This window comes from Dipodomys spectabilis, unplaced genomic scaffold (assembly GCF_019054845.1).
Source record: "Dipodomys spectabilis isolate Male_0828 unplaced genomic scaffold, ASM1905484v1 ptg000026l, whole genome shotgun sequence".
In the NCBI taxonomy this organism is placed as follows: domain Eukaryota; kingdom Metazoa; phylum Chordata; class Mammalia; order Rodentia; family Heteromyidae; genus Dipodomys; species Dipodomys spectabilis.
In genome coordinates, this window is record NW_024870703.1 from 13,206,042 (window position 1) to 13,350,220 (window position 144,179).

The window sequence follows — 144,179 nt, forward strand, 5'->3', positions numbered from 1 at the left end:
TTCACCCAGAGCCCTTGCAAATATTTGTTGACAATATGCTACACGATTGGAAAAGCTTTCCTTCGTGTTCCAAATTACATGGTCAGTAGGGTATCCATATAACTAGGTCAGTTTTGTGCATGGCAGAGGACTCCGGAATACCTAAAATAGCATTATTCTTAGAAATACTTGCTTATTAGTGGCAAATCATTTTGAAGGTAAAGTATAAAAGATAAAGTATAAAATATTGTTGGCCTTTCCATAAATTCAACCAACCTCAGCTGAGAAGGCTAACTCAAAAAATGTGTCCACCCTCAAGACTTACAAGACTTTTCTTCTTTGAACACTGCAGTTAAATATCTATTTATATTACATCAGGTCTTATATTTAATCAAGAGGTAATTAAAGTATATGGGAGAATATACACAAATGTGCAAATACTAAGAGTCTTGAACATCCAAGGATTTCAGTCCCTGCAGTGGGTCTCAGAATGAGTCTCCTGGGGATACTAGGGGACAATTATACCCCAAAACTATTTTAGGAAGTAGAATTAAAAAAAAAAACCTAAAAGCCAAGCACTGGTGGCTCACACCTGTAATCCTAGCTGCTCAAGAGGCTGAGATCTGAGGATCACAGTTCAAAGCCAGTCCAGGCAGGAAAGTCTGTGAGACTCTTATCTCCAATTAGCCAACAGAAAAGTGGAAGTGGTGCTGTGGCTCAAGTGGTAGAGCGCTCACCTCGAGCTGAAGATCTGAGGGATAGTACCCAGGGCCCAGAGTTCAAGTCCCATGACCAACCAAAACCAAACCAAAACCAAAACCTAAAATACCAAGTGTACATTGCACTGATATTGAAAAAATTCATTTGTTATGTTGTCTTCCCATCCCAAAAAACACAGCCAGAATAATTGCAATAAATGCAAATAGTTTAGTTTCCTAGCTGAAGCTGTCACTAAAAGAGCCACTAGTATCTTTCTGAAGAATTTCCCCTTTTTAAGTTTCATAATTTGAAATTTTGACACAAAACTGGTGGCAATTGCCTTTAAAGTGAAAATTGAAATTGCTGACTGCTTTAACTGATCCTTTCCTATAGATGACATATTATAAATTGACAATGTATTCTCTCTCCTGGGCTCAGATCGAGTTCTATTCTATAATGACACCCTCAAAGGTATATTTAGGCAAATAATTCATCCTAGGAATTGACATGGGTTCTGTTTTCTTGCCTCTATGTACTGTTTTTCAACACACATTTTTATACGGCATAAAAAACTAAGGCATCTCTGTCTAGGGCATTCTGTTAAACATTCCCCTTTGTACAGCATTTTACACTGACGCAGATGTGTCCTTGGTAGAGGAAGTGAAGGTCAATCTCTTTCCCGCTTATTTTAATGCAAAAAGACAAAAAAAAATAAGTGGGAGAACTTACTACTGAAAAATCTAGGAGCAATGCTATAAACTAGATAGCCCAGAACAGCAGGCACAGAGACTTTCTCAGGAAACCACTGTATCACTAGCTTCTAAGTCAGAGTTGGGTGCTTCTCCTTTCTGGCAGCCTAGCATTGTCAGGGAGCTGCTGAAAACCTGCTCAGGTTCTGATCCTAGAGACTCAGATTTCACTGGGAAGAGTGAGCCTGGAAAGGGGCATTTTGTCTCCCAAATAATTGCAATGGATAGCCTAATGGACCACTTTGGCTCTGACACACTTTGTTTCATGGATTCAGGGATTCAGATAACAGTGAGGAAGAGGTGTAGCAGGAGCTGCTATGTGCCGTGTCATGTCTCTCTTTCTACTCCCTGGTGAAAGTATAGTCCCTTGGGCTGAGGAGAGCAGCAGGTATTCCCCCCACAAGCCCTGGAAACATTCTACACCACTCAATGAGAAAGGCTGCATGTAATCCTTCTACACTTTTAATGAAGCCACAACTCCTACGTTATCATGACAAAAATGAAGGTTACAGAATTTCAAGGAAAATGAAACATTTTCACCAAAGCTCCACTTTAAGTCTGTCCTAAGGCCTGCACTCTCCATCTGTGATTTGGAAACAACCATTAGAACGTAAACTCCTCTGCATCCTCAAAACGAGTTCCAGTTCACTCTACAAATGGATGTTCATCTTTCTAACTCCAAGTATGAACACCACAATGGCAAAAAGAAAAAAAAAAAGCGTAACAGCGTATTTGTTTTCTCAAGCCTTCCCCAAGTTTGGGAGAGAGGCAGATGGTCCCAGAATCAACCAGCAAGGCAGCATGTTGCCCTTGTCAGCCTGCTCTGAATTCAGTTCCGAGGCTGTGAGTTGAACTCTGTGCAAATGTTCTTGATGATCCTGGGAACTGATTGGTAGAGGTGGTCAAACTCATCCACAAAGAAGGAGTGGTCCCTGGCTGGGTGAGTGGCCATGATCTCCAGCTCTTCCTGGGCAGCCCATGCGACACCTACTGCATAGGTGATCACTCCTGTGGGGACAAAAAGCAGATGAAGCCAGTGTCCCGAAGAAAAGGTACCTTTCAGCACAACCAAATCCAAACCAGCAATGTGCCAAAGAAATCAACTCTTTGGGCCTGTCAGTTTGAGAGTTCATGCTAAATATGATCATTCACTCAATCAATCAACCACTCAACACTTTTGAACATCTACTCTCCTCCAACAATATTAAAATTATAATGGCTATCTCAGGAGTTTATAGTCACTTGAGGGGGAAAATAAACCCTAATAGACAAAATGGAGTAAATACTGTGAAGAATTGCATGTCCTGTAATTTGGGAAGAGGAAAGGAGCCAGCAGGAGGGAGGAACAGGGACAAGAAAGGACAATAGAGTGACTAAGATCAAAGCACATTATACCCAAGGATGAAAAGTCATAATGCAGCCCATTATTATGGATAACTAATAGACACTAATAACTTGTTTAAAAAAGTCGAAAATGTCCAGTAGCAACAGATGGGAAGATACTTTGGAACAAGTGAAACTTGCTGCCCTGAAGATGATGCCATATGGCATATGTCTCAAGGAGACAGGCAAACCTCAGAGTCTTAAATGCATCAAAAGTCAATTCAAGGGCTGGAAGTCTTGGTCAGTGGTAGGGTGCTTGCCTAGCACATACAGATTTTGATACTTCCAAGGACACAAGACTCCTTATATTTTCAGACAGCTTAGAGCGAGGCCCTAAGATCAGGCAGTTAGGAACTAGCCTTTATGTCTCTTGCATCTATCCGTGGCAGTTCTTTAAAGCTGCCTGGAATCTGATACCCGGTTAAGTTACCATTGGTCTCAGTCTTGTGCTCTGTGGAGCAAGGTTAAGAGGATGGCTGGGTGAGGTCCAAAGGTACACATGGGGCAGTACGTGACAATGGAGCTGACCGGGCGATGGATGGTGTTTAGCAGAGCCAGAGAGCCTGTGGCTGTGGCTGAGGCCTGTTCCTCTCACCCTTGCTCACTTCCTTTGGGACACTGAATAGCTTCTGTGTCTGGAAACCCTCACTAGACTGACAGCTAGGTGACCAGCCATCTTGCCTTTACAAGTATACCCCACAGGTCCCCACAGAGCAAGCCACTGAGAGGACTTTGCCTGGAAATGCTCTCTGGAAGCTGTGCAGTTTCCAGATTCCACACTGATCCTTCATTAAAATTTGTTTAAGGAAAGATTTAAGCTTTTGAGAATACAGAAAACACCGTGACACAAAGCAAATTAAATGCAGGCCTGGAAAAACGAAAAATAACGGTTACTCCTCAAACGCACTGAGTTCTGGTGTTCACCAGTCACACTCCATTTACTTTTTTATTTTTTAAAAAAAATCAGCTGTGGGGCTTGAACTCAGGGCCCGGGCGCTGTTCCTGGGCTTTCTTTGCTCAAGGCTAGCACTCTTATTACACGAGTCACGGCTCTACTTCTGGATCTTTTTGGTGACCTCCCTGGAGATGAGACTCTCACAGACCTGGCAGCCCGGGCTGGCTTCCAACGGCCGATCCTCAGACCTCAGCCTCCCGAGTAGCTGGGATCGCAGGCGTGAGCCACCTGCGCCCCAGCTCCAGTCACAAAGTTTAACTCAGAAGACAAAACCTCCACCCCCTCACCCCCACAGCCAGTATCTTGCTGAAAGGACCCTGAACCCCAGAGCCCAGGAAGGTTAAAAAACACTCAGCACCCCGGGCCTGCGCAGCAGCAGAATGCACTCACCGCGGTGGTGCGCCGCCATGGCTGGCACGCGCACGTCGTCGTAGGACCTGCCGTCGGTGATGAGGATCATCAGCTTCCTCTTGTTGGGCTTGGACTGCTGGAAGAGCTGCTCCAGGGCGTACTGGATGGCAGCGCCGGTGCTGGTGCCGCCGCTCCAGTACCCGACCCGCTTGATGGCGCTGAGGACGTCGGCTTTGCTGCGGTACCGGTCGAACCCGAACTCCAGCCGCTGCTCGTAGGTGTACTGCACGGCCCCGATGCGCGTGTCCGTGTCGGAGATCTCAAACTCCCTGCTGATGTTGGCCACGAACTGCAGCACGGTGCGGAAGTTGCCGGTGCCCACGCTGCTGGAGCCGTCGATGACGAAGCCGATGTCGGCCGAGTTGAAGCAGGTCTTGCTGCAGGCCAGGCGCTCCGTGTCGCACACGCGCTTCACCAGCGGCGCCGCGGTTTTGTGCAGGCCGAACCAGCTCTGCACGCTGAACGCGTAGAAGCCGTTCGTTCTGCACACGGCCTGCGGGACGGGGTGGGCGTGGGGTGGGGGCGCACCTGCGGGTCAGGGGCGAGTCCTCCCACCGTGGATCCATCTAGAGCTCACCTGGCTGGCCGCTGCGCGAAGCCGCGCGGGCACGGACCCCCGTCTCCCCCGGCTCAGCCGCCCTCTGTCCCCGTAGGAAGCGGGCTGGGAGAGGCGGAAGGCACCGGTGCCAGCCTGGCATTTATGCCTCTCAGGTGTAGAGTGGCCTTGGTGGGCACCCTTGCGTCATGGGCGAATGAGGGAAACCATGGAGCCTGTGTTTCTTTGGGTCTGGCTTACTCCACTTAATAGGATTTGTTCTAAGTCTTTCCAGTTCCTTATGAACGGGGTGGTATCCTTCTTTCTGATGGAAACATAGAATTCCATTGTGTCTCTACACCACATTTTCTTGATCCATTAGTGTATGTCTAGGCTAGTCCTCACAGAGGATCAGAATAGCTCAATAGCTATGTACTTATGACCGTATAAGATGATGCTAAGCAAAATGAGCTTCAAGATATGGAAACAAGAGGCTTTTAAAAAAAATACACTGTGTGATGTTGTTTCTTTTTCCTTTCCTTCTTTTTTCCCCCCTGTGGTTTATCCTCTGTTGTCACTGTGTTTTATTTTGGTACCCTGTGTCTTGTATATACGTTTATCTGATTTGGGGAAGGGACGGGAACAACAAAATGGTGAGACAAAGGACCAAGGGTGAACCAATGCAACAGCGATACTCACGAGACACTGTGTTGCAAATGAACTTTGCAGCTTCAGGGGTGGGACGGGGGAGGGAAAGTGGGAGAAAAACGAGGGAGGGGGTAACAATGTTCAACAAGAAATGTACCCATTACCTAACTTATGTAACGGTAACCCCTCTGTACATCACCTTTATAATAAAATTTAAAAAATTGAAAACCTTTCATTCAAAAAGGGAAAGTAGAAGGCATATGCGTGCATGAGCACAAGAAAGAACAGAAGCCATGTTTCCAGAGCAGCCTTGCGCACAGCGTCCCACTAGAAGCTCTTGGGGGAGATTTTTACATCAGATCCACCCCCCTATCCTACAGGGTGGAATGATAGCTTCCTGTCATGAGGGAACAAGCTGAAGGCTGGCTGCCAAAGGACAACCTGAACCCCCAAGACTGGAAGTCAAATCTTTTGGTCTTCCAAACCCAAGTTCTGCTCCAGACAACCTTGCCTCCAGGCAAATCAATATTGGTTTGGTTGTGCCTATGCACATTCCAGAGAAAATTTAGGGCAACTGCAAAATAAATATTAAACAAACTGGTTGGTATGCTCCTAGAAGTGACTGGACTAGTCTCCCCATCAGGGGAGTGTTTCTTTATTGTCTCTGCCTGGGGGTGGCACAGAGCGACCACGTGAACACAGATGAACATATATCACGACAAAAGTTGTAACAAGAACTAGCATGACGTTTTCTTAAGAAATATATTTTTAAATTGGATTATAAAAGGCTAAATGGCGTTCACAGAATTTTCCATGGGCTAGCTGAGCACTGAGACTGAGCCGAGTTCTGGCCAAATGGATGGAGAAGTCCATGCAAAGTCATGGCAGGAAAGAGAGGTGATGCTGGCTATGGATAGGAGACCAGTTGACCAGGGCTGGTGTGGGGATCTGAGTAGGAAAGCCAGGAAAGCCATCCCACTACAGAAGGCCTCAATAGCAATAAGGAGCAGTAGACATTTGGCACCAAGATCCCACAGGAGTGTAGGGATGGTTCATAAAACACCAAGGCCCCACAGGAGTGTAGGGATGGTTCATAAAACACCAAGACCCCACAGGAGTGTAGGGACAGTTCATAAAACACCAAGGCCCCACAGGAGTGTAGGGATGGTTCATAAAACAAGGTGGGCTTCACTGTGAAATCCACATGAACTACGCACATCCAGGAGGGAAACAGGTGAGGTGTAACTGGAGAGATGGCGCGGGGTATGGAAAGAGCAGGGAGGTGGGATAGTGAGCCCACACGGATCCAGGGGGCTGACACTGCCCTCGGGGAGGAGTGTGAAGTAGTGAAAGTGAAAGGAGGAGAAGGCAACAAAGTTGGCTTTTGCTTGTTGGATTTAAAGTTCTTACAGGACATCAAAAGGGGAGGAAGATCAGTCACCTAGGCAGGGATGTTATAGAGCTCAAGAGATGAAGGGAAAACTGGTTGTGGGCGAGACGCTGGAGGGAGAAAGCTTCCTAAGAAAAGGAGACTCAGGGTTTAGGGTACAAGACAGATAAATGAACAAAGAAAGGATTTGTAACAGCAAGAATTTCAGGGATGCAGAAGTGGTCAGCAGTTCGGTATACAGTACTCTGTTAGCTCTGAATATTAAAGTCAGAGGAGCACCAAAGACAGAGCTTCTCCAGATCTAGCTGGCTCCCTCCTTTCCTTTCTCCCTCCCACCTTCCCTCCCTCCTGTTCTCCTTCCCTTCTAGTTGTGTTTGGAGGAAGGTTTCCATGGAGTCCACTGTATGACACACCAAGGTGACTTTGGAGGAATGAGAGCAGGAAGCTGAAGTCTCCAGTCCCCACCTGCCTGTCCTGGCTCTTCTCCTACCAGGCATGTCCACCAGAACCTAAGAGTCCCACTGGTAGCAAAACTCCAGGAGCTATTAAACACTTCTCTCATGGATCAGGTGGATTCCCTTGTGGTCAGTGTTTGTGAGACAGTATACATGTGTTTGTGTAGGTGTGCACCCATGTGTGCTTATGTGGAAGCCTCCCTGGCCAGAATTCCCTGGAGCTGTAGAAAGAGAAAGGAGAGCCTCAAGCAAGACCTTGGGATCACTGCTTTTCCTCTCTGCTCCCAAGCTGCTGGCCTGTGGGTGGACCCAGGGTTTTGCTTTGAGGAAGTAATTCAAGGTTCCCTCCCATAGAGCATGAGCTTCAAAGAGCACTATAACTTTTGAGAGCCCAGGGCCCCTTAGGTTGTGTTGTGTCTCCGGCTAGTGATGATCTACCTTGTTTGCAAAGTTGGGTTCCACCATGTGTTGCTTCTCATTTTCAACAGCTCCTTCGATGGTGATGAAGAAAATGTTGATTCCTGACTCTCTGGCAAGTCTGGAGGACTCCTCCACCTTGTCTGTGGGCCAGCCGTCCACCATTGCTACCACCACGTTCGGAGCACCGCCTCTGTTTCCATTAGCATTGGAAAAGAAGTTCTTGGTCACAAAGGAGATGGCCCGACCTGGAAGGAAAAAAAAAAACAAAACAGTACACAGAATGATGGTGGCAACTATAAATATAAGAATAGATCATAGCAGCACAAAAATAACCATGCTCATTCCCCCCTGCTTTCTGTTTTTTTTTTTTTTAAATCATCATAGCTATTTTTAGGTGGATAATTCAGTGGCATTTTTAGGTGAACAATTCAATGGCATTTAGCACAGTCACAATGTGGTGCAAATAGTTTCATGCTAGACTTGTCGCTTCCAATTGTCTTTTGCTTTGAAAAAAGTTTCAGGGATCAGCAAGTAGTGGAGAAAAACGTTCACTGGAATGAAAGGGTCCTCTGGGAACCGAAGGCTGGAAGTCTGAAAGCTACATTGTCTACGTTCCCTTGCATCTAAATTCCCAGCTTTAGTTTAACTCCATGAATTTTTTTATGGGATTTAGAAGATGAAAGTGAGGCAGAGGCTCTACTTCTGTGTTTGCTATTTGGGCTGACAAGGCTTTGTAGAGTACTGGACTTCAGTTAGCACAGTTAGCAGAAGTGCTGTGTTGAGTTGCTAGTTTTGATGGTGTTGAGATGGATGGAGGTGAAGCATCCCTTTCATGGGTGTAAATGGGGTTTGGAGGGGCATAAATCTGGAGCTGAACGCTGTAGAAGCAGTTTTCTGATCATAGCGGCTTCCTGCACGTGGCAGGTTTCTGAAGAAGCTGTGGACAGTGTTCAGAAAACAGATCTTTGATCTTGAAAGAGGTTAGAGGCTGGTTCCACAATGCCCAGGGAAGTCAGCTTGGAAAGCTCAGCCTGCAGTCAGCTTCCTAAATCACTTTGTGCTCCAGACAATTAGAAGAATTGTCTCTGAACACAAACCCTGAATGAGGCAGAGTTAGAACATGTCATCAACTGGAAAAAAGGGTATGCCAATTGGTAAGACACCATTCTGCTCTTATCAGGAAAATAGGTTGTCTTTTGAAGTTTTTTTTCTCATTGGAATTTTGTTGATAGTAAGTTGAAAACAAATCAGAAATCAACTCTGTCATGTCTGTGGTGAGGGTCATATAGATTTGGGGGGATTAGCTGCTAGTGTTTACTTAGCATTGTATAAAAGTGAAAGGCTCTGTGTTTGCCAGATACTAACGTTTGAGGCGTTAGAGAGATGTTCACAAGGTTGGGGGGACTGCAAGGAGGTGGCTTTAAAGACTTCTACTCTTTCTGTATGTTCTATGTCATCACTGTGGCTCACATCTCCGTTCCTTTGGACTTTGGTAGTAGGAGCAGTTTTCATGAAAAGCAGACAAACCATCCCAAAGCCAGGCTATTTACGAATGTCCCCAAAGCCAGGCTATTTATGTTTTGTTTTTGTTTTTGTTATTTTGGGTCCAGTCGGGGGCCTGAACTCTGGGCCTGGGTGCTGTCCCTCAGCTCTTCAGCTCAAGGCTAGCACTCTACCACTTGAGCCACAGCGCCACTTCCGGCTTTTTTCTTTTTTCTTATGTGATGCTGAGGAATCGAACCCAGGGCCTCATGCATGAAAGGCAAGCGCTCTACCACTGAGCCACCTTCCCAGCCCCTAGCCAGGCTATTTATGAATGAATATAATACATTGACATGGACCCTTTCACAGTCTTGGAGTCTAGTTTGTCTGGAGCTGTTTCCTGATGTCCAGTCATCTCGGAGTGAATCTGCCGTTCTGAAGACTAGAACTTGAATTCTGATGACCCTTCACCCTACTAGTCTTGAAATGGAAGACATAATTTCCTTGGCACAGTCATTAGGATGACAATAGCAGATAGGAACAAGACCCTCAAGGAGCTCTGAGGGTCTTCTGGAATGGCATCGGTCACAGAATTTAGTGTCAAGGGATGGGTGACATCTGGCCAATCAGGAAAGAATCACAATAACAATCCTGCTTGTCTTGAGGACCGATGCACCCTGAAGAACAAAGTAGGCTAGAATTCCGCAGCAATCTATTTTGATAGTTCTTGCCTCCTGAACCCAGTAACTTTAGAAAAGTTACTGAGATTATGTAAGTCATTTCTTAATGGATTATTTTTTTCTCTTAGTTCTATATAGAATGATAGGAGACAACCAGAGAGAAAGAGAGCCATGGTAACAAGATAGAAATGATCTGAATCTGGGTCACATACCTACATTAGAGAGCCCTCCCCTCTGGGTAATTTTCTCTATAGCTGTCTTCAGATCTTGAGAATTCATGTGAGTTTTCAGGTTGAACTGGGTGGCAGGGTTGTCTCTGAAGAGTCAGAACAAGAAAGAAAAAAAATGAGTTGGAAAGTTATTCCCCTTGGGAGAAGACAGAAATCATGCTGGATCCATGGCATGGGAGCTGTATCAAAGATGTAGATTATCGCTCATCAAACTCCTCTCTGAGGCCAGGCACTGGTGGCTTACGCCTGTAATCCTAGCTACTCAGGAAGCTGAGATCTGAGGATCACAGTTCAAAGCCAGCCCAGGCAGGAAAGTCCATGAGACTCTTATCTCCAATTAACCACCTGAAAACTGGAAGTGGTACTTTCTTCCTTCCTTTCTTCCTTCCCAGGCTGATCCTAGTTATGTCCAGAAGTGTTTATGTAAACAGCAAGCAGTGGCAAACTGGGAGGGTTACATATCTTCAATCAAGTTGGGGCATTAGGACAAAAACCAGCTAGATGAAAACCAATGATTCAACAAATAAGAATGAACAAACAACAACAAGGCAATTGGCAGAATGGAGGGAAACATGGGTCTCAGAACTGAGTGTGAAAGGCACAAACTTGAGGCTGCAGTTTTAAGATCAATGATGAGGAGCCACACAGTGAGGGAGTCCTAAGCCTTCTCTAGTCATAATGTTACAGAGCAATCCAGAAACAGTTGCATTTACTCCCAGACACTGTGACTCAAACCCTGGACCTGCCAGCAGAACCCCTAGCACCGCCCCCCCCCCCCCCCCCCCCCCCGGCTCACAGTTCTATTAGATGCCTTAACTTTTATTTCTGCCTCTGTATTTCTAGGATGAACCCTTCCTCCCAAATCCAAGCCCTCTTACTTCTCACTGATTCTAGTCTCTGCAATGCTAGTGACATCATGTCTGTTCCAGGACTCTTCCTCCCGTTCTGTCTCAAGTCTGACTTCAAAATTCCTCTGTTGAAAAAATCATCGAGTTTAGGATGTACCTCCAGGTAGAGAGTCTGCTTAGCATGTGCCTTGGGTTTCATCCCTAGTAGCAGCAACAGCAGCAGCAGCACCACCACCAACAACAACAATAAGTCATTAGAATCTCCCTGATATGGTTTAGATTGTGTTCAAGTGTGTCCCTTAAGAATTCCTATGTTGGAGCTTGGTTCTTTCTGTGGCAGTGGTTAGAGATGGTGGAACATTTAAAAGGTGGAGCCTCTCCCTCCCCCCTCCCCCTCTTCCTGGCCACCATGGAGTGAGTAGGTTTTCTTTAGCACGCATTCCCTGCTGTGGTATTAGGCCTTGCCTTGCCTCTGAAGCAAGAGGGACAAGCAACTGTGGATTAAATCTTTGAAAACATTTGAGTCAAAAGAAACCCTTCATTCTTCAAGTTGTTTCTCTGTAGCATTTTGTCAGAGTCAAGTGAGACAACCCTTGAGTGGTAGTTTTACCCAATTGGCCCCAAGTGTCTGTGACTCACTAGGAAGCTCATTTTGAATGGCGTTTATATTTATCATTTTGTATTTATAATTTTGTGTCCTTTCTTTCTTTTCCTTGCTTTTTAAAAAATTGAGATGGTGGTCTTACTATGTAGCCTAGCTTGATCCTTCCAAATATCTGGCACTATAGACAGATGTCTCTGTACCTAATTCATGATTTTTATCTCAAAAAGCCACCAAACTGTACAAAGTCCTGCAGGTCTAGATCTTGCCCCTAATAACTAAGGATTATGAACTTTTATAGACTTTAAAAATGCCTATGTTCCTACAAAAATATACAAAGTCAATATTGACAATAAGAATTACGTAATTGTCTGCCACACACAACACTACACATACTAACTGTAAAAAAATAAATTAAAAAAATTTAGGGCAGGGAATGTGGCTTAGTGGTAGAGTGCTTGCCTAGCATGCATGAAGTCCTGTGTTCAATTCCTCAGTACCACATAAACAGAAAGAGCCAGAAGTGGTGCTGTGGCTCAAGTAGAAGAGTGCTAGCCTTGAGCACAGAGAGGCTCAGGGATCTAGCCCATGCTCTGAGTTCAAGCCCCAGAACCAGAAAAAACAAACCAAAATTAATTATATTTGAAAATGATTTGGGGGGTGAGTTAATCGCCATCAAGAAGCTTTCCCGAATGTGTCTGATGATTGTCATGAAGTCAGAGCATGAAAACCAGACTCTCAAGGGTTTGGGGAAAGGTGCATTTTAGGAGGCTCCTGGCCTCGTTGTTTTCATGAGGTTGTTCCCATGGATCATTCAGTGCTGACCACTTGGTAGAGTGACTGGTTTTGGGGGTCAACGCTGGGGATAGAGCGCAGGACTCTGGGGCTGGGAGGCAGGCCCCTTCCACTGAGCTCCACCCCAGCCAGTGATTACCACTCATCCACCTCTTCCCACATGCTATGTGCTTGATGGTTATGTCCTGTGATGACCACAAACACTGAATTAGGGCACAAGAAGTCACTTGTAGGAGAAACACAGGGTGTGGTTCCTTTCAGCCATTCGTTACCACAGACCAAAACATAACCTTGTTTTGTATAGGTTTATCTTTGAAGACAGTAAGGTTTATGTTTCTCATGAATAATTAATTATATCTGATGTTTTATTATAATAAAACATCAGCTGAGATAGGTTTAACATTTTCCTGATCTTGGATAATGTGGCTGTAGATTTCTTTGATGTTTAGCTTCTCTGCAAGGGTATTTATTTATGTATTAATGGTGGTGCTGGAGATTGAACCCAGAGCTTCACAAATGGTAGGCAAGTACTTTACCACTCAGCCACACTCCACCACTCAGACTACCAGAAAGGATTTCAGTGCTACATTTGCAGGACATTTGAAATAGTGAAGTCACCAGAGCAAAGCACAAAAGCATATACACACAACTAGATTAACATTTAAGTTGAATGTAAAAAGAACCTTTTGAAATGGCCAAACAAGAGAGCAGAATGTTACCTTGTCTGACCATGGCTGGAAATGGGTGCATCAGCAACTCAAAACATTGTGCCCGCCTCTGCACATGTCTAGTAATGATGGTGAAAGTGCCCCGAGTCACAAACTTGGTGTCACACATCTTTGTGTTTAGTGAGTAGGTGAACTTGTTAGTCAGGTGCTCTGTCACTTGAGCCAGACCCCCTTGCTTGGCCAATTTGAAAATGAGCAGATGCACAAAGCTTGGGGGTCAGCTGTAGCCTAGTTGAGAAGAGGTGACCTCCTGGCTTCTGATTCCTTCTGGGGAGCACACAGGAGGTAACAGGTAACCATGAATATATCACGGGAGGCAAGCAAGCTCAATGTCCTCTGTCTCATCTCCTCTCTAGTGAAGATGAGCACTGCCTCCAAGCTCCCTGCCCACCCCCCTCTGCCTCTATTACATCATGGCTCAGGGACAAACGCATCTTCACAGGCATACAGTGGAGCTATTCATACACCTAATGAAAAGGTCTTTTTCATTCCAGTTAATGTCATTTCTTTAAGCAAATATCGCCTCCTTAACTAGATTGTGCAGGCCTGAAGAACAGGACCTCTGTCACACTTCTTTATGTACTTAGTGGACTGAGAAGGACTGTTTCAGGGGATCTCTGAAATACTTCCTAATGGATAAATTGGTAATTATTATGATGATGGGCAAAGTCACGGAACTCATCCTTGATGAGGGTCTTACAGGCAAATGTAATTGAACTATGTGGATGGGTTTTTACATCAGTAGATACTACAAATGAGACAGTGCAGAATGCCTTAGAGTGTGCCAAACACTTAATAAATCTTCGTTAAATTCCATGCTAAGTTAAGTGTGGGGCTGCATAAGTAGTTAACCAGCACAGTGTGGCACTTCTTGAAAATAAGGCACAGGAGCACATGCATCCATTTGTCCCTTTTTCAGGATAAATAGGCTAGTGGCCAGACATTTGCACCTAGTTACTTTCCAGCCAACAAGACTGCAATGGTTTATATGTGGTTTATTCTCCAATAGTCCATGTAATGGAGGCTTAGTTTCCAGTGTATTGGTGTTGAGTGATGGAATCCTTAAAAGGCAGGCCTGAAGGAAAGTAATTAGGTTGTGAAGTTACCATCTTAGGAAGGGATTCATGCAGGTCTTGTAGGACTGGATTAGTTCCTTCAAGACTAGGTTGTTATAAGACTACTTGGCACCTCCCTTGAGATCTTTCTTTTTGGTTATGGGGCTTGAACTCTGGGCCTGGGTACTGTCGCTGAGCCTCTTTATACTCAAGACTAGCACTCTACAACTCGAACCAGACAGCCACTTCTGGTTTTTGAGTGGCTAATTGAAGATAAAAATCTTAAGGGAACTTTTCTTTCCAGGCTGGCTTTGAGCCACAATCCTCAGATCTTAGCCTCCTGAGAAGTTAGGAATATAGGTATGAGTCACCGGATCCGGCAAGATCTTCTTTTGGTGTATCTTGCATGCCCCTTGCTCTTGAAAGAACTTCTATCATTGTGATACCACCTGCTATGAGGTCTTCACCAGTGCTAAGCAGAAGCTTGTACCATGTGCTTGAACCTCCAGAACTGTGAGCTAAATAAACTCTCTTCTTTATGAGGTTCCCAACCTCAGGTGTTCGGTTACAGCAACACTAAACAGAATAACATGGAAATGATTTAAATGTTCAAAGAGACATGCCACTAATTTTTTCATATAAGCAATTTTTGAAAAGAAAATGCATTTCCCTTTTGGTAGTTTATCAAAGATTTCCTCTGAAAATAAGAAGAAAAAAGTCATAATTCCCATGAGAAAATATAAAATTGTTCTATGTTGGGAAGAAAGGATTCATGAAAAGAAATAACAGTGATCCAGAAGTTAGCTGTTCCTAGAAATGCGTCATACATGTAACAAGAAATGGCCACTTGGTAAGTTTTTAAAAAGCAAGGACACCTGGCAGAGATGAGGTACACATGGGGTGGGAGGCCCAGAAGTGGATGGGCAACAGTGTTTCCAGATCTCCTTGGTGGCACAACTCACCAGGGCATGGGTTAAGCTGCGTTGGCTACCAGGCTTCGATTTGAAGAAACCCAATAGGTTTCTGGGATTTTTTTCCCCAATACTCTTCATTGCTGTCTCTCAGCTTCCCCAAGCCAATCTCAACAAGCTTCACTGTTCCATTTTCACACGTGAACATGAAGTAGTAGTTCGACCATATTCACCTCCTTTACCCTCTCCCACACCTGCTTAGATTCCTGTCATTCTTTTGTTTAGTGTATGCTAATTATTCAAATGGATTCCCATATCCAGCTGCAGCATTTTAATCTGACTGACCCCTCCTGTCCTTTTCCCCATCCTCCCTTACCCTCTATTATTCAGCAGTCTTCAGCAAGTTTTCTTTTGCTACCTTCATTCACAGATGTATTTCAGGGGGCCTGGAAAATTTTGATATAAGAAATTCAGATAATTCTTATTTATTTATTTATTTTGTCAGTCCTGGGGCTTGAACGCTGGGCCTGGGCATTGTCCCTGAGCTCTTCAGCTCAAGGCCAGTTCTCTACCACTTGAGCCACAGTGTCATCTCTGGTGTTTTGGTGATTAATTGGAGATAAGAGTCTCATGAATTTTTCCTGCCTGGGCTGGCTTTGAACTGCAATCCTCAGATCTCAGCCTCCTGAGTAGCCAGGATTAAGGTGTGAGCCACCAGCACCCAGCTTAGATAATTCTTTTTTTAATTAATTAATTAATTTCATTTGTATGGTACTGAGGAATTTAACTCAGGGCCTCACCCACATTAGGTAAACACTCTATCACTAAGCCACATTCCCATCCCCAGATCAGTCTTATTTTCGGGAAGTTTGGGGAGCCCTGGATTCTAGAAGACTTCTGAAGCCCCTTGGTCCTTACAGTGCATTTCTGCTAAAGTCCCACTGTTGACTGGCTTACCAGTAACCTTTTCCCTTTGAAATGAGCCTCTCAAAAGAGTTTTTAGAGAAATAGTAACTAACCATCTCTCCGGTAAGACCTTTACTTCCAAAATGATATTACCTAAGGGTTATAATAAAATAATCTATATTTAATCAGCTAATTTTTGAGACTGGCTGAAATGTGATGATTTACAGATGAAGCATGCTAGTGACCTCAGGAATGTCCAGGAGAAGTTCCAGAGACTGCAGGGGAGTTAGTAGATTTGTTCCTTGAGAGGACATTCCCTGGCTCAGACAGAAAATGCTTCTCTCTTTCCTTCTGCTAGAGCAGCTATGACCAGTTGCTTGTCCTAGGTCCATCTGTTAGGGGACTTTGAACATCTCCTGTGAATGGACACTGGCCTTTTACACATTTCCTAGCATCAGAGAAGGAGCAAAAGGAGCTTTTAGGGGAACAATTTTGTAATTAGTAGCAATAGTTCTACCTATGCGTCAAAAAAGAGTAGAAAACAAACCCGTGTTCACCATTTCCTGCTGGAGAACATGGATGCTCATTCTGCTGATCCAAGCTCTGATTCAGAACCAAATGGTTTGCTGGCTGCTAATCCCACGCTACAGGGCTGTGATGTCTTAGCAATGGAGCTTGCCATGGAGCTAGCAATGGAGCTTGCCAAGCCTAGACGTTCATGCAATCACCTAGAGGTCTTGATAAGATGTAGATTCTGCTGCTGTAGGACCAGAATGAGGTCTGAGGCTTTATATCTCTTAACAACCTCCCAGCTGACACTGTAGATCCCACTTCTGGTAGCAATGCTTTAGTGGATGCTTTAAAAGCTAAGACGAAGCTAGAGGAATAAGAAGTCTAGAGAAGGAAGACAAAGGAAGGGGAGAGGAAAATGGAGTGACTGGAGTTTTCTGATTGGTTACTTGAATTGAGGTAGGCGGGGCCAGGAGCATGGGATTCAGTGACAGCACAGGCCTCTGGGTATCTTCATGCCTGAACTCTGTCTGCACAGTAGAATCACCTGGGGAGCTCTAAAAAATAGTATAATGGTGATGGTTGGGCTGTGCACACACAGGAATTCTGATTTCATTGATTGAAGGTTTGGTCAGGACCTTGGGATTTTTAAGAGCTCCCCGGGGACAGTTCTAATATGCACTGGGATAGCCATTGGATTAGCAATGGGGAAAATAACCCCAGGGGACCCCTGCGCAGCCCAGCAAATATGTGCTAGGAGTTCAAGAAGAATGGCTGGTTGGAGTCAAATGCAGACGCTCTGTATGTATCTCTAGAGAGATGCATGGGGTAGAAAAAGCCACAACTAGTGCGCAGGGTGTGCGTGCTGTATACAGATCACGCTGTCTTTCTCAGGAGCAAGAGTGGGATCTTTGCAAGGATCCAAACACCCAGGAGAACAAGCCCAGGCAGGCAGAGGGAGGGTGGTGAAAATCTTGTTAGTTTCTGGAAAGTCACCAACATGGAAGGGAGGAAAGAGCAGCGGTCAGAGCTGAGAGCTGGGCTCTGACAGTTGCTGTCACTCTGCACTCGGAAGCTGAGCTATGCCTTCTCTCTTTGGGGAGAAGATGATTCTCCCTCTTGCACACAGATTGGAGTAAGATATTAAGATATCTGCTAATTCTGCTTTAATAGGCCTAGGGTGTGGCCCAGGTAATAGGACTTTTTTTTTTTTTAAAGCTACTTGTATAAAGCCAATGTGAAATGAGGTCCCTGCTCAGAAGCCCCCTGGGGGTTCTGTGATTTCCCCTCTGCAGTCCTATTTGAGTTGTGTCTCACACCCTACGCTGCTTTTCCATTCCTTCCTTGCTGCAGATGCAGGAAATGCAACAAAGTGGCCCTTCTTCATTAGCTGTATTTGCGTTCTGTTGCTGCTGTAACTGATGATCATAAATGTAGCGTTAAAATAGGAAGTCTGAAGTCTGATTCAGGTCTTTATGGAATTAACCCAGAAAGACCTTTTGGCAGGGTGTGTGGCTTTCCAAAGAAACTGTTTCCTTTTTTTTTTTTTTGGCCTGTCCTGGGGCTCGAACCCAGGGCTTGGATGCTTTTTGTGCTCAAGTTATCATTCTATCATTTAAGCCACAGCTCCACTTTTAGTTTTTTTGGTAGTCTTATAAACTTTCCTACCCAGACTAGCTTTGAACTAGGATCCTCCAGAGCTCAGCCTCCTGAGTAGCTACAATTATAGGTGTGAGCCACCAGCGCCCAGTTTGAAATGGTTTCCTTTTGCTGGCTTCTTGGGATGTCTCTTCTCTCATCTCTCTGTCTAGTCGTGGGATAGTGTCTACTTTTATAGACAAGCAATTAGATGGGGACAAGCAGATAACAATCTGCCCATCTCAGGGCACTTTCTTGAATTACTTCAGCAAGTCTTCTTTCATTCACAGATCTAAGGATTTGGACATGGGCAGTTTCCTGGGTCATGATTCTGCCAGACACAAAAGATGTGATCATTTGCTCCTTCCATCCATTCTGTCCTGTGCTATGTAGCTCATCTGATCTGCAGGAACCTACTTGGCTTTCACCCTGCAATCCAGGGCCTGGGGTTGGAGTGGAGAGCTGAGAAATTAGACTGTGGAAGAGATGCATCCTATCAGAGACACACCTTACAACAGAAGACAACTGTCATAGGTTGAAGGTCAAGGAAAAGTCTATTTCATTCTTAAATGAAGAAAGTCCCACATTTTGCTTTACTCTAAAACTGTTTACTGCTTTTGATATCCTATTGTGACTGATGAGATTCAAGAGAGTGTGTTTGATCCTGTTGCATTTATATTGAAATGGGGCATAAATCCATATTACATGGAAGCCCAAGAAGGCATTTAGCACCCATGGATCTAGGCTGCATTCATTCTATTTGTTAGAGGTTGGTCACCCAACAGTGTCTAGCTCTGGCTGTTCTTTCAGTGCTGGTATTAAGTGCCCTCCCAAGCCTGTTGGTTATATAATTTTAACTTAATAGGCATGAGAAAGTAGAGGCTTGATCCTTGGCACAGTTCAACACCTTGTGTCATTCTCTGGGCTGGTGGAAACGTCAGTTATCAGCAATTTTCCTGGCAGATGAGCAACATGTTCCCTCTGAAGTCAATTTGGTTTGACATTTTAAGGATTAACCCAAGATTCACCTAGGGTTGTGCATTTTGCTGGGGTTCTTAGGAAAGTCAGCTGACATCTCTGAGTCTGTATTAAATGCTGCCTATCTTATTATAGATGTGCAGTGACTGTGGTAAGAATGCTGGTGGCTGACAGGTCCTCGTGATAGTGGGTTGAGGGCAGGAGTGTGTGAGAGGAAGCACGTGGGTTCCATGGTGTAGAGACCTTCACTGGGAACTGAACCAGAGGTGCAGGCAGAGGTACAGAAGTCAGCCAGTGAAAGATGATGCTGGAGAGGAGGTAGGCTATGAGTGATGCCTTGTCATCAGTCCTGTGCATGCTCCCCGCTCCTCCTTGTGTAGGGTGTTTTGTTTATCCTATAGCACGAGGTGGCAGAGCCAGGTGCTCTCTGAGGTCTCACGGCTCTGCAATGTCAGAATAAGACATGATGCCGAACTGGGGTTGTGGAAGAGCAGGTGTGATGGTTCATGTTTGCTGCAGACTGGAATGGGTGCCTAGAAACACAGAAGACATATTTCTGGGAGTATCTCAAGAGGAAGTTTGCAGTGAACATTGGTGTATGGATCATTGAGTTGATCGGAGAAGACTGGTCTACATTCATATAGGCCTCACCATTCAATAGACTAGAGGGTCAGATGGAATGGGGAAAAAAAGCAGAAAGAGAAGAGTGTGATCTATGCTTGACTCTTCTTGGGTAGCTGTTTCTCCTGCGCATTGGACTCCAGCTTCTTCAGCCTCTGCACAGAGAGTTGCACCCGCAGCTCTCCAGAAGCATTTAGGTCTGAAGCCTTTGACATTGGATTGTTAGGAGGCTGTTGTTAGGAGGCTGGCAGCTCGCTTCCCTGGCCTTTCAGCTCATGGTGGCCATTGTGGTCCTAGCCAGTCGCTCATTGCATCAGCCAATCCTAACCAGTCACCTCATCGTTACACTTACACTATTGGCTTGATTCCTCTGCAGATCCCTGACTAATACAGAAGATGATGGAGTCTGGCAGGAATCTAAGATACTATGAGGGGAAGGAAGTGGGAAGCAGCATCTGTTAGTCCAACGTTCACTTATTGGGAATCTTTTGATTACAGAGCCAGTCACTGTGTTATAGAATGCCAGAGCTGGCAGAGCCTTAATAAATCATTGGCTGACCTCTAGCACCTACAGGAGGCACCACTTCCATGGAGAGGTTAAGTGACTGAGGTCAGAATTCAGATGGCTCGTCAGCAGTTCATTGTGCTGGCCTCTCGTTGCGAAAGCAAAGTGAAGATGACGGATTAGGGTATGCGGGGCATAAAACAGAGGGAGATGCACATCTTCTCCTAAAAGCCTGGAAATTAATTAAGAATTCTGGCTAGACAAAAGGCAGATAACAAGAAATGTTTAGAAAGCAGATTTGGAAAGCAAGGAGGTCAACTCTTTCTTGCAAATAGCGATCCCATTAAGAAGATAGAGGATGAACTTTTGGAAGGCTATCTTAGTTCATTCTGCATTGCTCTAAAGGGATACCAGACTGGGTCATTATTGGGGGGAAATTCTTACAGTTCTGGAGGTCAGGTCTAATGGTGAGGGCTTTCCTGCTGTGTCTGTCATCATGATGAGAGGCAGTAAGGCCAGGGAACTCAGTACAAGAGCAAAAGCAAGCGGGGGGCAAAATCACTTACGTAACGAACTCATCTTCTTGGTATCCAAACCACCTCCTTGGTAAAGACATTAATTTATTCCTAAGCACCGATTCTAGGTCCTACTTCCCAACACTGTTGTATTGGGAAATAAATTTCCATCGCATGAACTGTGTGTGTGTGTGTGGTGGGACACATTGGAGCCGCAGCTGGAAGAAGGACTCTTCTATTAGTTTTCCTTTCTTGCTACATTTATTCTTCAATCCACATTCTCATCAGCGCACAATCCTATTCTTATGCCATTATTCTTTTCCCAGACATATTCATCACCTTATTTTCATATCGTCCTATAAACCCTGGTAAACACGAGCTTTTAAAGCAGCTATTTTTAATGCAAGATAATACACCAAGATTTGAATCCTCCAATAAAAATTGATTGGAAGACATCTGGCACTAAAATACTTATATTTTCTTCCTGTGGAAAGCCTGCTATCCATTTGCTATCTTAAAAAGCAACCCAGGAATGAAAATGGGTTGACATTTTCCAGACAAGAAAACAAATAACCAAAAAGACAAAGAAAACGGTGTTTTTCTTATTTTGAGTAAGAACCTTCAAGATTGATTATTTGGTTTCCAGAGATGGCATTTGTGACTTTTTAAAAAAATATAACTGACTTTGACTAATGTATGTGACAGCTAATTTACTCTTTTTTTCCTTAAAGGAATAGAAGTTAAAACTAAATATACTATTGAGATCTAAGTCTAAAAATACAAATGTGATCTGCTCTTTTGGAAACAAGACACTTTTATTTACTTCTCTTGATAACTCAAAAATGGATTTCTAGTCTTTGGTGTGACATCTTGGTTTCAATACTATTTTAAATGTTGCTATGGAAGCTGGATGCTGGTGTCTCACACCCATAATCCTAGCTATTCAAGGGGTTGAGATCTGAGGATTGATTTTCAAAGCCAGGGAGGGCAGCAAAGTCTGTGAGACTCTTATCACCAATTAACCACCAAAAAGCCAGAAGTGGTGATGTGGCTCAAGTGGTAGGGCATAAGTCTTGAGCAGAAAAGGTAAAGGATAGCTCCCAGGTTCTGAATTTAAGCCCCATACCAACACATACATACACACAGATACACAGACACGGACACAGACAGACAGACACACACACATAAATAAAAATAAATAAGTAAATAAATGCTATTCTGGGAAGCTCAGAGGTGCTGGAGTGCTGTCACGAATTGACCTCTTTATGTTTTCGGAGCGTAGTGTATGGCTCCAGCTTTGGAGCAAGAGGCACTGCGGTCTGTTGGTTGCTAATTTCAAGGGCTAATCCATAGCTTTGTGGGAGAGCAGGCTTCATCTGCTGACCAGCGCCCATCAGAAGATGATATTGTAATTCTGCTCCCCCACCAATATTTACTGATCCAAAGACCACCTATTTGATATATGAGCGTAAATACAAGACTTGTGCATGCTCTCTCTTTTGACTGTCTATTCTCTGACACCATCCACGAACTTTTTGGGGGGGGATGTATATGAGGGGATCCCATTCTTGTATCTGGAATGATTTATCTCACTACAAGGAAGAGAAAAGAAGACTTTAGTTTGGAATGTTAACTCCCATGCTAAGTAAAATAATGGAATGACAGAGCAGGGTCACTGCAGTGCTCAGCTGACTGATGGGACTATCTCTCCTATGCCTGTCTTTTCCTACTACAGGGTAAGATGTTTCTGGCACCAGTGGTATTTCGAGGAAAGAGAAAGCACCCCCTAAGGCACAGTGCTGTGCAGGCTTCTTACCTGTGAAGGTAATTTGTAGCTCAGGGTGGAGCCCTTCAAACAAGGGTGGAACAGTCAAAGTTGAAAGAGGACTTGGCCCTTGTTTTCAGATAAGAGAACTGGCAATCAGAGTGGAGAAAGCCTAGAACAAGGCCAGATTATTCGTGGCTGAGTTAAGACATGTACCCCATAGCTGTACTAATCAAGAGTGCAAATGCCATTTCCTTGCAGGTGTGTATTAACCTACCCTTCCCTTCAGGAAGGCTCGGGTTTCTTAAATGGCAGCCACCTTGCTTGCGGTTCACTTATATTTGCATGAGGGATTGCTTCAGAACATAGACGGCACTTACCCGTACTGTACAACCCCCATCAGCGGACCAGCAGGGCCGATGTCAAGAGCCTGGGCAACATCAGCCAGGAACTGCTTCTGGATTCGAAACCGACGTTTGCCAATGCTGGAACTCCCATCGATCAAGAAGGACAAATCAACTTTACAGTCTGAGGAATAGGAAAACTCTATTATTCTGGTTATCTCTGACTGTGTACTCCGGGCAGATTGTTTCTTGCCTTCTTTACCATCCCCTGCGATTCCAACGAGAAGCAAGTGTAAAACAGGAGCTGGGTATAGCTGGGTTCAACCATCTATTGATAGCGCAACAGAGTTTCCCTGAGCATCAAGGCTCTGGACACTTGGGTGCCATCTTGTTTCCATAACTTTGAGAATTCAGTAAGTCTGACCACAATGATACACTTCAGAAATCAGTAATACCCAGTCCAGCTCCAGGAGATTCTTAGAACAGATTCCCAAGCTCCGATCATGGAAGCACAGACTTCCACATGTGGAAATTCACTGAGGCTTAAGAACTTGTGGGCCCTTTGCACTCATCCTTTCTCGATATATGGAATAGGCCTTCATAAAGGTGTGAAACACTTGAAAAGCCATTCCTGAGAGCAGGGCAGGAGTGGTAGAATAAGAACTTGACACCAATCGTTTTCACTTCGCTGGGTGTGACAACCCAGTGTATCTGTATGGTATCATTGCTTCTTTGTGGCTGTGCTAGTTTGTTTCCTCCTCACCCCATGCTTTAAGTTATGAAAACACTAGGATCATTGTTCTGGTTTAGGATTTCTAAGGGAATACAGTAGCTCTCCCTTGCCCATAAGGAATGCATTCCAAGACCAAAATCCTGAAGCCCGATAAATAAAACTCAAGACCTAAAACCACAGATAAAACCAGACACTCTATGTACAGTGTATATACCCTGGATGCACATACCCACAGTAAAGTTCAGTTTACCAATTAGACACGACAAGAGATTAAACATTGTTATCAATTTGGAAATTAATAACAAAGGATATCAATTATAACATATAAGATAACAAAAGTTACTTAAAAACTCATAAACTGTTCATTTCTAGGGTTTTCCACTTAATATTTTCGGATCATGGATGATGATGGGTAACTGAAACCGTGGAAAAAGACCGTGACAGAAAAGAGGGGATTGGTGACTGTACGCGCCTTTCAACTTTCCAAGTGCGAATCGAAATCAGTGGAAAATCACTCTAGCTGACAGAACTGAATATTTTCTTTACTCTCCACACAATAGGATCATCTCAGTACAATAAAACCAATCACATGTGCCAATCACCTGTTCTTCTTGAGAGCAGTGCAAACCTTGAGATTAATAAAAAAAATTAAGAATGAATTATTAAACAGTTTGTAGTTTGGGAGAGAAGAATACTGATTTCCAAGCAGAATAAACGAGTAAGGAAAGTAAGGAACTCTGGGGCTGTCATATGCAAGAGGATACTTGGGGTTGTTGCCACCCTTGTAGGTCAGGGACTGCTACACAGACAAGCCCACATCTTCCTGAACAGTGAGGAATCTCCCATGTTCTCCATGTGGGGTTGCTTCCTGGGGGAAGAGCATAGCCTCTCCAGGAGATAGGCTCTGTAGGCCAGGAGGGTTGTTGTTGCTGCTGCTATTTTCAGTAAGAGTAATAATAGCCAGACATAGGTTGACAAAGTTGTAAACAGGAGAATTGAGGAGAGCTGCTTGCCTATGAAAAATGAAGAATTGGTAGATGAAGCAGCAGAGTTGTATCTAAGAATATGCTGTATTACCTAGTAGCCATGCATGTTGTTTGAAGTAGAGAAGATGGTTTTGAGAAGATGACGGGAGCCCCTTGGGTCTATCAGCCTCTGCTACATGTGGAATCAGGGTTCTGGATTGTGCCCTAGGTTCATCAGTGAATCTCAAAACATGCTTTTTTTTTTAACTTTTTAAAATTTATCTTTAAGTAGCTGTACAAAGGAGTTGCCATTTAACAAAGTAGTTTATGAATAATACACACACACACACACACACACACACACACACACATATATATATATATATATATATATATATATATATATATATATCTTTTTTGGTCATTCATGGGGCTTGAACTCAGGGCCTAGGCGCTGTCCCTCAGCTCTTTTGCTCAAGGCTAGCCCTCTACCACTTTAAGCCACAACACCACTTCTGGTTTTCTAGTGGTTAATTGGAGAGGAGAGTTTCACAGACTTTCCTGCCCAGGCTGGCTTAGAACTGTGATCCTCAGAGCTCAGCCTTCTGAGTAGCCAAGATTATAGGCGTGAGGCACTGGTGCCCAGCCACAATATATCTTGATCAAAGCTTTTATGTCTAGTATTTAAAAAATATTTTTTTCATTTTTGTAATTTAATTTTATTGTCAAGGTGATGTACAGAGGAGTTACAGTTACATACATAAGGGTAATGAGTACAGTTCTTTTTGAACAATTATCCCCTCCCTCATTTTCTCCCACATTCCCCCCAACACACCTCCTTTCCCCCCAAGTTGTAAGGTTCACTAGACACTATGGTTTACCCTTTGTCCCATCATTTCTGTGATTACCATTTCTTTCCCCAAATCGGATAAACATCTATACAAGACAAAGGATACAGAAATAAAAAACAGTGACAACAGGGAATAAACCAAAGGACCAAAAAGAAAGAAAGAAAGAAAAAAAAAAGACAAAGAAAAAGAAAGGAAAAGAAAGAACTGCAAAAAGTACAATTAAAAAAAGTCCTCTGGCTTCCATTTCTTGGAGTTCATTTCAATAAGCATCATTCTCTATGGTCATATGCACACAGCCATTGAGCCCTTTGTTCTCACTGTGAGATACTTAGAATACTTTTTAGTTAATCATGTCCAAGTGTAATTATTTGTCTTTTACTATCCGTTGGGTTAATGTGTAGACTTATAGACATACTCTAGTTATTGCAAATGGGGGAGACCATGCAGCCTATGTTTCTTTGGGTCTGCTTTACTTTGCTTAATTTTTTCCAAGTGTTTCCATTTCCTTATGAATGAGACCTCTAGTCTTTTTCTAGACTGGATGTTCAGTCCAATCCTTCCTATTCATCTGGTACCTTCCAAATTGCCCTTATGTAAGCATTACCCTTAGGTATAAATTGAAAGAAGAAAATGAAATCCATAGGTGGGGTGATACCATGAAAGCCTGGAATACAGCAGAAGATGGGTAGAATTGATACCTGGCTTCTCTAGTGGTTTTGTCCCCAATTAGGAACAACTCATGTTTTTCTAGGCCTGGCCTTGCAATGTGAATTGTTTCCAGCAGGTGGCAGTCACGTTCTTCACGGCTTGCCACCCACCAACGCCTACTGGTTTGCTGGAAGTATGGACAAAACCAAAAGAAAAGTGTTATGAAAGCGAGGGGCTTCTGTTTGCTTAGTTCTCTTTGCTCCACTGGTTTGTGGCTGATGTCCTTTGTCATGATGTCTTAATGACGATGGTTCCCAGCTCTTGTATTCTAGTTAAGACCCGATGACTTTTGCACAGAAAGGAAAACATGATGATCTGAAGATGGCATCAACACTTCTAAGGTAAAATCAGGCTGTGAAGTGTTCAGTGTGAGTGATACATAATGGCCACAGGATAGAGGCTGGAGGATGAGGAATTAAAGATCTGGGGCCTGTTTTCTCAATTAAGGTGGTATGGTTCCATGGAGTAAACACATGGTGGTGTCCAACACTTTGGGTTAGTGTTTCTGCTATGAGAGTTATTCACATAGTAAGGTTGCTTAAGTGGCTTCCACAAATAAAGATGCTGAGGAATCACTCTGGGTAGTGCTGCTCATGGGTTTATATACAAAGGAATCCCTTGTAGAATCAGTAGGTCTGGGGTAGATCCTCAGATGCTAGCTACCTTTTTTGCAAGTTCTCAGGGGAGGCAGATGCCTATATCCAGACCATACTGAGATTCTCAAGCCCTAGGGAGAGTTTGATACAGAAGGTGTGAGCAGGAAGTGGGTGTGGTTAATTGTAAAACTGGCTTCAGTTGATTCTCCCGGGAGAATCATTGGTAGCTGGCTGGGAGGAACTTTATCAGGGAATTGACCAGTGAATTCTTCTGTAGTTTGTAGAAGACAAAAGTGTTCTGAGTTTCTTTCCTTTTTCTGGTATTCTCTCCTTTCTGGTATTCTCAAGGTGACTTCTCCTCTACTTAGTGTGTTTCTTCATGTCTAAGTCCTTTTTTATTCTATCTTATTCGTGGCATCACATTTTTATGGTCTAGATCTTCGGCTTTCATTGTCTTTCAACTCCAATTTTATTATTTTTTTAAATTCTCTTGTGTGTTAATATCTATTTCTCTTTATTACGATTTTTTAAAAAAAATAGAGACAGGGCAGGGTATTGTGTAGCAGGCAACCTGGTTTCCTTAGCTGTTGTGGAAGCAGGTGTGTGTGTGTGTGTGTGTGTGTGGTGCGTGGTGTGTGGTGTGTCTGTAGGAAGATGACCACTAGAGGTTCTTAGCTGTCATCTTGTATATATTTCTGCCTAGGTTGTCCCATAAGAATATCAAACCTGAGTAGTCAACTCTCTATTAGACACAGTGTCTTATGGGAGATGACAGACATTTATGGTCTTTCTGCCCCCACACCTGCAGTACCACTCAGTTACTCAAACCATTTTTAATTGTTCCTCCTCTCCTTTCTCCACCCCAACTCAAAAGATTCCTCCTTCTCTAGCTACCATCACCTGGAGGGGTTCACAGACTAACCAACCTGCTTATTCCACATATCCACCCATGTCTCCCCATCTCCTTCCATTCTTCACCCTGTTGCCATAGTGATACTAAAAAAAACCCGCTGATCCTCTCCCCATCATGCACACCACTTAAATCCTTCAAAAGCTCTCCCTTCTCCTTAGAATGGAGTGACAGGAGAGAGGAGATAAATAGATCCAGGGTGGGAGACGTCATTGGGCTTGGGTGGGAGTGAGTGGGTAGGGAAGACTGAGAACAGATCTGATGTCAAAACCACCATGGGATTCTAGTTGTCAATTAACTTACTTGGATCGCCCAGGGAGACTGGCTCCAAAGACTGTGTGCTTAATTCTTCTTTTGGAACAAATCCTGGAAAGAACAGTAAAACTTTTGGTGACTTGTAAGCACAGGAAGCATCTGGCCTTTACCCCAGGGAAGAGGACAGAGAGACTCACACCCAGCTCAGGGACTTGGCTTGGAGCTAACAGTTATTATCCACACCACCCTTATCCATGGGAAAGAAACATAAGGAGAAATGAATACATATGGACAGTGTGCTAACCATAGTAACCCCGACAGGGTGTTCAGGAAGATCTGAAATCAGATTTAAGTGCTGTTTCTCATTTGAACTTATTTTAACTAAGCCTGAGTTTCCTCAACTGAAAAAATGAAGAACTTTGTCCCTCTGTTAATCTTGACATTAGGAAAGGATATCTAGTTGGCATGAGCTAACTAGAATGAGGTGAATGAGGGCATGGACTGAGAGTAAAGACACTTGGAGGACAATCTAAAGAGGGCTAGAGGTAGACCAGGAGAGAAGAGCTAAGACACAAGCGATTCAAGGCCAGGCTCTGGGTGCTTCACGCCTGTAATCCTAGCTATTTACGAGGCTGAGCTCTGAGGTTTGAGGTTGGAAGCTACTTTAGGCAGAAACATCTGTAGACTCAATATCTCCAGTTAACCAGCAAAAAGCCAGAAGTGGAGGTGTGGCTCAAGTGGTACAGTGCTAGCCTTGAATGAGAAAGAAGCCAAGCAAGAGTACCTTAGCCCTGAGTTTAAGCGCATACACAAAGATAAAATAAAAAGTAACTCAAGTAGAAGGACAGAGAGTAGTTTCTTGTAGTTTAAGATTAAAGGCAAACAATCTGAAAATGCTCATGGTTGGACAAGGGGTGTGTGAGGTGTGTTTTAGTGTGGTAGAGATGGGGGCTGTTCTGTACAACTATTTATTTATTTATTGGTCCATCGTGGGGCTTGAACTCTGGGCTTGGGTGCTGTCCCTGTGCTCTTCAGCTCAAGGAGAGTGTTCTACCACTTGACCCACAGTGCCACTTCCAGTTTTCTAGTGGTTTATTGGAGATAAGAGTCTCACGGATTTTCCTGCCTGGGCTGGCTTTGAACCATGATTTTCAGATCGCAGCCTCCTGAGTAGCTAGGATTACAGGCATGAGCCACCGGCACCCAGCTTACAACTATTTCTGAATGCAGTAAATGAGTTTTGTTTTGTTTTGTTTTGGTCAGTCATGGGGCTTGAACTCGGCCTGGGAGCTGTCCCTGTGCTCTTCAGCTCTATTAGCACATTACCACTTGATCCACAGTGCCACTCCTGGTTTTCTAGTGGTTAAGTGGAGATAAGAGTCTCATGGACTTTTCCTGCCTGGGCTGGCTTTGAACTGTGATCCTCAGATCTCAGCCTCGTGAGTAGCTAAGATTACAGGCATGAGCCACCAGCATCCATAGAGATTTTTTTTTAACGTTGTGTGTACTGATACTGGGGCTTGCACTCAGGGCCTGGAGATTGTCCCTTGACTTTTTCTCACAAGGATAGTGCTCTACCACCTGAACGACACCTCTACTTCTAGCTCTTTGGTGTCTAATTAGAGATAAGAGTCTCTAATTTTCTTTCTTGCCCATCCTGGCTTTGAACTGTGATCTTCAGATCTCAGCTACCCTGGTTTTATAGGCATGGGTCATCAGCACCTGACTAATAAATGAGAACTTTTTAAGGTGCTGGAAGACCAACCAATAGGTTTCTCAAGCAGAACCGAAGTGTAGCACAGGCCATGGGTGCTTCAGGGTGCAGGTGAGTTGCTGGACTTTCGAGTGATGGGTGGTAGAGAAAGATGCGGGCGCCTCTTCTCCTTCTTAGCTGCAGTCAGCTTTTCCCTGCTGTGTTATTTTTTCCAGTTCGCAAAGCACATGATTTCATCCTTCCACTAAAGGTCAGCTAGCTCGCCCCACTTCCTCACTTCATTTGAAAATTTTTGCTTTGGATCTCTAACAGCATTTCTCAGTCAGAAGTCTCTCAAGAAAACACCTCCAAAGCTCCGGTTGAAGGGTGGAGGGGGTGGCAACAAAGTTTAGGGGGTCATGTCCTCCTGTACTATTTGTTTTCCCCACCTGTAAAATCTTCTTGGAAGGCTTTATGGAGGGAGTTTCAAACCTTCAACATAGTAAACAGAGAACAGCAGTGGTCGGTGTAAAGAGATGCAGGAATACCATTTTTTGAAAAAGAAGGGAGGATACAAAGAGCTTGTCCAAGTGTGCCGAGACAGAGCCAGGGTCTAAACCTACGCGTAGGGTTGCGATCTAGCTTCCTTCCTGCTTGCTTCCTCCCTTTGTTAATGCGGTGTTGCCCCTAGGAAAGTTTCAAGGTGCCTTCTGCAGGATGGGACTATCTCAAGTAGGAAGCCCTTAGACAGGCTGCTTGGGTACCTACATTATTCTGACCCTCCTAATTCTGCAAGCCCCTGTGTCTTCCTGGATCACCACTGAGAAACTGGGCTGTATAGTTACCTGCGTCTAAAAGGACTGATCCAGGCTTCCACAAATCCACTTCTCCTGATTTTCAAAATTAAAAAGAAACAGACGGGTTACTTAAATGCAAGTAAGCAAAAGCTCCCAGAATTGCCTGCCAGGGTAATGTCCTGATTGTGGCAGAAAATTCAGGAAAGGAGCACGGGACTAGGATTTTGGATGAAGCAACATGTAATCGGTGCGACTTCTCATCGAAAGCGCTTTGATTCTGATGGGTAGGCATTTTTGCCTGCTTCTTTTCTTTCATAAGCAACAAGAATCATGCAATAATATATATTCTAATATTCTTTAAAAGGCTCCTATTTTTCAAAGTGCCCCAACCTTCTTCTTCAACTTCCTTGCCGAGTGAATGACTGGTTGGTGCTTCAAAAACTCCAGAGAAAGAGACTTTTTTACATATCCAGCCAGAGTAGCATGTTCTTTCTTTCTTTCTATTTTTGATGATCAAAACTGTGAGAAATTTTGTTGAGATATGAAAATTTTAGACCTAAATTTTCATCCATCCATCCATCCATCCATCCATCCATCCATCCATCCATCCGTGTCTCCACCCATCTACCCACTCATTCTTACTTATTAAAAACTCAATATGGCATAAGACCATTCTAGGTATATTTGTCCCTCCTATTTGTTTGAATAATCTTAGCTGAAACTGTTTAGAAGGGCAGATTTGTTCACGATTGTTTCCAAGGTCCTGCTTCTTATATTGAGCATTAAGTAAATAAAACAATGTAACACCTGGAGAGGACTCTGGAGAAGGGAGACACTTATCCAGTAACCCCTCATCTCTTTGGGGAATACACCATGCTGAATCGGCACTCAAAGGCAGCACAAATATGTCCGGGAGCCTCATAACTTATACACACAGAAAGATGTTTTTGTCTTTCTCTGCCTCTTTCCTTCCCTCTCAGAGACGGTTTGCTTTGTTGCTGGCTGAAGTCATTAGCACACTCCAGTGATCGGCCCCCCCCCCCCCCCCCAGTGTGATTAAGCCACTGGACACTTTGAAAAAGCAATAAAGGCTCTCCCACATTCTGGCTTGATGGTAACACTGACTTTTACTTGACTCAACCTTGAGCAAGTCATGTACCCTTAGAGGACCTTGACTTCCTAATAAATAGCAGTGGTAGATGGAGTGAGATGGGCTCCACATTCAAAATAGTTGTATTTATGAATCATTTAACATTCTACTTGTCTAGCCTTGTAACTACTGCCACCTACTGGGGAAAATAAGCACTTTGTTCTTTTCCTAGAAAAAAAAAATGATGCTATTTTCAGTGACTTATTTTAGTTCTTGCCCCCAAACCCCCTCCCTCGAATCCCCTCCCCAACAGAGGCCACCAAGTGCCCTTGACTGCCATGTAGGTCATTGTCTTACGTAAACAGTCCCCTGACATCAGAGACTTCCAAGCCTGTTTTATTAATGTCGCTTTCCTTTGGGACAAATTTGAACCAATTTATATTTATCTAAGAGCCAAGGGCTTGAAAAATGTGGACATCTAGGACTTTGTGCTTTAGTCATAATGAGGGGTAGATTTGTGAAGATGTGTTCTTGGGGCTGAGAGGAAGCTGGAGGTATGGGGGGAAAAAAGATCCATCCTAGGACCACCAAGCACAGGTGTGTGGGAGGGGCTGGGGGCTGGGGTGGGCAAGGCCAGAGAGCTCTGCTCTCCACCTTCTCCCCTGTTCCCCTGCAGTGTTCTCCTGAATAAAGTGGAGCTACGTGTGTGTATACATTTGTGGAGAAAAGCATGGCACTCTTGCAAAAGCAAGAAATGGTTTTTGTGGCATTCTTTACCTGGCTATCTCACAGATGAGTCAGTTGGACAGAAGAGAAAAAGGGCTTGGAGTAACTTCCTTGTAGAAACAATGAATAGGTGTCCAGAGTTTGCTCAGTGTCAGGTGTCAGCACTTGGAAACTTTGGGCTGCAGTAACTCAGAGTCAGGGGCAGCTATGACCTCATTTTTTAGCTAAGAGAACTGGGAATGGCAGAGCTGAGTTCTGGCCCAGCGTGGCACTCTCCAGAGCCTGCCCTTCACCACCATCTCTGGGCTTTCAGGCCACGGAAGAGCTAGGCCAGGCACAGACTTCTGTAACTCTTGCTCATGTGGCTGAGCCTTCCAAAGGGCTTGGAACCATGGCTGCCCCTGTAGAACTCAGCGACGTTCTTTCTACTGCTTCCAGATCCTTCTGCTCCCCTGCACATCTGGCAGTTAGCAGCACAAGACCCAAGCAGATGCTGCGACACGTTGACCCTTAGGGATCCTAAATGTTAGTTTTATGGGGAACAAAAGCCCAGGTAACCCTCAGTTTCCCAGGTTCCCTGGGGGAGCCGTTCTGAGGAGGAAGTGACATTCTGAAAGTGGAGCAGGCCTGGGCGCTGGGGGACACAGCCAGCCTCCCTCCCTTTCTCCTGTCCCCATGTCCCCAGGGTGGCACATTTTCCTCTAAAGAATTCCTTTTGCAGGACAGACGCGAGAAGCACTAAGAACGGAGCCCTGCGGCTGTGCCAAGCCATCGCTACCCTCGCAGCTGCTGCACATGGGCGGGGACCCAGCCACCACACGGGCAATGCATCGCCAGCCCCAGGTTTATAATCATCCTACACTGAGATGTGGAGGGTAACTCAAATATAAACCTGGGATCTGATGATAGTCTTTTCTCATGGAAACAACACTAATCCCATGCTTGAGTTTCTAGGCCTGTGAAGCTAATGTGACTCAGATACTGCTTGTGGTATTCCGGCATGGGTCCATCAACTCATACACAGAGACCGGCTTGGAGTGGCCTGCTGCCTACATAGCCCCAGTACCGGGGAGAGATCTTGGGGATGAAGAGCCAATGGTGAGATGGAGCTTTCCTCGGCTGGAGCCAGGATGTTCTTGGGGTGCTGCTCCATGAACGTGATTGGGAGCCTAGCTAGACTGTGTACTGCCAAGCCATGTAAGGGCCCGTTGGAGGGACGGGAGCAGTTCATTCTGGGAAAGAAGGCACATAAAGGCGGCACAGAGTTGCGACTCATAGACTGAAAATGTTCTCAAATCCGAGAGCCGCTCAGAGTCGCAGCCTATTTTATGTTCTTAAAATTGTTTTCTTATTAAAATTATTAAAGAGCTTCTGGGGGGAGGCTTAGTGCTGGTCGTGGTTGTTATTTAGAATGGAAAAGTGTGAAGCTGGACATGGTGGTACGCGCCTGTGACTCTTGTACCCCAAATGAGCAGGAGGCCTGGGAATTTCACATAGAAAGTGCACAGTAAGACCCCAGCTTAAAAATCTATAAAAAACAAGCAAGAGTAGAACGTAAGTGGGGAAAGATGAGGGGAGAAACAATGGAAGGAGCGACATTGATCGAGATGCTTGGCACTTACTCATGACCGGTGGAACTGAAATCCCTTTCAACAACTACTTAAAAAAAAACAACAACCAGAGAGCCAGGTGTCAATAGCTCACATCTGTACTCAGGAGGCTGAGATCTGAGGATCATGGTTTGAAGACAGCCTTGGCAGGAAAGTCCAATTAACCACTAAAAAAGGGTCAGAAGTGGAGCTGTGGCTCAAGTGTTAGCCTTGAGGGATAAAAAGCTCAGGGACAGCACCCAGACCAGAGTTCAAGCCCTACGTCAGGCACACGCGCGCACACACACACACACACACACACACACACACACACAGAGAAATAATTAAAAATAAAAAAGAATAGACTTTAAGCATTTTCTCATTTGAAACAATACTAACTAGCACTTTGCTTAGCTCGTCATTCATTTAAAATAATATACTTCTTATGTTTTAACACACACTTTTATTTTTAGTAAAAAATAAAAAAAATGATTACTTTCCCAAACAGAAGAATGCCAGTCCTAAGGGAAGCATTGGTTGTGATCTGTTTTGTTGTTGAAGGCCATGAAGAGGACCTGGCCCCCACGCTGATGTAATCCATGGATGACCCCACAGAATTAATGAAAGAAGGGTCTTTGACTACACTTGCAGACCCACTGGCTTAGAGGTGAATTGCTAGTAATTACATCTAACAATGCCATCCTCTAGGAGAAGGGGCTGGGAAATTCTCACCATGTGAACTTACTTGATAGAGGGGAACAGCTGTAGTCTTGCATACCAGAAAGGATTTGTGTAATTTTTTGGTAGGAAATTGTACCAGATGTAGTCTATCCAATTCTTTATAATTCCATGATCTGATCATTTTATATATAGCAAAATGACCGGGCAACTTGCTTTCATATACAGGACTTAGTCTGAGGTGAAAGCTGGTTGAAGAAGACATAAGAACCCCAATATTCTTACCTGCTTTCATTTGGGTTATATAAATGGCTTCCTCCTTGGCAGGAGTCATTATTGGGGTGCCATGATTAGTCTAGGCAGAGTTTTGCTTAGGAGAGTTTTCCTAGGCAAAGAGACCCTGAGAGTTCATGGAAGGCTAAAGTGTGCATAGTGGTTTGCAGCACCACGGTGAGGAGAAGAGCAGAAAAAACAGGGAGGAGCTGAAGGTTAAAAGGGAGTTAGGAAGCTAGGCACTGGTGGCTCACACCAGTAATCCTAGCCACTCAGGAGGCTGAGATCTGAGGATCACAGTTCAAATCCCTCCTGGGCAGGGAAGTTTGTGAGACTTATCTCAACCACCTGAAAAGCTGCAAGTGGAGCTGTAGCTCAAGTGGTCAAATGCTAGCCTCGAGTCCCCCTCCCCGCTTAGGGATAGTGTCTAGGTCCCATGTTCAAGCCTTAGGACTGGCAGCGAGAAAAAAGGCAGTGGCCGAGGGGAGGGGCAGGAGCTAGGAAGATCTTTGTGGGTCAGTGGGGCAGGATGTAGTTCTTGGAAGAATGAAGGAACAAAGACTCAGATAATTAAACAATCAGGGGGTGGACAGGGGAGAGAAAACAGGCTGGGTCTGGGTGCACCTGGCAGCATGCAACCGGAAAACAAGCCCGAGGTGATCAGGCAGTACCAGTTAGGAGGTGGAGATGGTTATTGTGTTCTATCTGATTTACAGTTGTGACTCAATATGTGCACTTCAACTCAAAGACCAGCCTGGGCCCATCGGCTTTGTGGGTGCAAAGGCTTCATATGTGGGGGACCTTTTGAGGGAACATAAGGTAATGAGGGGCTCCTGAGCCTTTGGGAATATTTCCTCTATCTTACTGAGAACAGAGCAAATCAAGATATTTTCTAGAAGTTCAGATAACATGGCATAACCACACGGTCTGGTGATCCAGCGTTGAATAGCAGAGGCCAAGGGTGAGCGTGTCAATGATGGGAGGGGGGCGGCTGTCTATACATGCAAATATCACAAAGCCCATTGCTAGGGGGCTTGCATGGTAAGCAGCAGGCAGTTTACCCGGGCTGACATTGGCTTCTGCAGAATTCTGGACGGCAGCTTGGGAGGAATCCTGCCTTTGGGTACCTGAGGGAGTACACAGGATCAGCTGATTTACAAACCCCTGGCAACTGCTTTCTTCCCCACTGTCCCCTGGTGAAAGTGACCCTAGTTGAGATTTTCTTTGGACTCGGCTGAGCTCTCTCTGTGTTTGCCTGTACGTTTGGGGATTGCAGAGCAGGCAGGAATCCTTGCCAAGGGGACAAGAGGAGAGAGTGTCCATCACCCATGAGCCTGTGGAGACCTGAGGTAGTCTTTTCTCTGGCCAGCATTTTGAATCTTAAGCAGTTTTTGTTCAAGATAATAGGGTATGCGTTGGCCATGGTGCCACAGCAAAACTCATGGAAGCAGCTAGCCCGGACCAGGGGACCCATGGAGGTTTGCTTTGATTCTATGTCAAAGCAAAAGAGAACCTACCATTTCTAATAACACACAGGGCCAATGAGTACTCTCCTCTTCCCCTTGACCCCTGGGAAGAAGATCTGAACACCTCTCCCTGGCAGGCCTCTGCTCCTCATCTGGGGCCTCAGAAGCAATGATGAGTTTCTGTGCAGTTAAGCTCAGGGAGCTCCAGGCCTGGAGCAGAGCTTGTGGAAGCGCGTGCTCTCTCTCTCTCTCTCTCTCTCTCTCTCTTTCTCTGTCTCTCTCTGCTCTGTTTTCCTTTGCATAATCTTTGCTGGCCTCAAGACTGTGGCAGGGGAAAGAATTTGCTGCATCTCCAGTTCTAGGGCCAGACCCTGAAGAGGTAGCATGGAAATGAAGAGAAGTGAACGCTGAGCATCACAATTTAGAGACGAATTCCTGGAGGAGAGAAAATAATGCTCTGATCCTCTCTGTGTGATAGAAATAGCCAAGCATAAAATCGGCACTGTCTTTTCCTTGGAGACCATAAAAATTCCCCTCACTCTTCTAACCCAGTCCCTCAAGTCTGTCCCTCTGAGAGAATCTTCTTTCAGGTTCTTAAGAGCCTGCTTGCAGGATCCTTAGCAGTATCTATCACAAACTGCAAAGGAAGTCACCTCGAGGGACCTGATATTGGGCCCGAGGCCTTGCTTGTTTAACGATTTCTATTTTCTTAACAAGTTTCCTTAGAAGCTTGGGCAGTATCTTCTGTGGGCCTAACTGGTTTAGTGTTCTACTCAACTCTAAATCAAAGAGCAAGGATTTGGAAAATAAGAACTTCATGTAGGAAGCAGCAAGAAAGACAGCTCTGGTCTCACCTGGACTGGGGCTGCTACGGCTGCTTGTATAGGTGATGCTGGACCAGGCATCTGAAATCACATCGGGCTTCTCAGAGCATGAATTGTAATCTAACTGTTCACATTCTTCCCATGATTTAACCTCGAAAGACATTATTATCAAGGTTGGAACTAGGTACAGATATCTGAACCTGCCCTGGAGGAAGTATTGAGATGGTGGCGGGGGGTGGAGACCGGGGAGGGAGAGGGAAGACTGATTTCATAACACCAACTGGAAAATTCCAGGTACTAATCACCCATGGATTTCACAATTGTCAAAGTAAGTTTCTCTTACAAAAGTGTCATATTTCTTTACAGTTCATTATTCTTAAAATCATTCTACTCAGCTGTGACACTCACGGGGAGGTTTAAGTAATCCTTCAGTTCGAAATGTCACTTTGCATTTAGCAATTTACCCATACTGTGTTAACACAGTATTCATGCAAACAGCGTTGGTTCATAGAGTTTTACAGTTACACAATGGCTTATCCTTAATTATACGGAGAGAATCAAATATACTTAGTATTCATTACTTATTGGACAATGTCTCCGTTTAAAAAGGAAGAGGGTAGCTGGGTGCTGGTGGATCACACCTGTAATCCTAGCTACTTAGAAGGCTGAGATCTGAGGACTATGGTTCAAAGCCAGCCTGGGGAAGAAAAGCCCATGAGACTCTGATCTCTGATTAACCAGCCAAAAGGGCAAAAGTGGAATGGGGCTCAAGTGGTAGAGCCTCTAGCCTTGAGTAAAAAAGCTAAGCAAGAGCAAGAGGCCCTGCGTTCAAGCTCCAGTACTGGCAAAGAAAGAGGACAAGAGTGAAGAAATGGAAGAGTTGATTAAGAGAACTGCAAAGCCCAGTTACAGTTAAGGCCTCAAGAGTGAGCTTAGGGCCAGGCGCTGGTGGCTCACATATGTCATCTTAGCTACTCAGGAGGCTGAGATGTGAGAATCACGGTTCAAAGCCAGCCTGGGCAGGAAAGTCTGTGAGACTCATCTCCAATTAACCACCAGAAAACTGGAAGTGGCGCTGTGGCTCAAGTGGTAGAACATTAGCCTTGAGCTGAAGAGCTCAGGGTCAGTGCCCAGGCCCAGAGTTCAAGCCCCACAACTGACCCCCCAAAAAAGAAAGAAAGAAAGAAAAAGGAGTGAGCCTAGGGAAAGCAAGCTCCATAAATAGAAGGGAAAGGAAGCAAGAAGAGGCCACAGGAAAATATTGATGTCTATTAGAACTGGATCTATGCAGAGCCAACTTTGGGTTCCTTTTGTGCTTGTTCCAATTATTTGATATGAATTCCAAGTATTTTCTGTTAAGTCCTAATGGTGATAAGGCTCACTATAAAAAAATTATGTCCTGTGCATAGTAACCAATTATCGTTTAGCCTCTGTCTTGCAGTGACTGGGATCTAATTTTGTCACAATGAGTTGTATTGCTTTTTCCACACCCATGTTCTCATACACAGCACTCTTCTATAAGGATGGGATGGGGCCATGCTACTTTGTAGCACCCCGGTGGGCCCCATGCATCAGCATTTCAGCACCTACATGGAAAGCTTCCATTGTTCTTCTAATGTTGGGCAACTAATTAATGTCTCCACTGCTTTTTAAAAAAATTATGAACAACATCAGTGTCCATGCTTGAAATACTTCTCTTACTCTTATAAGACTATGTTTTAAGGAAGATCTTCTCTGACTTTCTAAGGAAGAAAAAGGTTTATATAGGAGAGAAAAGTCCTTGAGAAGGGAACTGGCAAGAGGAGGTTTCCTTCACCTGCCATTGTTTGCTCTCCTTGCCTTGCCCTACCAGCGGGTGAGATGAACAGTCATTCACTACCACTCCTTGCCACTAGGGGGCGAACTTCTCTCCCCTGGTCTATGATTATAGACACTTTTAACGTTAGATCAGATTAGGGAAAGGTGCTTCTTGGAATGGGGAAAACAATGTTGGGTGTGCCACTCAACCTTCTAAGCCCCAGATACCTCCAGCTGACTCTTTGGCAGGGCCTGAAGGGATTTTCCATCTTGTCTAGGACTTTCTTAATCATATCTATGGATATCTGGCTCTCTGGGTGGCTCCCTCTCTCCCTAGGAAGAAGTGCTGAGGTTTCTGGTCTCCTGGAAATACCAATGTCATAAACAGCCTCCCCCTGTTCCTGTCCTGTGAGCAGTAGTTGCTGTTGCCCTGGCTCTTGGCTCTCTTCCCCCGAGCCTTGACTTGCTCCTTTTGTCTTGCATATTCATGGCCCAGTGAAGGGCCTTGTGTCCAGCCTTACCTTCTCAGAGTCCTACTATTTCTCTACACTTTCTTCATAGGCTGGGAGAACGTTGTTTCTGTCTGCCTCCAAGTTTTACTCTCCGTTGACCTTCCTCCATGCTTTCATGTCCTGTCTGAGAGGCAACTTTTGATCTTAGTGTAGGGCAAAGAGGAGTCATAGACCTCAAACACTGGTAGTTCCTGTCCCAGCCATGCAGTTGTCAGGTGTCCTAAGCTGAAGTGAGCCACTTCAGGAATCCTAGTGAGATGTGTTCACTGATATAGTCCAAGGGTCTACAGCACTGTCTGCTTTGATGTATGTGTGTGTGTGTGTGTGTGTGTGTGTGTATGTGTGTGTACGCGGGTACATGTGCATGCATTATTACTAGGTCTTGTATTTAGGGCCTGGGTGCTGTTAGCTTTTTCACTCGAGAAACCATTTGAGCCACAACTCAATTTCTGGCTTTTTTCAGGTTAATTGGAGAAAAGAGTCTCATGGACCTTCCTGACCAGGCTGGCTTTGAACTGCAATCCTTATATATCTCAGCCTTTCTGAATAGCTAGGATTTTAGCAGTGAGCCACCGGCACCCAGCTGAATTTATTCTTTAAGTGAGTGAGTTGTATGATGGGGAAAGACACAGTCATTTAAACATCTATTTTGACTTTTCTTTTTTTCTTGCATAAGGAACATCCTTTTGGTGTGCAATGTAATTATTTGTTTTTAAAGTCCGCTCTCCCCACCTTCCCAGTTTGGCTCCTGTCTTCCCAGTTATGGTGCCGGCTGCACAGAGTCCTGTCTCTCTGGGGATCTGTTCAGCAGTGTATGGGTCACATGGAAGCGGGTGCTGGACCAGGATGAAGAAGGAGCCCTGATGGGCCGAGAGGCTGGCGGCCAAATCCCCTGTCCTCGAGCCAGGAAAAATGATGGTCTGCCAGGTTGGGAGCCACTGCTTTAGGTTTCTTCAGGTTTTCCACAAGCACAGTCCAACTGGCAACAGGATTTCCCAGTTCCCAGTGAGGCCAAATAAATATGCCACATATTTAATTATCTTTGTTATGTAAGGATGGAGGTCTTCTGGGAGACAATGGGGCAGTGGGGGGAAACAAGGGGCTCAGAGATTCAAGGATAGTTTGAAGACTTAAGGACTGTCAAGGTAAGAGGTTGAAATTCAATAAAGGAAAACTTCTGGCTTGAGGACCTCTGTGAGCTGTGGCTACCCAGAATCCTGGACCATTTCTCGTTTGCCATCAGGGAGCGTGTGCCTCAGGTAATAGTAGCCTGAGTTAAACACAAGTAGGAGGATGGGGGAGAGGGAGTGTGTGATGGACCCAGTGGTACACACCTAGCTTCTTAGAAGGCAGAGGTTAGGAGGGTTGAGGTTCAAAAAGGCAAAAGTGGAAAATTCTATCCAAAAGACAAATGAAAAGCCAAAGGGTAGAAACATGGCTCAGGTGGTAAAGTGCTTGCCTACCAAGGGTGATGTCTTAAAGGGAATCTCTACCAAAAAAAAAAAATCTCTCAAAGATTATTTTTGGGGATTTGGGAAATATTTATCACAACTTCATCCATGAGTTTTCTAAAAGTGGAATAATAATAGCCTCTATTTTATAAAGTTGTTGAGAAGGTTAAAATAATGCATACCTTATACCTGGCCCACGGAATGTAAGGATATCTCCTTTCTTCCTTCCTTCCTTCCTTCCTTCCTTCCTTCCTTCCTTCCTTCCTTCCTTCCTTCCTTCCTCCCTTCCTTCCTTCCTTCCTTCCCTCCCTCCCTACTTCCTTCCTTCCTTTTTTCTCCCTCTCTCCCTTCCTTCCTTCCTTCTGTCCTTCTTTCTTTCCTTCCTTTCTTCTTTCCCCTCCCTCCACCCCACGGTCCCTCTGTCCCTCTCTCCCTCTTGCCCCTGTCTCTCTTTCTTTCCTACTCCCTTTCTTTGCATGCTGGTACCAGGGCTTGAATTCAGGTCCCTGTGCTCTCCCTGGGCTCTCTGTCACTTGAGCAACAGCTGCAGAGTTTTGCTGGTTGATTGGAGATAAAAGTCTCTTTGATTTGTCTGCGTAGGTTGGTTTGGAACCATGTTCCTCAGTGCTCAGCATCTTGGCTAGGTAGCTAGCTGGGCTCTGCGAGGAAAGGGTCGTGCTGCTTGACCATTAAGATCAGAGGACAGAGGGCAAGTCTGAAAGAAAAGGCCTGGGAACTTCTTCCAAAAAGGAAAAATGATATCAGAGATGAGATATTCAGGAAATATTTCCAGAACAATACTGGTCCAGCTACAAAATTTCCCATACCTGCCACCTCCACCAGAAAATCTGAAATGAGACAGGTGCTTATTAGCTACCCAGAATGACATGGCTAGAAGTGGGCAGAAGCTCAAGATTGAATTAGTGGATGGGCTCTTAAGGCCCTATTTGGTGTTATACCAAGAGTAATACCATAAACTGGACTTTGAGGAAACCTAGAGCATAATTTAAGAAGAGGCTAAAAGTGATCAGACAAAAAGCAATCAGGAAAGGAACAAACCTTTAACTGTTTGGCTTTTTCTAAAGGGTTTATTTGGTTTTGTGTCTAATATTTGAAGAATTCTAGCTATATATCATTTGTCACTTAAACAACAAATAGTCAAAACCCAACCAGGATCACATAGAAACCTACTATTCCTCCAGCTGAGCACAGAAAAATGGGGATTTTTTTTTTTTTACAATGAGAAAGTTCTGCATAATATCACCTTTATCTGACAGTAGCATCTATTTTGAATCTTGGAGAATACAATCTGGACGTGAAATATCCACCCCCCCCCCAACTCCGTGCTAAAGTCTTGACTGCCAGCTGATAGTAGAATCTTTTGGAGGTGAGACTTGGTTGAAGGAAATGGGCTACTAGATTTGTACCTGGAAAGGTATATCTTGCTCATGGCTTCTTCCTCTCTTCTTATCTTTCCCTTCTTTCTCCCCCGTTTCTCTCCTTTCCTCCTGCTTTCTCTCACTGTCCTACTTCTTTGCCTCTTCCTTCCCTCCCTTCTCTCCCCTCTCCCCTTCCTGCTGCCATGAAGTGAGCAGCTTTCTTCTGCTAAGCATCATGATGCTCTGCCTCTTTACAGAAACAATGGAGCGAAGAGACAATGGCCGGAAGCCCCTGAAACTGTGAGTCATACTCTTTCCTAAGTTTTACTAAGGTTTACTGTCAAATGAGGTGACATAACCTGGTGCAGGTCTTAGATGCTTCCGACTCGGGCTCAGAAGGAGTAGACTGAACACAACATACTGATATTCAGACAAAGCTCAGACTGTAAAGACTTCACACACCACTCGTAGCCAATAACAAGCATGATCTACCTACTCACCTGTCTCCTGACTTCTGTAGCCCGCAGGCTGTGGTCTGGGGCTGCTGGTAGCAGAGATTATAAATGGGGATGGCTTTGGCAAGCTGGTGTGGGTAGGCTCGGCTGCTGAGATGGTCAGGGCCTGCATCAGGGCGACTGGCTCTCGGGTTGTCTCGTAGGCTTTTGTGGTTTCACCTATAAGAAAACTGAAGTCCATCAGGGTCTACAAAGTAGCCTGTAGGCACTCAATAGAACTAAAGACCAAGTAAATGTCCACTGAACTCTTGCTATGAGCAGAGACCTGTACCGTGGAGGGTGATAGTTAGTCTAGAGAAGTTATTCTTGCTTAAAGAAATGCGTGCCTAGCTACAATGGCTCACACCTGTATTCCTGCTCCTTGGAAGGTAAGGATCAGAAGGATTTCAATTTGAGGCCAGCTGGTCCCACCAAAAAGCGAATGGGTCCCTGTCTATCTCATCACCAAGTGGCACGTGGTAGTTCACACTGTGATCCCAGCTATGTGAGAAGTTGTAGGTAGAAAGATTATGGCCCAGTCCAATCCAGACAAAAACATAAGACCCTAAAACCTAGAGCAAATAAAGGGCTGGAGTGTAGCTCAAATGGTAAAGTGCCTTTCTAGTAAGTTTGAGGCTTTGAGTTCAAACCCCAAAACGGTGAGAAGCAAAAATATATCATCTCAGAGCAATAAGCTCATCAACAAATCAAAGATTAAATAACAAAAACACTTGACAGTTTCAGAATGTCAGCAAAAAGATGATAGAACATGATAGAACATGAGTATTTACCAAATTTATTATTAGCAGTGATTTGTCTCTCCCTTCCTCACTCTTTCCCTCCTTCCCTCCTCTTTCCCTCCTTCCTCCCTCCTTCCCTCTTTCCCTCCTTCCTCCCTCCATCCTTCATTCCCTTCCTTCCTTCCCTCCTTCCTCCCTCCTTCCCTCCCTCCCTCCCACCTTCTCTTCCTACCTTTCCTCCCTCCCCCCTCCATCCTTCACTCCCTTCCTTCTCTCCCTCCTTCCTTCCTTCCCTCCTTCCTTCCTTCTTTTCTTCCTTCCTTCTCTCCCTCCCTCCTTACTTCCCTCCTTTCTTTTCTCTTAGTACCTTTGGCTCTCACTATGATTAGTCTTAGAAAACACATCATAGCTGCTCTAATTGAGGTTGGCTCATGACGAGTTACCTCCTCTGGGCCCACATTGGCTCATCGATCCAATGGGTAATAGAACAAATAAATGCTAAAGATCATCCAAGATTCTTTTAAGTTCTTTGATTGTTTCCCCAATTTTAAATATTGCTGTAACCGCTTCCTTGCAAAGGGAATCTCAGTGTGTGAACATTGATTGCTCTGAGAGTATCTCCGGAGGCTTAGGGCAAGGGGAAAAGAGGTTACCCACTGGGGCCTGGGGGACTTCTGGATGACCTTGGTCTGTGCTAGAGGGAGATACACGCTGCATCCCCAGGTGAGTTGTGCCTCAGTCCATCCTGGGATGGCTGCTTGTGCCAGCCTGGCCTCCAGTGGGTGTGCTAGCATGCACACCTGCACATCTCATGGCCTAGGAGCTCAGTACTGAAATAACAGAACTGTATACTCTCACAGTGCTAGGTGCCAGATGTCCACAGTCAGTGCTGCTGGGCCCAATTCAAGGCATCGGCAGGCCGGTGCTCCCTCAGGGAGACCCTTAGGAAGGATGTGACTTTGCCTCATCTGGTTTCCCCTGACTGTTGGCACTGTATTTGCCTTTTGGCCATCTCTAAGGCCTCGGTTACTTTTCTGCTCTGTCTTCATAGGACCTTTTCCTCCACATGCATGGATAATCTTTTATGGGGTTGTATGTGATTTCATTTAAGGCTCACCTAGTCCATCCAGAGTGTTTTCCCTGTCTCAAGGTCATTAATTACATTAACCATGCCCCCAACTTTCCAAATAAGGAACTACCCGCAGGTCCCAGTGATTAGGATGTAAGTACCAGATGTGGAGAATCTTTTGGAAGAGCAACTTTAAGCCACAGCACTCCTGCTCTAGCCGCAACTCTGCTTAGGTTGAGGTAGTTTAGGTACACAGAACAACTAGGCACCTCCCTCTTTGTGGGACCCATCACTCTCCTCTTTGACATCATACAGCACAGTACCTTGTCCAGCATCTGAGAGAGCGCGTCAGAGCCATAACCTTACTGAGAGATGGATGGGTTACAGTATCCAGAGCCACAGCCCAGCACTGGCACCTGCTCATGGGCACACTGGCACCCCCTAGTGGGAATCACAGCAATGACTAGAGAAGACAGGTTATAGACAGGTTATCAAAGAGTGAACCGGGACTTGGGTTGAATTCAGCCTGGCTTTGCAGGTCAGTGGAGGAAGGAAGCAGATCTCTCATTTACCCTGCTGCTGGTTAGTAGTTGGTCATCTACAAATCTTGCTGCAGACTTGGCCAGACAAATGACTGAAGAGCTAGGGCAGCCTCTGGGGGGTTCAGCCAGTCTCAGGGAACACTAAACCTACCCGATCTATGACACTCCCTTTACTTTAAAGGGAGGAAGCGTTTGTGACAAGTCCTAGGAAGTGTCTGACTCCTCCAGAGGGCTCCTCTGTTTCACCTTCTGGCAGACACTAAACGTGCATTAGTGGTCCCAGACAAGATGAAGGTTCATCTACAGAAAAGTTACTTTACAACATCGTTTTGCTGTTTTAGGAAAGAGTATACACATATTGATCCAGAAAGAAATACATAAGTGGCTATTAAGCCACAATGTACTAAAAATAAAAGTACTAGAACATTCTAACCCTTTTTGCTACCTGAAACTTACTATGCACTGAAACTCTGAATTATCTTTTTCTTCTCACAATTCCAAGGCAATTCCAAGACTCCTGACAAGCCCAGCCTTACCAATTTGCAATTCAGTTTTGTTAGGCAGGAGTTAAATAATCTGAAGGCAGCCATTGCCTTCCTCGCTCCAGGACCAGGATGCTTTCAAATGGGTGGAATATTCTCTGATCTTCCGTGGGCTGTTTTTCACTAGTCTCTTCCATAGATCATTATAGAAAGGAAGTTGAAAATAGGGGATGAGGGTGGGGGCAGAGAATATAGTGTCCTTATTCTAAGCGCTCTGAATTCCTTACTGAATATAGCACTTTTGATCTGATCCACAGTGGATTCTTCACAGAGACAGCTTCTTCCTGAGCAATTAGAAATGAAACTTATGAAATGGTTTCTTCTTTTCATCTCGGATACATGGAAGTTGGGTCTTTTGAAAGATTCTCCTGGGAAAGCATTCCAGACTTTCTTGTAGGTTCTAAGCACATCACTGTTTTAGACTAAGAAGAACTTCTCACATGGCCTTCTCAGAGACAGCAGGGGGGCCTCAGAACGCCCTACTTGGGTTCTTCATTGGAGTCACAGCAAAGGTGTTGGAAAAGCAAACCCTAGGGCTCCGCTCATAGCCTCAGGGTTTTCAATATGGGTAGGAAATCTAATACTCACTGAGCATCTGCTACCTGCTGGCACTTTGAAGGCTTTTTGTTTTGTTTTATTTTTGTTTTTTTGGCCTGGGCTTTGTCCCTGAGATTCTTTTGTTCATGGTCAGTGTTCTACCAATTAAGCCACAGCTCTACTTCCAGCTTTCTGGGCAATTTATTGGACATAGGAATATCAAGAACTTTTTTGCCCAGGCTAGCTTTGAACCATGATACTCAGATCTCAGCCTCTTTAGCTAGGATTACAGGCATGAGCCTCTGATGGCCTGACTTGAAGGAATTCTTTTCTTTCTTTCTTTCCTTCCTTCCTTCCTTCCTTCTTTCTTTCATATAAACATTTCTATTTAATACTTATCACAATCCTGGAAGTCAATACAACTATCCCAGTTTAGAAGTTGAGAAGTTATTCCAAGAGATCAAAAACCAAGCTCAAGGTCACAAGGAAAAGGCTAGCAGAGTCAAGATTTGGATTCACGAGTGTTCAATTCCAGATACATGCGTTTTTTCCCAACCAACAAAAGGGGAATAATGTGGGAAGGAAGTCTTGAGGGGCTTCAGAATTTCTGAATGTGGTTCTTACTCATCAGTGGTCCTTCTCTGGAGATCTTGCTTGAGAGAGAAATTGGGTTTGGCTTTGGTGGGTTCAGCCTTGGAGGACAAGAGTTTTCTAGGAAGCCACACTCATAGCTGCAAGCTTCAGCTTGACTCTCTTCCAGGGCAAGGGCCTGGGGAGGCAGGACGGAGTGTGCTTGGCACTCTTGCTTCACAGTCCCTAATAAAGAGTGTCTCTCTTCTCTAGCAATGGTACCAGGAATGGCTTGCCCAGTGGTGTGTGTGTGTGTGTGTGTGTGTGTGTGTGTGTGTGTGTGTGTGTATGTGTGTGTGTGTGTGTGTGTGAGAGAGAGAGAGAGAGAGAGAGACAGAGACAGAGACAGAGAGACAGAGACAGAGAGACAGACAGAGACAGACAGAGACAGAGACAGAGAGACAGAGAGAGACAGAGAGACAGAGAGAGAGACAGAGAGAGACAGAGAGAGAATTTCTACAAATTAACTATTACCTGTTGTTGTTGTTGTTGTTGTTTTTGGTCAGTCGTGGGGCTTGAACTCTGGGCCTGGGCGCTGTCCCTGCACTCTTCAGCTCAAGGCAAGCGCTCTACTGCTTGAGCCACAGTGCCACTTCCGGTTTTCTAGTGGTTTATTGGAGATAAGAGTATCACAGACTTTCCTGCCTGGGCTGGCTTTGAACCACGATCCTCAGCTCTCAGCCTCCTGAAGAGCTAGGATTATAGGCATGAGCCACCTGTGCCAAGCCTGTTTTTATTTAGCTTAAAGGAGCTGGAAGGCTCTGGGCAAGTAACAGCTGCCAGTCCAGTGTCTGCTAACTGCCCGGGGGAACATGGCTTTTGTCTCAGGTAATCTCTGTCTTCTGTGTAAGGTGTACAAGGCAAATCAAGATGCCTTCTATTTTTCAAGTGAGCTAATTTTCCATGAAGAGGGTTGTTATGCTTTTTTTGGGGGTCATCCTAACCCGACTGGGGGGGAGTCATCCTAACCTGATGTACCTGTCAGAGCACATTCTTGGAGAGACTAAGCATTATTTTAGGCAGGCTTGCTGAAACTTGAACAAAGGCTGTTCCTGCACCTCTGTCTCTTCTGCTTCATTCAATTTCTAAAGGAATCTAATCACTTCAGGAAGCATAGCAACAAGAGAGGCCCCTCTCTTAGGGTTTGCACTGGTGTTTTTTATTTGAATTGGTGAAAACTCAGCCCATGGCTGTCATAGGAGTTTTAAAGACAGAGATTCTTCTATCTTGGCGTTAGAATGCTTGTCACTTTACCTCAAGGTCTGGCTCAGCGGAAGTACACAAAATGTGGTTGCTCATTGAATGAATGAGTAAGTGAGTGAATGATTTTTTTTCAGATGCTGACAACTCAGTGGTCTAGTAACGAGAAGCTGATACTTCATAGAAGGTTTTGACAATGTTCGGTAAAGGGGGTAAGTGGCTTCAGTAATGATTGTATCTTAATTGCAGTTGTTTGTTGTGCTAATTTATGGAATTAGATAACAGTAATTTTTAAACAAAAGCATCCTGCCCCTCCTCCCCCTCTTCTTCTCTCTCCCCGCCCCCCCTCCCCCCACCCAATTTTGGATGCTGGTGATTGAACTCCTAGAGAGCAACTGGGAGAGGTTGGAGTAAGCTTTGACCACGTGCTGAGTAACAGAGAAGCTTTGGAAATGATTTCCACTATCCATGAGGTCATAACCAAATGGATTTAAAAAAAAATAATCTAAGGTTTTATTTGGCTGTAGTTTCTCTGGACTTTCTCCACAATCATAGCGAGTCCTGTACAGGGTAGTTAGGATCACAGCCTTGGGCCATTTACTAAACTTCTCTAGGGTCAGCTTTCTTGTCTAAAGAAGGGGCAAACTGGCAGCCTGTCTTGCAGTGATTGTGGTACAGAGGCCTGGCACTTAAGAAAGTCTCAGAAGATACCTACGGTCATAGGAAGTGGTGTGGGACCTTTCTGCTGTCCAGATTCAGCCTGCACTCAGACACACAAAAGAACCAGTGTCCTTTCTACATGCAAGAGGAGCCACTGGGTTTCCCAGGCATGGGACCAGCCTAGTAGAACTGGCAAGTCATCAGCTTCCTTTTTCTCAACCAGTGACAAGAAGGAAGGGGTCAGAAAGGAGGGCCTGGGGAGGAGGGGAGGTGACAGAGCTTCCCCAGGCTCCCAGTGCCCTGCAGGAGCAGCGACTGGTGCGAATTTGAAGGAACATTCTGAGAGTCTGGGCATACGCTGCCCCTCAGAATAAAAAGGATAGGTGTGACACATAATTTATAGATTCAGACTTGATCTGAGCATGGGGGAGTCTCTCTAGCCTCAGCATCTCTGAGAGAGGGAGGGTCGAATGAGAATGTCCCTAGCCAGCCGTCCTTAGCCACCAGGTAAAAGAAGACCTAGACACTTGAAAAGGGGGTTAATGAGATCCTCAATGGTCCCCATGATCCTCTTGGTACAGGGCCATGCAGAGGGGCACTGCATCCAGATAAGGGATGCTAGGTCCCAGCAAGAGAGAATTAGAAGGAAAACAAGTCCAGTTATCCTCACAATCCCCTCACTCTGAAATCATTGTATGAGCCAGGCTCATGAGTATGGCTCACACCTGTGATCCTAGCTACTCAGGGGGTTGAGATCTGAGGATCGCAGTCCAAGCCAGCCCTGGCAAACAAGTCGAAAAGACTCTTATCTCCCGTTAATCAGCAAAAAGTCAGAAGTGAAGGTATGGCTCAAGTGGCAGGGCCTCAGCCTCCAGTGACAAAAATTAAGTGAGAACAGGAGGGCCTGCGTTCAAGCCCCAGTATTAGCACCAAAAAAAGAAGAAGAAGAAGAAGAAAGAAAGAAAAAAGAAAACAAATCACTGCCTGAGCAGAGGCCACTAGGCTAGGTGAAACAGAGACATCTTAGGAGGAGTCTGCCGCTGTGTCTCTTCTCGTGTCCACCCCAAGGAGGCCTGGTGATAGCTCAGAGCCTGTCTTTCAGGTATAACCACCCACTGCCAGCTTGTGGGTGGGCAAGGGAATGGCTGCATCCTTGCAATTAAACAAACACATCTAGATCACTGTACTAATTAAAAACTCATTGATGATATAGATGAGGCAGCCAGTAGGGGAAAGAACAATAAAAAGCTATTCCCTAGTTGTGTGTCAAGGCTCATGAAATTGGGACTCTGGGCACTGATATTAGCATAGGAAGAGCTAGCATAGTAATTCAGCGAGAAGTTTTTAGAGTCAGACAGGGTTTGGCTCTCGGCTCTGCCACTTCCTAGCTCTTTGGCAAAGGGAAGCTACTCAATTGCTTTGGGCTGCATTTTCCTCACACTATACATTAGGGCTAAGAACATGACACACAGATGGTATCTTGGTGGTAACTAAAAGCAATGAGTAGGTAAAGATCTTGGAACAGTGCCTAGCACATAGCAAATGCTGTCAATGCTAGCTTCTCCCGCTGTTCTTAAGCTGTGTTTGTCTTAACATTTATCCATGAATAGAATTCTAGCTGAATCTGCTAGCCCAGCAAGTTTCTAGAAACAAATGCCAATCCTATTAAAAAGCAGGTCACAAGCCAGGTGCGGGTAGCTCACGCCTGTAATCCCAGCTACTCAGGAGGCTGAGATCTGAGGATAGATTTAGAAGCCAGCCCAGGCAGGAAAGTCTGTGAGATTCTAATTTTCACAGAGCCACCAATAAGCTAGGAGTAGAGATGTGGCTCAAGTAGTCCTGTGCTAGCCTAGAGTGAAAAAAGCCAGGGGAGGGTCTGAGGCCCTGAGTTCAAGCCCACAGTGGCTCACAGCAGCTTTCTTTGACTATGTGGGATATCAGTGTACCTCCCAAGACACAATCACACACAACATAGCTCTTTCCTTAACACAGCTACCCAGAAAGAGAGATTTCTTGGCATGAGGGCTTTTGTGGTTCCTATGCAAGCTGGGTCGAAACAGCCCAAAGCAGTGTACTCAGCCTGGCTGACTCAGATTAGCTGCTTGCTCTTACCTCAAAAAGCCAAACTGTTCTCTTTGCTTCCCTGCATTTCATGTACCTAAGTCGATCCAGGAACATTTCCAGACAGAATGTCATGTCATCTTCTAAAGTAGCAGTACAATACAATTCAAGGCAACAGTCATTACGGATGAAAATGACAAAGACAGAGACAATCTCAATTCGTGAAAACAAAATAAATAAATAAAAGCAAAGCCTTGGCAATCCTCAGCCACAGCTGTCTGAGCTCATTGATTTTTGTGTCGTGTTCCTGGCATCGAAGAAACTATCAGAATCAGTGGGGCTTGACCAGTTAAGATGTTAATTTCTATACCGTCTCCTAAAGCACAGGGTTTGGTGTTGATAAACTCTGAAGGTTTAGATTAAACCATGCATGAACACTTGCCTGCTTTAGCAGCTGGACTTTTCGATGATGAATATGTAAGAGCCGATGGGTAGGTTACACCCTTTTGGGGTTTACTTTCTGTAAAAAGAAAAAAAAATAAAGGAAAAAGAAAAACAAAAGAGAAATTTATTGCTTGAGCCAGAGGTTTTAGATGGTTCTATCCTGATAAGTGGGTTCCTCCTTCCTAATTTATCTCTCTTGAGTTCAATAAAATCCCTTTGCTGAGATGTTGATTACAATAAAAAAAGTCAAGTGGCATGTTGTTTTTCTGTATAGAGTCTGTTTTATTAATATTAGGATGTGAGCAATAAAATCTCCATTACTCAGAGCTGTTTAATATTAGCTAGCTATCCTTTTTATTTATTTACTTCTTATTTATTTTTTTATTTGTGTTGGTGGTTCTGGGGCTTGAACTTAGGACGTAGGCACTGTTCCTTAGCTTTTTTTTGTTCAAAGGTAGCACCCTACCACTTGAGCCATACTTCCACTTCTGGCTTTTTGGTGGTTAAGGAGTCTCATAGACTTCCCTGCTGGACTGGTTTTGAACTGTGAGCCTCGTACCTCAGCCTTCTCAGTAGCTAGGATTGCAGGTGTGAGCCACTGGCTCTGGGCATAGCTACTCTTGTTTGTGAGAATATGACACGTAAGCTGTGTTTTTCTTTCTTTTTTTTCTAGGTTGTGGGGCTTGAACTCAGGGTCTGCGTCCTGTCCTTGAGCTCTTTTTGCTCAAGGCTAGTGCTCTACCATTTTGAACCACAACACTACTTTTGGCTTTTGAGTGGCTAATTTGCAATTAGAATCTCATGGGAAATTTCCCTGCCCTGGCTGGCTTGGAACTCTGACTCTCAGACCTCAGCCTCCTGAATAGCAAGGATTACAGGCGTGAGCCACTGGCACCTGGCTAAGCTGTGGTTTTCATAAAGTGGTGTGGAATGTTTAGTTGGAATGGTGGGTGAATATGAGAACATTCTATAGCTGCCATGCAGAGAGGTCTCACATCACAAGCTGACTATGGGTGAACCATCTCTCCTCACTGACACAGACACTGCAGGATCCACTTGAGTTTCAGCAAGAGTACCTACCTAAACGTGGGTAAACCTGGATCCCCCTTGGAAGCAACCATTTATTGTCATCCAGGGAGGCATGGTAGGGAAACAGTGGAGGTGTAAAAAAGAAAAGGGATGGGGTGATGGCAGTTGAGCGCAGGCACCCAGCCTCAATGACTGAAATTGTCTTTTGTTGGCAAAAATCTTCTTCTGATCTTGCAAAAGTGCCTGACATTCCACCCTGGAGCTCTGTTCTGCAATTAAACTGAAAGCACCGGGGGAATGCAGCAAGCACCCCAAAGGCAAGTAATTTGCCTGAGTTGGTAGCTGATGAATTCTCAGGGCCCCAAGACATGTCTTACACGGAGTAAGGACTCAAGACGACATTATTCTGCCAAAGAGTATCTTAATACCTGGGCCTCTGTAAGGAGGCTTGTCATTTGTTATCCATAGTTATACAGAATGATAAAAGCATTGCAACTCTCAACCGGAAGGAAAACTTTTAGAGGCCTAGTGGGGGTGCTGCAGGGAGAGCTGAGCTGAGTGAATCAGGATAATGCTAAATATTCTGTTTGCACAATGGACTATGGGGTCTCAGGAAGGCTTGGGTCCAGGAATAATTAAAGCTAGATTTCTCTTTCCCTCCCTCCCTCCCTACTGCTTTCTTTTTCTTTGCCGTGCATCAAAGCCATAGCCTTGTATATGCTAGACACATACTGTACCACTGACCTATACCGCCAGCCTGTTTTTATCTTTTCTGCTTAATAATCTCCAAGACGGTTTTTTTTTAAAATTCAGAAATATGAATAATGATATGGCCATGACTTAATGCACAAATTTGTAATGAATCTATCAGGGAAAAAAAAAAACACAGGGAAAACATTTTTGAAACATTATTGCAGAAAACTGCAAATGCTGATTCTGGTATTACCTATAAATGACACTCCAAGGTGAAATGAGGCAATCCTCTGGGCATCTTGGCAGTTGTAAAATCACTTTGGGAACAGAACTCCGGCATTTTCAAGTTCTCTGCCTCGTTCAGGCTTGCTCCCAACAGATCCTGAGAGCCCCCCCCCCCCCCCAGCTGTGGACCACATTTGTCAACAGAAAGTGAAGCAGAGACATGTCTCGCTCTGTTTGCTGTTCTCACAACTAAAACCCAATGGCTCATCTTGTTTCTTTTGAGAAGACAAAGGGCCATCAGCTCACTTTCTGTAACAAAGAACAACTGGGCAGCGTTAGGGCTTCCTGGCTGACCTCTCTCACATCCCTGTAAGGAACCACAATGTTGACCACACAATGCTCGCCCCGCCCTCTTCCCCTCACCCCTGCCAGCCAATTAATTAGCAGAGCACAGCAACTTGTAAAAATTAGATACAAAACCTAGAGGAAAGGCCACAGAGGCATCTGAATCTTCCAAGGAGAATTTTGACATGAGTCAGTTAAACTCATTGGCCATGAACCACCGAATAATAGGGTGTTCCTTGGCCGAAGACTCAATGTGCCAGTCTGCTTCCAAACTCATCCATTTGAGAGGCTTTCTAGCCATGGCAGGGGCACAAGTGCTTATTATCACTGGCAAGGCCTATTTTCCTGTGAAATGTCACAAGGTGGAATATGGGGAGATGGAGCTTGTAAGGTGGAAAAGCTTTTAAGTAGCCAGGAGTTATTTGGGAAAAACCTTTGGTGGAGATTATATCACTGTCCATTTCAATATACTTGAACTGTAGACAGTAGTGTTTTCCTATAGCTTCTGTTCTCAATACCTGGTGGCAAGGTCATTACCCACAGCATTGTAGTTGATGTCTTTCAACTTCCACTAGTCTAACTGGAAACCAGTCTAATTTGCACCTTATGCATGCAGAATTTGGCATGCAAAAGGAGATGAGAATTACTCAATTTGAAGAGAACCTTAAAAGTCCTACTTTTAGTTTTAGTACAACTGTGGAGTACAGTTAGTACAACGGGATGGAGGGCAGGAGGGGAGGGGCATCAGATGCCTAATTATATCAGAAAGCACTCTGACTGCAAGACCTACTATGGTGTGAGGCATTTCCTTCCCTGCTTTCATTGGCTTTCCATAGGTGGCTCCTTCTTAGAGCAAACTCATGGCATCTAATCTTGCTGGGATACCAAAAAAGTTTGCTAGATTCTAGGGTAAAATGTCATGGGACTGGTAGCTGCTGGTAGCTCATGGAAGTTGAGATTTGAGGACTGTGGTTTGAAGCCAGCCCAGGCAGGAAAGTCCATTAGACTCTTATGGCCATTAAGCTACCCAAACAAAGCTGCAAGTGGAGCTGTTGCTCAAGTGGTAAAGCACTAGCCTTGAGCAAAATAAGCTCAGGGACAGTGCCCAGGCCTTGGGGTCAAGTCCTAGGATTGGCACACAAATAAGTAAACATAAAATGAAATAAAATGTCATGGAATCTCTCTTTGGATGTTGGGAGATTCAGGTCCCAGTCAGTGGAGGTTTAAGGTGAGCATAGAACCTTGGCACCTTGTGGTTTACAAACACCAATGTGGACATTTCAAAGGCCCGAAGAAGCATCATCGGCCAATTTTAGAAAGTTTGAGTGTCTAAAGGATAATGATGATAATAGACAATAGACAATCTATGAGCCCATAATTGGCATTTAAAAAGGTGTGTGTAACATCTTTACATAAGAATACAAATCATTATGTATCAAAGGAATGACCAAATTAGGGAAAAAAATTTAGTTTCTGCTCAAATCTGGGGATTCAACTAAAGTCCAATAAAACATTAGGAAAAATAGTGTATTGAACATGTGACTTTTCTTGTTATCACTTATTAAATAATGCAGCATGACAACTATTTATAAACCATTTGCATTATGTAAGGTATTGAAAACAATCTAGATAGGATAAGAAGAATCTGAGAGGGGCTGGGAAGGTGGCTCAGTGGTAGAGCGCTTGCCTTGCATGCATGAGGCCCTGGGTTCGATTCTTCAGCACCACATAAGCAAAAAGAAAAAAAGCCGGAAGTGGCGCTGTGTCAAGTGGTAGAGCACTAGCCTTGAGCTGAAGAGCTGATGGACAGTGCCCAGGCCCAGAGTTCAGCCCCACGACCGGACCCCCCCCCCCCAAAAAAAAAAAAAGAATCTGAGAGAATGTGCTTAGGTTACACACAAATAGGATGCCACTGTATGCAAAAGACTTGAGCTTCCTACAAAACATGGCTTCTAGAAGGGGCCTTGGAACCAATGTCCCATAACACCAAGGAACTAATGTACTGAATGCTACAAAAATCATGAGCACCAGATGTTAAAAGTGTCACATGGAATTTATTGGGGGACAAGTTACTGAAGTTGTTTTAAAGTATTAACCCACTGATTAGGTATCAGTTATGAATATCTCTGTTCTGGAGAGAAATATGGTAAATAATCTAAATGATGAAACTCAGCCTCACTACCTAATAGAATCATAGTCTCTTGATATAGTCATTGTAGTATCCCACGATGATGAGGCTGTGATATTATCTGTCCCTTAAAAATTATGCAGCCTGAATTCAATCACAAGGCTACAGGTGGACTTGCTTTGGGTCCGTACTGTAGGACACAGTATGAGATAAGCATCTGGACTTCATAGATTTCAATGCCATTCAAGATAGAAGTAGACAGTGTGCTGGAACATTAAAGGGTACTGAACAGGAGTGGTGAGCTAAAGTACGTTGCATAATCTCTGATCAGACTGAAGAGCTGAAGATCAAGAGATTATTCTAAAGAACATCTTGAAGATAATTAAATAAGACAACTTTATTGAGTAATATTGTTGTATCAATGGTATTGGTATTGTTGTTTAGGAAAATATTCTTTGTTCCTGTAAGGTGAATACAGGAAAACGTACTGGTATAACAGCATGATGTCTGCTGCTTATTTTCAGAACAAATTATATATATCAATACATGGCAGTAGACAGGAGGTAGAAAAACATGTGGCAAAAATATTGAGAGCAACTTTAGGTGAAAGGGACATGTGGAGTCATTGTATTAGTCTTATCATCTTTCTGGAAATTTAAACATTCTTAGAATGAAAGGTAGGATTGAGGAAATCCAGCACAACAGAAAATGATGGGAAGGAAGGTCATGATGGTACAAAGACACTCAAATATCTTTTCCTGGTGAAAACACACACTCGCAATTAGGTCATCTTGTATCTTCTCTGAAAGTGGAGGGACTAAGAGTAAAAGTGCAGTCTACAAAAACCCAATAGAGCTAGTCAGAGAGAATGGATCAAATAGTGAAACAACTAATTTAAAGTAAAACTAATTTAAGATAAAATCACCACTCATGTGTCTCTCTAAGTATATGCTTCACCCATTGATCAGAGACCCCAATGGCTGAGTAAGGTTCTCAATATGGAACACATTGGGCTTAATTAGTTAAAAACCCAAGTTGTTAAAGGCAATTCACTTTATCAAAAGCTAGGTTGGACCTACAGAGAGGGCAGTGTAAGTAACTGGTGCTTTTAATATTCCAAGATTTGACTTTATAGTGAGTGGTCATGTCATTATAATTCTTTGTGTCTCAGGATCCTGTCAGAGGAAATCATGTTTCAGATCTTTATGAAATAGAGTGGGCCATAAAGAAAACCAAGGCAAACCCCAAAACGAATCACAACTGGAACGAGACTGTCACCCTGGAAGACTATTTCACCCCATATGAAGCCATACCTGAGACGATGAAGGATTCTCTCCATCGGGGTAGGGACAGTGATTGGACACCATTGGAGTAAGTCCCTTTGTAACCAGACTGTCCAGCAACTTTCCGAACAAGTATTTTTCCTCCTGAGTTACCGAGAACACCACTATTTAAAAAAACAAACAAACAAAAGAACGAAGAAAGTACAGAAATACGGTTTATTGTTAACACACTACTGAATCGGCCTCTATCCTTATTTAGACACATGGAAACAGGGAGGCCAAGGAAAAGTTCACCTGGACCTGCAGCCCAACCTCCAAGGGACTACTTCTTCACTCAGCCCGACATCTGTATTTCCTTATGGCCACGGATGGTTCTGTCAGTCAGAAATTGCTTCTTGCTACCATGTCTCAACTCCTTCTCCATCCCCCTTCAAATTTCTTATTCCCAGTTGGCTTTGACTCTTGGGCTCAAATGATCCTCCTTCCTTGGTCTCCTGAGTAGCTGAGAGTATTGTCATGTACCACCACACCTGGGTTTCTACTAGTTCTTGGAGGAAAAATTTGTTCCCGGAAATTTCCAAGTTGTATCATAAAGGACATTTTTGGCATTCTACCAAGGTTGTAGGTCCTGACTTGAGAGTGATGATCTATCAGAGTTTTTCCATCTCTGTCAAACAGGTTCCTAAATAGCACTTTTACATATAGTCATTTCCCTGCCCCTGCGTCTTACGAGAGTACTTTGAATATCTGTAATTTATCACGTGGGAGTTTTTAGAAAAGTATGTATATTTGTTCCCTCCATACCTATCCTTCCCACCAGGAATTTCCTGCCCCTCTCCAGAGTAAGCCAACAACCTTCAACACTCAACTTCCCTAAGGCTCAGAAGGAAATCAAGTGGCAATAATTCTTGACATATGAAGCACTGGATGGCTTTAAAATCGTGTCACATATGGTGTCTCACTGGATCCTTCCAGCAAACCTCTGAGCTGTGGAGGGGAGGGAATACTTTTATTCCTGTCTCATAGAAACAGGCTGTTCCTAGGAGTGATTCACTCAATAGTTTGTTGCTGGTGAACTACAGGACAGATTTGAACCCCAGTCTCGTTAGCCTCAAGTCTTGGGCTTGGTCCTTTTGACTTTGGGACAGGTATAGATGCAGAACTATTGTGTACTTGTGAAAATTTACTACTGGGACAGAGGGTGAAGTGTCCTCTGTGGATGGACCTAACTGGAAGATGTGGGTGGATAGTTCCCATGCAGGAGGACTTGATTTCCAGAATAGACACATTGGAGAAGGAGGGAGAGAGTCAGAAGGAGACTGCGGTTCCACTTTTGAAGCAGAATAGAGTTCAATGCTCTGCTGAATGGAGAATTTGTGTAACTATCACCTCATTTGTATCCTCATTCTCCGAAAGAGCAAAACAGGTTCTACTTCTTATTCTCCTCAGACTTTGTGTAGTACCATACATGGTTAGGATGTTCACCTCCTTCCTAACTCTGAGTAGCTAGAATTACAGGTGTGAGACATCTTTAAACACAGGAATTAGTTTATGAGAAGACTGTGCCAAAATACAATGTTTTAAATCTTGTCTGTCTATTCTCCCTTTGGTCTGAAGAAATCAAGGAGGTGGTGTGTAAGAAAACACCTAAGCATGATATAGTATATGAATATTGAATTATTTCATTCAAATGCATCCATATTTCTAAACTAAAGCTCTCTCTGATTTCTCTGAGTGCCCTCCAGTCTTCTGACACTGGGAGAAGTGGCAGGACAGTGAATGTATAGGTCCTCCACATGCTTAGTCCTCATGTCTTTCATGTCTTGAGTTCTCAAAACAGACCTGCTCTTCTGATGAGAAACAAAGCTACTAACACCCCAAATCCCTGTTTTTCCCCTTAAGATTTTGAATCCCCTCCCCATGGACGGTGATCCCTTTTTCCAGGCATGTTTTCTACCTTCCCAGTCCCTGGTCTAAGAAGCCACAATGACAGTCAATTGCTCCTGCAGCCATCATGTTCTTAAAGTATGCACATTCTTTTCCTCTACTCTCCTCTACATTCTTTTCCCTGTGCTAGGATGGCAAGTGAATGCTCTTCCTATTTGTCTCTCACGGGAGAGTCCATTGTTCCTAAAGCCCTTTCTAACTCTGATTCCTGTAAGTCTTTATTTCCCTCTAGTCCTTAATTTGTCCACTAAGTGGTGCTAGGCTTCTCCAGATCTTACGTAAATGTGCCATTTGGGCTCTCTGGTAGAAGTCCAGGGACAGGAGTTCTAATCTTCAATGTGAAACTAATGAGCAATTTAATTAACTTCCCTGTGCCCAAGTTCTTCTTCTAATAAATGGAGATGCTACCATAGTCTCCTAGGATTGAAACAAAGCTAGAAGAGCACTATAGTGTGAAGAATTTTTTTGTCATTTTGATAACACTTTTGGTGAGAGTCCAATGTAGTACTGCAGCTCCCTTGTGCTGAAGAAACAGGCTGGGACAGAAGAGCCAGAAAATGCCAGAAACAGCAAAGTGCTAAAACCTCCTAGGATCACAAGTGGGAAAATGCAGAAGGTACCCTTAGGTTAGGTCCTGCTGCTGTCTACACAGACATGGGCTGTCTACATGGACACAGCTTGGAGTGCTGAAATTGTTGAGGGGGCTGTGTGGGCAATGTACATGTGTGTAAGGATGTGTGTGAAAATGCATTCATGTGTCTTGGTATGTATAGAAGGCATGTATGAGTGTGCAAGCTTGGAGGACAGGTGAGGGCACCCACGTGTGTTTGTGCACTGTTTTTATTCCAGTCTCTTTAACATTCCCCTGTGGATAATCCCGCTGCCACTGAAACCCCACCGACGTCGTCACCGCTGTGCAGCAGCAGTAGGTTAAAGAGAAGTGTGTCTAATTAAAACTACTAGTCATTTTCCAGCGATATCGAATGCAGTTTATCCCTTATTGCTTCCAAAACAGCTCAGAGAGTACTGACTAGCTAGCCACCTAACAAGGGAGTGGATTTTACATCTCCCCTCCATCTGGAAGAGATGAGACTCAGTAACTAACTAGCTTCTGTGCAAATAAAGAAAAGGAAGTCACACCTCGAGGCACACACCTGCAATCCTAACTACTCTGGAGGCTAGGATCTAATGATTGCCGTTCAACAGCCCAAGCAGACAAATCCACGAGGCTCTGATCTTCAATTAACTAACAAAAAGCCAGAGATGGAGTTGTGGCTCAAGTAGTAGAGTGCCACCCTTGAGCAAAATTGCTAAGCTACAGTTAGGTCCCAAACTCAAGTCACAGTACCAGCATTTTTTGGGGGATCTGAAAAATTTTGCCGTCACCTAGCATCGGAGCATAGTCTTTGAGAACCGCATCCAAAGCCGTCCCTCAGCAGTTAGAACACAGGCACTGCGGCCAATTAGACCTGGGTCCCAGCTGCACACTTTTTAATGGTGTGACTTTAGAAAAGCTTTTCAGCCTATCTTCATCTGTGTGTGTGTGTGTGTGTGTGTGTATGTGGGGTGTGTGTGTGTGTGTGTGTGTGTGTGTGCGTGTGTGTGTGTGCGCGTGTGTGTGCACTGTACCTGGAGCATGAACTCAGAGCCTAGGTGCTGTCCTTGAGGGTATTTTTTTGTGTGTTTTGTTTTGTTTTTTGTGTTTAGCTCAAGACTAGCACTCTACCACTTGAACCAGGCTCCATTTCTGGCTTTTTTGGTGGTTAATTGGATAAGTGTCTCACAGAATTTTCTGCTGGGCTGGCTTTGAACTGCAGTCCTCAGATGTCAGCTTCCTGAGTAGCTAGGATCACAGGTGTGAGCCACCGGCACCTGGCCTATCTTCATCTTTAAGATGCATCTAACAGGAGTAGGAGCCACACAGGGGAACTGTGGAGAATCTGCAAGTAAACACGGGAACTTATGTCTTAGACCTTGTCACCAAAGATATTAAAGAAACGTGCTATTCTGTGCTTTGACGTAAGGAAAGGCTCTGTAGGTGAAGGTCACTTTTGCCTCTCTTCATTTAGGCATTCCTTAGTCCAAAGCATGTCCCTGCCTTCCTGGATCCCCACCAACAGCTGGCCCAGGGGTCCCCTGTTCTCCTCCTTCTCCTGTCCTTCTCCTCCTTTCTTTCCAGGCCATTGCCATAGATGTGATAGGCTTTCTTCCAAACATCTGGGCATTTGTGGCCATATTGCTATCATTTCCTTGCTCAGCACATACATGCCTAAAATCCTAGCAGGAAAGTCAGTGAGACTCATATATCCAATTAGCCACCAGAAACCTGGAAGTAGAGCTGTGGTTCAAAGTGGTAGAGTGCTAGCCTTGAGCAAAAGAGCTGAGGGACAGTGCCTAGGCCCTGAGTTCAAGCCCACCACTGACAACAAGAAAGCAGAAGGTTTCACTGAATTTGTCCTTTCTAATTACAGCAGCCCTGCTCCAGGTCTAGCTAGGGGCCCTTTAGTCGCTCATGATTAAGTAACCCAGAACCACCTACCTGTGCACTCCTGCACCACACACGCTGGAGTAAGACGCGTAGACACCTGTGCCGTAAACGTGGTACTTGGGATCTTGACATCCAGCTGGACATTTCACAATGAACTCAGGATTGATGATCTTTCCTGCTTTGATGTCACAGTTGATCTGCGGCACAGCTGAGAAGGCAAAACAAGTTGGAAATTACCCTTGCAATGCCAGCCTCTGTATGAGGACACTCCATCAGGCTCAAGTGTTCATTTACTTAATCTTTAAAAGTCAGAGACGGTGCTGACCTGGCATCCCTTCCTTATAACGAAGGAGAAGGTATAATGAGGCCATTCCTCACACCAAAAGAACAATCCTCACCCACGCATTTAACCTGCTCCAAGCATAATCAAAAGACTGCCTCTTATGCTTATTTGAACAATGAATTATTTGAATGGGAGAACTGGATGTGTGTGTGTGTGTGTGTGTGTGTGTGTGTGTTTATAGAGAACCACCTCAGTAAAATATGATCTTGAGTCAATGGCAGAAAGGTACTGGTTTTTCAGGTGCTCTGTTATTACCCAAGGAAGACAAAACTCTCAATCTTTGAGGAGGAGGAAAGGCATCCTGGGAAGGGCAAACCAGGAGACATGGACCTTCGAGGCAGGAGGTGACTGGGACAAGGCCATGCGCAGAAGCCTGGAGGGAGGAAGGTAGATAGGCTGGACTGGGCCAGATTCAGAGGGCTTCAGCTCTTGTGTTCTGGGCAGCATCTGGGACCCATGGAAGACTGGACTGGGGGAGATGTAATGAAGGTGACCTTTGGCCTTGGTCCTAAAGGATCCTTTCAGCTTAGATGTTGGGTCACTATGGGAGCCATCCACTCTCAGCTGCCACTGTGCTGAGTGGAAGATTGGGAACTCCCCTTGGAGCCTCCTTCTTGCTCCCCTTTTGCTTTGCCATCTCTCCCTGTTCACTTTGTCAAGGCATTGTTGGCGCATTAGTCTTCTGCCATGGACAGCCTTCTAGAGCTGAAGAGAAGTCGCTCCACTAACAATATCTAAACATAGAACTTGAAGTCTGAGGCCGGCTTGGGCCACAAAGTAAAACCTTGTCTCAGCAAACAGAAAAGAGAAGAGCGTCATTCCCTTGATGACACTGAATAACAGTGTCACTGGAAAGGTATTCAGTCCAGGGTCCTATTTTGCAGTAGGAACTATGAATCATGAGCACAGGTGAGCGTGACAGGCTCTGGCGGGGGGGAGGTGTGCAAGCCGCTAAATAGGATGCCTGGCATGGCAAAAGGTCATTTCTCCCTGAGGAGACACAAATCCCAAGGCAAGTGACAGCTGCCTTTACAAGCGGGACCATGAGTGCCCTAATACCCGGGGACACAGGGAGATCTTCAAGGGTAAACTTTCCATAGAAGCACATTGTGCCAAGAACTTTCTAGGAATTGCTGTTGCCTGGGTAGGGATGGGCTGTCTTGTGAAGCTGTGAATGAGCCGTTGGTGGAAGAATGCAGGCAGAATAGCTGAAGAAGGGATTTATCCATGGGGCGGGAGGTGGAAATAAAACCCCTCCCCGTGCTAAGAGTCTGTGATTACACACAAGGATCCAGGAGCTCTGCCAGGCCACCCACCCTCTAACTGAGTTACCAACATGGTCTCAGAGCTGTTAATGGATTCCAGCTGTACCCCAAATGCACGCTCTCTCTTCCTTAACCCTTACGTGCCCAGAAAAGCAAGTTTCACTCCATTCAGGCTGGAAAGAAGGGAAGTTAGAACTCCTGTTCATTTCTTACTTAGCCCTCCAGACAAGCTCTGCCGCTCAGGGCTAAACTAGCCTGACACTCCTTCTGGGAGCAGGGGTGGGTTTAATCACAAGCTGGAGCAATTTGTGGTGTGCATTAAGAAGCAGACCTCTAGGCTTAAAACAGTTGGTTGCATGCTCCTCATGCACTGAAGTGATTTCCTTTTTACCTTTTGTTCTTTTAAACTCTGATATCGAATGATTATGTTTAATACTATTACTACTTTGAGCCTTGGAGGCTTTTTTGTGTGCCAGTGCTGGGGCTTGCACTACAGGCCTGGGTACTTGCTGTCCCTGATCTTTTCCTTTTTTTTTTGCTTAAGTCTGACACTCTACCATGTGAGCCATAGCTCCACTTTGGGCTTCTTGGTGGTTAATTGGAGTTAAGAATCTCAATGGATTTTTCTGTCTGGGCTGGCTTTGAACTGCAATTCTCAGATCTCAACCTCCTGAATAGCTAGGATTATAGGCATGGGCCATGGGTACCAGGTGAGTTATTTTTAAAGATTATTTTTATTAACATATGTTATTTGTACAAGGCGGATTTCATTGTGACATACATACATACATACATACATACAGTGTGACTTCAGACTTCATACTTGCTAAGTAAGTGCTCGACCAATTGAGCCACTACCTCAGCCCAAAGTTCATTATTTAAACACAGTTTGGGGGCTAAAGATGCAAATATTGTCTCCCCTCAAATGAGCTCCTTGCTCAGTTCCTGAATATGACTGGATTCAAGCTTCTTTTCTTCTACAAATGACTTGTACATTCACAAATCTGTATCCTCTTTTAGAGGTGAAGAAAACCAAAGACTTCTTTTGGGGATTTTAGGTCTTTGAAAGAGAAGATGACAAGTTCCAGGATCACCGTGAGATGAGACATTGGCACATTGAGATATTGGATCTTCTGATGGGTCAACCAAGCCTCCTGGGGTTGAGTAAACCATTGAAGGTTCAGGGTGCACGCAGCCCACACAGTAGGTATTTCCCTGAAATAACTGGTCTAAAAGACAAGGGAAAACGACTCACGGAAATGTTTTCCATCCTGCTAATCTATTTGCTCTCTTTCTTGGAGTGACGATTGTTTTTTGTTGACTTGTTGATTTTTTTCTTTCTTTTCTAAGGGCCTGCCATGGGTTGCAAGTATGATTTTTGCTTTATCTGCAGACCAGAGGATTAGCAAAGTTGGTAGATGAACTCATTCATGAATTTGTCCCACAGGGCTGAAAGAAAGGAGGTCCCGCCCTTGTGCTCCCTTACTTTGGAAAAATAAGGAGCAGTGGCAAAGTGTGGCTAAAGGTCAAATGTTTGTTGAATTTGTACAGATAATTAAGTTGGAGAGAGCAAACTAATTAAGTTTTGTAGAGTAATTGCCCAAATCATTGGAAAGTACACTCTTTGTCTAGCCAGGCAAAAACAAACAATTTATATCTTTCTGGCAGTAATTCTTTAAATATATGAAACCGTCGTCTATTTCTTTGTAGCACTGTCTGGGTTCTTTGTGAAGCAATTTGTTTTCCTGTAACCATCAAAAATCTTCTATAGCTTCTCCTCAGGCCCAAGTGAAATGATTTGTCTTCATTTCCTTAGAATATTTTGAATAATTCGATGTATAGATGTTATCTCTCTCTCTCTCTCTCTCTCTCTCCTCTGTTCTTTGTCTCTTTTTGTCTTTCTATCTCTGTCTCTGTCTCTTTCCCTGTCTCCCTCTTCTCTCTTTGTCTCTCTTGGTCTTTTTGTCTCTCCTCCTTTTCATTCTCCTTTTTCTCCTCCAATTCAATAGCATGTTTTCCCAATCCCTTTTCTGGATTTTATCCCCAAACCACAGAAAGCAGACTTTCCTAAGTCAAGATCAAGGCAGTCCCTCTCAGGTGTGAAGGGAGCAGCAGACATCCAGAGGGGAAAGCTGTGTCTCCACCATTAGGTGGAAACTTACTTAGAACTTCTAGAAAGGTTTATTCTAGAACATTGCGAGATGAACAAAAGCCTCTTCTGTCTACTCCTAACTGGACAGTTGTTTGGAGGGTGAAGTCACTGAGGACTGGTGTAGCCCAGACCTGCCTCAGTGGAGAGCCTGTACTCAGGAATCTGGCAGTCAGCTCTTCTTCTCCCTTTGGAACCTCACCTATTCTTGTCCATCATTCCTTAAGATTGTCTCCCCTTCTTATAGTCCCTGCCACTTTCACATCAGAGTATCTGCCAGGGATTCCTTCTCTGAGACTCTTGAAATCTGCTACATGGGAAGAAGAGAAAAACCAAATCTGATGGGTAGAACTGTGGCTTTCCCTTAGCTGCTGGCCTCGCATGGCTACGCACCAGGTGTAGTGATCTCATCGGTCCCATCTCAGAACAGAAAGCAGATAGACTGGGCCACTGTTGGAAAGTGCAATTAGAATCTCAGAGGTGAACTTCTGGGCCCCACACAGCACATGCCAGGTGTGAGCCAGGCAAGTCCTCTTGTGTATCCTCTCCGTGTACCGTTCATCTTTCCAGTGATCACAGGCAAACCACACTGCTTCTGGGAAAACTTTCCTATGATTAATTAGAGAAAGGCTTTGGAAGCTTGCCTTGTGGCAGTTAATGAGGAAGAATTATTATAAGATAAAAAGCACTTATGCATGAAAAGTTTTGATATATTATGCTTGATGCTGTTGGACTGTGATATTCAACTAGTGTAAAATCTTATTTTTTTAAAGAGGATTGTGCAAGACATTATTTAGCTTAATGAAATAAAAGTGATTGCCAACTTGAAGAGGAATGAGTCCTTGGTTCTGACATCCAGTGAACAGGTCATATGGTAATTCATCCTGTATAACAACTTCTTTCACAAAGCATTCTTTGTCATTTTTTTTTTTTTTGTTGAACAGTCTTATTTCTTTAAGTCTTTGCTCAAAAACCATCCAGAAGGAAAAGTTCACAAATCCTTACAACCTTTCCATAGTCTCTTCTATAAAATCCTGGGCTTGTCAGCACTTTCCTGCTACAGCCTTTGTGTATGATTTTTATTTTTGTTTTTGCAGTACTGGAATTGAACCCAGGGTCTTGTGAAGGTTCTCTATCACTTGAACCACACCCTTACCTCTACATTTTTTGGCCTTGGGTTTTGAACTCAGAGCCTTAGTTTTGCTAGGCAGTTGCTCTAGCTCTAAACCACACCTCCAATCCTTTGTTCATGGTATTTATTCCCAAAATGGCAACTGACACCAGTCTCTTTAGAACAATGTCTAAACTCCCTTAGATGGTCTACAAGGCCCTGGAGGCTTTGGGTTTTTGCTTTCTCCTCTTCCTAATGTCTGCTATGGTTACATGGCTGATGAAAAGTGCTCATTACCAAGGGTTTTGAATAAGGATGAACCAGAGCAAAAACCTTGATGTCAAAATGGACTTTGTAGTACCTGGCACATAGTGAGTGAAGGGGAAAAGAGGTCATGGGAGGGCTGGCAGGTCAGCAAATCACATGGAAACTAGACTAGTATCCCACTATGATTTTTTTTTTGCTAGAATCCTTTCCAGGACTATGTAATAGTCATTTTAGAATACACGTCTTGGGTTGGGATATAGCTTGCCTAGCAAGTGCAATGTCCTGGGTTTGATCCCCAGTACCAAAAAAGAAAAGACAAAAAGAAAGTGAAGTTAACAAAAGGAAAACACACCTTTATAATCAAATGCTTTGACCTGATAAGGGTCTGTGTGTAGGCTGGACTGTTTAGCGGGGCAGGAGACCAGCTGCAGAATGGAATGGGCTTGCTCTATAAACAAGCAACGAGGAACATGAGATGGAAGAGGAGACAGGGTGATTTCACTCAACTGAAAAATCTGCAATACTGGGAAAGTCTGCTTTCCTTCCATCCACATGTCAGAATAAGGCCTAAAAGATTTTTTTATGGCTGGGCGCCAGTGGCTCATGCCTGTAATCCTAGCTACTCAGGAGGCTGAGATCTGAGAATTGCAGTTCAAAACCAGCCCGGGCAGAAAAGTTCCTGTGAGAACTCTTATCTCCAATTAACCACTCAAAAAACGGAAGTGGCATTGTGGCTCAAGTGGTAGAGTGCTAGCCTTGAGCACAAAGAGGCTCAAGGACAGTGCCTACACCCTGAGTTCCAGCCTTACAACCAACAACAACAAAAATTATGATCTGGATAAAACACTGGCTGGTGTTGGCATAGGTGTCTAAGAAGTGAATGGAATTGGAGAGTACTGTACATATGAATTGCTATAGGTAAAATTGTTCAAAAAGCCAGGTATAGCCTATACCAAATGTTCCAAGCATGGAGCTGTATTTTCTTCACCTGCATCTATTGCACTAAATTACCAAGTTCCAGAACAGTAACCTTCGCATGCCCTCATCAGTACGTGTGGGAATCATCTACCCTCTCAAGGTTGATTGCAAAAATCTTTCCATTCCGTAGATGGTATTAAGGTTAAGTTGTTGGAGAGAATTATGTGAATGAAAGGTTGTACATTTGACCTCAAGTTAAGCCTGTTTCAACAGACACCGATGTAATGGGAAATATTTCAGAACACAGAGTTGCTGCCTGTGGAGAACATCTTGTTCAGCCTACTGATTGTGGTCTCCATTGTGTACATTTCCTGCTCAGGATCTCCACCCTGTCACTGTGGTGAAGGAAGCTGTGTCTCTCAGATCAGCATGGCCTGTGGGTCCTAACCTTCCTCTCTATTTCTCGGGACTCAGCACTGAATTGCCACCCTCTTGATCCCACTGTTTCCTGATCTTATGCTACATGCACTCCCTGTGAAATGTAGCCTCAGTCCATCTAGAAGGGCTTCCTATCTACCTTCGTCTGTGAAATTCTACTGTTTCTTATCTGGTTTTCTGAAATGGGGTCTTGCTAGACATTCCAAAGCTGGCTTCAAACTCATGATCCTCCTGTCTCAGCCTCCTGAGATAGTGCCTCAGGTCTCGTTTTCAAGTTCTTTTGTAAAATTGTTCCTTGTTTCAGTGGCCTCTGGGTGTGGTGGCATCTTAAAAGCTTGGGTTTTTGGCTACAGTGTCTAAAATTAGAACAGTGTGGGGGAAAGGAGAATAAGCAAGTGTAGGAAAGTACAGAGGAGAAAGAGAATTTTGTTGTGAAAAGAAAGGGTTTTTTTTTTTATTATTATTATTAGAAAGGACTGTCTGCTGCAGAAAGAAGTGAGGGAGTAGTTTAAAAGTCCAGTTGCCTAATGTGACAGTAGAACTCAAGAAGGAGGTGAACAGATGAGGTAAGGATCAGGCTGTCCTGAGTAATCCTTGTTTAGATCCTTTATTCTGCTATGTGGTGAAGTAATATTAGCCTAAACTCTTGTGCTCACCCTTAACTCTGTCTAAACAAGCAGGGCATGCACACATGTTGCCCCATTGTGAGACCCACTGCTAGTTAATCATGAGCCCAGAGTGCTTGTTATAGCTGGAATGTCTCAGTATAGAGGTGGGTGGGGCAGGGCCCTTTCTACTCATATCTGACTACCGTCTATTTCAAAACAACCAATATGAATTCTATTGTGGGTCTTTCATTTGTTTCTTTGTTTTTGTCCAATGTGGGGCTTGAACTCAGGATCTGGGTTGTGTTCCCGAGCTCTTCTGTTCAAGGCTAGTGCTCTACCACTTGGAGCCACAGTGCCACTTCTGGGTTTTGAGTAGTTAATTGGAGATAAGAATCTCATGGGGACTTTTCTGCCCAAGCTGGCTCCAGACCGTGATCCTATGAGTACCTAGGATTATAGGTGTGAGCCACTGGTGCCCTGGCCTCATTATTCTTTTTTATTGTTGTTATTTGTTATTCTTATGCAGCACTTACCATATTTTGCTTTATTTTATAGTGTTTTTTTGTTGTCCATTTGTTTGCCCATCAATCCAGACAGGTACCCAACTAGGACTAATTATACCTTGCTGATGCTTTTGTTTTTGTTGGGAAGATAGATGATGTCAAAAGACAGAATCATATGTTCAAGATTCAGAGGAAATGCACCCACACCAGGAGTACTTGGTGTGGTTTTGTGTGGTTGGAGACAGGGATTATTGAGGGTTTGAACTCTGTTTGGGGGGGGCATGTTTTTTTTTTATCTTATATAAAATTGGATGTTTACTAAAGTCAGAGACGTGCAGATGGGCCTCTTGTCATGACTTGGGCAGCGTCAGAGCTCACTGAGACAGTCACCTGTGTCATGCTCTCGTAGTCTGCTTTAGATGAAAGCCATTGCTTCTAGAGAGCTTCTGGGGCTTCTTCATGTGTGGAAAAACTACGGATGAGATTTCACAACTTAAGGCCTTTTCTCCCTCCAGCACAGACTCTTTACCAGGCAGAGATTATTCTAGAATGTGTTATATGTCATTTCAAATGCATAGGATGTGTTTATTACCAGATGGGTTGAAAGTCTCTTGAGTTGAAGAGTAGGCCTGTTTTGAATGTGTAATCTGAAGAGTAGGCCTGTTTTGAATGTGTAATCTACCCATAAATGCAGTTCATCCTTAAAAAATCTATACCCTGCCATCATCATTTGTAGCCCTAAACCATCAAGAAAACAAACATAGCCACGTTTTGATAATTTGTTAGAAACTGCTTTGATAGGTTTATGCTGACTCAGCCCAATTTGAAGATGCTTCTGGATGCAGTTAGATTTATGGGTCTGAAAGGTATCAGGAAAACAAAAGCCTTGAAAAAGTCATCTTTTTTTTTGGTCAAAAATAAAAAAATAAAATGACAAATTCTAATTAGTATAGTGTAGGAAACTGTACCTTGGAATGCACAGCAGATTAATTTTTTAAAGACTTTAACATAGTAGTTCTACTGAATTCTTTTCCTTTTAGTATTCTAAGAAGATAGTGAGGTCTTTGTGTTCTCTGACCTCTGGAGTTCGAGGCGACAGAGCAAAGGATGAAGGGACCCAAAGATAACCCTCCCTCTGGGCTTTAGGAACTATAATCCTCATATTTGAAGAGATTGGGTTCTTTAAGCCCAAAGCGTAATGAGACAGAAATATAATAATTTCACAGGATGTTTAAAATTCTTTCCTAGCTCCCTATAAGCTAGATTTTGAGCCAGGCACTAGTGGCTCATGCCTGTAATGCTAGCCTCTCAGGAGGCTGAGATCTGAGGATTGGGGTTTGGAGCCTGTTGGGCAGGGAAGTCTGTGAGACTCTTATCTCCAATTGACCAGCAAAAAGCTGGAAGTAGTGATGTGGCCAGCCACAAGTGGTAGAGCAAGCAGACTTGAGCAAAAAAATCTAAGGGATAGTGCCCACAGTTCAAGTCCTAGTACTCGCGTGCACGCGCGCACACAGACAGACAGACAGACAGACAGACACACACACACACACACACACACACACACACACACACGTGGATTTTGAGGTCACAACTGGAAGAGATAGCCAGGCTTTTTTTCTTTAGTGACAAGGAAAGATGGATCCCAACTCTCTTAGGGTGACTCCTTGAAGATAATATAAGGCAATATAAGGCTGACCTGTCTGTTTTCTAGTACAAGGCCTCTGTGTTTCTTTTGACCCCTGAACACTTATCTCTAGAATGAGCTCAAGGGTCTGTGGTATACAGAAGACAAGCACAGAGCCCCTGGTCTCCCTCTCAGGGAAACAGAGGTGGAGATGCCATCTTCCACTTTACCCAACACATTGGGACGTTGTATCCAGCCTTCGTGGGCACTTTCATGCTCTCTCCCCTGCAGGTAAAGCCTGTGATGCTTCTTACTCACCAATAGCCTCCTCTATCTTCTCTCTTCATATTCCTCTACTTGGTTTTTGTTGTTGTTATTGCTGTTATTGGCAAGATCGTGTCATTTTTTTCCCCCCTAATGCAATCCTAGCCACTTTCCTCCCTCCCAGGGATGGACTCTGGCCAACCTAGACTGATGCAATTAGTTTCTTTCTCCTAGGATTTTGGGATCAGGAAAAAGAAAGCGAGAGAGATGCAGATGTGCAGAGAGAAGCAGAGGTGTTGGGTCTTGTGGCCTTTCCATCTGGGGACCAATCCCAGCTGTCCTTCCTGCCTTCGTTTCTGCAAACGACTCCAAGTTTCCTTGTCCACTGAAGCAAATTGAGCTTGGATTTCTGCTAATTACCTGTACTGAGATACTCCCCAATGGCTTATGATGAAGTCCAGATTCCCAAGCACGGTAGTAAGGGCCTTCATAATCTGGTGCCTGCTCACTCTCCATTGTCCTCCTCAACCTTAACCTTGGGTTCTATGTTTCATCCAAATTGAATGAGTTATTTTGAGCTCTTTCTATTCTTCAGGGCTTGGGCATGATGCATTTTTTTTCTTTGTGTTCCAAGATACTCTCTCTCTCTTGGGTTTTATCAGTGGAGGTGTGTTGTTTACTCTTGGAAGTCCTTCTAAGTGCAATTTCTTCTCCATCCTCTGAGGTTCCTTTTAACCTCTTTTCTCTTCTCCTTGCACTTACACATGACATAATTGCCTGTCTGCTTATCTTTCTTCCTGCCTTCTGTGAGAGTAGAGTCTTGATTGGTGTTGTACTTGCTGTCTAACTCCATGCCTGCTACTTGGCTGGCACCTAACGACTATTTGTTGAATGAACAACACATGTTGTCCCTTGCCTGCCATCACCTACCCCAGCTGTACACGATGTTGGATGGGAAAAATGAAAATTACTTTGGCCTCAAGCTATTCACTGTGATTTGGAATTACTCTTAAAGAATCCAATATTTCCCTGGTTTGGGAATATCCTATTACTTTCATTGTATCTTTCCCCCCCCTCTTTATTTAATGATTGTGCCAGAGTTTCTAATTAGAGAAAAGACCTCAGGCATTTATTGATTCAAATGTGCTGCATCACTAGGGAGATTTTGAGAATAAAACTGGAATTTAGCATATCAGAAATTCAATCCATCTGTGAGATCTCTCAAAAGGGTTTGCCCTTGGGTCATTTAGCACAGACTTTCATAGTCACAGAAAACTGTTGTCATGGTAATCGTGGAACCTTTCATGATTTCCTTATAGGAGTTAATGAAGATACTGGAAACAGCCCAATGGAATTCACACTTGGGTGTGCATTTGTCTCCATATTAACCCAATCATTGTTTTCAACACACATCTGCCCAGGGCCAGTCCTCTTGGCTCTGGGTCCTGACAGGAATAAATAAACAGCTGATTCCTTTTTAGTGTGTCAGCCTAGGAGGCTGTGGGTGGCTGCCCTTTTGGTCTAAGTCCAACAGCAAATCCCACATGGGAAGTTGAAAAGAACAGAGGGGGGAGAAAGGGTGGTTGTGTGAAGCAAAGCTGATTAACGTTGCTGATTTCAAGACATGCAAATTTAGTGCCTATAAAGAAAGCTTCAGTTGTGGAGAGCACAGAACACTATCTCTAAAGCCTTTATTATTTTATGGTCCTTTATTAACACACCTTAACTCCAGCCTGCAGAGAGCCTACAAATGTGGATCCAAATAGCCCAGTGTGTTCATGATTCACATGTGAGATTTGACATCTGTGTTCTGTCTGCAAGTTATTTCCCAATATCTATTTTTTCCTCTCTTTCTTAGTAATAAAATCATTTGCTTTTAGTGAGGCATGCATACTGGTGGTATTTAAGTAGAAGTGGTATTCTCCTTTCCTGGATATCTTTAGAGAGAGCTAGTATGTGTCCTCTGCCCCTTTTCTTACTGAATGGAATGAAGGATGGAGATGGACAGGGCCCTGGGAGGCCAGTTAAGAATGGCAGAATGACAAAGACAGAAATTGAGGATTATGGAGCTTCTTAAAACTACCGGCCGATTATGCTTACAGAACATAGTCAAAGAAACATTTAGTCTTGTGTAAGTCCCAATTATTTTCCATTTTCTATCTTCTAAACTTAATTGATATGGCACCCCAAAGTAAAATCTATTTTCTTCCTTTTTCTACTGATTGAGTATAAACTCTAATAGATTGTTCTGTGAAGTTTACCTTCTGATCCCAGGGCATGCCTTTCGGGCCTTTTGCATTAATATGGGGCATAGAGACAACATTTTAAAGGCAGGAAGGAAGCTCTTGCAGTTTAGCCATGGATTCTGGTGTTGCCTGGTCTCAGTATGTGCAATTAAAATTTTTCTAGATGCAGTGGAGCTACATATCTTTTACTTTTACATATCAGGACTCTTATTGCAAATGCTTTCTGGGGAGTGATACAGACAACCAATAAGACTCCTAAGAATCATCATTATTTAGTCTCTGAGCAAAGCAATGAGACAGGCAAAAACCTAGCCCAGCCCAAACCAAACCAAAAGCACCACCTTCCATAGCTAGGAAATAAGTGTAACGACCTCATGTAGAGGAAGTCCAATCATGCAAGTCTGATACCTGCAAGATATGGCAATTTTACTTACTGTTTTTGGGTCTTTTAACCTTCTTTGTCATTTCTTTATTTGAATGGATTCCAGTCACCAGTAAAACTACATGAAGAAAATAAAGATTTATATAAGAATCAAAATTATTTTACCTAAGTGTTTTCTCTCTTCGGACTCTGCTTTGATAATGCATAAAGTATTCTCAATGATGGAACTAATTTTCCCTTATATTAAGATTGGGGAGGTCACTTCTCTGCCTTTTGGCTAAGTGAAGATTGGGAAATATGTATGGTTTCTCAGTCCCTGCTCAAAAATACCCCTGGAATACTTCTTTATATTCCAGTACATCAAAATCAATTTTTAAAAGAAGGGAATATAGCCTGGAAAAGTCTGGTTGTTTCTTTAGTTGCAGGAATGAGGGATGGGGTAGGATAAGCACTCACCTCCTTCTTGTGTTCCCAATGGCCCATTTCCCTACAACCAGACAACTGCTCTTATCGTATTCAAGTGTGTACATCTGAGTGCATATGTGTACGCACACATAAGTATGTGTAGGTGTGTATGTGCAAGTGTGACTGAAGACAGCCGAGTGCATGGCTTTATGTAAAAAGTCTTAACAAGGAGGACATGGAAGATTGAGGTGGGAAGGAAGAAGTCTGAGGGGATGATTTGAGGGTCCCCTGGTGGTCTCCTATAACAGCCCTGGTTCTATGTCCACCTTCAAAACAGGAACAGAACCTTAAGCAGTCCTGAGACATTGGCCCCTGTCAGGAAGTATAGAGCTAGGGGAAGAAGGAGGAACACTTCAACATGCCAGTTAACGAGTACAAGGCATCTTGATCAATGTCCCCCCTTCCATGGTTCAAGAAGGAGGTCTCTTTATCCTTTTAGCAACCCTCACACCCCAGCTCCTTTCCAAGAACGTTACATGAACTTGTGTTTAAAGAACATTGATGCTCAGTATTCTCTTTCTTATTGCAAAACTAACCCATTCTCCCTGTAGAAAAATGTAAAAGCACAAAAACAGCACTGAAAATACAGATGAACCCTAAAGTTTAAGTTTCCAGGCTTTTTCTGTGTGTATATTCACATGAGTATTTTTAAAATAAACATAGGCTCATATAGTGTTTACAATCTTTTATCACTTATTTGGACTTCAGAATAGATATTGACATTTTTTTCTTGCCATTAAATGTTCTTCTCACAATCATTTTAATAGCCTGCGAAGTATTATACTACATGCAGGACTTAGCTCATCCTTCATTAATATAAATAGCTTGATCTTTCCACCAATCCATTATTATTTCCTTAAAATAATTTTCCAAATAGAATTTCTTATCTGAAGTATATATCCACTTACAAGTTTGACATATGTTACAACATTTTTTTTTACTACAATATACATAAACAATGGGCTTCTCCATTTCTAGTTGAATTTAGAGGTAAAAAGCAGTGTTTTCCTTTTAAAACATTAGTCGATGCTCTATCCTTTTTCTTCCTCTCCATGTATTCTCCCTCCCTACCCTTGGGTGGCATTGTTTTACCTAACCTCCGTTATAGCCACTTTTCAGAGAAACTCACTTTCTGGATGAAGATAAGGTAGAAAGAAGTAGAGCCAATAGATGGAGAGAAATAGAGTTCAAGTAGGCATTTGGCCTTCTAGTTTGTGTGCTTGTTTTTAATAGAACACAGATGCTCAATTTAGCTATAAACACACATTTAAAGGGAAAGGTAGTGATATCATATTAAACCAAACACTTAAGAGAACTCATGATTCTCTTGCTGCTCCTCAGTGAATGTGTATCTCCAACAAAATTCATGTTGAAATCTTAGAACTCAAAATGATCATATGAGCATGTGGAGTTTATGGTAGGCCAGTAGGTCCAAAAGGATGCAGCAGTCATGGATGGAGTTAGTGCTCTTGAAAAAGAGGCCCCAGAAGCTGTCTTGTCTTTTCTGTCATATGAGGACACAGAGAGCCTGTGGCTGTCTATGAGCTAGGAAGCGAGTCCTGCCCAGACAGTGAATGTGCTAATGCCTTGGTCTTCCCTGCCTCCAGAATTCTGAGAAACAACTTGCTGTTTTTCTTGAGCCACCTAGTTTCTGGCAGTTGTTTAGGGCTTCCTGAATAACCCCAAGACACTAGCTAGTCTGTGCCAACCACGCAGCCACTAAATTATCCTCAGTTTTGACTAGTTGAGGCGTGGGCGGGTGACATGCCATGTCCTACAAGAGCAGGCACATGAAAGAGAACTCAGTGAAACTCAAGGGAGTCCAGTGAAGGAGAATAAAAAGGGACATTTTTGAGGTGTTATTTACTTCTGGGGTTTGGGTGGGTGTGAGGATCTTGGAGGTCTAACTTTTATAGTAGTGTCTGTGCCATTTAATGCTGTACAAAGAACACAGTTTCATTTTGTGCACAAAAATGAACATCTAGTATCACAGGATAGTTCTTAAAAAACAAGCACAAAGTAGGTAGGGAAAAGAGTTAAGCAAATGAAGTAGATGGAGTAAGTGAAATAATAAATTTGAGTGGCAACTCTTGGGAAAACCCAAACACTATCCTTGTGGGCCTGTAGGACTCTGACCTATGGTTGATAAGTCCTGAGATCATCTTGAGCTAAAAATATCTTAGAAATACCACTCCATCACTTATTTGGCCACCCAAGACCCACCACGCTGAACACATGCCTTGCTTGTTGAGTTTACCAGTAGTGTTAATAAGGTCAATGGTATCTGTGGGTCACCTCAGTTTATATGCTTCCTAGTTAAAGCTTCCCTCCAACCCTTCCTCCAGGAGAGGGGCTACTTATTTCTGGGCCTACTTGCGTGCTTACGTCCTAGAGCAAGTCCTCATGTGCTATCAGCAAGACCTCTCCTGTTGTATTGGAGATGGTGAATTGCAGGTTGAACTTGGGGGAGAAGGAAATCAGTTTTGTATTTATTTTCCTGGGAAGCTTAGTAGAGCACCAGGATGGATGGCTGGGGCACCTCCCCATACAAAGCATTAGACGAAGAGCCCCTCCCTTTCCTGGAAATAGTCAGTGGTCTGACACAGAGGCCATTCCTGTACATAAATCTTGAGGAGCTGGGCGCCGGTGGCTCACGCCTGTAATCCTAGCTATTCAGGAGGCTGAGATTCGAGGATCATAGTTCAAAGCCAGCCCGAGAGACTCTGATTTCCAATAAACCATTAGAAAACCAGAAGTGGCACTGTGGCTCAAAAGGTAGGGCGTGGTGCTTGAGCTGAAGAGCTGAAGGACAGCGCCCAGGCCCAGAGTTCAAGCCCCATGACCGACCAAAAAAAAAATCTTGAGGAAATGAAGTCTAGAATATATCATTTCAAGGCAATTATGATTTTCCAACTTTGCAACATACACGTTTCAGTTTAAGAAATCCCATTGTTCCAATTTTGAATAACGTAAAAAGCTCTCATACTTAATAGGGCTTTAAAGTTCAAAATCAAATATTAAAGGACTATATATGTGTTTATAATACATACATGTATATGTGTATACATATATATGTATGTGTATATATATATATATATATATATATATATATATTGCTGGGATTAGGTTCAGAGCCTTGAGCTTTCAAGATAGGTTCTTTACAACTTGAGCCATATCTCCAGTCCCTTTTTGTACTGATTATTTTGTAGGTAGGTTCTCTACCATGAGTTTAATCCACAGTGCCATCAAAAACAGAAAAAGTGAAGTATAATTGTTTTTAAATCCAGTCTAAAACACTGATCATATAGATAAGTTACAAATGGAGAAATATGCAAATGAATATGCTTAAAGCAATGTTTAATGTAATTAATGATTTTAAAGGCAAGTTCACACAAAATGAGGAGATGTTTTCCACTATCCTGGTGGGAAATATGGCACATTGATCCTGGCAGGGCATGGTGCTGGTGAATTGTTCCTATTGGAGAAGTCTAAGCAGATGGAGCCATTCTGGAAAACAATTTGATAATAGTTTCAAGAGCCTTGAAAGTGATATCTTTTGACTAAGAAAGTAGACTCCTAGGAATAGATCCCAAGTTATAATCATTACTAACCAGAAAGATTTATGTAAAAAAATGCCCATTATAGCTTTTCAAATGGCAATCTGGAAACAATGAAATGTTGGAAATATCCCAACCATAGGGAAGCCCTATTATTACAAATGGTGTGTAGAGTAATATTAAATTACCTGTGAAGTGCTCAGGTCTAACCTTAAGAATGATCCTGACAGTTAAAATATGCACAGAGAAATAGCTGGAACAATGTACCGAAACGTTAATAATGATAGAGTAATGATTTCTACTTTATATTTTCTGTATTTCCTCCTTTTATATTCTTTATACATAAAAATATTTTATACAGCATATGTTTCTTTCACAAATAAGAATAGACAACACAATGAAGTTATCTTTAACTTGGTCATATTAAAGTCAGACTTTAAGTGTGACTTTACATCTGCAGTGTTATAGACACCATTGTGATATTATCAGAGTTTTTTTTTAACAAAGATTTAACTGTTAACTTTGCTTCAATCACATAAAATATAAAAATAGGCTCCAAACCATAGCATACTTGGGGAGCATTGGAGTTGTCCCTTTAGTTTATGGAAAGAAGAACTAGGTCAAAGTCAACACTTGGCTAAATCTTTAGTTATCTAGGGTGAGCACTTAGAACCAGAGTTCAAGTTTGCTGGCAACAGTCTTGGCCTCTTCTTTGCACCTGCTCCTGCTGCTCATGTATGACACTCCCCAGACAATCTGTCGACACAAGACTGTGTCATACATTTAAAGATATTTCAAATAAACATGTTGATAGATACATAGATCTGTTCATGTTTTCACAGAATTGACATTAATTTAGAGAGTTGGAAGGGAATCATTGGATGACTCTGATACTCTAAAAACCCAGTATCACTAGAGTCAATGATTTACTTAAGTGCCTTGGATTTGTAGAAAGTACTGGAAATACACGATGGGTAAGATACAATCTGTGTCCTCAATGATTTTACAGGTTTTTTCTTTTTTTCCAGGGAGGAGTTCAGATGATTGATGAGGCACATACAATGCAGCCAAGATGAGAATCACTTCATGCATCCAGGAAGCACAAAGGAAGATGACCATGTAATGGAGGAGGACAGAGAGAGGCTCCCCGAAGGACCAAATGGGACTTGTGAAGATGTAAGGGAGTGGGAGCAAAGAGGTATGCTCAAAGGCTTGGAAATGAAATGCGGCAGCCCTCAGGGAACTTAGAATTCAGTTGCGGGGTGGGGGCTGTGGTGAGAGAGGAGAGCAGAGGTGGACAGCTAGAGCCACCTCAGGAAGACCTCCCATGGAAGACACGTCACTGGGGCTCCATCTTAAAGGCTAAGGGGAGCCAGCTGAGAAGTGAATGAAGAGAGTTATCACATGGGGGCTTTAGGGACATGAACTGGGCCATGGTAAAGAATGAGTGGAGTGGACAAGTAAAGATTTTGGGCAGGAAGACCAAGTACCCAGGAAGACACAGTACCCAGCTGTGTGTGTGTGGGGGGGCATGGAAGACCAGCAGGCAGAGGAGATGCCAGGGTACAGACATGTGAGGGTGTAGAAGAATTTGTGAACTGGAGTTTTATTAGGATGTAATTAACAAGTAAAATTGCTGGTGTGCATCATGATGTTTTTATGTATGTGTACTTTGTGAAGTTATTAAATCAATCTAACACATCCTTCCCTTCACATATGTGATTTTGCATGTCTGAGAACATGTCAGATCTACTCTCTTAACATATTCCAAGTAAACAATACAGCAATAGAAACTAGAGTCACCATACTAGATATTAGACTCCCAGAACTTCCTGACCTGTGACCAACTAACACCTCTGCCCTTTGCTCCCCTAGACCCTGGCAACTACTGTTCTGCTTTTTGCTTCTATGACTTTAAATTGTTTAGATTCTCTATGTAACTGAGATCATGTCCTATTTGTCTTTATGTGTCTGGATTATTTCACTTAGTATAATATATCTAATTTCATTCATATTACAAATGGCAAGATTTTTTTTGGTATCAATTGTAGGGCTTCAACTCAGGGCCTGGGTGCTGACACTGAGTTATTTTGCTCAAAGCTAGTGCTGTATCATTTTGAGCCACAGTGCCACTTCTGGTTTTTGAAAGTTAATTGGAAGGAAACGTCTCACAGGGACTATTCTGCCTGGGATTGCTTTGAACCACGATCTTCAGATTTCAGCCTCCTGAGTAGTTAGGAGTATAGGTGTGAGCCACTGGTGCCCAGCTGATTTCCTTCTTTTTAAAGACTGAATAATATGCCATTGTATATATACATACATTTTGCATATATACATATATATCATTATTCATAATGCTGTATTGAACATGGCAATTTAGTTGCTTCTTTAATGTACTGATTTTATTCCCTTTGGAGAATGAATCGATCAATCAATCTATCAATTTCTTTCTATCTATCTATCTATCTATCTATCTATCTATCTATCTATCTATCTATCTATCTATCTATCTATCTACCTACCTATCATCTATTTCCAGGAGTAAGATTGCTAAACTACATGATAGTTTTATTTTCTACTTTTTGGAGGACTCTCTTACAGATTTCCACAATGGCCATACTATTTTGCATTCCCACCATCAGTGTGACATGGCTTCTCCTCTAGAACCTCACCAGCACTTGCTAACTTTTATTTCCATAACAGCCATCCTAAGGAGTGTAGGTGATACCTCAGTAGTTTTGTTATTCATTTCCTCATTATGAGTCATGCTGAGCTTATTTTGGGAGATTAGCCCTTTACATGATATATGGCTTGCAAGTATTTTCTCCCATTCCAGTGCTTGTCTTTGTACTCCATTTCTTGCTTCTGTTGCTGGGCAATGGAACAAGTTTTAGGAGACTTCAGTTGTCTGCTTTTGTTACTGTTGCCTTGCTTTTGGGGTCATATCCAAAAAGTCATTGTCTAGGCCAATGTAAAGATTTTCCCTACATTAAAGAATTTTTTAAAGTAGTTTTAGAGTTCCAGTCTTGTGTTTAAATCTTTAGTCAACTTTAAGTTGATTTTTGTGTTTAGTGTAAATAAAGGTCCAACTTCATTCTTCTGCATGTGGGTATCCCATTTTCCTAACACTATTTATTTAGGAAATTGTCCTTTCCTTATGTGTGTGTTCCTGGCATCCTTGTTAAAGATCAATTGAATGTAAGTGCATACATTTATTTCTGAGCTTTTTCTTTTATTCCATTGGTTTGTTTACGTGTCTTTTCACAATGCTAGTATGATGCTTTTATTACTTGTCATAATGTGTATTTTGACATCGGATACTGTAATGACTTCAGCTTCATACATTTTGCTCAAGATTACTTTGGTTATTTAGGATTTTTTAATAGGCCCATACTAATGTTAGGTTTACTTTTTTCTATTTCAGTGAAAAATATCATTGCTATTTTGATGATGATTAGATGAATCTAAGATTGATTGTGATAATAGGAATATTTTAACAGTGTCAATTCCTCCAAATTATGAATAAGGGCTAGTTTTCCCTTTGTGCATTCTTCAATTCCTTTCTTCAATGCTTTGTATTTTTTTGTGTACAGCTCTTTCATCTCATGGTTAATTTTATTACTCAATTTTTCTTTCCTTGATTATATTGTAAAAGAGAATACTTAAAAGTTTCTTTTACAGAAGGTTTACTATGAGTGTACAGAAACTCTACTGGATTTTTGTATGTTGACTCTGTGTCCTGTAACTTTACTGAATTCATTTATAATAACAAATTTTTGGTCTAGTCTTGAGGGCTTTCTATGCTTAATAGTCAATTGCTACTCTTCAAGGATTTACCCTGAATTACATTTTCTAGTGATAAATAGATCCATGTAGAGTGCTTTATCTCTAAAAGAGAGTTACCAATAGTATAAGTAATCAAATACATGTCAGTGATAAAACTTTCTCTTTTTTGATAAATTAAGAAATAAGATTCCTAATTTCAGAGCTGGGAATGTGGCTTAGTGGTAGAGTGCTTGCCTAACATGGATAAAGCCCTAGGTTCAAATAAACAGAAAAAGCCAGAGTATCCCTGTGGCTCAAGTCATAGAATGCTAGCCTTGAACAGAAGAAACTCAGGGACAGTTTAAGCCTGGGGAGTGGCAAAAAATAAATTCCTACGTTCAGAATCTTATAAATATTCTGTATCTCCTATTTGCTGAAAAATACATTCAAAGGTATGCGTTATGTATAATATATGGAGACATATATTTACTTTATTTAAAAGTATATCTTCATAGGCATCCTGAATGTGATTTACACTAACCTTCTCACTTAGACTTCAACATATTTATCACAAAAGATACATCATATTCATTACCTTACTTTATGTTACTGTAATCCCTGTGTACATCACATTTACAATAAAAAAGATGCATCATTATTGATTCTGAGCTCTGTTTTGGTTTAAAACTTTGAAGTTTAGAAAAATGTTAAAAGAGTATGCAGATACACATACAAAGTACTTACCAAGAAACATTTCAATAACAGATGCCTTCATAGTGATGACAGCAATCCCCATAAATATCACAATGGTACTCTGGAGAGAAAGATACAATACCACCATCATGCTTCAGCCAGAAATTCTGAATACACCATGGGAATTATGTGTGGCTTCCTTTTGTATTGGCCTCTGGAGTCTTCAGATTCTAAGCTTCAGCTTTCTGTAAGGACGCCATGGAAATGGCAGAGTGGACTGTACAGGTACCCAGACTCTCTATTCTCAGTTAGAAAACACATTCTAGTCACCAGCTGCTGATTTTTCAGAGGTTCGGCCTTAGAACTGAAGAGGTTAACAACTCCACAATTTTGAGAATATGTCCAGCTAGTTTTCAGATTTGGACAATAGCCACATTTGTAGTTTTAAGAGAACATTTTGAGATTACAAGTAAACCACTTATTCATCATCCATTCACTAAATATTTATTGAGCTCTTTTATGGCTGTTTTGTTAGGAAAAAGGTGATAAAAGATTTGAATTAAAAACCAGTTCTTACTCTTAAGAGATGTAGAGTTTAATAGAGGCGGGAAGCACAGGGACACACATAACCACATTAAGGCATAAGAAAGCTCTAGGGCCTCATAAAGGGGTGGATAAGGAAATTGGTACATCAGTCGCTCTTACACTTTGCTGTATTATTAGTTTCATTTGGCATTTTGCACAAATCCTGATGTTCAGCTGTCCCCAGACCCATAGAATCAGAATCTTTGGAGGGTAGGTATTAAGCTGGTATTAAGCTTTGTTACAACTCCTCAGATAATTCCAGTTCCAAGTTCAAAAATTAGCAGTTTTGAATAGGGCTTCAGAGCCTGAGTGCTGTCCCTGGGCTTTTTTTCTTTTTTTCTCAAGGCTCTACCACTTGAGCCACAGTACCACTTCTGGCCTGTAGGTGGTCAAGTCTGATGGGCTTTCCTGCCTGTTCTGGCTTTGAACGTTGACTCTCAGATCTCAGCCTCTTTAGCAGCTGGGATTAGAGGCGTGAGCCACCAGTGCCCAGCTGCAGCTAGCTTTTTTGTTTGTTTGTTTGTCTGCTTTCACTTCCTGGGGCAGTCAGCCTCTTAATTAGGCTTCTCTCCCTCCTTTGCCCACTCTAGTCTGCCCAGTTGCCAACATGGTCCTGCTCCACATTATGTCTGTTCATGACTTTTCCTCTGCTCAGAGCTCTACAATGGCTTCTCACCTTATTGAGTCTTTACAGGTGACTTAAGACCCTTCTTGATTTGACCACCATTGATCTTTCTGATGTTGTTTTTCGTTATTTCCCCTCCTTATAGTCAGCAGTCACCACGCCTTTTGGGTGTTTCTTCAACATGCTTCTCACCTCAGGCTCTCTGCACTTAGTGCTATTATTGTTTGCTCTGCCTAGATGCTCTTCCCCAAGATGAGGATATGATTTTTTTTAAAAAAACTATTCTTTCTAGGATAATATTATGCCATTTTTAGGGAAATGGCTGGATCTAGAACAAATCATGTTAAATAAGGTAAATCAGGCTCAGAGAGACAAAAGGCCCATCTTTTCCTCTCACATGCAGAAACTGGACCTAAAATACACAGAGACATGATAAATTAATGGGAAATAAAAGGAGGATACTCCCAGGGGAGGAACACAAAGGCCCAATGGCTATGTGTATCTGATCATATAAAGTAATATTTATTGAAATGAACTCCAGAAAATGGAAACAAGAGGGTTTTTCATTGTTGCTGTTTGCTTCCTTTTTGTTTTGTTTGTTTGTTTATCTGTCTTTGGGAGGGTAAGGAGAGGTACAGAAATGGAGGGACAAAGGATGAACAAATGCAGCAGTGGTACTCACTAGATACCATGTTGAAAATGAACTAGATAGCTTGTGGGCAGAGATGAGAGGGAAAAACTGAGAGAGAGAGAGGGAAGGGGTGACATTTCTAAAAAGAAATGAATTCTTTACCTGACTGATGTAACTGTAACCACTTTATAGATCACCTTTATGATAATAATAAAATATTTTAAAAGTATTATTTCTAATCTTTGATGAAGTGTTGCCTTTTGATGAGATGTCACCCAACTTTCAACTTAAAGTTGTGATTTCCCTCCTGCCTACTGCCAATTAGCATACCCAACTCTTTTCTTACTTTTTTCCAGGCCACTTATTACTCATAAAATACTTATATTTTAAATGTACTCTGGCTTACATATTTTATTCATCCATTGTTGGGTTCCTGACTAGAAAGCAAATTCCAGGAGGACAGGAAATTAATTGTGAAATTTTTAGGTGCTTAGTAAATAGATCGATCTGTGAGTCTGGGGTGGAGGGAGGGGGCGGTTCCTTTTTCCTAGAAAATTTAAAAAGAAGAAAGAGAAGATGATCTTGCAAACAAACGCACTAAAAACTACGGAACCATATACTTTAAGTAGTGCATCTTATGGACTGTGCACTATATTTAATAAAAATTAGTTAATATCATCTCATTCCAAAGCAGTGGGCAGGGTGGCATATACTTCTAATCTTATCTGTTCAGGAGGTGGAAGTAGGAGGATTGAGATCCACGGCTAGTAGTAGGGGCAAAAGCATGAAACCTATCCGAAAAAGAAATAAAGATGCACAAAAAAAGACTAAGAGAATGGCTCACGTGGTAGAGTACCTAGCAATCATGAGTTCAATCTTAAGTACCATCACACACACAAAAAAGAACAAGTTTTGATAACTAGCACATAAACCCAAAGGGGAGATAGAGAACAGGGAGGAGTATTCTCAGTTATGTCTTACAAATTTAAGAGTCAAAATGGACAGGACCTTTAGTCTCTGGGACAAATGGATAACAACCATGCTACCCCTGATCCTGTCACTCAAGTATGCCCCACCAGCATACTAGCATGGACATGCCAGAGTCATTTTAGCCTTGCAGCACCAGAGTACTTTGAGGTTTCATTCTCCCTAATATACTGTCTCTTCTTGCATGGGCCACTTATGCATATACTTAAAAGGCAAATGGCGTAAAGTGAAAGCTTCAAACCTTCTCCCAGACCCCCCCCCCCCCCCCCGCCGCATCCAGAGGCTGGAGCTGAAGATCAGCTCCCTTAAGCAGTTTCTACAGGTGCTTCCATGCAACAAAGTCCTGGGGTGCACGGTAACCTCCCATCTTTAATTTCTCATGAGCTTACTGGGTTCTAGCAAAAACCAAACAAGAAGGGCTTCCAAATGAATGCTACTGATGCATACATATTTTTTGTGCTGTGAGGTGTAATTACAATATCCTGAATATGAAGTTCTAATGAGGCAAAGGAAACCTTGTTGTGGAGAAAAATATACAGTTTAGTGTGAGTAGATTAGCATAGCCAATTTAATTAGACTCGTTGCCCAGAGTTAGAGGGGAGCAAGCTGGTAGTGAATAATAATAGCACTTCATATGTTCTTCTGCTTTTTTAATAAAGAAATTCATGTGCATTTCTACAACATGAGCTCCAGTTGTCTTTTATTTATTTATTTTTTTGCTTATTGTTGTTCTTTGCTATTTCCCAGATTCTGGACCATTGCTGGGCCTTGGGGAGCCATAATATGATTGAGAAATAAGTAAACATGAGCTACTTCGCAGTAAACTTGCATAGGAGCTGGGAACTTGCATCATAATTCACATTTTAAAAGTAAGGTAATTGAGGTCTGCAGTAGGTGAGTGACTTGTTCGAGGTCATATACCCAAGTTCAGATTTCATGGCTTCTGGTTCTGTACCTCCATTTCTACCATATATCTATATATCTATACCTATATATACCTATATATAGATATAGATATATATCTCCTTATTGAGATAAGAAAAGCCAAGATGGATTTTTTTCCCCCTTAAATCTCCTTATTAGAATTCTTGAAACTTCAAGATAAGAAGGCAAGTTTGGGGATTTGGGGTGGGGGGAGGGAAAGAGGGAGAAAAATGAGGGAGGGGTAACAAGTTAGACAAGGAATGCATGCACTACCTTACCTATGTAACTGTATCCCTTCTGTACATCACCTTGACAATAAAATTAAAATTTTAAAAAAGAAGGCAAATTACTCATCAGTTAAAGACATAGGAAAGGAATAACCTTTGTCAAAGAGCAAATAAAGTATAGAGTTACTTGCTGAAGATGTGGGACATACACCCTAATTTCCTATTCAAACATTTACCCTGTGCATGTATGCTAATAAGTCAGAAATCAGTAAGAAAAACAAAACAATGACAAACCTCCCTAAGTCTTAGGAGAAACTCTTAAGCGGGACTGTGGTTACTCCCATCACTTCGGTTACCAAACTCAACTGTGACTCAATGAATGTAGACTGGGTGAAGGCCACAGACACATTCTGGTGGGAGACATCACACATATAGATACTGTTAGCATAAAATGAGGAGCTGCCCTTCTAGCCCTTTCCTGGTGCCTTCCTGTCCTTGCCCTCCAATTAGAATGGATCCGCTTCCCAAAGCACAGTTACCTGTTGTACATTTACCTGTTCAGAATTCATTTCCACAACCTACACATTTTCTACAGAAGAAAGTCCAACTTTCTTAGAAGAAATATTATTAACTGACCTGGCCTAACTCTTAACATCGTCAAACTGGAATTCTCCTCCTTGATTCTCCCCTCTGGCCCCAGCTCCCACAGGCTTTTGGTCATTTTTCTGCACCCTGGACATTAGTGCTATGGCTCTTGATCATATTATTGATCTATCTAGATTATCTCACTGCCCCTCACCTGCTTCTCACTAAGTCTAGCCATCACTCAAATACCAGTCTATGAGCCACTCCTTTTATGTAACCCAAATTTCCGAAACTAAAATTTATCTTCCTACTTGGGCCTGGGTGGTTCATGTCTGTAATTCTAGCTACTCAGGAGGCTGAGATCTGAGAATTGTGACTCAAAGCCTAACCTGGGCAGGAAAGTCTGTGACACTCTTATCTCCAATTAATGACCCTAAAGCCAGGAGTTAAGCTGTAGCTCAATGGTAAAGCATTAGCTTTGAACAAAAAGAGCTCAGGGATAACACCCAAACCCTGAATTCAAGCCTCAGGATTGGCACATTAAAAAAAAAAAATCTTCCTTCATATATCTATTGGTCATCTTCTAAAAGTGTATGTGTGTGTTCTGTGTGCTAGGCAGAGAGCTTAAGATCCATTCCTAACATGAAGTTGCTTGGAGTCTCCTAGAAGGAAGTTGACATGCATTTATCCTAAGTAAAATGTGTGGAATATGTTCTGAGTGTCAGCAGTGTATGAACTCATCTATTCCCCATGACATCCTGACAGGGAAAAGACTATCTTGCCTTAATTTTGAGGTAAGGAATTGGAAGTCCACAGAGACCAAGGACTTTGCCCAGATCACAAGGCTGCAAAAAAGAATTGCTGAATTCAAAGCAGCATTCCCAATTCAGAAGCCCTGTCTTTCTCCACTGGCCACAACTCTTCCACGATAAGCAAATATACTCTCTCCATTTGAACTCAATTAGCCTGAGCTGCTATCAACACTTGGTGCAGTGAGGACGGAGACCATCTCTTACACCAGGAAGGCATAAAGGGTGGATGACATAGGGACTCAGGTATGGGAACAGGACAGGACTTGAACTTATTGAACTCGCAGGTTGGAAAATGATGCCAGATGGGTGAAGCAAGGCTAGAACCTAGGGACAGCAGAGCTTCAGGGACTGGGAATTGCTCAGTCAGGCGTGGAGAAGAAGGAAAGGGCTTTGGATGTCATGCCTGAAGAATGTAAGATTGATCTTTTAGGCACTAGGGAGACATGGAAAGCTTAAGAACAAGTTTTTTGCATTCATCATTTTTAATAAGCCCCCTGGAGTCCTACTTGAGTCAGTCACTTGGAAAAAAATCTGCCCTGGTAGATGTGTAGATTGATGTAATGTTGGTGTTTGTCTGATCTAGGATGCAGCATGGGGGAGCACCCAACGGCACTCTTTGTCCGTGATGGGAAGAGTCAGCATCCATCTGGAAGCATTTAATATTATGAGGAGGTTTTGCTGTATTTCCAAAATGCCAAAAATCCCTTGAGGACAGGCGTCTCTGAGTGAGGAGAGGCCACATCTGCAGCTTTGCTTGCTCCATCTCAGCCTGACTGTAAAACCTCTGCCACTGGTGGGTGGGATATGGGTTGATCTGCTGTGGATGGACAAAGGAGGCTGGCACAAGGAGGCTGGCACTGGATGGTCTTTTGCAATGCAGAGGTGACCTCCATCTGTATACAAACCTTTGGACAGATCAGGTTGCTCTGTAGAAAGAAAAATGTTGCGTTGCTTGTTACCCTGACACCAGTGGCCACCTTAAGGTCGCTATTACCCTGCTTCTGGATTCTGTGAAATAGGAAGGGAAGGAGAAAAGAAAGAGGGGAAAGAGAGAGAAAGAGCAAAAGAGAGAGCTAGAGAGAGAGAGAGAGAGAGAGAGAGAGAGAATGTAGAATTGGAGAGCCGAGAACTCTATCATCATAAAGTGCTGATAAAGGAGTACAAGTCAAAGCAGCAGGGAAGGCACAAGTTGCCTAAGGAAGCACAAGGCTACTTGAAGCTGTGCTGAGTGAGGCTACGGAGACTGGCTGTTAGTACCTGCACAGAGCTCCACCCCTGCCCTCCCCACTGAACTTTCTAAACACAAATTAATTTCAACGTGGTAATGGAAATAAATGCAGCTAGGGGACTCAGAGGAAACTGGCCCATTCTCAGTTCTTTGGGTGGATCCCACTTCGGCGTCTAAGCCAAGTTGGTGAGACACACCCCTTGCTGATGATGGCTTTAGGACCCAGGCTTGGAACCCTCCCTCAGCAAAGAGCCCTGTCCAGGTAATCATTACAGATTGAGCATCTCTGATCCAAACATCCAAAATCCACATGCTCTGATATCTGAACCTTGACTATTTACATGATGTCCCCAGTGGAAAATTCCATACTATGAAACTATGAAACTTTGTCTTATGCACAAAATTATTAAAAGGTATTGCATAAAATCATCCTCAGGCTAGTTATAAGATGTGCATGAAACCTGAACTTTTCTATTATAGACTTGAATTCCATCCTAAAGATACCTCATTGTAGCTTGGCCAGGTGGCTTACACTTATATTTCTAGCTTTTTTGGGGGGGTGAAATCCAGAGGACTGGGTTCAAGGCTAACCAGGGCAAAAAGTTCACAAGTCTCCCCTCTCCACCAATAAAGATGGCACATGCTTGTAATCCCAGCTATGGAGGAAGTGTAAGTAGGATGATAACAGTCCAAGTAGGCCCAGGAAAAATCAAAATTCTAATTACTAGACCAGGTGGGTTGTGACCTGAGTTCTATGCCATGCTTTGGGGACAAGGTTTTCTCTCTTGTTGGATGTGAACAGGGAGCAGGTAGTCTCAGGTCTTCTGGCTGCTATCTTGTGCTTGTGAAAAAAGCCAGGTAAGGAAAAAGCTAACACAAGAAGGAGGAGGGCAATATAGAATATCACAGACAAATGGAATGAAAGGTCTGATTTTTTTTTGTCTGGAGCTTGGGCCCATCTCTGGACTATGTTCCCTTGGACTGAAAGATTCTTTTTATTATTGTTATTGTAAAGGGAATGCTAAGAGGAGTTACCATTATATAAGTCAGGTAATGAGTACATTTCTTTTGAACAGTGTCCTCTCTTCCCTAATTTTCTCCCAGATTTTCCTCTCCTGACCTCCTCCCCCACAAGTTGTACAGTTCACTTCCAACATAGTGACAGTGAGTATCACTGTTGCATTAGTTCGCCCTTTGTCCCACCATTTCTGTGCTCTCTCTGTCCCGCCCCAAATCAGGCAAGCTTACACACAAGACAGAAGGTACAGAAATAAAACACGGTGCCAAAGACGAGAGAAAAAAAGTTAAATAACAAAAAGCCACTTGTTTCCATTTCTTGGAGTTCACTTCGATTAACATCAGTTTATGTGATCATATGCTCACAGCTATTGAGCCTCTGGGATCCTCTCCGAAGACTATCCTCCTTTGGTCTCACTGTGTGAATGTTGGAGTCCTATTTATTTTATCATGTCCAAGTGTAATGTTTTGCTTTTTGCCATCCATTATGTTTACTTGTAGAGTTATAGTTACATTGTAATGACCACAGATGAGGAAATCCATGTTTCTTTGGGTCTGGCCTCCTTCTCTTAATATCATTTTTTCCAAGTCTTTTCATTTCTTTACAAATGATGCAATATCATTCTGAAAGATTCTTTTTAGCAGACTTATAGTGTCTGTCCGGACAGTGGTTTTTAATCTAGATTATACCAAAATCTGCAGAGTGTTTTCCCAATAAACCACCTGTGTGTTTCTTATGTGAACCATCAAAGGGCTCCTTGAGGAAGTAAAATCAACATTATAATTCTTCGAATTCTGAATAGTAAAGTAACTTGTCCAAAGTCACACAGCCTCAACCTTCTTCATCTTAAGGTTGTGTGTGTGTGTGTGGGAGCACACACATTTTAATCATAGGAAGCTCTTTACTTCACTGTTACTTTACATTTTAAATGATTTTTTTTATTGTGAGAATACTGTACAGAGGGGTTACAATTACATGGGCAAGATAATGAGTACATCATTTTAAATGATTTTATAACTTAATCTTATTATAAAAAATTCTATCTTATGTGTAGAGCAATTTCTTTTTTTAACTTTTCAAAGTCTGATTACATCTAAAACTTGAATTTCACAAGATCTCTGATGCAAGCAGCTCAAACACACATGCAAAGAATACATACTCAAGTTTAGGTGACTCAGCTAGCCAAAGCCTATAATCAGGAAAAGATACCTTAGACCAATCAGGATCTCCCTTGGGACTTTAGAAGGGTGACTCTGAAAGCTTTGAAAACTCGCTGCCAAGCTGTGACCCTGTGGGGCCTGGAATAATGTGTGCAAAACCAGGGCAAAAAGAGAGGGGAGATAGAGTGCATTACCCTGGAAGAAGCAGGGAAGGAGCATGCATTAGTTTCTTTCCATTCTGAAAGAGGTCCAATTGGACTCAGCCTCCTGTACAAGACATAGAGAGTTCTGAACCCTTTTGCTTGAGCCAGTTTGAGCTGGTTTCTAGTCCTTGCAGCTCTGATTAAAACCTTTTTTTGTTTGTTTGTTTTTAGTTATGTCCCATTTCCCTGAAATGATGACCAGTAAAATGAAAACACATAAAATGGAAAGGATGCATGTGGTTGTCTTTTGGTAGCATCAAAACAGGGATTCCCTAGAGAGAGTGAATCCAGGCCCTGGGAGGAAGTGTGGTAAGAGATCCTGTGAGCTGTGGCTGCCATGATCAAGTCAGGGATGATTTGGGAATGAAGAAATGGAAGTGAGTGACCTTGACATTGTGCTGCTAGAATGCTGCTGTGAAGTTTTCCCACTCCATTTATGATAGTGCTACACAACCAAGAAATGTCTGATGAGTTTTGGTCTGCACAGCTTGGATGGGGTGGGGGAATCCTGATGCTTCTGGATTGGAATGATTAGAGGCCAGGCCTGTGTCTCAGCATCCCACAGTATACAAGCCAGGCCCTCACAGCAAAGAATTGTTCCGTCCTCCACACCAAGAGTACCAGAGTTTTACAACTCTGATTTGTGAGACTGTTTATTTCCCAATGTGTTTATGAGAACATTAGGCTTACCGATGTTCCAATCTAGAACTTTCCATAAATATCATATCCTTTTTGGATGACTGGGGTGTGAATTACTCAAGGATTTCTTTCTTTCTCCAGGTTGGTGTTTAATCACTGCCTATAATTAGAAAATCCTACACCAAAGATGAGTCTTGTATCTCATGGCCAGTCATTGGGTTTGAGTTCATCCATGTGTCCAATGACCGATAGATGCTTGTGCTATTCATCCATGTGGCATGTTTGGACATGTCAGAAAACCCAAAAAGGGAAAGCCTTTTTTGGTGTGTGTGTCTCAGACCATCATTTTGTACCTCGTTAAGAACCTGACATATGGTAATGCTTACCACATCCTCAAAGGCTTCGACCAATAGTGATTTCTAGGGAGACTGCAAACAGTAATTACATTTCTGAAGTGGTAGTTTAGATCTTCTATTGCCAGTGGGAAGAAATACTAGTTTGTAGGCATGCCCCCAAATGAGCTCTACAGAACTCCTCCCAAGAGCTATTCATCCTGGGGAAAGGAAGAGGTAAGGAAAGTAGGAAATCGGGGAGATGAGATCTTCTCAGAGGACTGCATGGACCATCATCCCTGACCCAGGTTACTGCAGAAGTCACTTGTGGCTTAAAAGGCTCTCTCGGAGGTGCTTGGGAAGATGAATTTCTCTCGGCAGCAACTTCTTTACCTAATGTGTTTGATGCTGTGGATTAACTCTGCCGCTTCTCAGTGAGTTCCACTCCCAGGTCATCCTGGCTTGTGATGGCTAAAGGCCATCCATTGTGACTTTGGAGTTAGTGAGCTGGAATTCAACTGTCATCCCTTCAGCATGAACACTCTGTGTTTTTTTCATCTGCCTTCAATTCTGAGGCACAAAAATAAAAATATTCTCCATTGACCCGATGAGGGTATGTCTGTATGATCTGTGCTTTCCTGTTGTCTACCTCCTGGTAAAGAATGGACTCTTCTCAGATGATGGGGCTCTGCTTTCTCCCAGCTCCAGAGAGACCGGCCTTGATTGGTCTAGGGTTCAAAGTTCATTCTTAAATCGAAGCAACTAGAGGCTTGGGGGAAAACGGAGGGTGTGGAGAAGTGTGGAGGAGTGACTGCGGCTGAGGAATTGAAGGCTGTGGAGGAGTAAGCCCTGGAAATTGCCAGGGACCTACGGAAACAGAGTCATTAGAAGCAAGTGACCAACGGGAGCCACCCAGCCACATACTTTAGAGTCCTAGTTGGGCCATTCCCAGCACTGAAGGAGCTTTCACACCCTCTCTGGGTCCCTCCTGACAATTCTGGCTCAGCTGTATCATAGCCCATGACATGAGGTAGGACCAGTCACTTTGATCTTCTTTTAGAAAGTTTCTTTTCTGTTTGTGGTTTTTAATCTATAGATTTGTTTGTTTTGAGACAATCTCACTGTGTTTCCCAGGAGGCCCTCTATAAACCCTTGGGTTCAAGAGATCCTTCTATCTCAGCTTCCTCGGAACTATAGGCATGTGCTACTCTATCCAGCTCTTTGTGGAAAGAAGTTTCAAGTCTACTCCAGTATCATCTATCATTTGCTGAATGTTCACATGATGCCACGCGCTGCAGTGTGAGATTCTCTTTAACCCCACCAGCATCTCCTTTCCACTCTAAACAAAGTTCCATCTCCCTTTTTCCTTGATGCATGTACATAGGGCTTTTGAAATGCTTGATTGACAATAATTAAATTGTGAGCTCTAACTTCATGCTGTCTGATAAAGTTGTCTTATATATAAGGGCAGAGGAACTTTTTTCAAGAGTCACACTGAAGTCTGAACTCTCTCTCTCTCTCTCTCTCTCTCTCTCACACACACACACACACACACACACACACACACACAGAGGTTAAAATGATGTCCAGGCATTTAAAAAAAAGTTTAACCACACATAATCCATCTATCTAAATAACATCTGTGTGTAATTGACTGTCATGGCATGCTAAAACGGGAAAGTCTCTGTCTTGGTTTCAGTAGAGGCCTCAAGACAATGGCTCCCAATTACTACTACAAGGTTCCAAGATAGCTCCTGAGGTTCCTTTCATTACTTTCCACAGTGGGCTGGGAATGGCCTTCTGCTCCCCTCCTGCTTCTGAAGAGGGGGAAGCAGGAAGGAAAATGTTAGCCACTTAAAGTCTTGTTTTCTAGTTACAAAGTTTGTCTCACAGCCTCTTGTAGAGTTCTTGTGTAGTCTGGAGGCAAGGAATCAGCCTGGGACCCTGGTTTCTCATTGCCTCCTTTGGAAACCAAGCTTGGATGCTCAGGAACTCCATTGGAAATGACTGCATGACTGCGTCTTTGGGGATACAGTAGTGGGGAAGAGTGTATGGCTACTGAGACTTCCCTTGCTGCTGTGGTTGCTTCAGATGCTGCCAGAGTCAGGAGGCTTCATCGAAACCATCTGAATGTGGCTCATCAGGGACTCAGGGCTGAGGGAGGAACTGCAAACGCCAAGTCAGAGCAGATTCATTCAGCAACATTCAGGGAGACTATAGACAAAAGAGCCCTGAGGATGTGTGGGGGCATCTTTAAAGAATCCACAGCAAAGCATTGTGGGAACAGAAACAGCATGAATCCCCGAGCAGCTCAGGGAAGGGAGATGACAGCTCCTCACAGCACCACCATAGTAAAGCTTTCCTGTCACGCACGTGTCCCTTGCCTTTCCGCACCCACTTCAACTCTAGACAGAGCAAGGCTACTTACTGCTAGTGGTCCAGGGGAAGAAAGGTAAAGGAGTAAAGTGAAGAAAGAGGGAGTTCAATCAGTAGAGAGCAAACTGGGCATGCAGGTGATACAACTCTTAACTTTGAGTGCATTTTTCAGTGTTGCCTAGGATCACATACATGTTGCTCAGTGGGATGAGGTTGTTTGGCTTGGAATATTGTCAGGAGCACTTTAAAAACTCGGAACATAGGCTGAATAATTGAGGGAACTAGTCAGATGTCTTCCAGGGCAGATTATGCAAGTGCTGCCCCACGAAAGGAATATCTGAGAGGCAGTGGGCGTGTCTGGAGCATCTTGAGGGATGCTAGGAGGGTCCTTGTGTAGCTGTCCACAGTGGCCCTTGATCTCACCTGGCTCTATTTCAGCTCTGTCTGGATATCTAGTTCTTTCAAGCACATTTCTTCTCAGTGCCTTTGCAATGGCTCTTCCTTCTGCCTGGATTGGGCTTTCTCTAGTGCCCCACACAGATTGCCCCCTGACTTATTTCCTTCCTTCCTTCCTTCCTTCCTTCCTTCCTTCCTTCCTTCCTTCCTTCCTTCCTTCCTTCCTTCCTTCCTTCCTTCCTTCTTCCCTCCCTCCCTTCCTTCCTCCCTCCCTTCCTATTTTCTTTCTTTCTTTCCTCCCTCCCTTCCTTCCTCTCTTCTTCCCTCCCTCTCCCCCTCCCCCTGTCTTTCTCTATTGGCTTAAATGTCTCTTTATCAGACCTCTATTCACTCATGTGATGCAACTGACCCCCATCTCGCAGCTCTGCATAGCCCTCTTACCTGGCTTTCATATCATTTTGTACCTGTACATCTCTTTGCTCATATACACCCCTCAGTTGGCAACTCTATGAAAATGGGAACTATTTCGTTCATTCTTCTCCTGCACATAGCATTGTGACTGGCATGAGAAGATGGTTCAGTAACTAGCAGTGGCTGTAGCTGTCGAATAATATTGTCTCTGCATCCATTTACCTCTTGGAGGGCAGATTTGCTCAATGTGCTGTACAAACAAAGCCAGTCTGGGCAAGTTTTCTTGCATCTTTATGAACCAAGCATGTTTTCTCTCTCTGGGAGACAAAGGAACCCAGAGGCAGGAGGGAACTCACTAAGATGCCAGTGGCTTGATCCTTTGGAAACTATATATTCCCTGCCCCTGCCCCCCCCCCCCCCACCCATGGAATTGGTTTTTTTCCCTGCCCTGAATCTGAGAAGGAAAAAAAATAGAGAGGTAAAATTCTTTCTTACTATAGCCTGAAGCATGCTTTTTATGATTTTTTTTTTCTACATGTCCACACAAAACCTTAGCCTTCTTTGAACAGAGGGAAAGAATTTGAGAAATTTTTACTGGAATCCCGTCAATGTCGAGGCTCTTATCAGGGAGAGTGCTTTTCTGAAGTAGTGTGAATCGTAAGGAAGTGTGATTTGTCTGTGTTCATCTGCCAACTTCATTGCTAGGGAAGAAGAAGGAAACCCTCCAGAGGGAGGCTAATCAGCAGGTTTCATGATGGTGTCTAGTTGAGCCCCACAGTGTCAGCTCATCTCCAACACCTGGAAATTGGTTCTTAACCAAAAAGGTTATTCGAAACCACAGATGGCAAACCCCTCTCTTCCCAGCAAACCACCTCCTGCGAATTCTCTGCCTCCACCTTCTGCCATCATTATTACTAAGGTGTCTCTACTAGCAATGAATATTGTTCTAAGGAATTTCACTTTGCTGGAAAACTACATTTTAAAGAATGGTGAAGATGGATTCCCTGCCAGGATAGATAAACCAGGACCATGTGTCATGATTGCCTGGTAGGTTAAGAACATGAACCTAGAATTAGGCTTCTTGGCTTTGCATCTGGGCTTTAGCTCTTACTAGCTAGTATGACTTAGACAAGTTAAACTAACTTCTTAGTGCACCAGCTTATTTTTAAAAAAAATTGTATGGCTCTAGTAACAATCCACTTCATATGTTCATTGTTAAAATTAAACGGGTCGGGGCCAGGAAGGTGACTCAGTGGTAGAGTGCTTGCCTTGCATGTATGAGGCTCTGGGTTCGATTCCTCAGCACCACATTAAGCAGAAAAAGCCATGGCTCTAGTGGTAGAGCATTAACCTTGAACTGAAGAGCTGAGGGACAGTGCCCAGGTCCAAAGTTTAAGCCCCATGACTGACAAAAAAAATGAGTCAATATATGAAAGGGTGTTAGTAGTTTTGTTGTTGGGATAGAGGTTAATGATTATAAGCTTCACCACCACCACTACCACCATCCTCATCCTCATCCTCATCACCACCAGCATCTTGTAAAGGATAACTTACTTCAACACTAATGTAGGATCTAAAAGAGCAAACAGCTGAGTATCTCAATAAAATGTGTCTAGGGTTAGCAATGTCTTGATTCTTGGACTTCTTGGTAGTGGAAACTGCTATGGCTTGGAGGTTTGTTTCCCCAAAATTGAAGCTTTGAAATCCTAACCCTCAAGGGGATAGAATTAGGAGGTGAGACCTTTGCCAAGTGATTAGTTTATGAGGACAGAGCCCAAAAGCTTGGCCCTCACCAGATATAGAGTCTGCCAGTGGCCTTGATTTGTATTCCTCAGTCTTGGTAACTGTAGAAACAAATTTGGTTGTTCACAGACCACCTGATCTATGACATTTTGGTACAACAGCCCAAATGGGTAAGACAGAATCCTACGGGGTGTATAACGGCCATTTGGCTAAATCCTTCTATGCTCCTAGTATAGTGGTTGGAGGGTTTGTGTCCCAACAGTATGATGGTATTTGGAGGTGAGACCTTTGGTAGGTAAGTAGATGATAGAGGGAACCATGGTAGATAGGGTCATGTCCTTATAAAGGAACCCCAGAAATCTCTCTCACTCTGACATATGAGGACACAGCAAGATGATCTCTGTCTGTGGACCTCAGCCTTGGACCTCCCAACCTCCAAAATGGTGAGAAATATTATCTGTTATTTCAGCCATCTGGTTTATGGGTATTTTGTTATAGTAGCTCCAATTGACTAAGACACCTAGAAAGTGAGTGATACTGTATTATTCCTTTTAATCAGTTGTGGGGCTTGAATTCAGGGCCTAGGTGCTGTCCCTAAGTTCTTTTGCTCAAGGCTAGAGAGAGCCCTACCACTTTGAGCCACAGCTCCACTTCAGGTTTTCAGTTAATTTGAGATAAGACTCTCATGGACTTTCCTGCCCAGGCTGGCTTTGAATTGCCATCCTCAGAGCTCAGCCTCCTGAGTAGCTAGGATTACAGGCATGAGTCACCAGTGCCCAGCTGTATTTTTGTTCCTCTTTCTTCTGCTCAGGAATTTGTAAGGCCCTTCAGCCCATTCTTAGAAAAAAAATTCTACACAATTATACTATTTCACCGATAGAACGGACAAAAAAGAGAACACCTAGCATTCGATTCTCAAGAAGAATTGAAAAATAGATCTAGTGGGAAAAAAATGAACTAAAAACGGACCCCAACAGTTCTTCAACTATAAGACAACCATAAACATTCTCGAGATTGAATCAAAAGCACAGTAGCATTTCTGTGTTGCTTGACTGGCCTGTAGTTTTCACTCAGGACGGGGTTTTGGCACTGATTCTCCTTTGTCCCTGGGGGTATAAACACTGCAATACCGCAATGGATTTCTGCCGAGTCACACCATCTGTGGTGGGTGAATTTGCCCTTTGCTGGTTTGTATAGTTTGTATAGATGTATAGTTCGTATAGATGGCTTCGCTTGGGCACCATCTATGCCTGTCTCCTGCATTTCTCAGGCAGCCCGGAGCATTTTGGTAGTCTCTCAGGATTTCTGAAAGGTTTGCAGTCCACTGAAGCAGAGAGATTTCTAGCTGATTAAAAACAAATTCTAAAGCCAGCATCCACCACTGTTTGTTTTATGCATGATGTAACCATGGAAAATGCAATAAACAAAACCGAAATAGTCTTTGCTTCATGGTGAACATGTGACTCTGGACATGTTGTTAAGTTTCCTTTGCCTTTCAGGCCTTCCTCTTCTGATCTTCAAAGTGGGAGTTTGCCTTAGTCATCACAGACAATTTAAATGTGTCTGTATGTGTATATGTGTTAGTTAATGAAAGCTGTAACAACTAGCACTATTAAAAAGTCACCTCTGATTATGTGTCTTGATGGCTGGTCTCTTGCTTCTGTCTGTCTTGACTCATTTTGTACATGAACAGAAGCTGTGTTCTGCCACTTGCAGAAAAACAGCCACCTCTGTGAAAAACAGCCACTTCCATTACACTTTCTCTCTCTCTCTCTCTCTCATTTTTTCCTGGGTTCCTGTGTTCAAGGCCAGGGCAGTCATTTTCCTGTCTTCTGTGGGCCCCAGGGAGACACATTTGAAGGCAGTGGGGAGGGAACTGTGGGCTTTACAACCATTGCAGGAGTTACCTCTCTTGCTTATTATTGGGTGAGTGATTGATTTTCTCCGATCCTCTGGATGAAGAGGTGACTTGTTTCTAAGAGTTACATGATGTTTTGATGTATGTATGTGTGTGTGCGCCTGCCTGTGTGCTAGTAATCTGGTATCTGGCTTACTTCTTCATCTTTTTTAATACACAGTCTCAACAATGACCAGTCTTGACACTGGAAACGTCTCAATGCATAGAATCATTTCCTCACATATGAGGAAATGGAGATCACAGAGCTGAACCCCCTCCTATTGACAAACAGACCTCTGTGTTCTATCCTGCTCCCACTGTAGCCCCTACCTGTTCACATCTTCAGCTATGAGCTACAGAAGAAGTTGGAGGAGAAGCATATGTTAATGAGACTGTCACAGAGGGTAGGAAGCACTTACTAGAAGACCAAAAGCTCCTCTCAATATAATTTTTCTTTGAATATATGAGCAAGCTGCATTTCTGTAGAAATGTCCACTTTTCATAACGCTGTTGGAGCTGAGAATCAGGATTGGTTCTCATAACTGGTGGAGGGAGGGCATGCATGCATCACTATTTCTGTTTTTCAGCAGGAGAAACAAAGGTCAAGAAATGTTCCATACCTTTCCCAAGGTAGCACAGCCAAGGAGGTGGCAGAGCCATCCCTTTAATTTAGGGCTCCTGGGTTGGCACAGTGTGTCAAACCACAGTGCTTTCCTGCGTTCAGTGTTACAGGATTAAAGTCAAGAACAGTCAAGGATTTTTGTTTGCATGGTGCTATTCATAAAGCATTCTCAATCCTGCTGTAATGTCTCTGAAAGGACCTATTCTTCATAGGATCAGTAACATGTTGGAAAAATAATTAGATCTTCTAAATGATACCCACAAAGGCTATTTTAGCACAGATACTAAGCATTTCCAATGTTTCCTTTCCAACTGTGGGTTGAGAGATATATTTACATGGAGTTTCATCTGAGAAACCAGCATATTATAATTAAACACCAAAGTCCTTATAATCTTGCAATTCTTTGTCTAAAGCCCTTTTACTCAAGAGGGTATTTTAATTCAATAAATAAAAGGTGGGTTCTTCCAGATTTCCTACTGACTGCAGCTACCAGTTGCAGTGTGTGTGCGTGCACATGAGCACATATACACATACATACATATACTCACACACACATATACACATACACACATATACACATACACACATATACACATACACACATATACACATACACACATATACACACACATGTGGGGAGAGGGGAGAGAGAGAGAGAGAGAGAGCGAGAGAGAGAGAGAGAGAATGCACAGAGTTTGAACCTGCCTTGCTGCAGGGCATTTCATCTTCCAAGAGACCAAGGGAAAAACAAACTCAGAACTTTACCACCAAAACTTCCAAATTTATTACAACACGACGTAATGGCAAAATACTATTTCCTCAGCACACACCTTTAAAAAAAAACCACAATGGCTCAGAATGCCTGGTTTTGTTTTTATAATAAACTCCACAAGAAAATCATGAATTCCACTCTTGATTTGGGCAGAGCACAGATGCTGCGACTTGTCAAACGCGAAGGATCCCGTCTAATTATTCAATCTGATCTTCTCTGTTTAACCTGTGCTTGGGGCATCTTTTTCATGTTTATACTGGTTTGACACAAATCATGGCTTAAAAGAGATGTGTATCCTGTCTTCCTGTACAAAGCTGAGCTTCAATGGTAGATTAAACAATGCCAGCCCCATCCTTGGGCTTATCGGTAGCAGAGCCAGTCAGCCTAAGAAAACACTTCTAGTGTAAACAAGCCATAGATTTGCACATCTAGACACATTCTACTGAGATCCATCTCAAGAGAGAACACTGGAGAGTCACATTCAATATTTTCTCTTTTACTTTAGCATCAGTGTGCCCATTTCTTTTTTTTTTACAAGTTGCTATTTGCCTAGTATTCCATATAGGAAGCAGAGTTGAAAAACAAACAAACAAACAAAAAACCCAAAGCAGGAAAGATGTAAATTACCTCATAATTCTACACAACTGTTCTACTTTTCAGCTCATTCTAATCACAATTAAGTTGCCTTAAGAAAACAGTAAAGACTCGGTTTCAACATTAATATCTTAGTGTTATTTATTTATAACCGATATGTCTATTTATAACTAGTTATTTACAAGGATGCCAAAGTACCACTCACTTCTGCCCTAACTCTCTTTAAACTAAAATGTACACAGATTGATTAGTTGATTATGGTATGCATTCCAGTCTCTTAATGACAAATTTTAATGTTCTCATAATAATGAATGGAGAGTTACACTGTATGCATAGTTTAGTAATTCGTCAGACTTACCTTGGATGAAGAAAGCAATCTTTTTTTTTTCAAGAATTTTCTACCACATAGAATGGATATTCTTTTTTCTTTAAGCTTTTCTGCGTCACAAATCCCACCCAAATTATTCCAAAGAAGAAACAAGAGGAGATCCAAGCACCTTTTCTCTTTTCAGAGAGGCTAAGCAAACATTCCTCTCCTCTCCTCGGCCCTTTGAAAAGCTCATTTTGCAAAACACACACACACACACACACACACACACACACACACACACACACACACAGCTTCTCACATTGGTTTTAGTGCTGAATTAGGCGGTCTTCTTTCAAATTTCCACTCCCACTTGCTTTTTTTTTTTTTTTTGGAAGGCATTTCTAAATATTCTTCTTTAACCCAAAGCACACATTTTCCAGCAAGCAAATTCTACAACTAGATATTCTGAAAAACAGACATGTTGTTAGATAGGTAAATTTTAAAAAATACTTTTTAAGTATTACTTAAGCAGAGATCACTGATTTTTTTTTCTTTCCTTTTCAAACACTAGTTTAAAAACATTTCAAACTTGTTTTTTCTACATTAAAACCAAATACTGAGAATATCATGCAGCTTATTGTGCTGGGCTGTCTGTCCTTGCTTTTAGAATACTGACTTTTCCTACACGTATGTGCGACGTGTCTACCTTTGCTCTGTCCTTTCTGTACTTGGACACGTCTTCTGCAATAATTGGTATAAATGCTCTTGATAACAAGATGACATGTGGTGACAATCCCAGGAAGCAAAGCTTCGCTCCTGTTTCAGAAAAACTACTGATGAAGCTCTGACCTCCTCAGTGAAACTGATGATATCCTTGTTTATATATTAGACTTGTTAACTGGATTGGAGAGATGCAGGTCCAAACTGTGTACGAACTTATCTCAGAATTAATGTTTTAAAAAAGAAGCCACCAAAAAACCAGAATACACCCGGGAGTCCCTGAGGTGCCTTGTCTCTCTGTGTGACAGAGCATCTTCCCCTACCGGGCAGAGCCAGCAAAGAGCCACTTCTCCTCCTGCTGGGGAGTGTGCACTCAGGCAGCAGAGGGCTGCCTTCCATTCCTGTACCTCTGCTTCATCTGCTGGCACTGGGATCGGCCCTTATTTAAGAGTGTTGTGTCTGTGCTTTGTAAACTTTTCTTTCTTCGCCTTTTCTTTTACCTTTCCTAATTTTTCTTTCTTTCTTTCCTTCCTTCCCTCTTTCTTTCTTTCTTTCTTTTCTTTCTTTCTTTCTTTCTTTCTTTCTTTCTTTCTTTCTTTCTTTCTTTCTTTCTTTCTTTCTTTCTTTCTTTCTTTCTCTCTCTCTCTCTCTCTTTCTTTCTTTCTTTTCCTTTCTCTCTCTTTCCTCCCCCCTCTCCCTCCCTCCCTCCCTCCCTCCCTCCTTCCTTCCTTCCTTCCTTCCTTCCTTCCTCTCTCTCTCTTTCTTCACATTGAAATGATTATTATTTTGAAATTATTCTTCAATCCTGTTTCTTCTCTCTCCAAACTGACACTAAGGTCTGTTTGAGAGCAAGGGCAGTATTGTCACCTGGAAGGTCTCTTGTCCCACCCACATGTCAGGGTAAGTTCAGATTAAATGACAGCTAAGCATGACTACTGACGATATTAACATTAATTATAGAAATGCTAGTTTATGGTCATTAGACACTAGGAATACTGATTACCCTTTGTGTATGTCACCCTATTTAATTCTTAGAAGAATCTAGAAGAGTCAGTATTAATTGTCTCTAGTCCTCTGATAAGAAAACTGAGGCTCAGAGAGACTAAGTAACTTTCCCAAAGTCACTCAACCAAGGTTTAGGATTCAAATCCAAGTCTTCCTGGCTCCAAATCAATAGTGCTGTATTAGTACTTAGAACTTCTTTTTCAGGCTTAATTTGCTTTCATTGAGTAGATAAAGATAATAAACTATGAATGTGTTGAAAAGCATATGAAGACACATTCAAAGATAATATACATTTTAAAGTGGTGGTAAGAAGTTTTATAAATAGCAGTGATGGATGTACAAGGTTATGAATGTAATTCATGCTACTGAGTGGCCTATTAAAATGGCAAATTTAGCAGGGTGACAAGGGTTCACACCTATAATCCTAGCTACTCAGGAGGCTGAGATCCGAGGATCATGGTTCAAAGCCACTCTGGGCAGAAAAGTCCAAGAGATTTTTTTTTTGGGGGTCCGGTCGTGGGGCCTGAACTCTGGGCCTGGGCGCTGTCCCTCAGCTCTTCAGCTCAAGGCTAGTGCTCTACCACTTGAGCCACAGCGCCACTTCCAGCTATTTTCTTTTTTCTTATGTGGTGCTGAGGAATCGAACCCAGGGCCTCATGCATGCAAGACAAGTGCTCTACCACTGAGCCACCTTCCCAGCCCCAGTCTAAGAGATTTTTATCTCTAATTAGCCAGCAAGAAGTCAAAAGTGGAACTGTGGCTGAAGTGGTTAACAACTTTGAGCCACAAAGTAAGGGACAGTACCTCAGCACTGGCACAACGCCCCTCTCCAGCAAACTTTATATTATAGACAATGCGGTATTATTTTATTTTTAAACACACTGCAAAAATTAGACATGTAGGGCCTGTGATAGACATACTGTGGCCCCATTGGGTTGGTGATGGTAGATAAATATGGCTGCTTTGGAGAAGAATCCAGAAGTAATGACTGAACTCATGTGCATCCTTAGCACCCATCAAACTCTTCCTGGGGTGTAATCTCTTCTGATAAGCTCACACAGAGGCCTGGAGAAGTCTACCCCTGGAGAATTCATGACCTAAGCATGGGCAATGTGAATATTCTGCAATGGCTAGAAGCAAAGGCCTAGAGCCTTGTGCTGCTGGGATTCCTGCTTAGATGCCACCTCCCAAGGGAGACCTTTCCTGTATACCCTGTTGAAAATGGCATCATGGTCCCCAAGCATTCCTCTTTTTCTCTGCTTTCTTCTTTTCCCTCCAAGGTGCTTTTCAGCCTTTAATAAGACAATAGACCAAGGTATACAGTATCCATATGGGTGGGTGGTTCCAAGGAGACTCCCATGAGGAAAAACAGGTATCAGTATTGTATTACAGATACTTATATTGCAGATATTTGATTTCATTTCTCTCAAAATGCAACTTCCACCAAAGATATGCTGCCTTTCAATAAGTCTAAAACTTTTACTTTATCTCTCAGTTTACACACACTTGATTAAACACTGCCTTGGGGTTATCATTTTGCTTTTGGGGGAGGGGGGAGATACACTGTCACAGAACTAAGGGCAGGGAAACAAATCACAAAGTGGCTTAAACATAACTGGTGATAGCTCGGGCCTCACTGCCAGCTCACATCAGCTCAACCGTGGAATGCATGCTGAGGGGTGAAGATTTTTTGAAGTATCCATCCATCCAACTATCCACACATTCCTTTTTTTTTTTTTTTTTTAACATAGTTGGTCAAAGCTGCATGTAGTAAATTTCTCTGCTTGATTTAAAAAAATTAAGCATCCCCTACTAAAAATAAATATGGGCTCAGGTGGGTCATTTCTATCTGTGAAATTTATGGATGGATTTCTAGCTCTTAGAACCAACACATAATGGGAATACAGTATGTAACAACTAAGTGCATGACATTAGAAATGACGCCTAGAGAAAAGGGGAATGAGAGGGAGGAAAGCATCTAAGAGAAAGTTGTATGACATTGTGCCAACCTGTGGCGATGGAACAGGACTTGGATGGAACAGGACCTGACGGCAGTGTTAACACTTTCAACAGTATCAACTAAGTTCATGACCTTAAGGAAATCTTTTAACTCTTCAGAGTACAACAATAACACCCATTCTTTCCAGTGTGTGGGCTTGAATTCGCTACTTATCATTATCTGAGCTAGATTATTTGTAGCTGAGAACAAAAATTGTAACGGTATCTGCTATTGCCACTTGAGACTGTTTTGCTTATAAATCGCTCATGGTTGCTTGAAAACATCTATTCTTTCCCAAGTGACTGGCACGACCTAACAGCAGTGTCCTAGTCTTATATTGTATCTAGCACAAAAACTCAAATCTCTTTTAGAACATTCTCTATTAAAACTTTTTATTATTGTCATAAACATTGAACTTGATGGTTCTTTAAAATACTGCCTCATTTTTTTTTGTTTTTACTCCAGAGACAGAATGTGGGAAATCAATGCACTCTTCATACCACAAAGCCATTCTTTTATGTGACTTTTTAAAATGCAGGGTCTATGTAATGAAGCAGCCTTTCCAGACACCACTGATACTTTTATTGTGTGCAGGCATAAAACACAAGAGTTATAACTTCATAATATGAGCTTACTGAAATAGCTCAGGCTATATTATGTTTGATGCTACATCAATTTTTCATAGAAATATGATTTGCCTTGAACTTCTCTACAATAGTTTTGAGACTTCTCCTCCCCTCCCTCTCTCTGTACTTTGGAAGAAACTGACTGCAATGATCAGATGTTATTTCCTTTTTTTCGTGGATATTGTTGAATACTGCGAAGCGAATGCTGCACGTGCTGTGTGGATGTGAATGGGAAATTCACTAACCTAAATTAGCCTTTTGTAAATTTGTATCATCATTATTTGCCACAGTGAAGAAGTTTAGACAAGAAAAAATGTGTCTAAGCATGGAAAGCAAGGGTAACTTACAAATGGACAGAGAATGAATGAACAAAGATTATAAGGAGCAATGGAAGAACAGCCAAGAGCGTAAGGAAGAGGTTCTTAAGAATGGATCAGATTGGGGTGTGGCTTAAATAATAAATGCCTGCCTAGCAAGCATAAGACCTTGAGTTCAAATCCCAGTATCACCATATACATCTATATATCTCTATCTGACAGATAAAACGATCAAATATTAAGAGCTATTATTTATAAATAAAAGCTAAACTCAGTGGAGGAAAAGGAATAGTGAATTAGTAGAATTCATCTTCTTCCTTAGGTTCTTAAAAAAAAAAGATGACTGTTGAAAACATTGAATGCTCCCAATTTTTTCCCTGATCGAATGAACTGGAACCACTATATCATGTAGTAGGCAGCACTAAAGATATTCTAGATGAAATGGAAAGACTTGGAAAAAATTATATTAAGTGAAGTAAGTCAGGCTCAAAGAAACATAGGTCCCATTGTTTCCCTTATTTGCAATAACTAGTATAAGTTTAGGACAAGCAGAAAAGGTCAAAGCTACGTACATATGACCAGGTAAGATCATGATAAGTGAAATGAACCCCAAGATAGGGACACAAGTGGTTTTTTCTTTCTTGCTACTGTTTTTAATGTATTTATAATGTACTATGTTTTTTGTTTCTTTGGTATGTTTCTCCCCCACTGTATAACCCCTGTTTTCACTGTATTTGACTCTGGTGCCCTGCATCTTGTATATACATTTTTCTAATTTGGGGAGGGGAAGGGAAATAACAAAATGCTTAAATAGGGACCCATTGTAACAATGAGATGTACAAGACACTATGTTGAAAACGAACTTTATAACTTCGGTGTGTGGGGGGTAGTTGGGGAGGTAGGGAAGGAATGGATGGTAGGGGAAAAACAAAGGAGGAGGCAACAATGCTTGATAAAAAATGTACTCATTACCTTACTCATGTAACTGTAACCCCTCTGTACACTATTTTTACAATAAAAATGTATTAAAAAGATATTCTAGATGAGACTGATCAAAACAAATACAGATAAGTCAGGGTGATTGCTGGAGCTTAAGAATCAGAAAGACCTAAAGGAGAATAGCAGGCATTGGTGGCTATCTCATAGATCTTAGCCTCACACAGCACTATCTGTCAGATAAGCAAAATACAAAAGTACCTTGTCCAAAACAAGAGTTCAACAGGGTGGGCAGGAGATTATAGGCCTTAGAGCTCCCTATTATGCTAAGTAAGCACATGAAGCCTAAAATAAAAGATTGACTCACAGAACACTGGGCAGCTAGGGCTCTGCTGATCTAAGCTGGGCTGGGCTGGGCTGAAATGGGCTGGGCAGCTCTGCTTCTTGTGGTAGGCTTGCACCCTGGCCAGGGAAATCTGTGTTTAAGTGTTTGTCTATGCTACTGGGACAGTAGCTGTGCAAGAGAAGAACTTCTCCTGACAATAGCCAAGTGATAAGAGGACAATCAAAAAGGTTTCAGGCCAGGTCTAGTTGACTCACCCTCACTATTCAGGAGGTCGATCCCGAGTACTGTGATTCGGTAAGCTTGGGCAAAAAGTTGTGAAACTCCCGTCTCAACCAATAAAAAGCTGGCTGTGGTGCCACACCACAAAATAATAATAAAGTGCTGAAAAACGATGGTAGCATGTCAAAAGGACAAGGTGCCAATTCAAAGGCATCCTCAATAGCCAAATCTAGGGCAATTTCACAACAAATTGAATGTGATGCTACTTAAATTACATGTCATATGGGTTCATACTGGGATAAACAATAGTCAAATGACTAAACAAATAGGGGACTGGGGACAGTTCCTTCCTTACAAGGGAATTCCAAATAGTAAAAAAGAAAAATTGGCAAAAAAAAAACAATAAAAGACTAGTATTTAGCAAATAACATAACAAGAAGTGAAAACTGATGAGAAACAAGATAAGAATAATGCGTATGTCTTATGCATTAAGAAATAAATTATCATTCAAGAAAACATCTCTCAAGAAAGCCTTGTTTTCCCCACTTTATTCATATTTTTATTTCTTCTTATTTCTTATTTTTTTTCAGACAGGGTTTTGTTATGTAGCCCTGGCTGGCCTCAAATTCACAATCTTCCAAGATGAGTCTCCCAAGTACTAGATCACAGCCATGTGCTACCACCCGAGGTCTATTTGTTAGGTAGGGAAAATAATATCATTATAGTGGAAAAGCCTGGAAGAGACCATATAGCCAAGTGGGTAGAGTTAACAGGAGTAATTGAACAAATTGATGTTTTGTATCTCCAGCACAATAAACTAAAAAAATCAAGTCTATAGATAAGATGAATTGTCTATAGATTAAATAGATGTTAAATTTTTTGCTTTGATGTTTATACTACAGGTATGAAAAGTGTTCATCTTTAGGGAAGCTAGATGTAGAGTATACAGAAATTCTTTGTACTGCTTTTACAACTTTTTTGGGGGGCGGGGAGTCTGAAATTATTCCCATACAAAAATAAACATTGCAAAAGGAGGAAAAGATAGCATCATGAATGGAAAATTGCATTATAAATAAGAAAACAAGTTTAAGCAGAAATGACATTAGATTTGTGTTAAGGGGATTCATATCTGTGTCTTTGGGCTCTTTTTCATATATGGGTTTTTTTTTGGGGGGGGGGGGGTCCGGTCGTGGGGCCTGAACTCTGGGCCTGGGCGCTGTCCCTCAGCTCTTCAGCTCAAGGCTAGCGTTCTACCACTTGAGCCGCAGCGCCACTTCCAGCTTTTTTCTTTTTGCTTATGTGGTGCTGAGGAATCGAACCCAGGGCCTCATGCATGCAAGGCAAGCACTCTACCACTGAGCCACCTTCCCATCCCTTCATATATGTTTTTTATTGTGAAAATACTGTACAGAGGGGTTAGTTATATGAGCAAGGTAATGAGTACATTTCTTATCAAGCATTGTTGGCTCCTCTTTTGTTGTCCCCCTAGCATTTAGTTTCTTCATTTGTAAAAGGAGAAACATAATGTGCCTGACTCTTCTGATCAAAGGGGGTAAAATTGCTAAGTAAAACCCCTTATTGTCTATAAGTATGGTGTGGATTCTTTGTATTGATTATGAATTTACATGTCTTTTCTGGACAAGATCAGAGTATTTGGAATTAGATTTTCTTTTTTTTACTGTTTACTGACACTCCATTGCTATCATTGTTGCTTCCATCATCATCATCATCATCATCATCATCTTCATCATCGTTTAGGCCTATGCTTCACAAATGAGTAAGAACATATGATATTTGGCTTTGGAGCTTGGTTAATCTCTTTCATCACTATGATTTCCAATTTCATCCATTTTCCTGCAAATGACACAATTTCATTTTTTATGGCTGAATAATATTCTGTGTCTACACTCATATACATATATACACATATCTATCTATGCATCTGTCTATCTATTTATCTATCTATCTATCTACCTATCCTATCTCATGCTTTCTTTATCCATTCATCTAATGTCAGGCACCTTGGCTGATCAGAGTTTGACTATTATGAACAGAACTGTGATGCACACACATATGCAAGTATCTCTCTTGTATATTGATTTACACTCCTTGAGGTATATGCTTAAGAATGGTATGGAGAGAGGAAAATATTGCTGCTTAGAGGGGAAAGTCATAACAAATTTCAAAGATTTCCGATGTCATCCAACTATCCTGGTATGTAAATCTACATGAATGAGAAGCAAATGGCAACTAGTCCTTGGCGGGAGCAATGGAATGTGATGTGTCTGAAGGAAAACAAGTACTCTGAAGCGTGCATGAATGGAAAGCCTGGAGTGCCTTTTCAATGACACAAAAGAAGCCTGGGTCTCATTATAGTAGGGATTCAAAGCCTGACTCACACAGACCCTAATGTTTTAGTCTTCATATAAGGAGAAGAAAATGGCAACTTGCCATTTGGAGCCGCATGCACGCAGGTGACCCCTATGTCTGGGTGGAGGGGGCCGGGGCCATCGTGGTGACACTGTGAGGAGCCGTGGCTGAATGCCATCAACAGTGCCATGAATAGGACCTCTGTTTGGAAGGGCCCCAGTCTGGGAAAGAACGTGACTGAAATTGCATAACAGTCTTAGGAGAAATCACAAAAGAAAAAGAGCAATAGCTGAACAACATTAGCATGAAGACTATAATACGGTTTAACAACAAAGAAATCCACACGGACACTGTATAGATTAAAAGACAAATGACCAATGGGAAAATGTATTTGTATTAAATCTGATAAAGGGTGAATATTCTTAAATATACAAATTCTTAAAGTCAATAAGAAAACCTTGAAAAGAACTAGCAAGGAGAAAAAGTAGGTCAATAGCATAAGCCATACATGCACGTGAATAACGTGAGTACACAAGCATGTGTGTGCACACATGTGTACACACACATACACACAAAGATGACTGTGAGCACCTATCTAAATATTGAAGAAATACAAATTATAAAGAAATGAACACCATTTTCATCTGGCCTATTTGCCACTGGGTACAATTACTATATGACCAGGGTACAATTGATATAAGATCATAAAAACTATTAATCATAAAAAATTAACTCTAGGATGGGTCAAGGCTCACCCCCTCAAGCACTACTCATGGCTAGCAAGCAGCAGAATTGCTAACAAAACCCTTTTCAGAAAGCAGTTTGGCAAGTGCATTATGAACCACCCCCAAAGTTTGTTATCTTTGACCCGAATAATTCCTTTTTGGGAAATCTGACTTAATCTACAGACTAAGCTGTTATTGCTTTGTGCAGCTATAACAAAATACCACAGTCTAGATACTTTTTTTTTAAAGAAATTAATTTCTCCCAGTTCTGGAGACTGGCAAGTCCAATAGCAAAGTGAACGAATCTGCCTAGGACCAAGTCTAAGAGAGACTGACAGAAGAAACTTTTAAGCAACATTCTGTTTTCTTGAGGGAAGATCCCCACAGCTTCATCACCTTTCAAAGGCCCCACTTTTTAACACGGTTGCACTGGGAATGAAGTTCCAAACACATGCTGCTGGGGGATGCTTTAAACTAGAGCACTACCTTCACTGGAAAACCAGAGGTGTGTTACAGTGTGTATGTGCACAACACAAGGGAGCAGGCAGCATGCTCTGCATCCCGGAGCTGGAGGTTACCCAGCCACAGGGACTGCAACCCTGGTCATCACAAGCTGGCCTCTCACACAAGCTAGCGCTACATGGGCTGTTCCAGGACTTTGCTAATGAGCACCACTTGGTGTCTGCTCTCGGCTGTGTGGCACAGCCCTGGTTATTATTGGCACAGTGGAAAGCCTGAGTTCTAACAGAGGGAGACAAGAGTCCCAGTGTTGCTGTAGCTTATTTGAGGAGCTTTCCTTTCTGTACCTCTGCTCTCTGGAATAATGGTAATTGTATTATTGGTGCTATTTATTATTCTACCGTTCTTTTGTCTACATGAATTTATTTAAGTCTCAGCAATCTTAATGGGTCACAAACATAAGAAATGAGAAAACACAGGCAGAGAGACAAAGCAACATGCTGGTGACAGCAGCTAGGACAACAAAGTCAAGATTTGACCATGAACAGTGTCCCTGACTCTGGGAGTCACTGGGAAGGCCGGGGCAGGTGAAGTCAGCAAAAGAGTTCTTCTTCTTCTTCTTTTTTTTTAAATCATAAAATCAAATGTACACACAAGGCCTGTCTTCTCCTAGGCCACAAGAATGAAGGACACAGGCCTCAGCATCTGCCTTGGCAGAATTTGCTTTTGCTCCATTTAAAATTCAAAGAGCCCAGCTTTGAAACAAAGAGCCCAGCTTTGAAACAAAGAGCCCAGCTTTGGTGGCTCAGGTCCGTAATCCTACCAAGTCAGAAGGCTGAGATCTGAGGATTATGATTCAAAGCCAGGCCAGGCAAAAAGTCCGTGAGACTCTTATCTCCAATTAACCACCAAACAGCTGGGAGTTGAGCTGTGGTTCAAGTCTTAAGCTCCAGTCTTGAGCAGAAAAGCTAAGTGAGATAGCACTCTGGCCCAGAGGTCAAGCCCTAGGACTGGTATGAACATGAACACACATGCATACACTTATACACACACACACACACACACACACACACACACACACACGCACACACACAGTGCTAATGAAGAAATCCTAACTAGAATAACTAATGAGACATCCTCTGCTCTTCTCTCTCCCTCCCTCCTTCCTTCCTTCTCCTTCTTTCCTTCCTTCCTTCTCCTTCTTTCCTTCCTTCCCTCGCCTTCTTTCCTTCTCCTTCCTTCCTTCCTTCCTTCCTTCCTTCCTTCCTTCCTTCCTTCCTTCCTTCCTTCCTTCCTTCCTTCCTTCCTTCCCTCCTTCCCTTCCTTCCTTCCCTCCCTCCTTCTTTCCTTCCTTCCTTCTTTCCCATAAGCTAATTCCCATAAGCTAAGAAAAGTGGGCAAAGATATGGTTTGGATAAACTTGCTTTTTCTTCTTTTCCAAGTGCAAACTTTAATGCAGACCAGAGAGTCGATTTCTTAGCAGAGTGCTGTGACCTGATGTGATTTCCCCCTTCTATGCTGCTCTTAGGCTGAAGAAGCTTAATTTAATTTGTTGGTAAGGAAAATACTTTGCTTTTATGTGTTTCATGATGTATTAATATATAATATGAAGATTAATTAGCATAGGAGGTCAATTACAAAACACTAGAACTAAACGCACCGTAATTAGGATGATAGCTGAACACAACTACTCCACTAGCAAACCAGCGAGAATGAACCAGCACAGTCAACAGACGCTGTGGCCACAGACAGGCAGCGAGAATGAACCAGCACAGTCAACAGACGCTGTGGCCACGGACAGGCAGCGAGAATGAACCAGCACAGTCAACAGACACTGTGGCCACGGACAGGCAGCAAAGTCAGGAGGACAGTGTGTTTCCTGAGAGCCCAAAAGCCTGTGGTCAGCACTCACTCCAGGCCCCTGTCACTGCATGGTGACAGTCTTCCAGTGTCCAGGATGAGCCTATTTGACATCTGGACTTCTCCAAGTAAGCAAATTAGTTTTAGAAATACTTCCAATTGTTTCAAAGCACAATTAGTGAGAATTGGACTTGGTGGTTTGAGTGTATTTATTTAAATTTTTTAAAATTTATTTTATTTGCTTATTTATTTTTTGTGGGTTATGAGGCTTGAATGCAGGGCCTGGGCACTGTGCCTGAGGGCTTTTTTGTTTTGTTTTGTTTTGCTCAAGGCTTGTGCTCTACTACTTTGAGCCACAGCTCCACTTCCAGTTTTTAGGTGGTTAATTGGAGATAAGAGTCTCACAGACTTTTCTGTCCAGCCTGGCTTTGAACCATGATTCTCAGATCTCAGTCTCCTGAGTAGCTAGGGTTACAGATGTGAGCCACCAGTGCCTGCCTATTTATTCACCTCTTGGCTTTTTGGTAGCTTCTTTTCGCACATCCCCCCACTCCTTGAAGAGGTGTACCCCAGCTATCTGTGTCTTCCCTAATGTTCTTACCTCAACTTTCTCTTTTCCCTTTATGTGCCCATCTTAGTTTGTTTTATTTCCTTCTGTAATTTTAAGTACAAAATATTTACTGAGTTCTGTTGAATTCTTATCTTTGGACAAGTTTCCATCCTTGTTACTTGCTATTATCTTGATTTTTCTGTTAAGGATTGAATGTTCTTGTCATTCTCCACAACTTAATGTGTTACAGTCCTAATGTTTATTGTGATGGTGCTTGAAGATAGACCCAAGTGATGAGTTTAATGTCCTTATAAGAAGGGGAAGAAGGACAAGAATACTCTTTCTCTTTCCTTCTCAAATGTGAGAAAGCAGAGACAAGGCAGCTTTCTATATTTAGGAACAGGACTCTAGGAGTCTAGGAATCAGATCTGAAGGTACCTTGACCTTGAACTTCCAGCCCTTAGAAGTAGAAAAAAAAATGTGTTCTTTAAGCTATCAAATCCACGGTCTTTTGTTATGGCACCTGCGCTGACGAATACAACTTTGCACCTCCCAGCTAACATTCACAGAGACTTGTCATCCTCTGTATCCTGTCTGCTCTGTCGTAACCCATCCACCCAGGCTAGTGGCCAGAACTGGACGATTGACCCCTTGCTTCTTCAGGCTTAATTATCTCTTCTTCTTCTCTTAAAATAGTTTTTGTTATGGTATAATTCACATGTCATAAAAGTATGACAGTATACAGCCCAAAGGTTTTTCATATAGTCAGAGGATTGTGCATCTATCACCACAATTAACTGTAGAAGATTCTTGTTATCTAAGAAAGAATGGACAAACCATAGCCATATTTTATTCTTTTCTGGCCATTAGCCCTAAGCAATCATGAATCATCTTTCTTTGTCTATAAATTTGTTAATTCTGGACACACATACATAGACATTGTGATCTCTTTTATTTAGCCTAAGGGTTTGGAGGTTCATCCATGTTGTAGCAGTACTTTATTTCTTTTCAAGGCCAAATTATAGTCCCCTGCCATCATCTTTTAACTGGGCAATTAGTTTCCCAATTATGCTCTTTCGCTTTGAGTCTTACCCCTCCCCACTGTCTTTAGAAGAGTCTATAAGCATAAATTGGATCCTGCCTTGCTTAAAATCTTCTAATGGCTTCCTACTGCTGGCAGGAAGAGGTTCAAAGTCCTGGGCAGAGAATGCACGTTCTGAGGTGGCTCCACTGCTCTGCTCCCGTGCCCTTGGTGTGTCTGGAGAGTAGCTGTTCTGCTTGTTCTGTGTGGGAAAACACCTTCGTGTACACAGGCATGCTCTCCCCCAGATCTAACCAGAGCCCACTTCTCTGTCCTTTGCTACTTACATGCCATTCCTTTGGGTCTCCACAAAACCTGGAAAACAATTCTGTTATGGCATGTGTCACTTGCTTTAATTATTTGTGAATTTCGGTTAACTCCTTGAGTCCCAGAGCTAAGTTATGGGGTTCTAGTACAGAGCTTGAAATACATGTGGAACCTGATAAATGCTGAAATAAATAAGTAATCAGGGATAGAAAAGATGCGATTTTAAATATTAGGATAAAATAAACAGTTTAAAGATTTTTATCTGAGCACATGCATAAAAACTGAGATAATCAAACACTGGCCTAAATTCTGAGATAAATAAGAAACGGCAAAACTACCTTTAACATGGATTGATATTTTATTGCTTGCAAATGGCTTAGTTTACTTATCAAAAATTCACTAGATGACCTGCTGACGACTCTATTTTACCTTGATACTAATGGCTTAAGGATCTCTCTAAATAACTGGTTCACTGGAAGAGCTTGCTTTTCAATTTCACAGTGCAAAATGCCTTTCACCATACTCAATGAACTTTGGAAAACTGAAAAGGCCAAGCAGAGATTGTTGCCACACCATAAATCCAAGAAGACAGAAAGGGAATTTGTTCCTTGCATCAAGTGACTGTCCTCTCTGAAGTGATGGGTGTCTACTCAAACCTGGACTTAACTCTGTGGCCCATGCTTATTATCCCCTGAGGACTTTAACAACATTTCAATTTTGTAGGGTTTGTTAAGTTAAATGAAGTCACATAAGAATGTCTTTGGGGGTTGTCATCCTGGAATCGGGAAAGTTAATTCTTCTTTTTTTGCCAACAGATCTACAAGATATGTGATTCTCAAGTTGACTCATAGTCCCCTTGATGACATGATCATCTCAAGCATCAAGAGACAACACAGTCAGAATACTTTGTGTACAGAATAAAGGATTGTGGGAAATATGGTCAGAATACTCCATGTACATACGTGATAAAGGAAGTGGGAAATGGGAGATGGTTCTGGGGGGAGGAATGGGTAGAGGGTGGAGAAGGAGGGAGGGGTGACAATAAGAAGCATGGATACTTAGAAGGACATGTTAAATTGTAAGCACAGAAAATAAACAAAAATATATTTAGTTTAAAAAACTCAAGGGAGCTACCAAAATCATTTTTTTTTTCTCTGTGTCTTTTTCATTCTCTTCTGGAAAATTACTTGGGTAAACTAAATGGATCTTAGCATTCAACTTTTTTTTTTTTTTTTTTTTTTTAACCAGGGCTGAGAACCTAACCCAGGGCCTTGCGTGCGCCAGGCGGGCGCCCTTCCGCTGGGCTAAACCCCCAGCCCCTTAGCATTCAACTTACGGTTACTATTTCCCTCCATTTCACTCCAGGGCAGCTCTAAAGTCACCCCAAAATCTTTCTTAAAGGTTGAAGGTTCAGAAACAGGAAGAAAACCAATGGATTTCTGTAAAGAATTTTGTTTTCAAGTGTCCCAACAAAGGGGCAAACATCTATGCAGTTGTCAAGATAGATTATTGCTCAACAACATACCATTAGACCACCTCAAAGTCCTGGTCTTCTAGTACATGAAAAATGATTACAGTCAACTTTTGAGAAATCTAGTCTCCTACAGACTTTACCTGAAGCAAAAAAAAAAAAAAGTTCAAGAAAAGGATTTTTAGTGACAGCATGGAGCCCTGAAGCTCATGTACAAAATGTGTTTAAGAGGCTGAGAAGGTGGCTCAGTGGTAGAGCGCTTGCCTTGCATGCTTGGGGCCCTGGGTTCTATTCCTCAGCACCACATAAGCAGAAAATAAAAAGCCGGAAGTGGTGCTGTGGCTCAAGTGGTAGAGCGCTAGCCTTGAGCTGAAGAGCTGAGGGACAGCGCCCAGGCCCAGAGTTCAGGCCCCACAACCGGACCCGCCCCCCCCCCAAAAAAAAAATGTGTTTAAGAGTCAAGACTAAGGAGTTTAAAACTTAGTAAATAAACTAAGAATTTGGCAGCTCTTGGCAGATGATCAAATGTAGCTGCATGGGATGAGAGTCCAAGGAGTCCAGATACTGGGTGTTGGGGGAGGGAAGTAGGGGGTAATTGCGGACAGAGGTGAGGTGCGAGGTGAGAGTCAGCAGGAAAACTGAAAGGCCAGCAGAGACTCTTGCAGTTACTCACTGCTGGGAGACCAAATTTGGAGTTTGTGTCCTACCAACTTATGTGAGGTCAGTAAACATCTCAGGTTCTCCATTGGATCACACAGAAGGACAGAAGAACAGAAGTGCCATGCTAGATAATTTTAAAAGTGCTATGATAAATGGAATAATCTATGTATACAGCAAAGCATGAATCAAGTCTTTAAGAGATATCTGTTTCATCAATACTTTAATAGCTTAAGCAAAACTATGTTCTTCAGAAAAAATGGTAGAGCTGACAAAAATCTATCATAAACAATGCTCATAATAGAACTGTGTACCACTAATAAATGGAAAGAAATGGTCTGTACAAATGGGGGGAGGATGTTGGGGGAAAGGAAAGTGGGAAAAAAGTGAGGGAGGGGGTAACAAGTTCGACAAGAAATGTACTCACTACCTTACTCAGGTAACTGCACCCCTCTGTGCACCACCATGACAATAAAATAAATATTAAACAAATTAAAAAGAAATGGAAAGACCTGGAAAAAATATGTTAAGTGAAGTCAGGCCAGGAAGACAAAGGATCCATGTTTTCCCTTATATTTCCCACATTATATATTTAGCTTATAAGTAAATATGTTCAGTGATATGTAAGTGTATACACAAACGTAGTCACTAAAATGTGATAGAGTCAAGGGAGAACTCAAATAATAGTATTTCTTAGGCAAAGTCAGAGTTCAGCAAAAATAAAACACCAGGACATAGGTACTCAAAAGTGTAGGGTGAGATCAAGGGGAAATGGAGGAGGAAGGAAGGGGAGAGGAAGGAGGAAGGAAGAGGAGAAGAGGAGAATGCAGTCAAGAATTCAATGTATACCCTACAAAATTAAGAAGATTAAGGGAAGGGAGGGGGAGGGGAGGGATGAGTGAAAAGTGATGACACTGATCAAGATACATTATATTCATAAACTATTATGTTAAATGGCAACTCCTTTGTACAACTACTTAAAGATAATGAAATAAAATGAAATAATGCCACACAAATGAACACCATAGGAAAATGCAATCTGTAGACAAGAAGCACAGTGATGGTGGTGGTGGTGGTAGTAAACAGCCAGGAGCAATAGACTGACAGACAATCAGATCATGGAAAAAGTGGATGAGGACTACAAAATAACCCTGATTAATATATTAAAGAATCTACAGAAGCATGTAGATAAAATGTCAGACTAGGTGAAAACAGTACCAATGAAAGCAAAGAACCAAACAAATTCCAGAACCGAAAAGTCCAACATCTGAAATAACAAATCCATCAGTTGGATTAGCAAAGACTGCACACAACACTTGAATAAGCTTTAAGACATGTGACTAGAAATGAATGAACCTGAACTGAACCATGATGGCCAGAGGATTTCTCACGCAGTTTGCATTGAGACAAGTTCTCTCCTGTATGAATTCTCATGAGTGCTAGAAGAGTCAATGGCAATGGAAGGTCATATTTCCTTCCAGGTTTTACGTGTATGGAGTCTTTCTAGTACGAATCCCTTCATGTTATCAGATAGAACTGGATTGAATGAAGGTTTTCCCACATTATATATGTGGATAGAATTTCTCTCCCATGTGAGGAGAACCAGAGAAAAGAAATATTTTCTCATGTGGTTTATATCCACAAGGTTTCTCTGCACCATGAATCTTACTTTTTGGAGGGAACGGTGACCAATGGAGGCTTTTCCATATTGTTTACATCCAAGTTTTTCTCTTCAGTGTGACTTTCTTTTAAGTCTTTTGAAATAAATTATAACAAGTGAAGTTCCCACATTCCTTATATTCTTTCCACATTCTTGGTACCCATATTGTTTGTGTCCCATCTAAACCAACTGAACACAAACACACTTATGGAAGGAATGATCAATGAGGATTTCTACACCCACGTGGCTTTCACATGGCATAATCCAGGAGGAGTTATTCTGTCTGCATAGCTTCAGAATAACAGCTAAAGAGGATTCTCCCTACACCCTACATGGGCTACCTTCTTTATATCCACCAAGTCTCTATTCCACTGTATAAAATGAGCAACATATTATAAGGATTTTAATATATTAATGAATACCAGGCGATGTTGGTTTTATGTTCTGTGAAAATTTGTGAACATAAATGCCATAAGATGCTCTACAGGATAGCTTGAAGACTGTGATAAAGCAGTGGCATAGATATTGAATTCCTTAAGCTCATTTTCAAGTTAACTATAAACATAAAATATCTATATCACATTTAAATACAGTTGGGTATTTTTTATATAAAATGTGTAGGGCCAAAAGTGTTTTGGATTTCAAAATATTTGTCCATACATAATGAGATAGCTTGAAGTTGATGTCAGTTTAAACAAAAACTTTATTATTCTTTCATACACACCTTAATATGCAAAGCCTGAAGGCAACATTTTTGACAACTGTGTTTAAGGAACCAAGTTTATATTTACTGAATCATCAGAATATGTCACTTGTGACATCATGTTGCTACCTCGGATATTTCTACTATGGAAACATTTTGGATTTCAGATTTTCTCCTCTTTCCTTTTTTTGAATATCTTTATTATCTTTAAGTACTTGTACAAAGGAGTTGCCATTCAATAAAGCAGTTTATGAATACAGTGTATCTTGTGCCAACATTCTCAATCATTCCTCCCAACTTACCCTTTCCCTCACTTTTCATAACTTTTAGATTATTTTATTTTGCCACTTAATAAGGTAGTGTGTGTATGAAATGCATCTTTACCTGTGTCATCTGCACCTCCATTTTGGCCCACCTCTTCCCTTATGTTTCTCAATTCTGTGGAATGTACAATGAATTCTTGCCTGCACTTTGCCCTTTCTCCTTTCATTCTTCTACTCCTCTCCTTTTGCCCTCCCTCCCCGTTCCCTAATCTGGAGGCTTCACCTTCATGCAGTTTTGGAGAAGTACCCTTGAGATTAAATTAATTTGAGGTTGGGATTATTGTGTCATTAACCTTCCTTTTTTCTTTCTTTCTTCCTTTTTTTTTTTTTTATCATATACCACACCAAGATTCTTGAGAGATATTGGTTTCTTTTGTGAGGGAAAATTGGCTCAGATTTCTCTGTGAATTTTTGCAGTTACTCCAGTGTTCAAGACTTGGTGATTTTCATTATTTTTTCACCCTAAAATGTCAACCCATAGCTACCTTCAATAAGGGGATAAACATATCTCTGTTCTGGCAACACCCATGGCTCCAGGCGGAAGTGCACGGCTCCATCTCCAGAGGCACTGACTTCATGAAGTGGGAGGCCAGCTTCTACTCTACTCAGTGGGAGATTTAGAATTTTATTGCCTTCTAATTGCTGTCTGCTATGACTGTCCTGCTTGGACTCTGGGATCCTGGCTTTTATGCATTCTGCTGTCCTCGGGAAGACTCCTACAGCTACTGGAGACTGAACCTTGCAGGGACGCTCAGCAGTTGAGATGGAGTCCCAAATATGTCTGCAACATGTTCTTCAGCATGTTGTTACACGAGCAGATTACAATCCTGAGCTTCTGTTTGCATTGTTGTGCCAGAGATTTTGTGCACATGGAATTTTTAATGGCATTAGTCAAGATCTGAAAATGGAATTGCTAGGTCATAGTGTTTAAGTTTACAAATGGATTTCAGTTCTTTCAAGACTCATTTGGGCCTTAGAATGTCTTTTCTGCAAAAGGGGAGGTTTGGATTACTTGATCCCTGAAGAACCTTCTGTTCTCTAGTTCTATGATTATCCTTTTAAGTCATTACTATTTATTAGTAACAAAATAACATCAAACTTACAAAAAGTAAAACAAAAAAAAAAGTAGTATAGACACTCATGCTATCAGCTGAGTATGAAAATGTCCCCTACAGGTTCATGTGTTGAATGCTTGGTCCTCAGGTGTTAGCCCAATTTTTGGAGGCTCTAATAAGTTTGGGAACTAGGGATTAAGTGGAGGAAGAAAGTCCCTGGAGGCTGTCCCTAGAGGTTGTAGCTTGTGCTCAGCTCACCTCTCTGTCTCTTTCTGCTTCCTGATGGCCATGAGAGGAAGAATCCCTCCCACTACATGCTTCCACTGCTGTGATGATCTTCCCACACATGGAGAGCTAGAGAACCATGAACCGAAGCCTCTGTGAGCCAAAATGAAGCCTTCCTCCCTCAAGATGTACTCAGGTATTGGGTCACTGTACTAAGAAAGCTAATACCACCCATGTGCCTCTGACCTAAACTTACCTATTGTTAACATTTATCCCAGGTGCTTTGTTTTTGTTGCTATCTATATCTATGTATCCATCGTTGCACTTAATTATTTCCATAGAATTTCCTGAACTATTTGCAAGTAACTACCTACATCATGTATGTAGCCTAAATACTTGAGGGTATAGAATAGTGATATTTTTGTACTTAATCACCGTATAGCAATCACCTTGTAATTTTATGTTGATACAGTTTTAATCTAATCTACTGTCCATAGGTAATGTCCTTGGGAACCTTCTCCCGTTCTGTAAGAATCCAGGCTAGCTAGAGTCAGAGACTGCATTTTGTTGTCAAGCTTGCTTTAAAAAAAAAAAAAAGCTGTAACATTTTGCCAGCTTTTATTTGGCTTTTTACAGTGGTAACTGTAAAAAAGAGTTACAGTGGTAACTCTTCAAAGAGTCCTCCTCATTTTTACAATAGGAGATTCCTCACATTAGGTTTGCCTGAGTGTTGCTGAAGATTAGCCTGGGTGGTATACTTTCCCTGGAATAGTGTTAGCATTGGTGACATTGTGTCCAGTTGGGTGTGTCACATGGCAGTTGTAGCTTAATGGAAGTTGTTTCATTTGAAAGGACGACATTTGAGGCACAGTTTTAATATTTAGTGTTGAAGGTAGGGTATATCTCCTTCAGGGATCAGGCACGGCCTTCCTTTTCACTCCTACAAAAAATACGCATTGGATATCTTCTGCAAACTGGACTCTGTTCCCATAGCTAATAATGCTGTGGCAAAAGAGAATGGCCGCATTACCAAGTTTATGTTTTAGCCAAAGACTTACACAGGAGACAAGTAAGTCTTGGATCCTGGATCCTGAGAGAAAAAAAAACCCTAAAAACAAAATTTAAATGTGGTATTGTAAAAGCAGCATGGTAGGTAGATTGTGGGGTCCAGGACAGGGTCATTGAGCAGAGACCTGAATGATGAGAATAGTCCTGAGAGACAACAGGAAATGGATACATTTTGTAAGGTCCAGCCCCACCCAAGCAGGCCCTGTGCAGACACCTCCCTACCTCTTGGCTACCCAGTACCTGCGTTACCTAGGTAACTGACACACCTGGAAGCAGTCACCTCCCCTTCCTGCTAGGTCACATCCTGGGCTGCTCCTGGTCACATCTACCATCTGACTGTAGGAGGGTCCCAGGCCCTGAAGTCACATCCAGATCCCAGATCCTGTGTGGCCACATCTTTCCCCCACCAGGCCATACTTCTTCCTGTCCCTGGCCTAGATAAGTCCTGACCTGGGGGTGGGTCGCCCCTTCAGCCATGCAGTTGGGTAAATAAACTTCTTTTCCTGTCTGAATACCACGTGGTGTTCTCTGTATCAGCTACCTAATTAAATCTACCTAGTTAATTTACCTTACACATTTGTGGAGGAGGTGGTGGAAATCAAGGAAAATTTAAGAGATCCTTTCCCCAAACCACGCTTGACTATCATCTCACCATTATCCGTAAGACTTCCAAAAATTCACTTCCATTCGCTAATTTCTTTTCCCTAGTCTTCTGTCTTACTTACTCTAATACCCTTTGCTCATTTTTTCAAAATTTCAGTCTCATTGACTTTTTTTTCCTTCCATTTTCTACCATCTACATGCCTGCATGTTTTTTTTTTGGGGGGGGGGTCTGGTCATGGGGCCTGAACTCTGGGCCTGGGCGCTGTCCCTCAGCTCTTCAGCTCAAGGCTAGCACTCTACCACTTGAGCCACAGCGCCACTTCTGGCTTTTTTCTTTTTGCTTATGTGGTGCTGAGGAATCGAACCCAGGGCCTCATGCATGCAAGGCAAGCGCTCTACCACTGAGCTACCTTCCCAGCCCGTGCCTGCATTTTTGCCTTTACCACAAACACACTCTAGGATCATGCATCCTAAACTCCTTGACTCTCTTCCGCTCATTAAAATCATCTGGCTGAACTGCAACACTGATGAAACCCAACCACCCAACTGCTGAAGGTAGCCCGAGAAGAACACACACGTTCAAACCTTTGTCATATTAAATTTAGGACCGTAGGTCTTACAGGTAGTCAGCTCTTCTGCCCTGGTGGATTTGCCCTTTCGCTCTTCAAAAAGGCACACTCATAGCTACTGCAGCTCACAGCTACCATGACCATCCCCTCCCCAATACACACAGCCTCATAGCAACTGCTGTTTTGTCGCACATTTTCCTCCATGGAAGCCCTCTTATCTTTCGGCAGTGAGATCAACAAAGTATCTGCATTTAGAGCTTCCCTTTTCTTTTCTGTCTCAAAAATTGCATCTGTTTTTCTGCCATCTGCTCCGTTGTAGATGCTCTGCTCTTGGCATTACACCCTTTGTCTGACAGCATGTTCCTCTTCTGGAATTGTCTCATTCCCTTACTGGCATGTTCTAGGGTTTCTCATCTTGAAAAACAGACCCAAGAAGCTTTCTTCCTATGACTTAATATTCTCATCTAGCCATAGCTCAGATTTTTGCTCCCTTTCAAAATAAACTTTGGGAATGTTCTCTATATGTGAGCTCTACTTCCTCACTTTCTCTTCTGCTTCTTGATATGGGTCGTTAATTCTCTCCATGCTCCTCCAACTGTTCCTATCAAGGGGGCAATGGCTACACTATCGCCCACTGCTTACTTTGTACTTGCGATCATTTGGCACAGCTGTTCCGTTTTATTCTCTCTGCCAGTGGCACTCTCTCTGCTGCTCTTCAATCTCCCTGGTGACTCCTTCTCTGACTTGCTGGCATTTCTTCTTTGCTTCCTCTTTGTTGTGCTCAGGGCTTGCTCCTGGGGGCTTTTCTTCTATATTTTACTTCTTTCCTATCAGTGATGGCCTACCATTGATTGCTGTGGTTTTTCCCTTCACCTGTTCTCCCATAACCCCCTTTCCACATGTGAGGATCTCTAACCCAACCACAGGCCTCTGATCTCAGTTTGGGAGTGTTTAGCTTGTGGTCTCTTCTCTACCACAACCATGAATATCCTGCCTACTTAACAAATTAGGATCTGTTTTGAGAAATTACTTTGGAAACCCAGTCAAAAAAAATAAGACATTATTTGAAAAGATTATTACTTATCATTAAGAAGGATTTCTTATGGTGAATTGGTTTATGATTTGAGCATCGGAAAGGTCATTTCCTACCACATACAGCCACATTTTTTTTCCATTTGTTTTACTTTCAAGCTTCCTGGCTCTAAATTTAAAAGTGAACTCAAGTCAACCAGAGAGCAAATTCTTCGTGTGTGGCCTGCCCTGCCTCTTTCCTTCATTTTGTAGTTGGAAACACCTAAAAAGGAAAAATAGCTTCATGAGCAAAGTAGAGCCAAAATGTAAAGCACTTCTAGGCTATCTCGAAGAAGCGTACATTTCCTGTCATTGTACTCCATGGCTCTGTGTGGATTCTTGAGAGAAAAGTGATGATATGCAATAGAACAATATCAAAGCACATACATAAAACCAGAAAAACAGAAGAGAGGGCTGGGTGAGAGGATGTTGGGGAAAAAAGTAAACTAAATCTAGTTAGTTCTCAGGCTGGCTGAATTTTTAGCCTTTCTAAGAATAGGTTTGTAAGGAGTTTTAGAAAAAAACCCAGACTTCTCCGTTAAAATTCCCAGGCTCTACAGAATTCAGGTTGCATTTTTTTTCTCCAGCTCTTTGTCTAAAAGTTACTTGTTTTCTTCAGCAAAGTTTCCCTTTGCTCATCTCCATACAGTTACCATTGCCCTCTCTTGGGGGTAGTGCTGAGGCCAAAGGAGAAAGGCTTACTCTCCCTCTCCTCCAAGACCTGACCCAACAGTTAGTGAGACTCCTATAGAAGTGCCCATGCATGGAAGATAAAATCATGTTGTAGGATACATCGGAAATCACCTTGGGTTGCTAGAAGCTTCGTAGGAAGGATAGCATAGTGGAAGTGAATGTTGGAGGTAAGGGATGCTATTTAGGCTTTTCAATTAGAGCATTTGCCTACTATGTGTGTGGCCCATTGTGCTCCTTTCTAGAACCAGGTCCTCTATCCCACCAATGCAATTTTTGTTTGTTCATTTTTATTTATTTTTGCTAGTGTAGGATTTGAACTTATATTCACTCAGTTTGCTTGCTCAACTGATGCTCTCCTACTTGAGCCATCCCTCCAGTCCTGCTTTTTTGCTAGTCGTTTTTTGAGCTGGAGTCTCTCAGATTTTTCTGCTCTGGCTGGCTTTGAACTCCATTCCTCTGGATCTTTTGGATAGCTAGGGTTACAGGGAAATCATCAGCACCTGGCCAAACCTGTGAGATTATTATTTTTTTAAATTACATTCTCCAACAAATGTTTGGTTATGACTATTTACCAATTATGTCTGTGGGTTTGAGGGTAATTAAGTGAAAGAATGCTTCTTACGAAGCTCAGTGTTTCAGAAATGGCACATCCATTAAAATTTGTCATCCAAGTTGTGTATTTTATAGCCATAGTCTGTGACAAGTTATAACCTTTGAGCATATTTATGAATACACCATAAAAGAGTAACACCCCTTATCTTCCTGTTCTCAAAGACTGTAGGGAAGAGGCGGGCAGTACAAAGAAAAGTCTGTTTAACAGTGAAAGTCTAAGGGACATGGTAATAAATTTCTCTGCAGAGCAAATAGTGCAGAGCTGCACGATAAAAAATAATGAATAAAAACTGAGAATGGGTACATAAGTGCTGAAGTAAGCAGCAGTTTAAAGAATGAAGTGGGAGAAGTGGGGGTATATCTCTCACTCTTTGGAGGAAAGGGTCAGACTATGTCAGCGACATATATTTGAATACGCATAAGGATGGTAATGGGACATGTGTCTGAGATAGCCAGGCACCAGCAGTTCACACCTGTAATCCTAGCTACTCAGGAGACTGATACCTGAAGACAGCAGTTTGAAGCCAGCCTCGACAGGAAAGTCCATGAGACTCTTACCTCCAATAAACTACTCAAAAAGCTAGAAGTGGTGGTTCAAGTAAGAGAGCACTTGCCTTGAGTAAAACAAGCTCAGGCCCAGAGTTCAAGCCCCAGGATGGGCAGGGAAAAAAAATGAGATGAGCTGGAGATCAGACTCTTTTATTTCGCTGTTCTTAATGTCCTATACAGTTTTATTGAGTTATAATTTGTGTATCATAATGATCACTATGTTCTTCTGTAACATGTGTTTTAAAAATGTTTATTATCTTGCTGGACGCTGGTGGCTCATGCCTGTTATCCTAGCTAGTCAGGAGGCTGAGATCTGAGGATTGCAGTTCAAAGCCAGCCGGGCAGGAGAAAGACTGTGAGACTTTTATTTCCAATAAATCACCAGAAAACCAGATGTGGTGCTGTGGCTCAAGCTGTGGTAGAGCACTAGTTTTGAGCTGAAGAGCTGGGGACAGTGCCCAGGCCCAGAGTTCAAGCCCCACGACTGACAAAAATAATTATCTATATAGCCATATATCTATCTATACCTTTAAGTAGTTGGATAAAGGGTTGTCCCGTCAACAGAGCAATTTATGAATCCAGTGCAGCTTGATCAGTGCCATCCCTTTCGGCATTCTCAACCTTCCCATACTTCTCTTAATTTTGTAGGATATACAGTGAATTTCTTATTGCATTCTGCCCCCTTCTCTTTATTCATCTACTTGCCTCCCCTTGATCTCACTCCACTCTTTTCAAGTCCTTGTTTCCTGGTGTTCATTTTGTTGAGCTGTGATTTTGCCTTTCTAAAGAATTACACTATCTGGTTTGGGAAGGTGGCTCAGTGGTAGAGCACTTGCCTTGCATACATGAGGCCCTGGGTTTGATTCCTCAGTACCACATAAACAGAAAAAGCCGCAAGTGGCATTGTGGTTCAAGTGGTAGAGTGCTAGCCTTGAGCAAAAGAAGTTCAGGGACAGTGCTCAGGCCCTGAGTTCAAGCCCCACAACCAACAAAAAAAAAAAAAGAATTACACTGTCTGAGTTCTCCTCGACAGCTACCACATTTCAATTAGTACATTTACATACACAGCATAGCACTGAAGGTTTTTATTTATATATTTGTAAACCAATTCCAGTTTCCATATATGAGAGAAAGCACGTATCTACTGTCTCTCTGGGCTTGGCTTACCACATAATGTTTTCCAGGTCCTGTTATTTCTTTGCAAATGATGCCATATCATTCTAATGCATGAGTAAGAATTCTCTCTACCCATTCCTCCATTGAGATGCATCTAGGCTGGTTCCATACCATGGGTGTGGTGAGTAGTGCTATAAATAACATGATTATGCTGGTGGTTTTATTGTATCCTGGTTTGTAATCTTTTAGATAAATGACCACGAATAGAATTGATAGGTCATAAGATAGTTGTAGTTTTAATTTGTTAAGGAACCTCCATACTGCTTTCCAAAGTGGTTGAACTAGTTTACATTTCCACCAACAGTGTATTAGTGCTCCCTTTTGTCCACATTCAAACTAGCATCTGCTATTGTTTGCATTCTTGATGATGGCCATTCAAACTGGAATGAGGTGGAATCTCAGCATTGTTTTAATTTGCATTTCCTTTATGACCAGAAATTTTAAGCTTTTCTTCATGTTTCTGTTGGCTATTCTTACTTCTGAGAAGTCTCTATTTATCTCATTAGCTGATTATTATTAGTTGGTTTGTTGATGATCATTTGTTTAAGTATAAACATCAATGTTTTCGTAGTATATTTATAGCCATGGAAAGATCACTAATTTTAGAGCATTTTTATTATCTTCAGTGAATTTTCAGTACTATTTTCTCTCCATTTCTCCTCCTCCAACCCTGGCATCCATTCATCTACTTTCCATCTCCTTGGATTTACCCAGAATGGGCATTTTATGTGGGTGGAATCTGACAATAAGTGTTTTTTAATTGCTAGGTTTTTTTTCAGTGCTCATAAGTCTTATTGAACTACAACTGCACTCATTCTTTTCTTAATATATATTTTTATTGTAAAGATACTGTACAGAGGGGTTACAGTTACATAAGTAAGGTAACGAATACATTTCCTATTGAACACTGTTACCCCCTCCTTTGTTTTTCCCCTACCATCCCTCCCCACCTTCCCATCTCCCCCCTCCCCCTGCTCCCCTCTACCCCATGCCTGAAGTTGTAAAGTTCATTTTCAACATAGTGTCTTGTATATCTCATTGTTACAGTGGGTCAACCTGTATCCCTATTTAAGCATTTTGTTCATTATATATTGTCTATGGTTAATCACTAAATTTTTTCATTAGACACCATATTTGTAAGATTTATTCACGTTGAGAATGTGATGGTGCTTTATTTTTGTAATGGTTGAATAATATTCAGTTGTGTAGAGCACCATAAATTGCTCATCTGTTTATCCTGTTATTATCTATCAGCTGATGGGCACTGAAGTTGTTTTCATATTTTGGCTATTGTGAATAATGCTGCTGTAGCATTCATGGACAGTTTTCAAGTGCATGTGTTTTCACTTCTGGGTAGATACTTAGGAAGGGGATTTGTATGGCAGTTCTGTTGTTTACTTTTGTTTGTTTTTGTAGCTCTGTGTTTAACATTTTGAACTGGCAATCCTTTTCTCAAAATTTTTTACTGCACAAATTCACATTTCTACCAACAGTTATCAGAGTTCCAGTTTCTCTATATCCCTAATATAGAGAAAGTTTCTCTATATCCCCAATATAAAGAAACTGTCTTTATTTTAGGCAGCCTTATGAGAGAGTAGTGATTTCTCATTGTGGGTTTGATCAGCATTTCCCTCATGGCTAAAAATGTTCAGCATCTTTTTAGGTTCTTGTCCATCCTTTTTTCTGTCCCTTTCTCTTCTGTAAGTGGGTTTCTTGTTTTCTAGTCTTTCGTCCAGTCCTGTCCCTGGAAATCTAGCACAAACACGGATAGTTAGAACCTGAAAGGAGAAGTGGTTTTCTGTGTTGAAACTCAAATGTCAATGGAACTCAAAGATAAGATCATTAATGTTGATTTTAAATTGCTAATATTACTAATTTTGGTTTAATTCAAGCCCAAAGATCTTTATTAAGTGCTTTGTTCAGATTAGCAGAAGCTAATGGTCTTACTAAGTATCATATTTAAAATCTAGTAGGTAATACTAGACCTATCAAGAAGTATAAAATGGAGAAATAGACAAATACCATAAGAAAAAAAGAGTGGTAAAGAGTGGTGTCTGTAGTGGAAGTGAATGCCTAGAAAGTGTGCATTGCCTTCAACTAAACACATATCCCATGAAAACAATCGCACATTTCCACAGAGTTTAGGCCTGCAAGTATTTATTCAAGTGTCACTTGTAATGATAAAAACATCAAGCAGTTTAGTAGGGTGAGAAATAAATTATAAGACACCTAGATAATGATTATGTACCTATTTTATTTTATTATTTTATTATTTTATGGGGAAAAGCAGCAGCTTGTATTGAATGTTTTTATTTTATTTTATTTTTCATTTTATTTTATTTTATTTTATTGTGAACATACTGTACAGAGGGGTTACAATTACATGGGCAGGATAATGCATACATTTCTTATCAAGCATTGCAGCCTCCTCCTTTGTTTACCCTTCACATCCCTTCCCAGTATGTACCTATTTTAAATGATGCACAATTTTTTTGGGGGGGGGTCCGGTCATGGGGCCTGAACTCTGGGCCTGGGCACTGTCCCTCAGCTCTTCAGCTCAAGGCTAGGGCTCTACCACTTGAGCCACAGCGCCACTTCCGGCTTTTTTCTTTTTTCTTATGTGGTGCTGAGGAAACGAACCCAGGGCCTCATGCATGCGAGGCAAGCGCTCTACCACTGAGCCACCTTCCCAGCCCACAAATATTTTGAATAGGTAGAACATATGAGAAATCTACAGGTACCCAATTTTTTTCTAAATGGCAGGGGGAGTAGAAGAATGAAAAATAGAACAGTGAATATGGAAGTTGGTGTACCTGGTGAGATGGAGGAGGCTTTGAGTTTTAGTAAGCTAGGGATGTAAGTTCTAATACATGGAGCAGGAAACAAGAAGTAGGGCTTATCAAATGTAACTGGTTTTCCAGCATGTAGCCAGACTTCTTGCAGGACTGTGACCTTAGGCGAAGGGTGCATTCAGAGTTGTGCTTTGCAGCAGAGGTGACATTCAACTCTGTCTTGGTTTAGTCTCTGGGTAGAAAAAAGAAATCTATTTTAGAGTTTGTAATCAGAAACCTGTAACTCATGAGCGTTTGTGGCACAAATGTATACTGCCGGAGTTCAAGAGAATCCCCAAGGTAGGAAATTAACGAAAAAAATAATCTAGCTAGGAGACTCCTGGGCACTTGGCAGAAAAAGGCAGAAGGAAAGTTAAATCTGCTTTGGGGGAACAAGTCAGCCATGCAGATTGCTCAGGCTGCTAACATCAAAATCCCTGAAGATGAGTGTTTTATCTACCATTTAAGCTTCTTCACCCTCCCCCCCAATCAAAGAGGGAGGAGGTCTAGGAGAAGGCGAGAGGGAACCAAGGGAAGGTGTTGGGGTTGTTTAATAAGATCAAAGTAAGGCTGGGAAGGTGGCTCAGTGGTATAGCGCTTGCCTTGCATGCATGAGGCCCTGGGTTCGATTCCTCAGCACCACATAAGCAGGAAAAAAAAAAAAGCCAGAAGTGGCACTGTGACTCAAGTGGTAGAGCTCTAGCCTTGAGCCAAAGAGCTGAGGGACAGCGCCCAGGCCCAGAGTTCAGGCCCACCACCGGACACTCTCCCCCCAAAAAATAAGATCAAAGTATGTTACACATGTGACAGCAAAGATTCTTTTTTTGTATATAAATTATTGAAGAATATTACTTTCTTCTTCCAGATATTTTTCTATAAAATTCTTTTTTTTTCAAATGTCTAAGTGAAACTTCAGATTTTTCTCCTTACCACATCCATCTTTAATGTTCTTTCCTTGGCTCTTTCTGGTAGCTCTGAAATTCCTGCCCTGGTGGAAGTATGTGGTGGCGACAAGGCTATGTTGGTAAAGATTATATCTCAGTGAACTAAATGTTGTTTATTTTAGTGTGCTAAATAATATTTTGCTGAAACCAACCTTTAAGCCAAGGGACCCAAGTCTGCTTTGGCCTTGTCTTTTTCAAATTTCCCCGGTGTGTTGCCTCCATTTTGAGGCTTTTCTTAGTATACCCATGACCTGAAGTTATAGGCACTTTTTATTTTTTTAACCTTCTTTAACTGTGGTCATCTCCTGATTAGTTTCTTAAGCTGCCATGTGTTGCAGGGTCAGCAGTGATCTTGTAATTCTTGACTTGGCAACTTCTTTACTTTTTACCACTCCATTTATGCTTTCAGCCTCTCTAGAGTGTTTGTGAAGATTCTTCAGGTATCACAGCACACCCTGTTTTAACACACACTTTTGTGTCTTTTGAAGGACTTGGTGTCATTTCATTTATACCTTGTAAAAAGTGCATTACCTTTGGGCTTGGCATAATGGTACACACCTACAATACTGGCTACTTTGGAGGTAGGGTTGGGAGAATTATGGTTCAAGGCAAAAGTTAGCGAAAACTGATCTCAAGAAAAAATGAAGTGGCCATGGTAGCCTGCACTTGCAATACCAGCTAGGCAGGAGGTGCACATAGGAAATCTTTGAGGCCAACCCTGGGCAAAAGTTCAAGAATTTGTCTTAAAATCTAAACTCACACAAAAAGGATTGAATTCATGATTCAAGTGGTAGAGGTCCTGAGTTCAATCTCTAGTACGATGAAAATACATTTGAAAAAGTATTTCTTTATCATGAAACTACCTGAAAAACAGAAGACTCCGTGAAGCCATAAAGGATGTTCTTAAATATTGGAATAACGGTGAGTCACCTTGCAATACTGTGACAAAAATACTTGACATAAGCTATGTCAAAGAGGTCTTACAGTTTTAGAGTTTTCAGTCCATGGTCAGCTGACTCCGTAGCTCTTCCACCTGTGGAAAGCAGAAACATCATGGTGGAAGGGCAGGGCAAAGAAAAGGTGCTCACCACATGGCAGCCAGAGAGCAGAAAGTGGGGAGGGGGAGGAGACAGCAGGACGAGAAAGAAGGAGAGAGAAAAGAAAATAGAGAGAGGGAGAGAGAGAGAAAATAGAGAGAGATGTACACAGAGAGAACAAGAAGTTGTAAAGTTCCCAGGTGCAGTCCTTATAACTCATGTCCTCCGTTCAGGTCTCCTACGGATAGCCTGTTCAGTATATTATTCATTATCAATAGATTAACTCTTTTCAATTTAACACTCATAATCTAATCACTTCTCCATAGTACCAGATTGATACTTTAATAAGAAAACCCTTTGGTTTTTTAAATCCAAGCCACAATGTTGGGGAAAAGGGAAGAAAACATGCAAGTTGTTCTAGATTTAATATGCAGAAGATATTATTAATTAAACCCATACAACAAACAAACAAAATTATAGATGAGGTGTTTTTTTTTTTTTAATCAATAGGGCTTGAGGAATCAGACACAAGTTTCAAGTATAGACCTCAGGTCTTGCTCTCATTCAGAGTACATATTCCACAATAGGGATAAAAATGAGTGTGAATTATTATCTACACATGTTCTTTTCGTGTTTAACTGATTTAATCATGAGAGGATACTTAGAAGCTGAGAATCATTATATTTTATGCCCATTTTTGACCCTTACCCTTAGAAGATATTTTTTCTGTGATATTTCTTAATATTCTTTTTTATGATTTAAATATCACTACCTTTGGGACTTCGTGTGTGAAAAATATAGGCCAGGACTTTGGACAAGAAGTTTTTATTTTCTCTTAACTCGTAGGAATAGTCCTGAAAAATCTATCAGGAAATGCAAATGGTGTCGTTTCTATGGTCCTTTATTAATTCACACCTGGATTATGTTCTTTGCATTTGTTAATGCTTCATGAAACTTAGTTATTGTTTCTAAAGTAGAGAAAATGTATCCTAGGAAAAAGGAGTCATTATAAGACAAAATGGAAATTGAAATTTAAAGCCTGGATCAAGTGTCAGTTGTCTCCACATCCACACTGGGGCGCTATTGAGTTTTGCAAGTTGCCCTTTCAGAGGGCAGGAAGGGAACCTGGATACAAAAGACCACTGAAAGGCAAGGCTTTTATTTCTCATCAGTGCATTATGCCATATCTATTTTTCTTTAATTAAAGATAACAAGTCAAATATAGATTTGAATTATCTAACTTCAAAAGAGCCACAACAACCTACAAATTGTCAATCTGCCAGTTGGACTTGAATGCTTTAGAAGGTGAACCTGCATAGACAAATCTTCAAAAGTGCTACAAGATTAGAGATTCTCTTCTAGGCTTTGCATCTGTGAATATGGAGATTATTGGGTTATTTTTTATAAAAGAAAGCTTAAAGTCCCATTAGTTTGTACTCCTTTTAGTGCAATGCTTTACTTGAGATTAGATTGAGATGATGTGGGTATAAGCAGCTAAGAGTTCAATAAATTCATTGAAAACAGCACTGGGTGTCTGGCCTTGTGTATGTAGACTAAATGAGAAAATGATTGGTTTTGTTTTCTCTCAACACTATTCTTTTGTCAATACTAATTAATTCATACATGTGCTTAAGTATGCCTCCATTTCTTTTTGGATGAAACAGCTATTCTATGAGACAGCAATTTTGAAAAGAAAGAGGAAAATGAGTGTGCTATGTCAAACATGTTTTCATTCTTATATATTGCCTCAAAGAGGGAAGATATGTATTTTGGTGGTATTTTGTTCTATCCATCTTTGCCTGTTGGCAAAATCGCCCACCTAGTGATGAACACAGTGGAGAAATACATGGCATATTTGGTTAGGAGAGAACAAATAGAAAAATCTAACACTGTGAAAGACAGTGGACATTTTTCCTTTTCCCATGACATTCAGTAAGTCTTCACCATCTTCCAGAAGGCGAGGTCAAGTTGTGCCCTGATGATCAGTGAGCTCATTAGTCAATGCAGTAGGCAACTTTAATAGTTAAAGCACAACAAATTTAATAAAAAGAGAGAGAGAATATTGGGATACTCACAGAGTATCTCTCTACCGCTTCGTAAAAACTCCATTACCAAAATTGCTGCACACCTAACAATCGTGGTCCATCCTGTCCTGTGTAGCTCAAACCAGTCCAATACAGGCCTGACCATCTCTTGCTTCAAAGAGCCCACTATGTCTCCCAGCTTCCTTGCTCCAACCAGAGGAAGTCCTTGCCTTTGTGTGACCTGTTTTAAATTGAATTTTGCTTAGCACATCATGTTGGTGCCACCCATGTGTCTGTTTCTATACATCAAGTGTAGCTGGAAATGGAGTTCTGATATTTCACCTTAGAGTGGACCATGGTGTTTTCCCAAATCAGAGAAAGGATATTCATAAGATAATGAGCATCCATGTGCCTATAACCCAAGTCCTCTACAGTCTGTACATGCAGAAGAAGGGAAAGCTACTTAAGCAAAATAGAGTGAGTAAACCACCTTTAGGGAATTCTGAATTGTTTAAAAGTAATGGAAAGAACTGTTTGTTAAAAATGTAGGACTTGGTGTGTGTGTGTGTGTGTGTGTGTGTGTGTGTGTGTGTGTGTGTGTGTAAATCATAGGGCTTGAACTCTAGGCCTCGGTGCTGTTCTTGATCTTTTGTGCTCAAGGCTGGCACTCTACCACTTCGAGCATAGCTCTCCTTCAGTTCCTTGGAGATAAGAGTCTCAAGGACTTGTCTGCCTAAGCTAGCTTTGAACTGTGACCCTCAGATCACAGCCTCCTGTATAGCTAGGATTACAGGCATGAGTCACCAGCACCTGGCTTGGATTTTTTCTTTTTAATGAGGACAGAATAATAACTCATGCTTACCAAGGGCTGTGTACTATATTTACCTGAGGCATTTATATGCACAATCCAGTGGAGTCCTTTCTCTCATCTTAAGATATACTTGCACTGGCCAACCTCAGCCAAGATCATAAGGCTGAACTAGATTCAGACTTAATTCTCGGGCTTTAACTCCACAATCTTTTTTTTTTTTTGTCACTTGTGGGGCTTGAACTCTGGGCCTGGGTGCTGTCTCTCAGCTCTTCAGCTCAAGGCTAGCACTCTACCACTTGAACCACAACACCACTTCCGGCTTTTTCTGTTTATGTGGTGCTGAGGAATCAAACCCAGGACCTCATGCATGCAAGGCAAACACCACCACTGAGCCACCTTCCCAGCCCTTAACTCCACAATCTTAACCAGTGTACCAGTATTTCCCAACACAGCATAAGACCATTCCCGCTTACTGTTCTTTCACTGAGATTGTCGGGAGGAAAGCACCACATTAGACATGCTGTAATTAGTATGTACAGCATTTTTTTTAAACCATGAGAATTTTCTTTGGTGCTATCCTGGAGCTTGAACTCAGGGACTGGATGAGGGTTTTTTTTTTTTTTGCTCAAAGCTAGCACTCTACCACTTGAGCCACAGCTCCACTGCTGCATTTGGTGATTAATTGGAGATAAAAGTCTCATAGATTTTCTTGCTGGGGCTGGCTTCAAGTCTTGATCCTCAAATCTCAACCTTCTAAGTATCTAGGATTACAGGCAGGATCCATGGGTGTCTGGAAAGCATGAGAATTTTAATGGTATGTCAGTAAGTCTTTGTAGTGGAACATTTCTCTTAAGCGTTTATTTAGTTCTGAACTCCTTTCCCAACTTGCTTGGCATTTGGTGAGGAAAACTCATTAAGATGAATAACGTTCTAGGTCTGCTTGAGTTCTAAATCAAGGCTCACCTCCTCCCAGAAGCCTCTAGTTTCAAATGATCTAGAAATGTGCTATTTCGGGACACAGGAGGCTTCCTTGCTCAAAGAGGGAGCTAGAATATCTGTGAAACAAGAACAGTCGATATGTGATACCCAAACGCAGGGAAGGTCAGTGCTTTGGCCTTCCGGAAAAACCTCTTCAAATAGACTTTGAAAAAGTCTTTCCTCACTAGCCTGGAAAGGTTATATGTCATTTTTGCCTTGTTTCAATCTCTGAGTGCCATTGTGGCTACAAGATCATTGGTTGTTTACCTTCCTCTCCCCGCACCCAAATATCTCAGTATAGGGCCTGGCAAAGGGTAACCCCTAAAGAAATGCTGCGGGCTGGATTCACATTTCTGGGGGCTGGGATGGCTCAGAATTCTAGTTTCTCCATCATCATTCTTTTGCTTTCTTATCAGTACAATGGAGCTGTTCCTTTAAGAATATCAGGTATATTTATCAATGACTATGAATTTAATGAGTAGGAAGAGAGCCAGAGTTACATCTTGCAGGGACTTAAAAGCAGAGCTGCTAGCATTTTTAAGCTATCAAGGCCACTTTTTAATAATCCAAACTAAATGTTTCCCCTAAATTAATATCATGAGCATTTCTCCATTATTTTCATAGCCTGTTTTTTTGCTCCTCTTTGAAGTTCAGGCTGTGAGTCTGACTTCATCATGAGACATTCCTCCCATTGTGATCTTGTTACTCTTCCCTGAAGTGGCTCTGATATGATATTGACAGGTTGCTTCTGCACTCTGGTCATTTGAGCCCAGGAGCAACTCATTTGCCACATGACCTGCCTGTTGTTGAGGGTTGTATTTTCCATTTTGAAAAAGATTCTAATAACTAAAAAACAAGAGACAACAAAGTCCTGGTTTTTCCCAGTCATCAAAGAGTTCTGTGTAGAGACACACTGAGAGTTTGTTTCTTCTCTTTTCATCCTTTCTTTCCCTCATTTCCCTCCTTCAGTCATTTTGGAATTACAGACTATCTTAAGAGGGTCAGATGCACCGGTGTGTAGATGCAAGCATTACTTGGAAGACACATACTAATCAAAGCATGCGATCTGCCACCTCTTTTCCCTGCTTTTTTTGAAGTGCACTTAAGTTTGATACTTACTTTTATTTCTGATCATACACAAGTAAAACTGATCCACTGAAAATATTTGGAAAATACATGAGTACTGTGAACAAAATTTTTTAAATTATTTTTCTTTGCATTCATGTGTGTGTGTGTGCATGTGTGTGTGTTTACACTGCAGTGAGTTCTAAGAATATGCCCATATGTCTCCCTGAGTATGCAGACCTCTGTCCTTAGAGGTGACACTATAGGAAGAAACACAGAAAGTCCTGTTTAATATTACTTCTGTAGAAATACGTATTATTGACACATAATATAGTAGGGTGACATTTTGAAGCTTTAAATTGGTTTGTTTGTTGTTTGTTTCTCACAGTTTCACCCCTGATCATTCCTCCAAAATGGGTCAGGAGATAGAGAATCTTCTTATCTTCAAGGAAGCTGTCATAGAACAAGATAACAAAGGCTACTAACTCCTGAAGTTCAATTCCAAAACTAGAGTACCGGTGGGAGACTGAGAGATCAGGGAAGAAAACAACAACAACAGGTCATCAGCTCATTTCTCCCCAAGACTGAAAATATGAGGAAATAGAAAAGAAAGTTATTATTATTTTGGGGGGGGGGTCTGGTCATGGGGCCTGAACTCTGGGCCTGGGCGCTGTCCCTCAGCTCTTCAGCTCAAAGGCTAGCGCTCTACCACTTGAGCCACAGCGCCACTTCCGGGTTTTTTCTTTTTGCTTATGTGGTGCTGAGGAATCAAACCCAGGGCCTCAGGCATGCAAGGCAAGCACTCTACCTCTGAGCCACCTTCCCAGCCCCGAAAAGAAAGTTATTTTATAAAACATAGCTCAAAAGCTCCTTAAAGTAATAACAACAATAACAAAAATTATTAGAAACTTTGAAAGAAATGTACAGGAGTAACCTAAATAAAGTTAGTGTACAACTGACTATAGAGGATCCGAAATGAAAACAGGAATATATTTATAAAGATATGCTTTGCTTTCAGAGTGATAGGAAGATTTGATATTATAGAAACACTATTACATTCTAAATTAATTTGTAAAGTTCATGCAATCCCAATCAAAATTCCACAGTTATTTGTAGAATTTCTCAATACAATCATAAAGACCAAAAAAAAGTAAGCATGCAAGAATATTTAAGAAATTTTGAGTTAGTTGAGTATAAGAAAACTTACTTGACCACAAGTCAAAATGTTCACCTATACCAATACTGGTATAGATAACTTTAAAACCAAATTACTAGAATAGAACAGAGATCTCACATAGACTGGAGTTGTATAGAAGTTGTTCTCCTCTAAGATTTGCTGCAATATTATCCCAGTTTTTAAAATCATAGCCCTGTTTGTCTTTATTAATCTTCTTCTGCCTTTTCCCTCAAAAAATCCAAAGTCATCACCTAAAAACATAATAGGGTTATATAAATCTCTGACTTGAAAGCTTTCAAAAGTAAGATGTTTATCTTTAAGTGAAGTAAGATGTTTATCTTTAAGTGTCAGGTTTATTTTTCTTATCATAATGTCCTCTGTATTCATCTATGGTGTTATGAACAAGATGTCTTTCTTTTTATGGATGTATAATTTTCCATATATATGTGTGTATATCACATTTATAAACCAATTCACCATCAATGTGTGTGTATGTGCATGTGTGCATATGTGTGTGCACTCATTGGTGCTGGGTTTGAACTGAGGGTCTAGGTGCTGTCCCTGAGCTTTGTTCTCACAACTGGCACTCTACCATTTGAGCCACAGCCTTGCTTCCTGCTTTTTATGGTTAATGGGAGGTAAGAGTCTCACAGACTTTCCTATATGGGTTGCTTTCAACTGTGATTCTCAGATCTGGCCTCCTGAGTAGCTAGGATGACAGGTGTGAGCCACTGGCACCCAGCTACCACTAGTGATTTTTGAGTTGCTTTCATATGTAGACCACTGAGAATAATACTGCAGAAACAATATAGTAACAATGTCTCTTTGGGGTTCTGAATTCATTTCCCTTGGTTATATACTCAGAAGTGAGAGTTCTAGCTTTAATTTTGAGGAATCTCTATACTATTTTCCGTAAAGGCTGCAGTGATTTACATTCACATGAACACTATATAAGGTCCCCTTCTCTTTAGGACCTTACCAATACTTGCTAATTTTTTAAAAAATCTACTTGCCACCCTAATAAATGTGAGGTAGTATCTCAAGAAAATATACTTTACTTAAAATATTTTTTTATCAGTCATGAGGCTTTTATTCTGGGCCTGTGCACTGTCCCTCAGCTCTCAGCTCAAGCCTAGCGCTCTACTACTTGAGCCACAGTGCCACTTCCAGCTTTCTGAGTGGTTTGTTGGAGATAAGAGTCTCAGGGACTTTCCTGCTTGGGATGGTTTTGAACTGCAATTCTCAGATCTCAGCCTCCTGAGTAGCAAGGATTACAGGAGTGAGCCTCTGGTGCCCTGAAAAAATACCTTTTAAAAATTGGTCTTGTTTAGATTTTTTTTCCCGTTTTTGTAACCCAAGATTCAAGTTCACATGGGAGACTTTATGCTTTTCTTACCAATATTATGTCTCCCCATTTAGGAAAAAGTTTATTGGTCTTGTGTTAGGAAACCCATGGCCCTGGTGACGTAAATGATTTCACCAAGCCAAACCATGGGGTTCAGCATTATCTGGGCTCCACTATTCATTAAATTTTTTTTTTCTTCTCCCAAAATCATATTGATCGACCTGATACTCTAGAACAATGATCAGCCATTTTTTTTTCCTTCCAGAGACAGAAACTAATTTAAGCTTCATAGGCCATTCATGGTCTCTGTCTTGTATTTTTCCTTTGTCTCTCAAATGTAAAAACCATTGTTATTTTAAGACTGGGTTTGGTGCATAGGCCAAAGTCTGCTGTTGAGCAATGAGGGTTAATGTGTGTCTGGGTATTCTACTTGAGCAGCAGGGAAGTAGAAGTTACAGTATTCATGTACCAGATGGTGTATATTAAGAAACCATGAGGAATGTCTTGCTACATCTGAGCAGTGCATGCAGCTCTGTGACCCTGATATGGACAGATTTGTCTTGACACAAAAATTAAGATATTGCCAGGACCTTCAAGCTTTACATACGCTATTTATATCATGTCTTCAGGGTCAAAGTCCAAGTTTTTTACATGTGTGCTAGGGCCTTCTAACATGTTCTAGCCACCAATCCAATTGCAGTATTTTTGTATGAAGAATATTGATGACACCTTACTAGTTTAGGAAATAGGTAGCTTAGCAACGCTTTTCATTCCTAAATTAAAATGGGTGTCAATGGCCCACACCTGTAATACTAGATCCTCAAAAGACAGATCAGATGGTGTTTGGAAGCCAGCCCAGGCAGGAAAGTCCATGAGACTCTTATCTCCAATTAACTATCAAAAGTGGCTCAAGTGTAGAATGCTAGCCTTGACCCCCAAAAAAGCTGAATTCAAGTCTAAATACTGGCGCACACGTGCGCGTGCACACACATACACACACATGCACACACACACACACACATGCACACACACACACATGCACACACACACACACATGCACACACACTCTGTAGATTATATTGTCTTTGAATGCTCAATAAATCATTCAATACACAATTAATTAGCAAATTTATCTTTGTCTAACATAAAACAGGCACTGTACTAGACTGGGAATATAAATTTATGAAACCCAGTCTTTTCTCTCCAGTAGGGGGAGCTCACAGTCTGTGGGAGAGACAGACAATATTTAGAACATGTGCGGACAAGTGCTGGGAAGAAAAATAAAGCAAAGGTAAAATAGATACTGTTCTAAGGAACTGCCTTAGGGCAGTAGGAAGGTCTCTAAAATGAGACAAGAGTTGGACCCAGTCAAAACCACAATGAGGATTGGGGCTGGGAAGGTGGCTCAGTGGTAGAGCGCTTGCCTTGCATGCATGAGGCCCTGGGTTCGATTCCTCAGCACCACATAAGCAAAAAGAAAAAAGCCGGAAGTGGAGCTATGGCTCAAGTGGTAGAGCGCTAGCCTTGAGCTGAAGAGCTGAGGGACAGCGCCCAGGCCCAGAGTTCAGGCCCCACGACCGGACCCAAAAAGAAAAAAAAAGAAAAGAAAAAAAAGAAAACACAATGAGGGAGAAATCTATAGTAGGTCTGTGAGAGTGTGTGGGGGATGCGGATGGAGGTCTTCAGTGGGTGTGTATACAGGGTCAGGAAGGAGCCTTTCTGGTTGAACTAGAGGAAAGCTAGTGAAGCCTTTTGTTGATATTCAATGAAAGGACTTTGGGTTTTATTTGAATTATGTGATGAGGATTTGAGCCATGAAGGGTTATGGTCTAACTTATTTATTTATTTACTTATTTATTTATTTATGGTCGGTCATGAGGGTTTGAACTCTGGGCCAGGGCACTGTCCCTCAGCTCTTCAGCTCAAGGCGAGCACTCTACCACTGGAACCACAGCACCACATCCGGTTTTCTGAGTCATTTATTGGAGATGAGAGTATCACAGACTTTCCTGCCAGGGCTGGCTTTGAACTGCAATCCTCAGATCTCAGCCTCCTGAGTAGCTAGGATTACAGGCGTGAGCCACCAGCTCCTGGCTGTTTGTATTTTTTATGCCAGGGAACTTGAACTCAGGGCTTGACTACTCTCCTGTAGCTTTAATGCTCAAGGCAAGCGCTCTACCACTTGAGCCACAGCACCACTTCCCGTTTTCTAGTGGTTTATTGGAGATAAGAATCTCTTGGACTTTCCTGCCCTGGCTGACTTTGAACCACGATCCTCAGATCTCAGCCTCCTGAGTAGCTAGGATTACAGGCCTGAGCTACCTGTGCCTAGCTTGACTTGGATTTTAAATGTCCATTCTGGTCACCATGCAGAGAGCAAAGCAGAGATAAATGGAACCAGAAGCAGTAGGTGGGCAATGATACTGCAGTAGATAGGAGATGACAGTAAGTAGGATGGGTAGTGGGAGCAGATGGAATGGTTTCACATGACTTACACGGTCTCTCCCTAATTATAGGTATTTTGTAATTCTGGAGGGATCCAGTGCCGTGTAATTGTCTATCCCGGACTAGGAGCTGTTAGCCCAGGCCTCTAACAATGGAAAACACGAGCTAATTAAACGAGGATTTATTATATGGCTTACTTTTTATATCTCAAAATCTAGACACAGCCAGGTTATTATTCCTAATCAAGAGGTATAGCTATAAATTAGGATGACTTCATGAGACAGCACTTCCTTTAATATTGAAGAGTTGACAGCATTCTATTTAGAGCTGAGTTATGTGGAGCACTAATCTTTCAGTGTTGGCTTGGTTTTCAATATTCTGCTGGCATCCTTGGATTACCTTGTTGCAGCAGGAATGAACGCAAACCAATGTAACTCTATGCTTAACAATGCAAGGCAACAACTGCATATAAACAAAGCTAAGCTCACCGTGCAATCTCAGTTGATTGAGTGGTGAGTTTAGCTTTTTTTAAAATGAACGCAGTTAAGCTCCGATACCACCCTAGTAAGGTACATGTCTGTGAATAACTTTCACGTTAACATACCTTTTGTGTAATTATTTTTATGAGGGCATCTCACTGCGTTGTTTAGGCTGACCTTCAGCTCATAATCCTTCAGCTTCCCAGTGGCTGAGATTACAGGTGCGCACCACCGTATTCAGCCATATTTTTCTAACATCCTGCCAGGGACACAGGTACAGTGTGACTGTCGCTTCCTGTTTCATCTCTGCTTTCCATTTCTCTGCCACTTTTTGAAGTTCACTTCAGTGCTAAATTTGGATTCTTATTTCTTTCCTCTCTCCAGCCATTCTCAAAATTCAGTAGTATTTTTTTCCTTTTTTTTTGTTTTACTAAAGAAAACACAAAGGGATGTTTTAATTAAAGCAAATGGGCTCTCTTGCTAAAACAAATCATTTTTTATTATTTTATTTTATTTTTTGTTGCTTGTGGGGCTTGAACTCTGGTCCTGGGTGCTGTCCCTGAGCTTTTCTGCTCAAGGCAAGAGCTCTACCACTTGAGCCACAGTGCCACTTGTAGTTTTCTGGTAGCTAATTGGAGGTAAGAGTTTCAAGGACTTTCCTGCCCAGGCTGGCTTTGACCATGATCCTCAGATCTCAGCTTCCAAAGTAGCTAGGGTTACAGGTGTGAGTCATCGGCACCCGCTTTAAAAAAATTATAATTATAATTTATATTAAGGAAAATACATGGATTTAAGTACACTCTACAGCTCAATGCATTTTTGCCTATGTGTGCACTTATAGAACCATTACCAATTCAAGATAAGACATACAGTAATACTGTATGTAAGTTACATATAGTAAATTATCCCAAAATAACACTCTGTACCCAGGGAGTCAATGCTCCAATGGGAAACTTGCTGGCCTCTCTCTCATTGTAGGCCTAGTTTTGAACTTAGTATAAGTGGTATCGTATAGTATGCATTATTTGTTATAGTTTCTCTTTTAATCAACACCATGCATGTGAAATTCATCCATACTATCTCATACAATAGAAGTTCACAGTTTCACTGCTGTGTAGTATTGTATTAGGTAATCTACTATGGTTTACTTATCTCTTATTTGTTGATGGATTTTGGTCATCTCTAGCTTTGAGCTATTAGAATTTAACTTTTATGCATTTTATTTTATTTTTTATTTTTATTTTTTGGGTCCGGTTGTGGGGCCTGAACTCTGGGCCTGGGCACTGTCCTTCAGCTCTTCAGCTCAAGGCTAGCGCTCTACCACTTGAGCCACAGCGCCACTTCTGGCTTTTTTCTTTTTGCTTATGTGGTGCTGAGGAATCGAACCCAGGGCCTCAGGCTTGCAAGGCAAGTGCTCTACCACTGAGCCACCTTCCCAGCCCCTTATGCATTTTATTATAATTTTCTTATACATGTTTTTGGTGGACACGGGTTGAGCTGAACTGTCAGAGGCAGGTATATTGACTTCTCTGTGTATGTGTGTGTGTGTGTTGTGTTGTGTGTGTGTGTGTGTGTGTGTGTGTGTGTGTGTGCATGTGTACTTGTCCTGAGCATTGACCTTGAACTTTTTTGCTCAAGGCTAGCACTCTACCACTTGAGCCACAGTGCCACTTCTGTCTTTTTCTGAGCAGTTTATTGGAGATCAGAGTCTCATGGATTTTTCTTCCTGGGGTGGCTCTGAACCACCTATCCTGGCTTTCCTCAGATCTCAGCCTCCTGAGTAGCAAGGATTACAGGAATGAGCCACTCATGTCCTGGTGTATATGACAATAGAGTTTGTATTATTGCACCAAGAATAACTTTTGACAACAGCATTTGATGATTGATTTGCTAAACTCTTTAATTGAATTACTTGGAATTGTTTGGTTAATCTTTTTTTGCTTTCCTATATAAAAAGCAGTTTAAAAAAAAAGTCAAAATGAAATATCTCCTCAAACCAGTTAGGATGGTGACTTCCAAAAAAGTAAACTGTTAAATAAAAGAACCTAGAAAATAATAAATGTGAAGAAACTGAAATAAGATACAGGCTCCTCTCTTAGTTAAAAATAGGACATTGACACAATCCAGCAATCTCATTTCTGGGTATTTATTCAAAAATAATTGAAGAATTTTCAAGTGATATTTTCACACCCAGATTCATTGCAGTGTTACCATAGAGAAGCTCCTGAAGTAACTTAGACGTTTGGGAGGAGATGAAGTGTAAGTAAAGTGTGACATATATATACAATTGGGGTGTTATTCAACTTTGTAAAAGAGAAAGCCTTGGAAATGGCATGGTGGCTCCAATGGGGTAGAGTGCTAGCCTTG

The 144,179-nt window shown here is 42.2% G+C and overlaps 1 protein-coding gene across 1 annotated transcript; it reads right to left on the reverse strand.

Moving 5' to 3' along the window:
• Positions 1–1,905: 1,905 nt before the first annotated feature.
• Vit (vitrin) lies at positions 1,906–81,793 on the reverse strand. The gene is made up of 12 exons (XM_042675488.1): positions 81,736–81,793; positions 73,257–73,322; positions 61,138–61,294; positions 56,682–56,815; positions 42,530–42,703; positions 30,293–30,337; positions 27,803–27,865; positions 22,773–22,920; positions 9,999–10,102; positions 7,643–7,869; positions 4,156–4,669; positions 1,906–2,435 (listed from the first exon to the last, which is right to left on the reverse strand). The coding sequence occupies exons 1-12, from the start codon at positions 81,785–81,787 to the stop codon at positions 2,257–2,259; spliced, it is 1,863 nt and encodes a 620-aa protein (XP_042531422.1). The 5' UTR covers positions 81,788–81,793; the 3' UTR covers positions 1,906–2,256.
• Positions 81,794–144,179: the final 62,386 nt, after the last annotated feature.

Excerpts from the sequence above, each read along its gene's own strand:
- Vit (XM_042675488.1), bottom strand. The coding sequence starts at position 81,787 with ATGGGGATTGCTGTCATCACTATGAAGGCATCTGTTATTGAAATGTTT. Across the intron at positions 30,338-42,529 it reads CTACAGAAGTCAGGAGACAG|GAGAAGTGGATTTGTGGAAG; the intron begins GTGAGTAGGTAG and ends TTTGAAAATCAG. Across the intron at positions 4,670-7,642 it reads AACCCAACTTTGCAAACAAG|GCCGTGTGCAGAACGAACGG; the intron begins GTAGATCATCAC and ends CCCGTCCCGCAG.